Source organism: Scyliorhinus canicula, chromosome 3, assembly GCF_902713615.1.
Source record: "Scyliorhinus canicula chromosome 3, sScyCan1.1, whole genome shotgun sequence".
Lineage (NCBI taxonomy): Eukaryota > Metazoa > Chordata > Chondrichthyes > Carcharhiniformes > Scyliorhinidae > Scyliorhinus > Scyliorhinus canicula.
This window is the reverse complement of record NC_052148.1, coordinates 228,886,541-229,025,715: the sequence shown is the minus strand read 5'-3', so window position 1 is coordinate 229,025,715 and position 139,175 is coordinate 228,886,541. Positions and strand designations below refer to the sequence as shown.

Genomic DNA, 139,175 nt, shown 5'->3' with positions numbered 1-139,175 from the left:
GCAGCTATTTATCATATTTACTGACTATGGGTAGGATTTTCTGGCGCCTCCCAGTGGCAAGATCTTCCAGCCCTGTCAAAGATGACACCCACAGCAGGTTTCCTGGGGGCGGGATGGGGACTTCGGTGGGACCAGAGAATCCTGCTGGCGGCCAATGGTGTGACATCTCCGCCAGGAGAAAATGCACGACGGGGGGGAGGGGGGGTTGGAAAATTCATATATTTCAGACTTCTTAAGATGGAAAGCATTTAATTTAAATTACATTGGATGGTCATTTATTGGAATACAGCACTGTGGATGTACCTCCTGACGTGGACTGCAGCGATTCAAAAGGTTGGCTCACACCACCTTCTTCTAGGCAATGAGGAATGAACAATAAATGCTGGAATTAGCAGTGAAGCTATCTCCCTGGAAATGAATTTTTTTAATGCCGCATTTTGGGGGATATTGGGATAACTGCATATGCATGACTAGATCCTGGATGAAATATTTCAAAACCTTTAACACTGAAAGCTATTTGTGCTTAGTGGTAACTGAAACCATACAACCCTTTGTATTTCTGATAGAGAAATAAAAGATGAGCAAATGAATAAAAGTGGAATGCATTCGCTTGATTAAGAATTAGATATGCACTATTAAAAATGTAATAGCTCCTATTTTCAGGCAGAGGTTCGTGCTTTGTGGGCAGCCCGTGCATTTTCCCATGAAAGCACGCAGCATGGAAACTCATGATGCCTCCTAATTTCAATGATTGTAGCATTCAGCCAAGTGCAACTCAAGCTTCTGGCTGGTTCAACAGGGGGTGTAGCGGTGTGCTACGAGGCATTGGAAGTATTAGTTTGGAGGTTGCCAGGACAGATGCCATTTTTCCTTGATGGTGGGGTGGAGTGGGGGGGGGGGGGGGTGCAGCAACCCCTCAAGGAGCATGCTCAGAGGGAGGTTGTCGCAGGTGGCTACAATATCGGGAGCCTGATCCCGCAGACTTGGCCACAGTGCTACGAAAAGTTCAATGATCTCACATGGGCGGTCCTGGTCTGTGAATGCTTCTTCAAAGGGCATCTCAAGTGCACCCCACCACCACTGCACAACACCTCCATCATCAGTCACTGATAGTCAAGACACAGGCTCAACATTCCCCTCACTTGGGACAGCACGGTGGTTGGCATGGTTGCCTCACGGCACTGAGGTCCCAGGTTTGATCCCAGCTCTGGGTCACGGTCGGGTGTAGTTTGCACATTCTCCCCATGTTTGCGTGGGTTTTACCCCCACAACCCAAAGATGTGCAGTGTAGGTGGATTGGCCACACTAAATTGCCCCTTAATTGGAAAAATGAATTGGATACTCTAAATGTATAAACAAAAATTCCCCTCACTTTGCAATGGTACTTGCACCCTCTGTGTATGTGTGCCAATTAAGCTATGGCAGCGCATCACCCAGATAGTGTAATACAATCACTGGCATTCTTGCCTCTTTCTTGGAGGATAAGGTCACCCAACGTGATAGGGAGAGCAACAGAATTGGCAGGTGACAGGCACACCTGCATGAGCTCTGCGCAGGAGGTGGGGTTCTGTATCATGGAGACAGTAGCAACAGAGCTCATTGTATTCAACGTTGCCAAGAGCATTAAAACTGATGGTATTTTCCTGCCATATGCTTATTTTCAACTCTGAGCTCACCCTTTCTCTGTCATCTGACCTGAAGTGCAAGATGCTGGTGGTGCAACCATGGATGTCTTGCTTTCCATATCACTCATCTTCTCTCGTCCCAACCCTCCCATGCTGATTTTCTGCTTTTAGATGTAAGAGTTGCTGACTGCCTGGCCACAGCAGCCGCTGGCAGGAGAGTGACAGCAGCACGACACCACTGATGCAGACGCACTGCCACTTGAGATGACATTCACAGCTACTGGCTCAGATAAAAGCACTGTGTGAACTTTAGATGCTAATATAGAATCAGGATCTGTAAGTGGTGAGCTATTGAGCACAAGTCTGGAATGCACTGCCTGGGAGGCTGGTAGAAAGGGTTTCCTCACATCCTTTAAAAGGTACCTGGATGAGAATTTGACACATCATAACATTCAAGGCTATGGGTCAAGTGCTGGTAAATGGGATTAGGTAGGTCAGGTGCTTTTCACATGTCGGTGCAGACTCGATGGACCGAAGGGCGTATTCAACACTGTGACATTCTGTGATTCTGAATGGGTTGTAACCACACCAGGGGGAAGAATACTTCAATAACTGAAGAATTAGGTCACACACGGGTCCTGCTACAGGAGACAAAGATTGGGTCTTTGATGACGCAGCTGACAGGAAACCCACTCAGACACGGGGAGAATGTGCAAACTCCACACAGACAGTGACCCAAGGCCAGAATTGAACCCAGGTCCCTGGTGCTGTGAGGCAACAGATCTCATTGCTCAAGGAGCATGCAGTCCTGTGAATTGTCTTTGGATTGCTGAGGTGACACCCAGTGGGAGTTACAGTGGTCCCATGGAGCCCAAAACAAGCTGTTCTCTCTCAGGATGATAGCATTCAGGCTCCCACTCCTCTACCCTCCATCAGTGTCCTTGCTAGTGTCCAGACTGCTGCTGCCTATGCTGAAGTAGTGTAATCCAAACACCGGTTCTCAATGTTCAGAGCTGCTCAAGGGCGTCCCGCAAGATCATTTTCAATCTACCTGTAAAAGTCAGCAGTTGCCACCAACCATGCTGTAGTCTCTTGGCTAGCACCGTGCGGGAACACTCAGGCAGATTTTGCCACAAGGAAGCTATACTGTCGCAGATGGATTAGAGGGTGAGGAATGATAGAGCAATGGTGGTAAAAAGATGCAGTCCTGAGGTAACCAGAATTTGAGCAGCATTCATCGTTAGCCTGCCTGGATCAAGGTATCTTGGTTGCATCTTCCTCTTCCTCTCAAGGTGACCTCAGGATGTGTAATGACAATGGTTGAGCCCTCATAAAGATAAAGTTGTGAAAGATGCAGCAGATCACTATGAACTTGGGAGACATGCTGTAAGAATTGTAGGACTCACCATGAGCCGTGCAGACACAGAAACGTTGCTTAAGAATGCTGATGGTCTGTTTCTGGTGCCAGCATAATTCTCATGATTTACCTGTTTTCCCTCATGTGGATGGGTGGTGGAGGAGGATTCATCAGCCATGTGTACAAGAGACTTGCCTTCCAACAGACTGCCTCTGGTTCTTATGGTGGCCCAAAGATGACATGGTATCAGCTGAATTGGCTGATGAATGTCACAACGTTCCCACCAATGCACAGCATGCCCACTGAAGCAACCGGCCCAGCATGGAGCACCATGAGGGCCAAAAGTGGCTGAAACACTTTGCCTGCCATTTTCTCAGTCCAAAGATTTTGGAAATCACATTAAAGGAAAATATTAACCAAAATTTGGACGCATTGACAAAAAAGTAGGAAAACTGTTTCTCAAATTGCAAAACAATTGTTAGATAAATGCTTTCCATTTATTTTGGCCATTTGAAAATTGCTTTGCATTTGCAGTGAATTCTACAACTGAGATTTATCACATCAATATAGCATCAGTGACAGGAAAAGATTGTTTCCACTGTTGATGGTGGTCAGCAGCTGGTTGAACTTTTCCTCTGGTTTCACCTATTATTTAACCTACTTAATTGAATCATAAATTGAAGTTAATGCTGAACAGATGGTGGGAAAAGAGTCCAGTGAGAGGCAACATTATAATGACTGGAAATAGGATGAAAATAACCTTGCCAGACTGTGGCAAGTCTACCTAAATAAAGCTATTCCAGCAGCATTGTTTGTAATATTATTGACTATGAAAGTGGAAAGATACTTCTGCTTACCTTACAAAACAGAAAAAAAAGACTAAATATAGCTGTAGGCCGGACAATGGCAAATACATTAAAATGATACCTTAGATTCATGAGATTTAAAGAGAAGAACTTAAAAGAGATAATATTAATCCATGTTACAATAAATTTTCAGGTTATAGAATGCACAATTATAATTACAACAAAGATAAATGGACAGGTTTTCCTGTCTGGATTTTCCGGATAAAGGGACAGGTTTTCCTGTCTGGATTTTCCGGATAAATGGACAGGTTTTCCTGTCCGGATTTGAGACTGAAGTGCATTGAGTAAGCTTTAAAAATGCCAAAGAGGGTTTATTCCCAGATTTCCACCCTAATTCCTGACACTGGCAATTTTGATTGGCATGGGAAAAGGGAGTGGGTCAGGGGCTCCCAAGCAGCTGTCCTGATGATCCATTATGGAAGTGGACATTTCCGAATCTCAACAAGTTTGGCTGAGAAGCGCCGGCTTTGGTACACAGCATGAATCACACCGGCACATATCTGGACTGTGATTTGAAGGCAGAACTGTGTGACAGGTAATTACAAAAGGTATTTCCGACATCCCCTGTCATAATGAAATGCTGCAGTCAGTGATTGAGGTGCTTTGTGTTGAAAAGGTAAGTTGCCATTAAATAACAGGGTTTCCAAATTGTTACTTCTAACAACTGGTAAACTATAAAGGGAAAGAACAAGATTGTGAAAGTGGAAACGTCTTCAAATGCATTAGAGCATATTATCCACTGGACAGAGTGCCATTCTGCATTGTACATTGCTGAAAACCAGATCTGATTGTGTGAAATTTCCCCTTTGCTTTATTTTCTACCTTTAAGTTCAGCCAAACGTATTTACCTATTTCAAAGCTTTGACAGATGGCTGAGTTTCTGCCTGAGTTCAAAGGCTTCATTGGATTTTCCACAGCAGAGGTTGTTTATAGAATGTCATGATGAATGCTTGGCTTCTTTCCAACCCACTAGTGGAATGTGCAGGGTTTGTTGATACAACCGTCAAAAGTAATGTGAGTTTTATTTTGTCATATTTATGAACATTTCAAACAGCATTGAAATAACGTTTGTTTATTTGGATAGGTTTATGAGCCTTTAAGAGGATTTTAAAAATCGGCTATTCAAGCAATGTTGGGTTATTTTGATAGATCTATGAATTTTTCAAAGGCTTGCAAATGATATTTTCAGCTCATGAGTTCTTGGTTAAAGTTGATACTAAGTAAGTGGGCTGGAGGGCATGGGGTGAAAGATACTGAGTGGAGTATGGGGGATAAGGAGTGAGGTGCTACAAGAGTAATGGAAGGTGAGAGGGATATGGGGTTGATGCAGGTCTGGTGGGAGGGGTGTGGGTATAATGGGGTAAGGGTTAGGGGCTTAACCTCCAACTCCAAAACTGGGTCATATCTCAGCAAGTGGAGACATGACTTTTATTCTGGTCACCTTGGTATCAGCCCGCCTCCATCTCAACTTCAAGCTGTCCCCACCTCTGGCGAATAAAAATAGCATTGGTGGGCAGTGCAGAATAGGAGGCCAGGCGCTCCATTGGGAAATCTCCCAACTCTGGTTATCTATCTCAAAGATTAACATAGAGCCCAGAGATTGCGTCATTCACAGAGACATCAATGAAAGCAAGCTTAATGTTATAATTGTGCATTCCCCACTGGGCAAGTAAAACATAATGAAAGTAGTGGAAGTAGAAAATTGCTTCAGTGAAACACCATTTGAATAAACAAGTGTTTCTCTGCAAAGATGATGTTACAGGTATCAAACTCAGGCTTGTACTAACCCAAGATACACCACCAGAAACACATTTCTGAAGTATATTTATAAAGTGTTCAGGAAGTCCATGACTCAACACTTTAAAACAATATTGATTGTTGCTTCCTGTGCAACACCACAATCTTATATATCAAATATGAACTGGCCTGCAAGTGCAGCATTAAGCATGAGTGTAAGCAGACATAAACCAAGCTCCCTCCTCGCTGAGCAGAGTGTAAGGTGGAAATGTCTGGATTGTACTGCAGCTGAAACAAATCATAAATTATTCTTTGCTTCATTCAGCTTGGAAGTCAGATTTGAATATAATAAACAATTTTTTTTTTGATGTTTAGCCTGCCTCAAAAACCTAATTATGTTGGCCTGGATTTTTGTTTAATTTGTTCATGAGGTGGTACTGTTGCTGCAAGGTCAATATTTATTACCCATCCTTAATTGTCCATGAGAAAGTGGTATGGTGCCTCCCTCTTGGTCGCGTGCAGTCCGTGTTGTGTAGATGCACCCAGTGTTGTTAGCGAGGGGATTCCAGGACTTTGAGCCAATGATATTGAAGGAATGCCGACATAGTTCCAAGGCAGGATGTTGTATGGCTTGGGGAGGAACTTGTAATTGGTGGTGTTCCCATGCATCTGCTGCCTTTTTTCTGGGTGGCAGTTGTTGTGACTTAGGAAGGTGGTGTCGAAGAAGGATTGGCAAGTTGATACATTACATCGTGTACATGGTACACACTGCTACCACTCTGTGCCTGTGCAGGGAAATTAATATTTAAGGAGGTGAATGGGATTCCGATCAAGCGGGCTGCTTTGGCCTGCTTGCTGTCGAGTTTCTCAGGTGTTTTTGGAGTGGCACTCATCCAGGGCATTGGAGAGTATTCCATCAAGGGCAGCAAGGTAGCACAGTGGTTAGCACAGTTGCTTCACAGCTCCAGGGTCCTAGGTTTGATTCCCGGCTTGGGTCACTGTCTGTGCGGAGTCTGCATGTTCTCCCCGTGTCTGTGTGGGTTTCCTCCAGGTGCTCCAGTTTCCTCCTACAGTCCAAAGATGTGCAGGTTAGGTAGATTGGCTATGCTAAATTGCCCTTAGTGTCTAAAAAGGTTGGTTTAGGTGGAGTTACGGGGATAGGGTGGAGGTGTGGGGACAGTGTGGTGGTGTAGGCTTAGGTCGGGTGCTCTTTCCATGGCCCGGTGCAGACTCGATGGGCCGAATGGCCTCCCTCTGCACTGTAAATTCAATGATTCTATGATGTGCGCTTTGAAGATAGCAGAAAGGTTTTGGGAATCAGATGAGATATTTGCTGCAGTGCTTCCAGCCTCTGACCTGCACTTGTGGCCATAGTATTTATATGACTGGTTATTATGATCCGACAGATGTTAATTGCCGTGCAAACCAAGTCCCAATGGGAAACATGGTCCACGTATCAAAATTCATTTGTATTCAGGCAACAAGGAGATTGGGTTACTGAATTCAGAAGTCATAAATTCCAGTAATACCTTTGGGATTTTAAACACTAAATTAAAACATTAATTAGCAAAAGAAAACATAAGCACACCAGATTACATTTACACAGTTAAAATTAGTTTTACAGAACTTTCTCCCAAAATATTTCCTACTTGGTCAGGCTCACAAATAAACACCTTTAGGCAACAATCCCTTATTGATAGCTGTCTATAAAAATTCCAATAATATTGCCACTAGACAAACCCGCTGTTACTGTGAGAATGATCCGAAGACTCCTCACTCTCTCCCGCTCTGCTGTGAAAATTTAAGAAACTTAAAACAAAACCCTGCTTTCTGAAAAAAATGTCTCTGGCTTGGCTGGAATGGTTGCTTCAACTTTTCTCCACATAGAACGGTACCCTGGACAACATCACATAGCTAGCCCAAACAAAGTTCTCAACATCACTCTTTAGGTACCTTTTTTCTCTTTCACCTTTGATTCTATTTTCCTTTAGACCCTCTTTGAAACTTAACTTTCCCAGAATATAAAATCTTTCATGTTCTCCCTATTAACCCCACTTTGAATTCAAATAACATTTTATAACCTTGCCTTATTTATTTATGACCTTTTGCAAGTTGTAAACCCTTTTACCCCCCTTTGAAATTTAACAGCTAAAAATCCAAGCTCTTACTTATCACCTATTGCAAATTTTGGCCCATTGCTTATTTACCTATAGAAAATTAACTTGGCAATCCGACTTCAAGCCTTTCGCACCTACACTCCTTTCAAGTCTACAACCTTACCAAGCAATCAGTCCCGAGTTTAATTAAATTATGTTCACACACAGACAAATCTGCTTCACAGAATATCCCCACAAACCCCACAAAATATTAAAAATAATACCATCTCTCATCACACAGGTCCAGTTCAGTCTCTGATCAGTGGTAATTCCAGGATGTTGACGGTAGGGGATTCAGCCACGGTAATGCCATAGACAGTCAAGAGGAGATGACTAGATTCTCTCTTGGTGGAGACTGTAATTGCCTGGAACTTGGTCGGCATGAATGCTACTTGCCACTTAACAGGCCAAGCCTAAATACTGTCCAGATCTCATTGCACATGGGAATGGACTGCTTCTGAAGTGTTTGGAATGGTACTGAACATTGTGCAATCATTAGGAAACATCCCCACTTCTGATCTTATGATGGAGGGAGGTCATTAATGAAGCAGCTAAAGATGGTTGAGCCTAAGGGATCTGATGCAGCGATGTCCTGGGACTGGGATAATTGACCTCTAACAACCAACCATCTTCTCTGTGCCAGGAATGACCCCAGCCAGCAGAGAGTTTTCCCCTCATTAATGATTAATAATAATCTTTATTGTCACAAGTAGGCTTACATTAACACTGCAATGAAGTTACTGTGAAAAGTCCCTCATCACCACATACCGGCGCCTGTTCGGGTACACAGGAGGGAGAATTCAGAATGTCCAATCCACCTAACAGCATGTCTTTCGGGACTTGTGGGAGGAAACCGGAGCACCCGGAGAAAACCCACACAGACAGGGGGAGAACGTGCACAGACAGTGACCCAAGCGGGAATCGAACCTGGGTCCCTGATGCTGTGAAGCAACAGTGCTACCCACTGTACTACTGTGCCACCCATTTGCATTGACTCCAATTTTGCAAGGGCTCCTTGATGCCATACTTGGTCAAATGTTCCCTTGAAAGTAACTCTTATCTCATCTCTTGAATTCTGCTCTTTTGTCCATGTTTGGCCTAAGGCCGTAATGAGGTCAGGAGCCACATTGCCAGGTGGAGCCTAAACTCAGCACTGGTGAGCTGATTATTACTAACTAACTACTACTTGATAGTACTGTCAAATTATACCTTCCATTGCAAGATTGTGGAAAGGACATTTCTGAGCAATTTTCCATATTGGGTAGATTGTCGTATTGATGGGGAAAAACACTGAATTATGCATGAAAATATTAGACTTTTAATAAGACGTGGTTTTAAAAGTAGACATACAAGCCAAAATGGCTGAAGATGTAAATGCAGTCACGCGTTGAATTGCTGGTGGGGGATATTAAGAGAGAGACAATAGAATCACACCATGTTCTCAGACAGATACATCAAAAGCATGAATACCGCCCAGAATTCATCACCATCTCCTATGGGGACAATGGAGACAATAGTAGAGGAGTATCTTCGCAGCAGGGATTATATTCTATGAGCAATGTCTCAGACAGATTTGGGGGTTTCACCTTCCATGAATATACAAAGACTGGGATAAAAGCCATGTGCAAAGCTTGGTCAGGGCTGATTAGTGTTGGGCATGTCAGCGTGTGACACAGGAGAAGACAGCAGACAGACGCCTGTAAACATTTTCAGGTACACGCTCTCTCTGATTGTTGAAGCAAGCCAAGTCAGCCTAACCACAAGAGGGAAACAGGGCAGCTTCTTAGCCAAACTGCAGAACATCGGAAACGGCTGGCAGAGTGGTCTTCGGCGGGGACTGGAGGGACTGGTGGGGGCAGTCCAGGAGTGGCTAGGGGGCTACAGGGGGCACTATCTGGCAGGCCAAGTCCGCACGTGGCCGGTGCCATGTTGTATGGCATGGATGCCACAGGCCGCCGCCGTGCGCATGCGCAGCCATGGACCCAGCCATTCGACATCCGTATCTGCAGGTAAAGCCGGGGGCTTTACATGACTTGGCAGCTAGCCCCCCACTGGGTGGAGGATCGGTGCGGGGGCGGCACTGACTTTTTGGTCGTAAGATCAGATGCTTCCTCCAGACATAGCTGCAAAATCGGACAATCCAGCTCCTTATATTTCGGTACACCTGGTGCTGCTCTTGCCATGCTTTCCTAATAGTCTCTCTTATGTGCCTCATTAAACTGGGGTTGATCCCATAGCTTGGTGGTAATTGTGGAATGAGGGATATGCCAGGCCATGAGGTTATAGATTTTGATTGTTTACACTTCTGCTGCTGCTGATGACCCACAGATCCACCAAATGGACGGACAGGTTTGAGCTACTGGATCTGTTCCAAATCAATTCCATTTAGCAGAGTGTTGGTCCCACGCAGTATGGTGGAGAATATCCTCAATGTGAAGATGGGACTTTGTCTCCACAAGGTCTGTGCAGCGATCCTTCTTACGAATGTTCCCAGGAATAAATACATCTGCGACACATAGATTGGTAAGGGTGGGGTCAAATAGGGTTTCCCTTTTGTTGCTTCCTTCACCACCTGTCACAGAACAAGCCTGTCAAATATGTCTTTGAGGACTTGACAGCCTTAGGCACTAGTGATGCTATCGAGCCACTCTTGGTGATGGGCATTGAAGTTCCCCATTCAGAGTACATTCTGTGCCATTGTTATCCTTCTTCCAAGTGGTGTTCAACATAGAGAGTACTAGTTCAGTAGAGGGAAGGCAGTGCTTAATCAACAGGAGGTTTTCTTAATCATGTTTGACCTGATGCCATGAAACTTTATGGGGCCCAGAGTCAATGTTGAGGACTCCAAGGGCCATTCCCACCTGACTGTATACCATTATACTGATGGGACAGGATAAACCAGGGATGGTGATGGAGGAGTTGGCTGTAACATATGATTTGACAAGTAAGTCTATCGGATATCTCTCTCACTTTTGGCACAAATCCATGGATTTTAGTGAGGAGGATTTTGCAGTATCGACTGGACAGGATGTGTGTTTGTCGTTTTCCCAGTCAATGCTGGGCGGTCCATCCAGTTTAATTCTTTTTGATTTTTTTTTTGCACTTTGATACAACTGAGTAGTAGCTGGACTATTTCAGAGAGTGACAGGTTTCCTCTCCTTAGTGACAAGAGTGATCCAAATAGGATTTTACAAGAATCCGCTGGTTTTATTAACACCTTTACTGAGATTAGCTTTTTATTCCAAGATTTGTTAATTAATTGAATTTAATTTCTACCAGCTTCCCTGGTGGGATTTCAATTCATGTCTTGAGAGCATTGATTCAGATCTCTGGCTTATTAGTTCAGCAATATTACCACCATGCTACCATTCAAATAGTTCTGGTTTCCCCCCCTTCACTCAAGTCCCTCATCCCTGGTAATAATCTGGTAAATCTCCTCTGCAACAACATCAGTTACGTCTGTTACCTCATTTCTAATCACTGTGTTCTCAGCCAATAAATTATATACATAAACTAAGCTAGTTCATGGGGACTGATTCTTGCAAAGGGTGCCCATGAAGATCGAGAAACCATGGCATGGTTTGCCATTTCCCAATGACAGTTCTATCTGGTCTATACCAAGGGTCTGTCTTGGATTATACATCATCCTATATTAGACGAAGTGATGTCGGCAAGCAGGTCAGCAACCAATCACATTGAATCACACACACAGCAAACCAGCCAGTTATGAGCACTTAATTTTTAATTTAATTTTTCAGATAGTAAAATAAATTATGATAATTAGATTGAGATAGAAGCTAAAATAATGACAAACTTTTTTCAAAAACTTATTACTCCACAAGCCCGGGGAATTTTTTAATTATAATAGAGCAATCTGATATTTCGCAAATATAAAATTAACTTCTCAGGAACAGCGAGGGTGTTTTGCGGTAATTATGAATTTAGTACGTCATTAAAAACACAGTTACACTTCATTCAACAAGTCCGATTTATTTCAAGGATTTTTTACAGTGAGACTAACAGCGTAATGGAGCAAGTTTTCATCAGTTCATAGATTTTCCATTGATTGCAATCTGGGCGGACCTCAATAGTGACTCTGGGGAAGTGCAGAAATCACTGACAGCAGCTTCTGGATTTCTGAGTTATTTTGTGCATGGAGAAATTCCAGATGTTTCTGTCAGTTTCTGTAGAATAATGACTGTGATTGCATTACTACAGCAAACACTGATGTTGCAATTAGATACCGCAAGCTAACATGACAGGGGCAAAGGGAAACAATACAAATTTAAAAGGAAAGCGATGTTAGGATCTGATCAAAAGTCCAGGGGAGCACCCTGAGTATTCGATGCTGCTTCTAACACTGACTGATTCCCCATGCTCACATTTTCATACATGTCTACCACCACTATAACAATATCAGCTATTATGACACAGTAGAGTTTAACATTCAATGAGTTTCCCAAGCTCCTTGTGGGCCTGGAAAAGCAGGGAGTTCTCCTCAAAGAAGCCTTCCCACTTCTGGGATGGCCTCATTCCACCCTGTCAGGATGGTCTCGTTCATTCGCCCCTAGCCCCACTGAATGATCTCTCCGTTCTTCTGTAATGGCTAATTTCTCTCCGCTAATGGCTGACCTTTCCCTTTTGTCAATTGGCAGAAACTGCCTTCAAGACGTTCCGACTATGGCCTCCTCCCTTTGGTTTTCCCTCCCAGCTATTACCAGGCTCTCAGCTTGACTGGCTGTTGTACAGGAAATGAATTGGAAAATACTAATTAGATCCTGCCAGGACATCCGCATCCTCAGCCTTCTCAGGCTCTTCAGATATGTTTGCCCAAATGTCCACTTTCCCACCTACTCTTAAATATCATGACCACTATCACAGAGTGCAGCTTGAAGTAGTGAGAAGCCAGGAGTTTGGTGAGTGAGAGTGTTCGATGAAGGGGGAAGGAGATGCTCCTTTTCTTTTCTACCTTTATCACCCTCCAGTACTTTCGTTCTTACATCAGTGCAATAGAGGAGACCGATTGGTGAGTAACTGGTATATGATTCTACTGAGAATAGTTTGTGAAGTTAAGATATGGGAGGACACCTTGGCCAAGTGGAATGTACCTCCTGAGGCCTGTCGCAAGTCGTGGATGCACCATGTGTCTTGGAAAAACACATCTACAAGACATGTCACCGGCTAGAAAATCTCAGAATGCGAGCGGTGGCTGGAGTCACTGCGGTGTATTCACAAGACCGAGAACTATGTGGATAACACATTTAGGGAGGTGGTCACATGCAGGTTAGGAGTCAGCAGGCAGCGAGAGACTGGGTGACTGTCAGGCAGTCCAAGAGAATCAGGAAGGTAGTGCAGGAGTCCCCTGAGTAAATACTGCTCGCTAACTGGTTTTCCATTTTGAATATTGGTGAGGGCAGTTGCTCAGAAGAGTGCAGCAAGAGCCAAATTTGTGACACCATGGGTGACTCAGCTGCACAGGAGGGGAGAATGAACAGCGGGAAGTTCTTTTAAAATTTTCCCAAGTAAGGGGCAACTTAGCGTGGCCAATCCACCTATTCTGCACACCTTTGGGTTGTGGGGGTGAAACCCACGCAGGCATGGGGAGAATGTGCAAACTCCACACGGACCTGGGGCCCGGATCGAACCTGGGACCTCGGCACCGTGAGGCAGCAGCGCTAACCACTGGGCCATCATGCCGCCCCATGAAGAGTGGAAAGTTAATAGTGATAGGAGATCCGTTAGTTCAAGGAATAGATAGGCATTTCTGCGGCTGGAGGCATGACTCCAGGATGGTACATTGCCACTCTGGTGCCAGGGTCAGATGTGACAGAGCAGCTGCAGGACATTCTTCTGGGCAAGGGCAAACAGCCAGAAGTAAAGTGGTCAACATTGGTACCAACAGCATAGTCAGGAAGAGGGATCAGGTCCTGAAAGCAGATTTTAGGGAAATTAAAAAGCAGGACCTCAAAGGTAGTCATCTCAGGTTTACTGCCAGGGCCGTGTGATTGTGATCCTAGGAATAGGAGAATTAAGCAATTGAACAAACAATTCCCATTTTGATGGCAATAGAGGGATATGGACCCCAGAAGTGTAGAAGATTTTAGTTTAGACGGGCAGCATGGCAGCATGGTTGGCACAGGCTTGGAGGGCCGAAGGGCCTTTTCCTGTGCTGTACTTTTCTTTGTTCTTTGTTCATGTGGCTGGATAATTGGTGTAGGAGGGAGGATATCAGATTTCTAAGGCATTGGGAATAATTACGGGGCAGGTGGACCTGTACAAGATTTACACCTCAACAGGACTGCGACTACATCCATACAGGGAGATTGGCTAGTGCTATTGGGGATGATTTAAACTAGACTGGCAGGGGGATGGGAACCAAAGAGGGTAGTGGATTCCAGATTATAATAACTCACAGTATTGAAAAATTCACTTCTCATCCCTAGTTCTTCTGCCAATTATCTTAAACCCGTTCTCTCTGGTTGCTCGCCCACCCAGCCAGTGGAAATGACTTCTTCTCATTTACTGACTCAAAGCCCTTCAAAATTTTGAACATCTCTATTAAATTTCCCCTGAATCATCTCAGTTCTTTAGGAGCACTTCCAGCTGTTCGGGCTTTCCACAAAACTTAAATCCCTGATCCCTGGTATAATTTTCGTAAATCTCCTCTGTGCCAACTTCAATTATACCTCTTACCTCATTTCTAATCAATATGACATTAGCAACATAAATTATATTCATACAACCTACACTTGTTCACAGGAAAATGGAGGGAGGGATAATGCCCGATAAAGATGTGGTGAGGAGACATAATTGATACAGAAACTATCAGGATCTCTTCAGTTCAGCAGCAACAATTTGCATTTATAATGTATCTTTAACATTGATTTACTATTGCACACATCATAGGGAGGGTTGCAATACAAATAGATGTTGAGGCAAAGAAGATAATCTTAAGAATGATGGGTTTCAAACATGTCTTTCAGAAGGACATGGAGGGTGAAAAGGTAGCAAGTTTTAGACTGGAAATTCCAGAGTGTGCAGCCTGGACAGCTGATGTTACAGCCACCAACAGTAACGTCAAACAAGGAGGGCGAGGAGGTACAAGAGGAAGAATGGCAAGTTCGGAGGGCCATTGCTGAACTAGAGGAGGTACAGAAATAGGGAGGGACAAGACCATAAATGAGTTTAAACACTAGGATGAGAAGTTAAAACGTCAGATGTAGGGGGAAATGAGCCAACGTAGATCAGCAAGGGCAGAAGTAATGGGTTAATAGGTCTTAGTGCAGGGTAGGTTATGGCAGAAGTGTTCTGGTTGAACTGAAACTTGTGGAGGGTGAAGGATAGGAAATCAGCCAGGAGAAGTTTAGAATAGTCAACTCTGGAGGCAACAAAAGCATGATGACCATTTCAGCAGCAAGTGAGGTAAGGCAGGAGTAGAGTCAGGTGATAGTGCAGAGGTGGAAGTAGGTCTCTTGTGGCCAGAGTAGATAAATAGTAACACACTCCTGGGATCAAATATGATACAAAGGCAACAAACAGCCTGGTTCAGTCAGTTGCTAAGGAGATGGATGGGTAGGCCAAGAGAGAACTGAGGCCACCGTGAGACCCTGTGTGGACTGTATTGGCGAGATCCACCACAGTGGTCCAGGCAGTGGAAATGCATCTTTAGGAGCCTGACGCATCTCGTAATGATGCTTCTGGTTGCTGAGTGAGTGTTTTATAATGCCTCTCTGCCTTGGCCTGGGGCCCACACAGGCGAAATCAGCCGCGACCTCAGCGGGTAGGCCTTGTCGCCCACTATCCAATCCTTTACCTGAGGGAGCACCTCAAAGGTGTTGGGAACCTCCAAGTGCGCCAAGCTGTATCTGTTGTGTACGCCGTCTGGGTATCCTGCACAGAAGTGTATGATGTGCAGTTGCTGAGTTAATGAAGGGCACTCCCTGTGACCCAATGCTGAGGGCGATCTGCGAGGCATCAATTACCCCCTGAGTCTGGAGCATGCCAGTTATGGCAGAACGTCCAGCAGCCCGGATATCCTGGTGAGCCTGGTGCAGGTTAAAGTGGACGTAGATAACTGCCTGGGCGCATAGGGCCTATTGAACGACCGGCAATTCAGCCTCACTGGCTGGTCCCTGCTGTTCTGGGGCAGGCTCCTGTTGTGCAGTGTCTTCCAGGGCTGGCCCTGGCGCTCCCTCTACAATCCATTCGCGATGGTAGCAACAGCCAGGTAGACAACTAGCATGGCAAGCTGCGGTCCAAATTCCATCTGTGTGCGGGGGGGAGGGGGTAGAGACAGAGACTGTCAGCAAGGTGATGCTTCCCATGACCGTCCAGACCCCAAATTACATGGCCACCCTGAGTTTTACTGCTCAGCTTTCCTCACCATTCCCCCTCCCTACCGATTCCTCCCTCTCCCTCTTCCCCACTGGCCCCTTCTTGATCATGTACTTGACACTGCAGCCTTGTCCCCATCAGTGACTTGCACCCAGCCCTTGATGTGGGAACCCTCTATCCTCAACCATCCCTGCCAAAGGATGTACCATTGGCATTGGCTGCCAGAACAGGTGTTAGAGATGGGCCCTGTCCTGGTTCTCCCAGTGGGGTCCACTGTGGGTGTCCTCATCGAGTGAGCCTTGTGCCTTCCTACCAGAACTGTGGAAGCTGGTTGTGTGGTGGAGGCCTTCATACTGTACAGGCAGGCGGCACTATGCTAAGAGACTGGTGTGCAGACACATCCTACAGTTAGGGTTCACCGAGGGATTTGTGCCTTTGCTGAGGGCTTGGCAGAATGATGTGAAGGCTGGGTTTAACACAGAGGTTGTGACAGGGAGATATTCAGGTTTCCTGGGCAGGTCCAAGATCCATACACTCATACCGTGTGATAGCGATGGGGCGCGGTTGACCTGCTGGATGATTGGCTGATAGTATCACGAGTGAGGCTATTACTCTGAGATGGGCTGTGTGCCAGGGTGGGTTCCAGCGGCCATCAGTGCATGTGTCCTTTGTGTGCAGTTAGCTCTGATAATCCCCTGCTTCCTCTGGTGTGGAGCCACGCACCTAAGAGGCGTAATGAGGTCTCCCAAAAGCTAGAGTTCGAGCAGTTGAGCATGGTCATACCCATCCCCTTGATTACCACTGATACATGAGGGTTTCCAGGTGGATGGGGTAGATGGATATCTACATGATCAGGAGACCCCAGAGCATTTCAAGGATACTGGCAGAAGTCAACAGTTTAAAACTTCAGGAGCCTGTAAGTAACGCCCAGGGGGGAGTTACTAGTCTTTTACAGCAGCAATGGGAGATTCAGCTGTGGCACACCAATCCTGAGGACACCCTGAGTCCACACCCTTGTCCGGTCCCTAATAGTCCCAGAGTTCTAGGCATACACTCCCCATATACTTACCGTCTTGCTCCCCCTCGAAGGTCATGGTGCCACAACCCCATTTGTAAATATTTGCATCAAATCACGCCCGCGTGACTCCTAGCTGGCACGTGTGAAGCATAACAAGCCGTTAGTTGCATTCTAGTGAATGCATATGGGCTCTCTGTATATTCTTGCTGGCGCAGAGCGGAAAACCCGCTATGGCCGGCAGACGGGACTGGAGACGGTACTGTTGCCCAGTGCCTATTCTGTTTTTGGGCCGTCGTGGGATTCTCCCCTCGATGGAGGTTCCTGATCTTAGCAGCAGAGGGGAGAATGCTACCTTCTTTGATTGAGCAGTTGCTTCCTTGAAAATTTCAGCACATATTTGTAATATGTCATTCATGTTACATTAAAATAATTCTTTAATTTTGGATCTTTGAACAGACGAAAATATAACACCATTCCCACGTTTCTATAGAACAGTACAGCACAGAACAGGCCCTTCTGCCCTCGATGTTGTGCCGACCAATCCACCTAACCCACACATCTTTGGACTGTGGGAGGAAACCGGAGCACCCGGAGGAAACCCACGCACACATGGGGAGGACGTGCAGACTCCGCACAGACAGTGACCCAGCCGGGAATCGAACCTAGGACCCTGGAGCAATGTGAAGCATTTATGCTAACCACCATGCTACCGTGCTGCCCAAGGGAGCAATGGGAGTATATGGAGATTGAAAGCATTGAGATTTAATGCATCATTGTGTCTAGGTGGAGACACTGCAGGAGTTGAAAAGCTTGTCACAAATTAAACAGAACTTTTAATCAGTAGCTTTACAGATTTATCCAGTGAGTAGCTGAGCTATACAGACTGGGGAGTCTCAAGGGCTTGGAGGGGAACTTGCAGATGGTGATGTTCCCATGCATCTGCTGCCTTCGTCTTTCTAATTGTTGGAGGTCATGGGTTTGGAAAGTGTCCTCCAAGGAAACTTGGCAAGTTGCTGAAGTGCATCTTGTCTATGGTACACATTGTTAGGAAAGAGCTACTGTTACCTAGTAGTTAAGTTGGAACTGGGGTTTTAATTGTTTAATAGATTGCATAAATATATAAACAAACACTTTTGTATCTGTAGAAGTGATTGCTGAACACAATAAACTTAGAATTGAAGAAGTTAAGGCTTGCTTACTAGTTCAATGGGTATTACCATGGGTGGTATGTGTAAGAATAAGGTTATCTGTTTGGAGATACGGCTGTCACAATTTTGTCTCGTACCTACGTGTGCATCTTACATGCAATCATGTTCCTCTCACAGCTGATAGAAAAATTAGATGACTGATATTATCATCTCCACTGAATTGCATAAGCACTTGTGGTGGATAAAAAGTAACATTAACTTTATTTGTTCATGCTTTATACTCACTCGATACATTTTTATCTTTGTGACATATCTGCAGAGGGAAACAAAATATTCAGGGAGAAGGGAAGTAAAAAGCAAAAAAACTAATGGGCACGATTCTCCCAGCCTTGCGCCGAGCTGGAGAATCACCGCAACCGCGCCACGCGGCGCGCGATTCTCCCAGCCTCGCGCCGAGCTGGAGAATCACCGCAACCGCCCCACGCGGCGCGCGATTCTCCCAGCCTCGCGCCGAGCTGGAGAATCACCGCAACCGCGCCACGCGGACGTGCGATTCTCCCAGCCTTGCGCCGGGCTGGAGAATCACCGCAACCGCGCCACGCGGCGCGCGATTCTCCAAGCGTGGGCCGAGCGGCCGCGCAGAAAAAGCAGAGTCTCGCTGGCGTCGTTCACCCCTGGTCGCTGCCGGCGGGAACTCTGCGCGAAGGGTCTGGGTGCGGCCTGTGGGGGGGGGTGAGGGGGGCTCTGTCCCCGGGAGGGGGCCTCCGATGGGGTCTGGCCCGCGTTCGGGGCCCACCGATCGGCGGACCGGCTTCCCCCCCCCCCCCCCCCCCCCCCGGGCCTGTTTTGGCGCGGCGCCCATTTGGTGCTGGAAAGGGAGGCTGGAGCGGCGTGAACCACTCCAGCACCGTGCTAATCGGTAGTCCCCGCGCCCGTTTCGCATCATTGTGAAACGTGACGGCATTCACGACAGCGCGAACACTTAGGGCGTGATTCTCCGCAAATGCGGCGAGTCGTAAAGGCCGCCGTGAAACTGGCCGTGTTTCACGGCAGCCTCCGCGCCCCCTCCCGGGACCTGATTCTCCCCCCGGGCGTGGCTAGCAGTAGGGCCCCGTGAAGCACGGCATCGCGGCCTTAGCGACTGTCGCTAAGTCCGCGCGCCAAGCGTCACGACGGCTGACTCGCACGCTGACATCAGCCGCGCATGCGCGGGTTTGACGGCTTCAACCCGCGTATGCGCGGATGACGTCATCACGCAGATGCGTCAAACCCGCGCATGCGCGGGCCGTCATGCCCCTCAGCCGCCCCGCGGACTGATCCTGCGGGGCGGCGGAAGAACAAATAGTGCGCGGGTATCAGACTCGCTGCCCGCGATCGGTGCCCACCGATCGCAGGCCCATGCCACCCTTGGCACGGCCGTGGTGCGGCCATGCCAATCGATGCCATGGTTGTCCGGGACGGCCCTTTGCGGCCGTTTTCACGAACGCTGAAAGCAGGTGTGATCGCGGGCGTGAAAACGGCCGTATTCGGCCCATCGGCCTGCGGAGAATCGCTGTTCGCCGTAAAAAACGGCGTGCAGCGATTCGTGTCGGGGGCGGCCGGAGGGGGGGGAGAATAGCGGGAGCCCGTGAAAATTGTCGGGAAGGCCCTCCCGCTGTTCTCCGACCCGTCGTGGGCAGCGGAGAATCGCGCCCTTAGTGTCCATTTCGGAGAATCACGCCCAATATTTTTGTTTTATTTTTTGAGAGGCTTACATTTGAAACATTAATTACTGATGTGAAAATTCCTAGTTGGTACAGTCCCTGTGAAAACTAGGCCGTAAAAATTCGAGTGTATTATTATTCCCGTTCTTGATGATTAAAAGTAACAAAAATATTTCAACTGCATTTAATATGTGTAGAGAAAAACGATGTTTGCATTGGCCGGGAATCGAACCCGGGCCTCCCGCGTGGCAGGCGAGAATTCTACCACTGAACCACCAATGCAACTGAAAACTGAGCCGGACTGGAATCTACAAGACGCTGATGTTGCCATGTCATCCATAATTCAATAACCAGCCTGGGTTCTTCAAAATCACATGAAACTCCGGGCAGGATTTGATTCCACCTCGTTTAAAAGCAGAGCTTTGGTGCTTGCAGACGGCAATCATCCGCTGTCCCCTCACAGAAGCCGTCGCCCCTCCCCCACCCCTCCCAAAGCCGTCGCTCATTTTGCCACCAGCGCTCCCTGCCGGCCGAAGCGATCCCTCCTCCAGGCGCCACCGCCGGGGGCACGTGACCAGACCGGCGACTTGGACCCGCCGAGCAAGTGGTCCCAACGTGTTTACGCCATCACGCCGTGGCCCGAACGTGTTTGCGCCATCACGTCGAGTCCCACAGTGCAGCTGTTGGAGAGACGTGGCTTTGGAGTGCAGCGGAAACCCCGCTCCGGGAGGTGAGTGTGTAACCCGGGCGGTAATTATTGACCGAGATGCGTGCCAATTAAATATATTGGGTATTCTTTAAAAAGCAAACTCTTGCCCTGCCCCCCCCCCCCCCCCCCCCCCGGCTTCCATCCCGAGAAGCTGAGCCAGGTGCTTTCCGGAGCCCTTAGGCTGAGCAATAGAGATGGGCCGTGGGAGGCGCTGCTGGACGGGGCAAAGCCTGGGATTTGTCTGGCATTCACCTGAGGAAGGAGCAGTGCTCCGAAAGCTCGTGTTTGAAACAAACCTGTTGGACTTTAACCTGGTGTTGTAAGATTTCTTATTGTGCTCACCCCAGTCCAACGCCGGCATCTCCACATCATTTGTTCCAGTGGACAGCGTTTAGGCTCTGCCCTTTGGGGGGGGGGGGGGGGTGTAAATCTGTGGCTTTGGTAAATAACCAGTGAAAAGTGGTGGAGTGAGATGTGGGGTTTGCAGTTTGCAGATATTGAGCATTCACTGAAGGAGCTTGGTTCTTTAGCGTTTTTGCCCAGGGACAGAGCAATCGCTGAAAGCTGGTGTGCAGGTCACAAAGGTTCAGACAGTGTTGAACTGGACAAGGATAGGGATGAGGTGGCTGAGACCCCCCCCCCCCCCAATCTGGTGCATTGCTTTGCAGTTTGGGATCTGGTACCTTTGCATTGTTTTTCGGAAGGGTGTATAGTGTAGCTTCATCAGAATTATTTCTGGTCTTAGTATTGATCGTTCCTATAGGTTCTGTAAACTGATTGTTTCCCCTGAAATTCAGAAAATGCAGGAGTGATCGAGATCTTAAAATCGAAAGCAGGATTTGAACTGAATGTGGTCACAGGTAGTGTCTCAAATCTGGAGATTGAAGTCCAGACATTTTTTTAAGTTGCCATGCTGGGTAAAAAAACTTAATGGTGCGTTCGGCTGCTGTGGCAAGGTGGCTTGCCTGTCTTTTCAGGCATTCAGTGTGGTCTGAGTGACCCTTGACCCAACCCAGCCCAAATTGCTTGATTCAAAGTGGCAAGATCCAAATTCTGGCACACATTCCCGAAGTTGCTAGTTTTAAGACATTGTTCCTGCAGTAGGAGTTAAGAGAGATGTGTAGTGGTTATGTGATGGTATCAGTCTGTGGAAACTTGCATCAAGCTCAACCAGGTGGGACTTGCAACTAGATTGTAGCTTTCTTAATGTTAAGCTACCAGCTCCTTTGCAAGGATGATGAGGTTGAAGGTCAGCCATATTGGGCCTCTACTGTTGTTTGTGTTGTGGAGATCTAATGGCAGCGATGAAAGTTTGTGAATTGTACACGGTGTAAGTGAGATTTTAATTGATTTATTCATTTATAGGATGTGACCATCGCAGTCTAGGCCAACATTTGTTGCCTGCCCCTAATTGTCCTTGAGTGGGTCATGATGACCTATCTTCTTGAACTTTTGCAGTCCATGTGGTGTAGGAGCACCCACATTGCTGTTAGGAAAGGAGTTCAGGATTTTGTCCCAGCAATAGTGAAGCAATTTAGCAATTGGTTCTAGGAGTATATTCAAGGTGATGACAGAAGGCAAGTACTATGACAGAGAACAAACTTTGCCTACATTATTGCTACTCAACCAGCAACTCAGAAATTGAGATTAAATGCCACTAAATCTTATTTATGGGTTGGTACCAGAAAAAAAATGGAATGATTTTCAAAACAAAATGTTGGCGCACTAATATTCTCAGAGAACAGAACTGCTGTGGCCTACATTTGACTCCAGTCTCTCAATAAACTGGTTAGCGAACTAGTTAAATTTGAAGCAATTGCAGCTGAGCAGTTTACTAAGAGAGGTGTCCGATGGATCTATTGCCAACAACCAGGCATCATATCAAGATGAGACTCAGGCCACACAAATCAACACTGTTAAAGTCCTCCTTTCTTATAACTCTGAAATGGTGCTCGAGTCAGGAGAACTGGCTCACAATATTTAGCAACACAATGGTCTTGAGTCATATCTATCAAACAGCCCAACTTCCCTGTCACCATCCCTGGCTATAGCCTGTTCCACTGCTAGGAGTGATCCACAAGTGGTGGGGTGAGTGGTGCTTAGTTTGATAGGGAGCCATTGACATTAGTTCAGGACTCCACAATATGGTATTGATTTAACAAAACAAGGCCAAAGAAACTTCATCCAGATTACCACCTCACTGACAGCTTAGTGCTGCTCTCTGGTGAACACTACTCTGAGGAAGCACTAAGAAAGCAAGGGCACAGGTGAAGGACCTTAAATGTCCATTGCAAATTACTTGATATCACTGGTAACTGAGCTGGTCAAATCTTTAAGAATATGGCTGTCTGGCTGGGCCTACATCAGATCATGAGGGAACTAGCAATGCCATAGAGGAATAATTCCTGGAGTGTGTACGGGATGGTTTTCTGGACCAATACATTGAGCAACCAACTAGAGAACAGGCCATCCTAGACTGGGTATTGTGCAATGAAAGGAATCATTGACAGTCTAGTTGTGCGAGACCCCTTGGGGATGAGCAACCATAAATTGATGGAATTTTTCATCAAGGTGGAGAGAGACATAGTTGATTCTGAGACAATGGTCCTGAATCTTAATAAAGGAAGCTAAAATGGTATGAAGCATGTATTGACTATGATAGTGTCGAAAACTTCGACCTCTGAGTAAGACTTTAGACTGAAAATGTAAGGGGTACCAACACAATTAAGTTTATTAAGTTTTACTTGCACAAGGAGAGTGACCACTACAATCAAAGGTCGTAGCCAAGCACGCTCTGGTGCACAAAAGGGATGTACAGATCTTTATATACCAAACTGAAGCATCCCCCACAGGTAGTGACATCGATAATTTCTGAGCCTTTCTGTTGGCTTAGACATAGGTATAATTTCGATACAAAGGAGAGGTGATCAGATGACATCAATGCATTCTGCGGTAATTCTACAGAGATAGGTATATTAGCAATACAAAAGCCGAGGTGATCAATTGACGTCATCGCGCTCCGAGATAGTGCTATAGACAAAAGGTGTGTGTGTGTGTCACAATACAAAAGGGGAGGGTGATCTCGTCAGGAGGTTTCCAGACAGTGTTATCAACTTACAAGGAGCCACTTGTCTGCTGACTGAATGAATGAGGTAGCTGCAGCAATTTCTTTGGGACACTTTAAACCTTTGTTAGGTATCCCACCATGCTCTAGTTGGTCATTTTAGGTTTCCACATTAGATTGGGAAACATTACTGAAAGGGATGACGGTGGATAGGCAATGGTAAACATTCAAGGAATGCATGGATGAACTACAAAAACAGTTTATTTCTGTCTGGTGCAAAAGTAAAACGGGACAGGTGACCAAACTATGACTTATGTGGGAAATTAGAGATAGTATTAGATCCAAGGAAGACGCATACACATTGGCCAAGAAAAACCGACCTGAGAATTGGGAACAGTTTAGAACTCAACAAAGGAAGACCAAGCGATTGATGAAGAAGGGGAAAATAGAGTACGAGAGTAAGCTTGCAGGGAATATAAAAACTGATTAGGTATGATAAGAGAAAAAGATTGGTGAAGTCAGAAATAGGTGAATTTATAATGGAGAACAAAGAACATAGAACGATACAACGCAGTACAGGCCCTTCGGCCCACGATGTTGCACCGACATGGGAAGTCAAAAACTAAAGGCCATCTAACCTACACTATGCCATTATCATCCATATGCTTATCCAATAAACTTTTAAATGCCCTCAATGTTGGCGAGTTCACTACTGTTGCAGGTAGGGCATTCCATGCCCTCACCACTCTTTGCGTAAAAAACCTACCTCTGACCTCTGTCCTATATCTATTACCCCTCAATTTATGGCTATGTCCCCTCATGCTAGCCACCTCCATCCGCGGGAGAAGGCTCTCACTGTCCACCCTATCTAACCCTCTGATCATTTTGTATGCCTCTATTAAGTCACCTCTTAACCTTCTTCTCTCTAACGAAAACAACCTCAAGTCCATCAGCCTTTCCTCATAAGATTTTCCCTCCATACCAGGCAACATCCTGGTAAATCTCCTCTGCACCCGTTCCAAAGCTTCCACGTCCTTCCTATAATGAGGCGACCAGAACTGTACGCAATACTCCAAATGCGGCCGTACCAGAGTTTTGTACAGCTGCAATATGACCTCATGGCTCCGGAACTCAATCCCTCTACCAATAAAGGCCAACACACCATAGGCCTTCTTCACAACCCTATCAACCTGGGTGGCAACTTTCAGGGATCTATGTACATGGACACCGAGATCCCTCTGCTCATCCACACTGCCAAGAATTTTACCATTAGCCAAATATTCCGCATTCCTGTTCTTTCCAAAGTTAATCACCTCACACTTCTCTACATTAAACTCCATTTGCCACCTCTCAGCCCAGCTCTGCAGCTTATCTATGTCCCTCTGTAACCTGCAACATCCTTCCACACTGTCTACAACTCCACCGACTTTAGTGTTGTCTGCAAATTTACTCACCCAACCTTCTGTGCCCTCCTCTAGGTCATTTATGAAAATGACAAACAGCAACGACCCCAGAACAGATCCTTGTGGTACACCACTCGTAACTGAACTCCATTCTGAACATTTGCCATCAACCACCACCCTCTGTCTTCTTTCAACTAGCCAATTTCTGATCCACATCTCTAAATCACCCTCAATCCCCAGCCTCCGTGTTTTCTGCAATAGCCGACCGTGGGGAACCTTATCAAACGCTTTACTGAAATCCATATACACCACATCAACTGCTCTACCCTCGTCTACCTGTTCAGTCACCTTCTCAAAGAACTCAATAAGGTTTGTGAGGCATGACCTACCCCTCACAAAATCATGCTGACTATCCCTAATCATATTATTCCTATCTAGATGATTATAAATCGTATCTCTTATAATCCTCTCCAAGACTTTACCCACAACAGACGTGAGGCTCACCGGCCTATAGTTACTGGGGTTATCTCTACTCCCCTTCTTGAACAAAGGGACCACATTTGCTACCCTCCAGTCCTCTGGCACTATTCCTGTAGCCAATGATGACATAAAAATCAAAGCCAAAGGCTCAGCAATCTCTTCCCTGGCTTCCCAGAGAATCCTAGGATAAATCTCATCAGGCCCCGGGGACTTATCTATTTTCACCTTGTCCAGAATTGCCAACACTTCTTCCCTACGCACCTCAATGCCATCTATTCTAATGATGTGGAGATGCCGGCGTTGGACTGGGGTGAGCACAGTAAGAAGTCTTACAACACCAGGTTAAAGTCCAACAGGTTTGTTTCAAACACGAGCTTTCGGAGCACGGCTCCTTCTTCAGATTCACCTGAAGAAGGAGCCGTGCTCCGAAAGCTCGTGTTTGAAACAAACCTGTTGGACTTTAACCTGGTGTTGTAAGACTTCTTACTAATCTATTCTAATAGCCTGGGTCTCAGCATTCTCCTCCATGACATTATCTTTTTCCTGAGTGAATACTGACGAAAAGTATTCATTTAGTATCTTGCTTATCTCCTCAGCCTCCACACACAACTTCCCACCACTGTCCTTGACTGGCCCTACTCTTACCCTAGTCATTCTTTTATTCCTGACATACCTATAGAAAGCTTTTGGGTTTTCCTTGATCCTACCTGCCAAAGACTTCTCATGTCCCCTCCTTGCTCGTCTTAGCTCTCTCTTTAGATCCTTCCTCGCTTCCTTGTAACTATCAAGCGCCCCAACTGAAACTTCACGCCTCATCTTCACATAGGCCTCCTTCTTCCTCTTAACAAGAGATTCCACTTCTTTGGTAAACCACGGTTCCCTTGCTCTACCCCTCCCTCCCTGCCTGACTGGTACGTACCTATCAAGAACACGCAAATAGCTGTTCCTTGAACAAGCTCCACATATCCAGTGTGCCCAACCCTTGCAGCCTACTTCTCCAACCTACACATCCTAAGTCATGTCTAATGGCATCATAATTGCCCTTCCCCCAGCTATTAACTCAGCTATAAATGGCTGAGCAACTAAATTTCTGGTATCCAAATCCCTCTATTCCCATCTTATTGATGTATTTGTCAAGACGCTCCTTAAATATCACTATCGTATCTGCTTCCACCACCACGTCCGGCACAGAGTTCCAGGCACCCACTACCCTCTGCGTAAAAAACAAACCTCCCTGTACATCTCCTCTAAACGTTGCCCCTCGCACCTTGAACGTATGTCCCCCTAATAATTGATTATTCCACCCTGGGAAACAACTTCTGACTCTCCATTCTATCAGGTCGTCCCTCAACCTCCATCATTCAGTGAGAACAAACCGGGTTTATCCAACCTCTCCTCATACCAAATGCCCTCCATACCAGGCAACATTCTGGTAAACCTCTTCTGTGCTCCCTCCAAAGCATCCACATCCTTCTGGTAGTGTGGCGACCAGGATTGAACACTATATTCCAAGTGTGACCTAACTAAGGTTCAGTAGTGCTGCAGCATAACTTGCCAATTTTTATACTCAATGCCTGGCCAATGAAGGCAAGCATGCCATATGCCTTCTTGACTACCTTCTCCACCTGTGGACCTGCACACCCAGATCTCTCTGCCTGTCAATACTCTTAAGGATATGCCATTTACTGTGTATTTCCTACCTGCATTAGACCTTGCAAAATGCATTACGTCACATTTGTCCGGATTAAACTCCCCCTCCCATCTCTCAGCGCAAGTCTCCAACTGATCTATATCCTGCTGTATTCTCTGATGGTCCTCATCGCTATCGGCAATTCCACCAACCTTTGTGTCGTCTACAAACTTACTAATCAGACCAGTTATATTTTCCTCCAAATCATTTATATATACTACAAACAGCAAAAGTCCCAGCACTGATCCCTGTGGAACACCACTAGTCACAGCCTTCCATTCAGAAAAAGCACCCTTCCACTGCTACCCTGTCTTCTATGAGTCAGTTCTGTATCCATTTTGCCAGCTCACCTCTGCTCCCAGATGGCATCACCTGCTATACCAGTCTGCCATGAGGAGCCTTGTTAAAGGCCGTAGTGATATGCATATAGTCAACATCCACTGCCCTTCCTCCATCAATCATCTTCGTCGCTCCTCAAAAAACTTGATTAAGTTAGTGAGACATGACCCCCCCCCCCCCCCTTCACAAAACCGTGCTGCCTCTCGCTACTACGTCCAGTTACTTGCAAATGGGAGTAGATCCTGTCTCAAAGACTCCTCTCCAATAATTTCCCTTAGTCTGATGTCTCACTGGCCTGTAATTTTCTGGATTATCCTTGCTACCCTTCTTAAAGGAACAACATTAGTATTCTCCAGTCCTCTGGGACCTCACCTATAGCCAGTGAGGATACAGAGATTTCTCTCAAGGCCCCAGCAATTTCTTCCCTTGTCTCCCTCAGTATTATGGGGTTGATCTCATCAGGTCCTGGGAACCTATCTACCTTAATGTTTTCAAGACACCAAAAATCTCCTTTTTTGATCTCAATGTGACTCAGGCTATCTACACACCCTTCCCCAGACTCATCATCCACCAAATCCTTCTCTTTGGTGAATACTGATGCAAAGTACGCATTTAGTACCTTGCCCATTTCCTCTGGCTCCACACATAGATTCCCTTCCCTGTCCTTGAGTAGGTCAACCCTTTCCCTGGCTACCCTCTTGCTCTTTATATACATATAAAAAGCCTTGGGATTTTCCTTAATCCTGTTTGCCAATGACTTTCGTGACCCTTTTAGCCCTCCTGACTCCTTGCTTAAGTTCCTACTTTCCTTATATTTGTCACGAGCTTTGTCTATTCCCAGCCTTCTAGCCCTTACAAATGCTTCCTTTTTCTTTTGGACTATACTTATCCTTCTTCCTCTCAGGAACATGCCGGTCCTGAATTCCTATCAATTGACATTTGAAAGCCACCCACATGTCAGATGCTGATTTATTCTCAAACATCGACCCCAAGCTAGATTCTTCAGTTTCTGCCCAATATTGTTTTAATTAGGCTTCTCTCCCCCCCCCCCCCCCCCCCCCCCCCCCCACCCCCTCCCCAATTTAGCACCTTCACCCAAGGGCTACTCTTATCTTTACCCAACAGTTCCTTAAAACTTAATGAATTATGGTCACTGTTCCCAGAATGCTCCCCTACTGAAACTTCGACCATCTGACCAGGCTCATTCCCCAATACCAGGTCCAGTACGGCCCCTTCCCTAGTTGGACTATCTACTTTTCACAGTAACTTCATTGAAGCCTACTTGTGACAATAAGCGATTATTATTATTGTTGCATATTGTTATCAAGAAGCCCTCGTGGATGCTCCTTAGAAACGTGGCTCACTCAAGCTAGCACTAAGTGAGTCGCAGTCAATATAGGGGAAGTTAAAATCACCAACCACAACTTTTACACCTTTCCAAATTCTGCCTACATATCTGCTCCTCTAACTCCTGCTGACTGTTGGGAGGCCTGTAGTAAACCCCCAACATTGTAACTGCACCCTTCCTATTCCTGAGCTCTACCCATATTGCCTCGCTGCAGTACAGCTGTGATATTCTTCTTTTTTTTTAATAAACAATTTTATTGAGGTAGTTTTTGGCTTTATAAACAGTTACAGACATCATCAGAAAGGAAGCAAAAAAGGCAAAAATGTGCAAACATCCACGTACTTTCAATACTTCCACCGTAACATATTGCACAAGCCCGCTCCCCTCCCACCGGTACTACCCGCCATATTTTCCCTCCTACTCTACTCTAACCCCCCACCCCCCTGCTGACGCTCACTCTCCCGCAAAGAAGTCAATAAATGGTTGCCACCTCCGGGTGAACCCCTGCACAGAACCCCTCAAGGCGAACTTGATTTTTTCCATCCCCAGGAAACTCGACATGTCCGCAAGCCACCACTCCGTCTTCGGGGGCTTTGAGTCCCTCCACGCCAATAATATTCGTCGCCGGGCTATCAGGGAAGCAAAGGCCAGCACATCGGCCTCTTTCTCCCCCTGGACGCCCGGGTCTTCCGAAACCCCAAAAATTGCCACCCCTGGGCTCATCGCCACCCTTGTTTTTAGCACCTGGGACATGACCCCCGCAAATCCCTCCCAGTACCCCCTCAGCTCAGGGCATGCCCAAAACATGTGAACATGGTTTGCTGGTCCTCCCGCGCACTTAGCGCATTTGTCCTCTATCCCGAAAAATTTGCTCATCCGAGCCACCGTCATATGGGCCCGATGAACGACCTTAAATTGGATCAGCCCGAGCCTAGCACATGTCGCGGTCGAGTTTACCCTACTCAGGGCCTCTGCCCACAGCCCATCCTCCATTTCCCCGCCTAGCTCCTCCTCCCATTTAAGTTTCAGTTCCTCTGTCTGGGACCCTTCCTCCCTCATGAGCACCTTATAAATACCCGAGACTCTACCCTCCCCTTCATCCCTCCCAGAGACTATTCTGTCTAGGATCCCCATTGGCGGGAGGCGCGGGAAAGATGGGACCTGTCTACGAACAAAGTCCCGCAACTGTAGGTATCTAAAATCATTTCCCCTTACCACCCCAAATTTCTCCTCCAAGCTCCTCAAACTCGCGAAGCTCCCTTCCAGGAACATATCACCCACCCTTCCCGCCCCTGCTCGCCGCCATACTCGGAACCCCCCATCCATACTGCCGGGGGCAAACCGATGGTTGTCGCAGATTGGCGCCCAGACAGACGCCCCCATCTCCCCCACATGCCTCCTCCACTGGCCCCATATCCGCAGGGTCGCCACCACTACCGGGCTGGTGGTGTACTTGGCCGGCGGCAGCGGTAGAGGAGCCGTGACCAGGGCTTCCAAACTGGAGCCCCTGCACGAAGCCGCCTCCACCCGCTCCCAAATAGACCCCGTACCCACCATCCACTTCCTTATCATAGCGATGTTGGCCGCCCAGTAATAATTGACCAGACTCGGCAAAGCCAGCCCTCCCTCGCTGCGGTTCCTCTCCAACATCGCCTTCTTTACCCGCGGAGACTTTCCCGCCCAGACAAAGCTCATGATCAGCCCGTTAACTCTTTTGAAGAAGGACTGTGGGATAAAGATCGGGAGGCACTGAAAAATAAACAAAAATCGAGGGAGGATTGTCATCTTTACAGTCTGCACCCTCCCTGCCAGCGACAGCGGGAGTGCATTGTGATATTCTTCTTAACCAGTAGTGCAACTCCCACACCCCTTTTACATCCCCTTCTATCCCGCCTGAAACATCTAAATCCTGGAACATTTAAATCCTGTCTTCCTCCCTCAACCAAATCTCTGTAATGGCAACAATATCATAGTTCCAAGCACTAATCTAAGGTCTCAAGTTCATCTGCCTTACCTGTTCTACTTCTTGCATTGAAATAACGGCACTTCAGACTACCAGTCCCACTGTGTTTTGCAACATCTTCCTGCCTGCTTCTTCCTCTGAGTCGTACTGGCCCCATTCTCTAGTTCTCATTCAGTTATTTCACATTCTGACCTATTGCTCTGGTTCCCAACCCCCGCCACACTAGTTTAAAGCCTCCTGTGTGACAGTAGCAAACCTCGTGACCAAGCTATTTATGCCCCTCCAGTTTAGATCCAACCCTTCCTTCTTATACAGGTCCCATCTGCCCTGGAAGAAATCCCAATGGTCCAGATATCTGAAACCCTCCCCCCGACACCAGCTGTTTAGCCACGTGTTTAGCTGTACGATCTTCCTATTTCTAGCCTCACTGGCATGAGGCACAGGGAGTAATCCCAAGATTACAACCCTAGAAGATTTGGACAAGTTGAGTGAGTGGGCAAATGAATGGCAGATGCAGTATAATTTGGATAAATGTGAGGTTATCCACTTTGGTAGCAAAAACAGGAAGGCAGATTATTATCTGAATGATCATAAGTTAGGAGAGAGGAATGTGCAACGAGACCTGGATGTCTTCATACACCTGTCGCTAAAGGTAAGCATGCTGATGCAGCAGGCAGTAAAGAAGGCAAATGGTATGTTGGCCTTCATAGTGAGAGGATTCAAGTGCAGGAGTAGTGATATCTTGCTGCAATTGCACAGGGCCTTGGTGAGGCCACACCTGGAATACTATGTAGAGTTCAGTCTCCTTATCTGAGAAAGGATGTTGTTGCTATTGAGGGAGTGCAGAGAAGGTTTACCAGACTGATTCCTGGGGCAGCAGAACTGACGCATGAGGAGAGATTGAGTCGATTAGGATTGTATTTGCTGGAGTTCAGAAGAATGAGGGGGATTTCGTAGAAACCTATACATTTCTTTTTCTTCTTGTTTTTTTTTAACAAACAATTTTATTGAGGTAGTTTTTTGGCATTGTAAACAGTTACAGACATCAACCGAAAGAAAGCAAAAAAGGCAAAAATGTGCAAACATCCGCGTACATTCAATAAACCTATATATTTCTAACAGGACTAGTCGGGGTAGGTCCAGGAAGGATGTTCCCGATAATGGGGTCCAGAACCAGAGGTCACTGTCTGAGGATACTGGGTAGACCGTTTTAGACTGAGATGAGGAGAAATTTCTTCACCCAGAGAGTGGTGAGCCTGTAGAATTTGCTACCATACTAAGTAGTTGAGGCCAGTACAGTTGGATATAGCACTTGAGGTGAAGGGGATCAAAGGATATGGGGGCGGCGGTTCTGGCTATTGAGTTAGATGATCAGCCATGATGACAATGAATGGTGCAGCAGGCTTGAATAGCTGCTTCCTGCTCCTATTTTTGATGTTTCTATGACCTCATCCTCACTAATTAGTTGCAGATATGTCTATGATAGCTTTGATAGGAATGACTGATGTCCCATTGTGAAGGCACAGTGAGGATACCCTCCATTGTGTATTATGCTACCACTACCTTACTAAATGAAACATCTACAAATTCAGGTGCTGATGGCTCACTGCATGAGGTGCAGTGAGCCATCAGCAGCAGCATAATATGAACATGAATTTGTAACCTTATAAATCAGATGAGATCCTCATCCCTTGATCATTATTCTTCTCTTTGAAGCTTAAGTAGTGTGAGTCACCCTGATTAGCTGAGGTCTGTATAAAAGACAGACAGAAAGCGCACTCAGTAAGCTTTGCGTAAGTGAAGGAGACACAGCCGGAGTGAGACACATCCAGAATGGGAATTGGAACTTGGTAATTTGGTGCAGTGAGGTGCAGAGTGGGTGAGGGTGCTTTTCCCTTACTGTTTTGTTCTCTCTCTTTCTTCTGGCCTATAACTTTTAATCTGCAGGGAGAGAACCAGAGAGCATCTGAGAACCTGGGAAGGTAAGTGATTTTTATTCATTTTTAATTTTATTACCTTTTCAAATTGTGTGGGGGGGGGACTGAAGTGACATCACAGTAAAGCTGTGACCTGATTGGCTGGTTGGGAATCTACACTAAATTTAAGAATTAAACATAATTACTTAATTATAATTTAGTGCGGTATCTAAGCCAGAGATCGGAGGGTACTGTATTTAGCTTTCACATTTATAGTAAAAATCTAGTGCTAGAAAACATATAGTTAACAGTAACTTTAAAAAATAATTTAATTTAATTTACTAATTAATTGAAGCAATGTCAATTAGAGGGGTGCAGTGCTCTGACTGTGAGATGTGGCAGGTCCGGGAGGCTTCCAGCGTCCCGGATGGCTTCATCTGCAGAAAGTGCACCCAACTAGAGCTCCTCACAGACCGCATGGTTCGGTTGGAGCAGCAGTTGGATGCACTTGGGAGCATGCAGGTGGCGGGAAGCGTCATAGATAACAGTTATATAAATGTGGTCACACCCAAGGTGCAGGCAGAGAAATGGGTGACCACCAGAAAGGGCAGGCAGTCAGTGCAGGAATCCCCTGTGGTTGTCCCCCTCTCGAACAGGTATACCCCTTTGGATACTGTTGGGGGGGGGGGGGGGGGGGGGGGGGGAATAGCCTATCAGGGGAAAACAGCAGCAGCCAGAGCAGTGGCACCATGGCTGGCTCTGATGTTCAGTAGACGGGCAGCATGGTCGGCACGGGCTTGGAGGGCCGTAGGGCCTGTTCCTGTGCTGTACTTTTCTTTGTTCTTTGTTCTTTTATTAAGCTAGGAGACTTGAAATGTGTCTTTCTTTCTGTCTGGTTGCTTTAACGCAGGCATATTGAGTCAAAGCTATCGTGAATAGCCTTGTTTGATGTTTACATCCCCTATAAACTGTGCAGCTGCACAGCAACCGGGATATGCAACATGGAACAAACAGACTGCCCACAGGCAACGGTCCCTTTAAGATTTGTGCATTCATGGCCATCTTAATGGGAACATGCAGCACAAGCGGTGGAAAATTTGAGGGAACATTTATTTCCCACTTCACTGTACATATTGAGAAGTGGTCATGTTCACTTGGCATATACACCAGACCTAACTCCCCTGTCACCACACCAGCACCATCTAATTCCCAATTCTCCGCTCACCACACAGACCAGACACTTTGTGGTCACTTGGTTAAAATCCTGGAATTCCTTACCTATTACCATTGAATGGAGTGTCAGCAGCACAATAACTACATTTAAGGAGACGGCCATTATTTCATTTTAAAGGCAACTAGGCATGTGTAATCAATGTGTCCTATCCCATGTCCTGAGAATTTTTTTTTTATGTATCGAAAAAAATCCTGACCCGTCCTGAAGGCAGTTTGAAGGTGGGAAGCTCCACCTTCATTTAAGAAATGTTGGTGGGGGACTGGTTCATCGAGGACTGGTGACACTGCTTCTGTCAATAACTGTTTGATAGCATGGTTTCTTCAGGATTTTGTGCAGTGTAGTAGTGGTCACGGAATCTCCTTTTAAAGCAAAGATTTCAGTACAGCATTATTGGAGGCATATGTTTTGTTTGGTACGGTATTCATTTCAACTATGTAAACATTTCTAATTGTGGATTTTTGTACCTGAATGTTAAAAGCTACGTATAATACAGGGTTAAAGTTGGTGTTTATATATGCAGACGTTCAAAATCATGAGGGAGTCTAAACAGAGTTGATGGAGATAAATAGTTCCAATTGGTAGACGGGTTGAGAACCAGAAGACATTTAAAGCGATTGGCAAAAGAGCCAAAGACAGCGTTAGGAAAAATCTTTTTATCCAGTTAGTGGTTAGGATCTAGAATTAACTGCCGGCAAGGTTAGTAGAGGCAGATTCAAACATGATTTTCAATGGGGAATTGGATAAGCACCTGAACAGAGAAAATTTGCAGGACCCAGGGCTGGGACTAGCTAATTGGTTCGACAGGAAGGTGGCCCGGACCTCTTCCTGTGCTGTAACCATTCTGTATAGCACACACAGTGCATTGTCAGGAAGTCTCTCTTCACAAGGGAATCGGGGAGCACAGTTTTAAAATAACCCATTTAAGACCGAGCTGAAGAGACATTTCTTTTCTCAGTGGGTCACCAAACTTTGGAGTTCTCTTCCACAGGTGTGAGTGGAAGTTGGTTCGTTGAATATATTCATGGCTAGGGTTACAGATTTTTTGATCTCCAAGGGAGTCAAAGGTTAGAGGGAGCCAGTAGGGGAGTGAACTTAGACCACAATTAGATCAGTCATAATCATGTTAAATGGTAGAGAAGGCTTGAAAGGTCAAAAACCCCAGCTCTTATTTATTTTGATCTTATAACAATTAAAGCATGTTGATTTTAAGTGCGTCTTTTTCAATAGAGTATTAGCATCAATATTACGGACAATATTATTTGATAGGTATTATGATTTCAACCTGGAACAGTTTTGAGGTGATTACATTCATTTCCCCCCCCCTTCATCTTTGACATCCATAAATATACATATATATATACCAGCATTATATTCTTTATTTCTAATGTGATGGTGGTCTTTTTGTCTCGCAGGATGATTACAGACGTACAGCTAGCGATCTTTGCCAACATGTTGGGGGTATCCCTTTTCCTCCTTGTTGTCCTGTACCATTATGTTGCCGTTAACAACCCCAAGAAGCTGGAGTAATGGAGAAGCACGAGCGTAGTACTGTGACAGGTATTGAACCATGTGTTGTATAGAATAATCAAAGATATTTCAAATTGCATGGCTAATAGTTTAAAAATATTGATTTGTGAATTCTTAATGTGAAATACAATAAATCTTCCAACAAGAGGCCCACCTGTAGTTGTGATGGCCTTTGATCTGGAAAATTATATGGAAAATTCATAATTTATTTAAAAGGTCTGCAATTGTTTTTAAGAATGTTTGAAGGGGACTGAAGAGTTTGCATGAATTGTAAAGGGATCAATTATAATTTCTTGGATAACCAGAAATACTGATTACATGACCTGGCACCCCTTGACCTGGAGGTATTACCAACAGGAAGTTGAGAAACAAGCCATGTGGCTGCTAGAATACGAAGGAGAGTTACAGCAGATGAGCTGGAGGGTGAAGGTGATAAGTACACAGATGCAGGCACAAAGAGAAAGCAGGCAAAGACCGAATGAGAAACACACTGAATTCTTGAGGAGAAGAAAATCACTCTCAGGAAGAGATTGTTTTTTCTGTTTGGCAGAAAAGATAGGGGGCGCGATTCTCTGCTCCCCACGCGGTGTGGGAGAATCACGGGAGGGCCCCCGACAAAATTCACGACCCCCCCCCCCCCCCCGGCTCGGAAGAATCGGCGCTCACCATTTTTCACGGTGAACGGCGATTCTCCGACCCGGATGGGCCGAGCGGCCTGCCTTTCGCGGCCGTTTCACGACGGCGGCAAACACACCTGGTCGCTGCCGTCGTGAAACGGGAGTGAGAAGCCCGTTTGGGGCTTGTAGGTGGCCTAGAAAGGAAAGAGCACCACGACTATGCTCGGGAGGGGACAAATCGGACGCACTATTTCCCCTCCACCGCCCCGCAAGATCAAGCCGCCACGTCTTGCGGGGCGGCTGAGGGGAAAGACGGCCACCGCGCATGCGCGGGTTCGTGCCGTAATCGTCAATACGTCAACCGCGCATGCGCGGGTTGGAGCCGGCCAACCTGCGGAGAATTGCGCCCAGGAGCTCTTGTAAATGGTTAAAATGTCTAAAAGCTGGGTAAGTAGCTCTGAGGAACTAAAGAGCCGTATGTTTTCCAATAAGTAGTCAAACCTGATCTGAATGTTATCATTTGGTGATTCAAAAGGAACTGTCGAAAGTTACACCATCAGGACTGTCGTGATCTTTGTGTGTGTGTGTGGGGGAGGGATGCTGGGGGGAGGGATGCTGGGGGGAGGGATGCTGGGGGGAGGGATGCTGGGGGGAGGGATGCTGGGGGGAGGGATGCTGGGGGGAGGGATGCTGGGGGGCGGGATGCTGGGGGGCGGGATGCTGGGGGGAGGGATGCTGGGGGGAGGGATGCTGGGGGGAGGGATGCTGGGGGGAGGGATGCTGGGGGGAGAGATGCTGGGGGGAGGGATGCTGGGGGGAGGGATGCTGGGGGGAGGGATGCTGGGGGGAGGGATGCTGGGGGGAGGGATGCTGCGGGGAGGGATGCTGGGGGGAGGGATGCTGCGGGGAGGGAGAGTGTAGAAGTGTGCCTTACTGAAGATAATCATAATCCTGAATTTGGTTATTTTGGTTTACAGTTCACCCACAGGGTTGTAACAGGAATTGTTTTATGCCTTTTGTTTTTCAGTGCGAAGATTAGGACCAATAATATATGAATTACTTTAAAAGATGGAAGCCAACTTAAATGAAACACAATGCACTTTGGACTTCGTCAGTACCACAATCAATAACAGCTGCATTAATCGTGTTTTGTACACTGTACTAAGAAATATGCCTTGTCAATAAATATTTGATTTGAAAAACTATACTTTGTGATTACTTTAAAATGATTTTCAACACAATTTCTGTTTCAAGTAGGAAGGGAATGTTTGCTAACCTGCTTCCAATCAAACACTAATAAAATAACATGGATACTTTGTTATATTTTGCAATAATTTGCAATATGATTAAAAAATACATCACCATAAGACCTACTGTTGCTCTGACATCCAAGATACTGTAACACCAGTTTATGACCAGAAATTAACTTAGCAATACCTATTTCTGTAACAATAATACTGTGGTATATGGGATAGTCACCTCTGAATTTGCTTAGGAAGAATAAGTTATGCCACCATTACAATCTTCAAAAACGCGACGGCAAATTAATCTTTGATATATTACATTTCCTTTTTTTCCCTCACTGAGGGTGGTAAATACTTCCCTAATTTATTTGGTTCCCTTTCCTACAAAGTTTCTAGTGCCACAGGTTACCAAAGCTCTCTTGTCGCTTCAACCTATGTTCCTTTAAAGCTTTTTTTCCTCTTTGAAGCATAACCTCCAATGTTCTTACAATCTGAAGATTAATTTCTTTAGTAATAATCAGTATTTTTGCACCACACAATTGCCTGCAATGACCATCTCCTACAAGAGAGGACCTAACCGTTGCCCCTTTACAGTCCATGGCATTACCATCACCGAATCCCCCACAATCAATATCCTGGGAGTTAGCATTGAACAGAAACTGAACTGGGCTAGCCATATTAATACTGTGGCTACCAAGGCAGATCAAAGGCTAGGAATCCAAAGGCAAGTAATTCACCTGACATCCGCCCACCCCCATCCCCCTTTCAAAGCCTGTCCATCATCTACAAGGCAGAAATCAGGAGTAGCAGTAGAACACTCTCCACTTGCCTGGGTGAATGCAGTTCCAATAATACTCAAGAAGCTTGACACCATCCAGGACAAAGCAGCACGGCTTGATTGCTCCTCCATCCACAAAAAATCAAACCTCTTCCACCGACAAATAGTGGCAGCCATGTGTACCACGTAAAAGATGCACTGCAGTAACTTGCCAAGGTTCCTTAGACAGCACCTTCCAAACCCACTCCCATCTGGAAGGTCAAGCAGCGGATACCTGGGAACCCCACCACCTGGAGGTTCCCCTCCAAGTCAGTCACCACCCTGACTTCGAAATATATCGCCATTCCTTCACTGTCGCTGGGGCAACATCCTGGAACTCCCTCCCTAACAACTCAGTGGGTGCACCTACACCTCAGGGACTGCAGCAGTTCAAGAAGGCAAATCACCATCACCTTCTGAAAGATAACTAGGGATGGGCAATAAATGCTGGCCTAACCAACGAAGCCCACATCCCATAAACAAAATTTTTTAAACATTTTCAGTCATTTGGAAAGCTAGTTGCAGAAAGAGAACAAAAGACAACATTAACTATGTCTTGTAAGCACATGTCATTTTGTTTTATTTTCTCTGACCTCTGTTGTATTTAGTTAATAATGCATTGGTCTGAACTAAATTGTTAAATAACTTCTAAAATTGTGAGTAGATTTTTATTGTGGCCACAGTAGAATTGTTATTTTAAATTATGTGAGGATCTCTAACTTCAGACTTGAGAGTGTCACATAAACAATGGCAATTTTGAGATTCTTAAATTATTAATGATTTGAATTAGAATTTTAGGAGATTTGAAGTGACTGTTTAATCATCTCTCTTGCGCAGGAAACTTTTTTCAATAAATGGATAAATGCTTGGCTGGATGGCAAGTTTGTGATGCGGAGAGATACCAACAGCCCAGCTTCAACTCCTGAACCGACTGAGGTCTTCTCAACCTTGCCCCTCACCCAAGGTGTGGTGATCCTTGGGTTAAACCATCACCAATTAGCTCTCTGAAAAGGGGAGAGCAGCCTATGGTCCTCTGGGGCGATGACGACCTTTACTTCATTTTCAAATGCTTGAAAACAATTGGTATTTAATCTATGTGGTGACTAAGGTCTTTTCACAGTACTTCATTGCAGTATTAATGTAAGCCTACTTGTGACAATAAAGATTTTTTTTTTTTTTTAATTAAAATGCCGTCTTCCCTGTTTAGAATTCTTTTTTTAAGTTAATAATTATTCTCATGGTTTCTGCCATTTACGTATATTTTCAATTTCTAAGGATAAAATCTTCCCAAGTTTTCACTGGTACAGGAAACATGAGGGTGAAGGGAGTGGTGTAACGTGGGGTAGATTATTTTTGATTGGCAACACTTTTTTAAATTTAGGTGAGGATTCATCATTGGATGCAATTCCTAAAGATTCTGTACTTAGCAGACAACTTTTGAATGCAAATGTGTACATTGGGCATTAATAAATTTCAAATTGCCAAATTAACCCGTTGAGCTCTTAATTGAGTTGCAGTGGCTTCTCTCTTTTTCTTTTAAACAGGTGACCCTGGTTTTTTTGGACTGCATGAATGCTGATGGCTTGGCAGGGTTCCAGCCAATTAAAAAACTTATTTAATGATAATGCTTGATGACAATTTGGACTTGAGACTGGCTTGTGCTCAGGGTGTGAGAATACAGGTTTTGATATAACTAGAGCAAACACAAAAATCGACCAAATTTTACGAGCATGCTTCATAATGTCAAATGACCTTTTTGAAGTAAAAACTACTGAATGTCGCAAGCTGTTTCTCACAGATAAGGAACCCCTTGGGCAGGAGTGAACCACTGAGATTAATTGGTACAGATTGAGAGTGGGGGGGGGGGGGGAATTATTGATCAGGATCTGAACCCAAGGGAGAGCTTTTATTTGGATTTAAACAAATCAAAAACTGTTGGTTATTTTGTATTAAGAACAACTTTTCAAGGGCATTACGGTCCACCCCTGGAAAAAGATGTAAAAGGCGTAATCGGGTGCTTGTAATCTCCTACTGATTTTGTAATTAAAAATAACATTCCAGAAATATTTGTTTTGCTTTGTCTGTTCCATAGTCTGGACCCAGAACTGTGAACTGTTTGACAGAATGGAAGTGTTAAAAGCTTGGATTTGACTCTTCAGGGTTATTGGGTACCTTCTGACATGGAGTCCTGAAGAATGTAGTTATGGACTATACAGAACTCTGGTGTAACCCAAGGGGATTTGGCCATTCTCATTATGGAGGCAGTAGCAGGACATTTAGAAAATGTTAATAAAGTCAGGCTGGGTCAACGTGGTTTTGTGAAAGGAAAATCATGTTTGTTCATTTATTTGTTCTTTGAGGATGTGATGAGCAGGGTGGTAAAAGGGTACCAGTAGATGTGTATCTGGATCTCCAAAAGGCATTCGATAAGGCTCTACATAAAAGATTTAGAGGCCAGTTTGGCTCACTTGGCTAGACAGCTGGTTTGTGATACATGTGCAAGGCCCACAGCACGGGTTCAATTCTTGTACCAGCTGAGGTTATTCATGAAGGCTCCACCTTCTCGACTTTGCCCTTTGCCTGAGGTGTGGTGATCTTCAGGTTAAATCACCACCAGTCAGCTCTCCCCTCAAAGGGGCAAGCAGCCTATGGTCATCTGGGAGTATAACGACATAAAAGATTACTGCACAAAATAAGAGCCCCTGGTGTTGGGGTGATATATTAGCATGAGGATTGGTTAACTAACAAGAAACAGAATAGGGATAAATTAGTCATTTTCAGGTTGGCAAACAACTAAAGTGTGGCAGGGATCAGTGCTGGGCCTTCAACTATTTAAGATCTATGATGATGGTTTGGATGAAGGGACAGACTATTATAGCTACGATGGCTCACAACACAAAGATAGAAAAGCAATTTGTGAGCAGGATGCAAAGAGTCTGCAAAGGGATATGGATGGGTTAAGTGAATGAGAAAAATATTACGAGATGGAGTATAATACAGCAAAATATGAAGAAAAGCAGAATGTATAAATGGAGAGAGACTGCAGAATGTGACAGTACAGAGAGATTTGGCATTCTACATGAATCACAAAAAGTTAGCATGTAGGTTCAGCAAGTTATTGGGAAAGCAACTGGAACGTCGGCCATTATTGCATGGTGGTGGAGGTCGGGGAGGTACTGAAGTAGGCAAGTCTTGCTACAAATGTAAGGGCATTGTGGGATCCACCAATTTTTTGACGGTCTCCATCATTTCTCTCCTTTGCCTCTCGAAATGCTTGCTGAATTGTCTTTCAAATTCGACAGCCATTACCTCTGTCAGTGTGTCCACTGTAATAGGTGCGGCCCACTCAACGAGCCTCCTCCACCATCTTCAATCCAGCAGGACCCAGCACCTTGCTCAGTTCGTCAGAATGGCTGCTGCTCACACCTTTCTTTCCAGTATTCATTTTTTGCACCTTTTGACATCCTCACCACTCTCAAATAGGACAAAATGTCCACCAATTACTTTTGGGAACCGGGTAAAAAAAACAAAAAATCAAGGACGGGAGCTATCTTACAAGCAACCTCCTTCGACATCTCGCCATTGGAGATCCTCTTGCATTTAAGGCGAAGACAATGAATTTCTTTTTGCAGAAGGTTATTAGTCTTTGGAATTCTCTTTCACAGAGAGCAGTGTAGGCTGGATCATTGATCTATAAAGGAGTCATGGGTGATGGAGGGATAGGCAGGAAGGAAAGGAAAGTTAATCAGATAATCCATGATCTTATTGAATGGCAAAGCAAGTTGAATGCCTATTTCGTTTCCTATTTTTTAATGCTCTGTTCTAGGAAGACACCTGACAGGTATACAAGCATATGTGTGTAGGAGGTATGAGGAATTGGCAACACCACATATCCTAGGGGCAGCACGGTAGCATAGTGGTGAGCACAATTGCTTCACAGTTCCAGGGTCCGAGGTTTGATTCCTGGCTTGGGTCACTGGGCCGAATGGCCTCCTTCTGCACTGTAAATTCTATGAAACTCTAAGAATCACTGGAGTTAACATGATTCTTAATTTTTCCATGTTTTATTTGTCCTTCGAGGTGAAGATGACCATGGTTCTTTATCTGGGATGTTTGCTACTGTTTTGGTGGGTAGGTAGGTGACTGCTAAGGCCAATCTCCTACAAATAGGACAGGATACTGAAGGTGTTTTGGGTGAGTTGTTGACTGAGGATTTCCTCTCTTTGCCTGTTCTTTATGCCTCTGATATGCTTCGTTGCTTTCGAAGGAGGTCGTGGCATTTTTTGTTGGTTGCGCCAGGCACAGTGATCCTGGGTGAGCCCTGGATGTCAATGTCAAAACTACAAATTGAAGCCTTCAGTGTTCTTGTTGCACTTCCTTTGACCACCACAAGAGTGCACCGCAGACTCAAGCTCTCTATAGAACAAGTGATGGGCAACCGAGGCTTGTGACAGGCTGCATGAGTGGCCCTCCTTCATCCCAGTGGGCCGTGAGATTGAAATTGGGTATGTTCACTAACTGTGACCCTTGATTAAGATCAAATACATTTAATACACACTGAATATTTCATAATGAGTTGTAGAAAATGATTAATCATTCATATATTAATAGAACTGTCATCAACTACAAGTGGCAAAACTAAAAGAAATATTTACATTGGATTAGATGCAGAGGGAGTGCATGGCTCACACAGCCAATGTGTGCAATCAGCAGACACCTCACTTCTCCACCCTTGCTTTACGTGCACATCTCTTCAGTAATACCGGCAGGAAAAAAGCTAAATGAATGGAAACCAGACGAATGTGGTAAACCTGCACGTGGGCAACAGTCAACAAAATACCTCATGGGCAACACTGAGACCCTGATGGGCCGGATACAGGTTTCCCACCACTGCCTTAGAAGACTCGAGTTACATTGTCTCAATGTGGTATGGATACAGTCAAACCTGCTTGGGTGAGCACTTCAGTGTCTGGTATTTTGTTCTATTATCTGACCGTCAAAAGCTTCTGAAGACAGCTCAAGTGAAAGCGGTTGAGCTTCTTGGCATTATGCTAGTAGACAATCCAACTCTTGCATGCTTGAGCAGAGTGGACAGGACTATTGCTCTATAGTCATTCAGTTTGATAGCCATATTTACTTTCTTTACATTACCAGACTGATGTTTGAAGTCTACTGAAGGCTACATTTGCTTTGGCAATTCTTGCATGTGTCTAGCTACCAATAGACAGCTTGAGGAGTGTGCTGCTGACATAAGTGAACTTGTCTGCTTCAGATGGGTTCTGGTCATGGACTCAAGATGGAGCTTTCCTGGAGTAGGCTGGTGCATTACTTCAGTTTTCTTTTTTTTTAAATTTAGAGTACCCAATTATTTTTTTTTCCAATTAAGGGGCAATTTAGCGTGGCCAATCCACCTAGCCTGCACATCTTTGGGTTGTGCGGGTGAGACCCACGCAATCACGAGGAGAATGTGCAAACTCCACATGGACAGTGACCCAGGGCCGGGATCGAACCCGGGTCCTCAGCGCCGTAGGCAGCAGTGCTAACCACTGCGCCACCGTGCTGCCCCAAGTTTTCTGCTTGTTGATCAGAAAGCTGAAGCTGTCGCATGCATTGGCGTATAAATTCATATTACGTTACATGTCTAGCTCTGAACCAGCAGCTATGCACAGTTATCGACAAACAGGAAATCGCAAAGTCTGTTTCAGATTGAGCAGCTTCATGTCCATGGAGTATCCGATTTTGATGCCAAGATCACCATCATGAAATATCAGAGGGCATGGCAGCAAAAAATATGCTGAAGAGGGTTGGCACTAACACACAGATGTGTTTACCTCCATTAGTGACTGGGAATGTGTCAGCAGAATTACCATCAGCAAGGACAACCACGAGCATGTCATGGAAATATTAAACAATTGTGATGAATCTTCAGGGCTGCCAACTCCTTCCATTACCTTCCAAAGGCACTCACGGCTGACTATGTTAAAGGCATTGGCCAGGTCAGCAAACATGGAATGGAGATCCATGTTCTGTTCTTGGCATTTCTCTTATGGCTATAAAACTGCAATCACCATACCTATGGTTCCTTGATGTTTTCTGAAACGTCACTGACACTTTGGCAGCAGATCTTGTGGTTGAGAATTGCATTAATTAGTTGGGAAGCATGCTGGCACAGTTTATGCTGGCAATAAAAGGATTGAGAATCCACTAGGATTGTTGCAAGATTGGCGAGTGTCCACTTGTATGGGTGGACTATATTGGCATGTTTCTTCCTCTCACATAGACTGAAACGGTTCAGTGAGCCTCTTGGCCAGGCAATCACCTTCAACAGTGCAGATCGTAGCTGGGGTAACGTCTGCTCCCTGGAGCTTGATTGCATTTCTGCTTTTAACAGCATGGCCATCAAGAGAACGGATGGCAACCTGGGGCATCCTGCTTATTTTTCTTTATTTGTTTATGGGAGTTGCTGGCTGGGCCAGCATTTATTGCCCATCCCCAGGTGCATTTAAGAGTCAACCACATTGCTGTGGGTCTGGAGTCACATGTAGGCCAGACCAGGTAAGGGTGACAGATTTCCTTCCCTAAAGGACATTAGTGAACCAGATGGGTTTTTTGTGACAATCGATAATGGTTTCATGGTCATCTTTAGACTTTGAATTTATTGAATTCAAATTCCACCATCTGCCCTTGCGGGCTTCAAACCCTGGTTCCCAGAGCATTACACTGGGTTTCTGGATTACTAGTCTTGTGACAGTACCACTATGCCACTGCCTCCCCAAGTTATTCTTCATTGAATGAAGGTAATTTAGGATATGGCCAGTGTTGACCCTCAACACCAAGGATTTGTGATGAACTAGTAGAGTGGGCTTGTAGACAGATTTCAAAACATTGCAGAAACTCTTCCAGTCTTTTCAATTTGCATATGTCTACAATTTGGTTGCTTTTTGATTCAGCCAAGTGTCTTGCATCTGTCTGCAGATATTTTAGTAGGCATTGTGCTTAGATTGTGGTGATATTTAGCTCAGTGGGCTAGACAGCTGGTTTGTAATACAGAACAAGGCGAGCAGCGAGGTTTCAATTCAGGTACCGGCTTACCCAAACAGGTGCTGTAATGTGGTGACTAGGGGCTTTTCACAGTAACTTGCTACTTGTGACAATAAAAGATTATTATTATTATATATCATTGAGGTAAACCTTGTGGAGGTAATGTCTCTCCTAGTGGTTCCTGGATTACCACATTGGTTCAATGAAAACAATCTTAATGCTTGAGAAAGGTAGGGTCAAGGGCCTCTAAAACACTGTGATACATCATATCCCTGAATGTCACTTTATCATCCTCAATGCTGTTATGACTGTTCCCTCGGCAAGGTTCACCAAATTTGTTATCCCGGGTGAGGAGGGATGAAGTGGCTCCCTTTCTTTAATCAACCCCCTTGGTTGGTCACAACAAGAATAATTTAAAAAGGATCCCTCCCCTTGTGGATTCCTTTTCCCAGCCCAATATTTGTTTCAAAAGGAGCCAATTTAACCAGGCTTCCTTGAGTTAAAGAAAAAGTGAGTTTATTAGCTACTAAATGTGATAAATTTGATCAAATACTTGCATATACTTTTGCACAGGTTAAAAATGTGAATTGAGTTCAAAAGTAAGTTTCTAAAATGTATGTGAATCAGTCTTTGGATTGTCCATGAAGAGAAGATGGTGGAATGTTGCAGTCATTGTGATTCGTGATTCCAGTAGTGGCTTCAGCAGGTAAATAGGTGGTTTTGATCTCCCAGCATTCTGCAGTTTGGCTGAGAAGCTGCTCTGTTTTCTTTCAGCTTTAGATTTTCCGACTGACTTGTTTCAGCAATCAGAGAGAGTGTTACCTGCAAAACCTTTGCAGAGGTCTGCTGTGGTCTTTCGTCCTGTGTCACACGCTGACAAACGCAGCATTAGTCAACACTGGCCACGTTTTGCAGCTGGCTGTTACCCCAGTCATTGTATATTCCTGGTCCACAAACCAGTCTGAGATGATTAACAGCTCCAGTTATCTCCATGAGAGATGTCAGTTAGTTTATGTTTGGTTTTCATGCTTTTGAAGTATCCTTGGCTGGCTACAGGTGTGATACCATTGTCTCCCTCTGAGTATCACTCACCAGCAATTCAACCAGCGATGCAACTTACATCCTCAGCCATTTTCTGGCTTGTATGACCATTTTTAAAACCACAGGTCTAATTTAAAGTTAAATATCTCTGTATGTAATTTGTGATTTTCTTTCATCATCATGACAATGTAAGGAGTGTCCATTTTTAACTGTACAAGTTTCTATGAGAGAGATTCCTTCATACCTGCCTGTTTGAGCCTTGAGACATTTCTGGACCTTCCCTGAGACTTTAGGGATGGCTTTAGATATTGGAACATAGGAACAGAAGTAGGCCACTCAGCCCCTCGAGCCTGACCTGCCACTTAATGAGATCATGGCTGATCTGTGGCCCAACTCCATACACCTGACTTTGGCCCATATATATTTGGCCTTAATATATTTGCTTCACAAATATCTATCTATCTCAGATTTAAAATTAACAACTGTTCTAGCTTCAACTGCTGTTTGTGGGAGAGAGTTCCAAACCTCCACCACTCTTTGCGTCAAGAAGTACTTCCTAACATTTCTCCTGAACGATCTCACCCTAATTTGTAGATTATGCCTCCTAATTTTAGAATCTCCAACTAGTGGAAATAGTTTATCTTTATCTACCCTGTCGTTTCCTGTTAATACCTTGAATACTTTGACCAGATCACCCCTTAACCATCTAAATTTGAGCGAAAACAGGCCTGATATGTGGAATCTCTCCTTGTAACTTAACCCCTATAGTCCAGGTATCATTTTTGAAAACCTATGTTGCACTCCCTCCAAGGACAAAATATCCTTCCGAATGTGGGGTGCACAGAACTTCTCACAATACTCCAAGTGGGGTCCAACCAGTGTTTTGTATAACTGTAGCAAAACATGATCTTGATGTTTAACTTTGAAATTATAATATAATGGTCACTCCAGCAGTCAGCACCACACATTGCTTTAATTACATACATATCCTACCTCTCCTTCTGCCTGGTGATAATTGATTCAATACCAATGTATCGAATTGGGAACACATTCAAGATGTCTTGTTGTGAGCTAATGCTCAGCATACATCTCCAACAAGAGGAGACCATCATTGTTACAACTGCCATCCCCATTATTTCCAATAGCCCCTTCCCAAGCCTGGTGATCCGCATTAAGTCTTGGATTGAAGTCACTAAGAATAATGAGTTTGTCTGACTTTAGCACAGTGACATTCAAGGAGTTAAGGACTTCATTGAATTTGCCCTTGCCTTCATCATGTTTGGTCATGGTAGGAGCATACATAATGCTTGTCTGTTGCTATGTAGGGGGAGTTTATGCACTGTCAGATAATCATTACCACTCTTAGGAAGGCAAGTCAACTTATGGATGAGATGGTTCGTGACAGCTTCCTGCCATTTTTCTTTTACAAGACCACTGCAAAACAATGATCAACCTGCACTAATTTCCTTGAGCTGACCCTTCTTGGGTAGGCTAGCCAGCTCTCTATTGACAAGAGCTGTTCTGTTCTCGATATGTAGCATTCTCCATGAGATTGTGCATGTTCAATGCACCAATGGTGACCAGTGTCACTCTCTTATTTGCTTTTTTGAGATTGATGTACAACCACATTAACCCTCTCCAGGGCATCAGCCCATGTCCCATCTTTGATCTGTTCCCCCAGTTCCTCCTCCCACTTAGCTTTCAGCTCCTCTACTGACGCCTCCTCCACCTCCTGCATTACCTTGTAGATATCAGATATCTTCCCCTCCCCGACCCAGACTCCCGAAAGCACCCTGTCACTCACCCCCCTCGCGGGAAGCGAAGGGAATCCCTCCACCTGCTGCCTAGCAAACGCCTTTACCTGCAGATACCTGAACATGTTCCCCGGGGGGAGCCCAAATTTCTCCTCCAACTCCCCCAGGCTCGCATACCTCCCATCAATGAACAGGTCCCTCAGCTGTCTGATGCCCTCTCTGTGCCAACCCTGGAACCCCCCCATCAATGTTCCCCGGGACGAACCGATGGTTCCCCCTTAACGGAGCCGCCATCGAGCCCCCCACTTCCCTCCTATGTCGCCTCCACTGCCCCCAAATCTTGAGGGTAGCCGCCACCACCGGACTCGTGGTATACCTCGTAGGAGGGAGCGGCCACGGCGCCGTTACCAGGGCCCCCAGGCTTGTATCTCCACAGGACGCCCTCTCCATCCATTTCCATGCTGCCCCCTCCCCCTCCATCACCCACTTGCACACCATCGACACATGGGCCGCCCAATAATAACCCGAGAGATTGAGTAACGCCAGCCCCCCACCATCTCTACCCAGCTCCAAGAAGACCCTCTTCACCCTCGGGGTCCCATGCGCCCAAACAAAGCTCATAATGCTTCTAGTCACCCTCCTAAAAAAGGCCCTAGGGATAAAGATGGGCAAACACTGAAAGAGGAACAAGAACCTCGGGAGAACCGTCATTTTGACGGACTGCACTCTACCCGCCAACGATAGCGGCACCATGCCCCACCTTTTGAATTCCTCCTCCATCTGCTCCACAAGCCTGGTAAAATTAAGCTTATGGAGAGTCTCCCAACTCCTGACCACCTGCACCCCCAGGTATCTGAAACTCTTCACTGCCCTCTTAAACGGGAGCCTCTCAATTCCCTCCTCCTGATCACCCGGGTGTACTACAAATACCTCACTCTTGCCTAGATTTAACCTATAGCCCGAGAAGCTCCCAAACTCAGCCAACAGCTCCATCACCCCCGGCATTCCCCCCTCTGGGTCTGCCACATACAACAGCAGGTCGTCCGCATACAGCGATACCCTATGTTCTTCCCCACCCCACACCAGGCCCCTCCACCTCCCCGACTCCCTCAGTGCCAAAGCCAAAGGTTCTATCGCCAGTGCAAAAAGCAAGGGGGACAGGGGGCACCCCTGCCTGGTCCCACGATAGAGCCTGAAGTACTCTGATCTCCTTCCATTGGTAACTACACTCGCCGTCGGGGCCTCATAGAGCAACCTCACCCATTTGATGAACCCCTCCCCAAATCCAACCGCTCCAGCACCTCTCACAGGTACCCCCACTCAACTCTATCAAATGCCTTCTCTGCATCCAGCTCCACAACTATCTCCGCCTCCCCCTCCACCGCCGGCATCATAATCACATTTAACAATCTCCACACATTCGTGTTGAGCTGCCCTCCCTTGACAAATCCTGTCTGATTCTCGTGTATCACCCCTGGCACACAGTCCTCTATCCTGGTGGCCAGGATCTTCGCCAGCAACTTAGCGTCAACATTGAGGAGCGAGATTGACCTGTATGATCCACACTGCAAGGGGTCCTTATCCCGCTTCAGAATCAGAGAGATCAGCTCCCGTGACATCGTCGGGGGCAAAGCCCCCCCCTCCCATGCCTCATTGAAGGCTCGCACCAACAGGGGGCCCACCAGATCCGCATACTTTTTATAAAATTTCACCGGGAACCCATCCGGCCCCGGCGTCTTACCTGACAGCATTTGACCAATCCCCCTGACTAGCTCCTCCAACTCTATCGGCGCCCCCAGCCCCTCCACCAGCTCCTCTTGCACCTTTGGGAAACGTAGCTTGTTCATGAAGCTCTCCACCCCCCCCCCCCCTCCCCCCCCCATCAGTGGCTCCGACCGGTACAGTTCCTCGTAGAAGTCCCTAAAGACCCCGTTCACCTCTGCCCCCTTCTGCACCACATTCCCACCCTTATCTGTTACTCCACCAATTTCCCTAGCCGCATCTCGCCTACAGAGCTGATGTGCCAACATCCTGCTTGCCTTCTCCCCATATTCATATACTGCGCCTTGCGCCCTCCTCCACTGTGCCTCCGCCTTTCTGGTGGTCAACAAGTCGAACTTGGCCTGCAAACTACTCCGTTCCCCCAGCAACCCCTCCTCCGGTGCCTCCGCGTACCTCCTATCCACATCCAGGAGCTCCCCCACCAGTCTCTCCCTCTCCCTCCTTTCCCTATGGGCCCAGATGGACATCAGCTCCCCCCGGATCACTGCTTTCAGAGCCTCCCAGACCATCCCCACCCGGACCTCCCCCGTGTCGTTGGTCTCAAGATACCCCTCAATACTTCCTCGGACCCTCCTACACACCTCCTCATCAGCCAGCATCCCCACATCCAGGCGCCACAGCGGGCGCTGGTCCCGCGCCTCCCCATCTCCAGATCAACCCAGTGCGGAGCATGGTCTGAAATTGCTATGGCCGAATACTCGGCATCCTGCACCTTCGGGATCAATCCCCTGCTCAGGACAAAAAAATCTATTTGGGAGTAAACCCTATTGACATGAGAGAAAAAGGAATACTCCCGCGCTCTCGGCCTCCCAAACCTCCAGGGATCCACCCCTCCCATCTGGTCCATAAACCCCCTCAGCACCTTGGCCGCCGCCGGTCTCCTACCCGTCCTTGAACTGGACCGGTCCAGTGGGGGATCTAGCACTGTGTTAAAGTCTCCCCCCATGATCAGGACCCCTGCCTCCAGGTCTGGAATGCGGCCCAACATGCGCCTCATAAAGCCAGCATCATCCCAGTTCGGGGCATATACATTAACCAGCACCACCTTCTCTCCCTGCAGCTTACCCTTCACCATAATATATCTGCCCTCCTTGTCCGACACCACCTCAGACGCCTCGAACACCACCCTCTTCCCCACCAGGATCGCCACCCCCCGGTTCTTCGCGTCTAATCCTGAGTGGAAAACCTACCTCACCCACCCCTTCCTCAGACGAACCTGTTCCGCCACCTTCAAGTGGGTCTCCTGGAGCATAGCCACATCCACCTTCAGCCCCTTCAGATGAGAAAATACCCTAGTTCTCTTAACTGGCCCATTCAGCTCCCTCACGTTCCAGGTGATCAGCCGGATCAGAGGGCACCCCGCCCCCCCCCCCCCCCCCCCCCCCCCCCCCGCCGACTAGCCATAGCTCATCGACTGCTCGCCCCAGGGCAGCACACCCCGCCCGACCCGTTCCCCATGACGATAACGCCTCTCCTCTACCCCCCGGCCCACACCAGCTCCTTCTTGGCCATTCCAGCAGCAACCCGGTATACCCCCCCCCACCCCCAGGCTAGGACCCCTCCTAGCCGCGACGCCCCCTCCATGGTACTTCCGTGAGTCAGCTGACTTCTGCTGACCCCGGCAACTCCCGCCAAAACCCGGCCCCTCCCGACATGGGGTCATCCCCCCTCCTGCCACACCTCCTTGGCACCACTTCAGCGCGGGGGAAAAAAACAGTAGAGGCCGCGCCCCCACCGCCATCTCCACCCCCCCTGCCCCACAGCACGGGAAATCAGAGGAAATCCGCGCTTTCACACTGCCCCACCCCACCCTTCTGACACAGCTCCCCAAATTCCAGCTCCACCCCATCCCCCAGCCCCGTACAGAAGAGAAAATAAAAAAAAAACAAACCCCCAACATTCCCCACATAACCCAAAACCATACCCAACAGACCCACCCGGAAACAGAGCAAAAAACCAGCATAAAAAACACATGTCAAAGTTACAAAAACAGCAACAGCAAAAACAGCAACGACCATAGTGCACCGGACCCCGCAGCCCCCAGACCTTAGTTCGAGTCCAGCTTCTCCGCCTGTACAAAGGCCCACGCCTCCTCCGGGGACTTGAAGTAATGGTGCCGGTCCTTATATGTCACCCACAGACGCGCAGGCTGCAGCATTCCAAATTTGACCTGCTTGGCATGCAGCACCGCCTTCGTCCGGTTAAACCCGGCCCGCCGCTTAGCCACCTCCGCACTCCAGTCCTGGTAGATTCGCACTACCGAATTCTCCCACTTGCTGCTCCTCTCTTTCTTGGCCCAGCGCAGCACCAACTCCCGGTCGCTGAATCGATGGAACCGCGTCAGCACCGCCCGCGGGGGTTCATTTGCCTTAGGCCTCCTGGCCAGCACTCTGTGAGCTCCCTCAAGCTCCAGGGGCAAATGGAAGGACCCCGCTCCCATCAACGAGCTCAGCATCGTGGTCTCATAAGACGGAAGATCCGACCCCTCCAGCCCCTCCGCCAGGCCCAGGATCCTCAAATTCTTTCGCCTTGTGCGAACGTCCAGCTACTCCAAGCGGTCTTGCCACTTTTTGTGAAGTGCCTCGTGCAACTCCACTTTCCCCACTTTCCCCACGAGGACCACGGCCTCCTCCGTGAGTTGCTCAGCGGCCTGCTGCTGCAACTCCCGAATGGCCACCCCCTGGGCCGTCTGGGTCTCAAGCAGGTTGTTGGTAGTCGCATTCAGGGAGTCCAGCAACTCAGCCTTCAGCTCCGCAAAACAGCGCAGAAGAGCAGCTTGCTGCTCCTGCGCCCACTTCCACCAGTCCTCGGGTGCTCTGCCGGCCGCCATTTTGTCCTCCTTCCCCCGCTTTTCCTGGGGAGCTGCTGCAGCCTTTTCCTTTGCCCCACTCCGGGTAAGCACCATAAATTTCGGGGAATGTTCCTCCAAACACCTTCCCCCACCGGGAATCGTCGAAACAGCGCTGTTTGGGGCCCTAAAATAGGCCCGAAAGTCCTTTAATAGCGGGAGCTGCCGAACGTGCGGCTTAGCTCCGCATCGCCGCAACCGGAAGTCACAAAAGATGGCTTATGATGTGCAGTGACTTCTTTCTAGAAAATTCCTATGTGGGTTATACTTGACCGGCTAATCCCGAGAGAACATGGAATTCCGCAGCTGAAAGGTGTCATGGACTTTTTCAAACAGAGATTAGATTATCTCTGCTGCCTCATGCTGCCGAGGTCCCAGGTTCAATCCCAGCTCTGGGTCACTGTCCATATGGAGTTTCACAGTCTCACCGTGTTTGCGTGGGTTTCGCCCCCACAACCCAAAGATGTGCAGGGTAGGTGGATTTGCCATACTAAAATTGCCCCTTAATTGGAAAAAAATAATTGGGTACTCTAAATTTATAAAACAAAACAGAGATTAGAAAGGAAGCTAGAAAAGATACAAAATACTAAACTTTAATCTCCTGCGCTTGTGAAGACAAAAGGCTGATTGCACGTCTCAGCAGGTATTGAGGCGGTATGGTGGCACAGTGGTTAGCATTGCTGCCACAGGACCAGGGACCTGGGTTTGCTTCCGACCTCGGGCGACTGTCTGTGTGAAGTTTGCACATCCTCCTCTGTATCTGCGTGGTTTTCCTCCAGGTGCTCTGGTTTCCTCCCACAGTCCAAAGATGTGCAGGTTAGTATGCCATGTTAAATTGACCCTTAATGTCCAAAAGGTTAGATGGGGTTACAAGGATAGGGTGGGTATTGGGTCTGTGTAGGGTGGTCTTTCGAATGGTTGGTGCAGACACGATGGGCCAAATGGCCTCCTTCTTCATTGTGGGGATTCTATGATTCTACGATCACAACCCATCTCCTGTTGGTTCATATCTTAATGTGCAAATGGTCTGAGATGAAAAGAACAGGGGCGGGGACTCTCCGAGCCTCCACGCCGCAATCGTGCTCGGCCATTAAAAGAGGCCCCCGTGGCGATTCTCTGCCAGCAACTGGCCACGTCCCCGCCGGCGTGGTTCACTCATGGTTCCACCCAGGGGGGCCTCCAGGACGGCCAAGCTCGCGATCGGGGGCCACTGATTAGCGGGCGCGCGCAATCTTGGGGGGGGGGGGGGGGGCTACATTCGCGGGGCCGGTCCACTGTGTGGGTCCGCCATGTTGCGCGGGGCTGCTGCGTGGACCCCCGGCTGGAAGTGCATGGCCCCATATCGGCAGCCGGAGCCTGCTAGGCCTCTGCAAAACGGAGAATCACTCTGGACTTTCTTCAGATAAATCCAGGGTGATTTGCGCCTGTTTTCTCGCAGGCCTGGGGACATAGCGCCATTATCAGAGAATTCCACCCACGGACTCTGGTTGCAACTCATAAGCTTCCCTTTCAGGAATAAAGAGGGAAATGGATTAAAAAGCTAGCTGCAGACCTGATTTGTGTATGCTCATGCAGTTCTGACCTGTGTGTGTGCTGCATTTTTATTATTTTTCTTGGGTTTTTAGTAACTAATAAAACTTAATTTTTGACTCAAAAATGCCTGGATAAATTGGATCCATCTAAAAAGTATATACATTTGGACTGGGAAAAGGTATCCAAGAGAGAAAGGAATCCCTTTTAAATTAACCTTGTTGTGACCAGCCAAGGGTGTTGAATAAAGAAGGGAAGCCAGCTCATTCTTCCTCACCCAGGAGCATAACAAAATTGGGGCCCTATTCGGGGGGGATTTAACAAATTAGGGAACCCCATCCGGAGACTGGTCGTAAAACCATCGCAGCAGATTACTCGGGTTGGTCGCTGTGGTAGTCTGGTTAGAGGTATTACGGTACCTAGTAATGCTGGAACACCATTGGTAGATAATGTATGCTTTCTATTGGTCGAGCCTGTATGGTAGCTCCGCCCTGCAAGGCGGGGTATAAGAGCCCGTGCCTCCCCAGCAGCTTCCTTTCTGTACCTGAGCTGCTGGGGGAAACATCTAGCTTATTAAAGCCTTCAGTTGTACTACAACCTCGCTTTAGTAGTCATTGATTCTGCATCAGTCGCTGTCGCATGCCAACTACTACTTGGAGCCACAGGTAAGAGCTGTATGAAGGTGAGTCCCAATACAGGTTGAGCCAATTCCAACAGACCACCTGTTAGTCGTGCTACCCCTCCTTTACATCCCTTGTTCCTTGAAAATTACCGTGCAAATGCTCTGACTATTAAGTCTCACATATGATTAAGTAAAAACCATCACTGTTACCAATGTGGAGTGAGGTTTGAATTCAACAGTTTGAAGTGACTTCAAAATGTAATAATAATAATCTTTATTGTCACAAGTAGGCTTACATTAACACTGCAATAAAGTTACTATGAAAAGCACCTAGTCGCCACATTCCGGCGCCTGTTCGGGTACACAGAGGGAGAATTTAGAATATCCAGTTCACCTAGGGACTTGTGGGAGGAAACCGGAGCACCCGGAGGAAATCCACGCAGACACGGGGAGAATGTGCAGACTTCACACAGTGACCCAAGCCAGAATTGAACATGGGACCCTGGAGCTGTGAAGCAACAGTGCTACCGTGCCAATTTATTACAATAAATACAAGTTCCTTCTTACTTTGCCAGGAGAAAGATGAATTGAGTTGCAAAGGTAATTACAGAACTGTTACTGAGAAACATAAAAGGAATGTTCATGATCAAATTAATGCCAATTTTGCTGTCAGCAATTTATACCTAAGATTCCCATTCACACTGGAGGGTAAAAGCCAACTTAAAGAAAGCAGAAATCAGTCTGAACAATTTGTGTCCAAGGAAAGTTTGGAATTTACACCATATTCCCTATTTGTAAATGAACATTAAACTCTGAGACAATCATATGTGCAAATTAGCCATCACAGATTCAAAATATAATTATGGAAACGTTTCCATTTTGAAGGCTTTTGAAAGGCCGCACCACAAATATTACGTGTAAATTCACAATCTGTTCATAACAGGGGGCGTGAATTCTCCACAGGGGGAAGGGAGGGTAGTGTGGCGCACACTGCTTTGGCAGAGGTTTCTGGATGCAAAAGATGACAAAGGGTGCAATTTTCCAGAAAGATTTCAAAGTGTGAAAGCGAGTGGGAATTGCCGCAAGCTTCCCGGCGCTCAGCTCAGCGAGGCTGGCAACGTTATTCAATGTTAATTGGTCCACTTAACGAGGTCCCTGCAAATGAAGGCTCACTAGCCGATACGCTGGGACCACGCTCACCAGCCCCCCGCGAACAAGTTCGAGCAGCACTTAACCTCCACTTGCTCAGCCAACAACACTCAACTCGCAGCTATAGCGCCGAGACAACCGGCCCCAATATTCGGGATGCTGACCTGCGGAGGGTCCTCGATGCGGTGGAAGCCAGGAAGGTTGTCCTGTTCCCCCGAGGATCCCGAAGGGTGACCCACAGGGAAGCCAGTGCCGCCTAGCAGGAGGTGGCGGTTGCCGTGAGCTCGGGGGTATGACCAGGAGGACTCGCCTCCAGTGTCATAAGGTCAATGACCTACAACGGGTAGCATGGGTTAGTTGACACCTACACTCCACACCCCCCGAGACCTGTCTGCAAGCATCCACCCCCCAACCCTCCGTTCAGCCCCAACCCTCCCTTCACCCCCACTTCCCTTCAACCCACCTGCAACCCTTCCTTTACACACCCCCTCCCACCACTCTGAACCATGTGTGCGGCTAACGATGTCCTCTCTGTGTCTCCACAGGAGAAACTCTCCCACAATCGCCGGGTGAGGACCCAGACCGGCAGAGGGGTGCCGGCCATACAAAACCACAGCACCTTCAAGAAATGGGCCCTGGAGGTGACGGATGTGGCCAAGGACAGAGTGGTCACCAATGCGGAGGCTGGCGGACGCTGCAAAGGTGGTGATCCACCGGCACCCACCCAGACGACCTGTCACACTTGAGTTGTTGTTGCCATACTAACTGACCCATCCCTCCCACTGACCATGTCCATTCTCCCACAGGTCCTCCATCCTGGTTGGCCCCCTCTCCTGACTCCCAGGAGAACACCGCGGAGGAGAGCTCCGAGGATGCTACGATCGACGTGTCACAGCTGTCATCCCCACCCTCCACCAGCATAGATACACACACCTTGGTGGACAGGCTTCTGGGACACAATCAGGTGAGCACCACACAGCTGCTGATGTACATCAGGTGGAGGCAGGAATGCCCAGGTGAGACAGCACTCGGAGGTCTGCTGGATCCCAGGGCCCAGCTGGGTCCCAGTGCTGAGTCTCTGGATCAGGGTTACCCGGAGCTGATGGAGTCATTAGGGTGTGGCTGGGACATTCAGAGGGAGATGTCAGCGACACTCCAGCAAGTCGGTAGCCGATTGGAGGAGTCCCAGAGGTTACAGGTGCAGGAGATGTCACGGGCAATGCGTGGCTCGGAGGCCAACAGGGTGGCGACCGCAGTTGAGAGCCTGGTGCACGATGATGGCAGCTTGAGTGAAGGTGCCCAAGACTGTTGCGCAGTCAGTGACAGCCATGGCTGAAGGCCTCGGCAGAATGTCCAACTCACTAGGGGATGTTACCCAGTACCAGGCTGACCTGAGTCCAGCGGAGATTCACACGGATGATCCCTGGAATGGCGGGTCTAACATATGATGAACGGCTGAGGATCCTGGGATTGTATTCATTGGAGTTTAGAAGGTTAAGGGGAGATCTAATAGAAACTTACAAGATAATACATGGCTTAGAAAGGGTGGACGCAAAGAAACTGTTTCCGTTAGGCGAGGAGACGAGGACCCGTGGGCACAGCCTTAGAATTAGAGGAGGTAAATTCAGAACAGAAATGCGGAGACATTTCTTCAGCCAGAGAGTGGTGGGCCTGTGGAATTAATTGCCGCGGAGTGCAGTGGAGGCCGGGACGCTAAATGGCTTCAAGGCAGAGATAGATAAATTCTTGATGTCGCGAGGAATTAAGGGCTACGGGGAGAATGCTGGTAGGTGGAGTTGAAATGCCCATCAGCCATGATTGAATGGCGGAGTGGACTCGATGGGCCGAATGGCCTTACTTCCACTCCTATGTCTTATGGTCTTATGGACCTTGATGAGGTGCTGTGGAACATAGTACATAGAACAGTGCAGCACAGTACAGGCCCTTCAACCCATGATGTTGTGCCGAACATTTATCCTAATCTAAGATCAACCTAACCTACACCCCTTTAATTTACTGCTGTCCATGTGCCTGTCCAAGAGTCGCTTAAATGTCCTTAATGACTCTGACTCCACCACCTCCGCTGGCAGTGCATTCCACGCACCCACCACTCTCTGCGTAAAGAACCTACCTCTGACATCTCCCCTATACCTTCCTCCAATCACCTTAAAATTATATCCCCTTGAGACAGCCATTTCTGCTCTGGGGAAAAGTCTCTGGCAATCCACTCTATCCATGCCTCTCATCACCTTGTACACCTCTATCAAGTCACCTATCTGCCTTCTTCGCTCCAGTGAGAACAGCCCTAGCTCCCCCAACCTTTCTTCATAAGACATGCCCTCCAGTCCAGGCAGCATCCTGGCAAATCTCCTCTGCACCCTCTCCAAAGCATCCACATCCTTCCTATAATGAGGCGACCAGAACTGGACACAATATTCCAAATGTGATCTAACCAGGGTTTTATAAAGTTGCAGCAAAACCTCGCGACTCTTAAACTCAAACCCCCTGTTAATGAAAGCCAACACACCATATGCCTTCTTAACAACCCTGTCAACCTGGGTGGCAACTTTGAGGGATCTATGTATGTGGAACCCAAGATCCCTCTTTTACTCCACACTTCCAACAATCCTGCCTTTAAACCTGTCTTCAGCATTCAAATTTGACCTTCCAAAATGAATCACTCCACATTTATCTAGGTTGAACTCCATCTGCCACTTCCCAGCCCAGCTCTGCATCCTGTCAATGTCTTGTTATAACCTGCAACAGCCCTTGACAGTATCCACAACTCCACCGACCTCATGTCATCGGCAAATTTACTAACCCACCCTTCCAGTTCCTCATCCAAGTCATTTATAAAAACCACAAAGAGCTGAGATCCCAGGACAGATCACTGCGGGACACCACTGGTCACTGACCTCCAGGCGGAATACTTTCCATCCACTACCACTCGCTGTCTTCTTTCGGCCAGCCAATTCTGTATCCAGACAGCCAAATTTCCCTGTATCCCATGCCCCCTGACTTTCTGAATGAGCCTATCATGGGGAACCTTATCAAATGCCTTACTGAAATACATATACATCACATCCACTACCGACCTTCATCAATGTGTCTCATCACATCCTCAAAGAATTCAATGAGGCTTGTGAGGCATGACCTGCCCCTCACAAAGCCGTGCTGACTATCTTCAATCAAACTATGTTTTTCTAAATAATCATGAATCCTATCTCTCAGAATCCTTTCCAGTCTTTTGCTCACCACAGACATAAGACTGACTGGTCTGTAATTTCTAGGGATTTCCCTATTCCCTTTCTTGAACAGGGGAAAAACATTCACCTCCCTCCAATCATCCGGTATTACTCTAATGGAGAGTGAGGACGCAAAGATCATCGGCAACGGCACAGCAATCTCCTCCATCGCTTCCCGTATTAATTTTGGGTATATCCTGTTTGACCCAGGGGACTTATCTATCCTGATGCTTTTCACAATTTCCAGCCAATCCTCCTTCTTAATATCAGCCTGTTCGAGCCTATTAACCTGGTTCTCATGAGCAACAAGGTCCTTCTCTCTCGTGAATACTGAAGCAAAATATTCATTTAGGGCCTCCCCCATCTCCTCAGACTCTAGGCACAAGTTCCCTCCACTATCCCTGATCGGCCCTACTCTCACTCTGAACATCCTCTTATTTCTCACATAAATATAGAACGCCTTCGGGTTTTCCCTAATCTTTCCCGCCAGAGCTTTTTCATGTCCCTTTCTCGCTCTCCTAAGTCCATTTTTGGGTTCCTACCTGGCTATGTTGTAACCCTCTAGAGCCGTGCCAGATCCTTGCTTCCTCAACCTTACGTAAGCTTCCTTCTTCCTCTTGACTAGAAGCTCCACTTCTCTTGTCATCCAAGGCTCCTTCATCTTACCATTCCTTCCTTGTCTCAGTGGGAAAAAAACTATCCAAAACTCGCAGCAAGTGCTCCTTAAACAACCCCCACATTACTGTTGTGCATTTCCCTGAGAACCTCTGTTCCCAATTAATGCTCCTCAGCTCCTGTCTAATAGCAATATAATTTCACCTCCCCCATTTAAATACCTTCCCATACTCTCTGTCCCTATCCCTCTCCATGACTATGGTAAAGGCCAAGGAGTTGTGGTCACTGTCACCAAAACACTCTCTCACCGAGACATCTGACACCTGGCCTGGTTCGTTGACAAACACCAAATCCAATATCGCCTCCCTCCTAGTCGGCCTATCTACATATTGAGCCAGAAATCCTTCCTGGACACACCTGACAAAATCTGCTCCATCCAAACCATTTGCACTAAGGATGTTCCAGTCAATATCAGGGAAGTTGAAGACACCCATGACAACAACTCTGTTACTTCTGCACCTTTCCAAGATCTGCCACCCAATCTGTTCCTCCAGCTCTCTGCTGCTATTGGGGGGTCTATAGAAAACTCCCAATAAAGCGACTGCTCCTTTCTTGTTTCTGACTTCCACCCATACTGACTCAGTAGACAAACCCTCCTCGACTACCTCCTTTTCTGCAGCTGTGATGCACTCTCTAATTAACAGTGCTACTCCCCCTCCTTTTTTAACAACCTCCCTATTCTTCTTAAAACATCGAAACCCCAGAACATCTAACAACCATTCCTGTCCCTGTGAAATCCATGTCTCCGTAATGGCCACAACATCGTAGTTCTAAGTACTGATCCATGCTCTAAGTTATTCTCCCTTATTCCTGATACTCTTTGCATAGAAACAGACACACTTTAACCCATTCCACTGATTGCAACTTTTCCCTATTAACTGTCTATCCTTCCGCACAGACTTGCTGCATACTATTTCTGCCTGTTCAACAGCTACCCTGTCCTCTGATCCATTGCTCTGGTTCCCACCCCCCTGCCGAACTAGTTTAAACCCGCCCAGAGCTCTAACAAACCACCTGCCCAGGATATTGGTGCGCCTCCAGTTTAAGAGCAACCCGTCCCTCATGTACAGGTCTCACCTTCCCCAGAAGCTATTCTAATGATCTCCATATCTGAAGCACTCCCTCCTGCAAAGCCTTGTAACCAGGTGTTCAGCTGCACTTGCTCTCTGTTCCTTGCCTCACTAGCACGTGGCACAGGTAGCAATACTGAGATTACTACTCTGCTCGTCCTGCTCTTTAGCTTCCAACCTAACTCTATAAAATCACTTTTTAGATCCTCATCCCTTTTCTTAGCTGTGTCGTTAGTGTCAATGTGCACCACAACTTCTGGTTGCTGCCCCTCCTCCTTAAGAATCCTGTAGACTCGATCCGAGACATCCCTGACCCTGGCATCCTGGAGTCAACATACCTTCCGGGAGTCTCATTCACGACCATAGAATCTCCTATCCATTCCCCTAATCATTGAATCTCCTATCACTATCGCTTTTCTAATGTCCCCCCATCCCTTCTAAGCCACAGAGCCAGGCTCAGCAACAGAGAACTGGCCGCTATGGCCTTCCCCTGGTAGGTTTCCGCGCCGCCCCCCCCCCCCCCCACAACAGCATCCAAAATGGAATACTTGTTTTGAAGGGGAACGGCCACTGGGGATTCCTGCAATGTCTGCCTGTTCCCTTTCCTTCCCCTGGTTGTATCCCAGCTACTCTTGTCCTGAACCTTGTGTGTGGCTACCTCTCTGTAACTCCTCTCTATCACCCCGTCTGCTCGGGGATGATCCAAAATTCATCCAGCTCCAGTTCCCTAATGCGGTCTCTGAGGAGCTGGAGTTGGGTGCACTTCCCGCAGGTGTAGTGGGGACACTAGTGATGTCCCTTACCTCCCACATCCTACAGGAGGAGCACAAAACCTTAACTTCCTAACAAGTCCTGCTCTCAGATGGGAATGGCCAAGTAAGCAGGTAAGCATTGCCAAGGCACTGCAGGGCATGGTCCAAACACTGGGGAGCATCGCTGAGGGCATCAACACCTTGGTGGAGACATTGGGAGCCACCAGGGCTGGCAGAGTGAGATGATGCAGGGCAGCCGGAGCTTGAACTAGCTGCCTCTACATCCTGAGGTGCACCCTAGGGCCCTATGGGCACCAAGCAGGAGGAGGGGGCGCCAGAAGCCAATCCGGAGCCATCCCCCAAGTTCCACCCCTCTGATGAGGCAGCCTCTCAACGTCAGCACATTCACAGGGCGGCACGGCTGTGCATGTGCCGTCGACGTGCGCCGAGGCCCTCCGGCCCGATAGCCACCAGAGGGCGCCCACCAGGGGCATCGAAGGCCACAGGATGTGGCTGGCTGCCCTCACCTCAGCGGTGCATGTTGGAGACACCTAGACGTAGCAGTAGAGCCTGAAATGTTAAGCACGTTGAAGATCACTGAGGACTCCGGGGGGAGGGGTGGAGAGGGCGGTGTAGGCAGGGGGGTGAGAGGGTAGTGGGGAGAGTGGGGCAGCACCATAGGGAAAGTGGGGCATTGTTGGACACCTGTGACACATTAAAACCCCTTGACCACAGGCAGTACGATGCCTCTGTCACTCTCTTCAGCAATGAACACGTCTTCAGACATGTCTCCGGAGTTGTGTCCCATCCCCTGGATGTTCGGATGTTGGCTGCTGCATGTGTGGTGTTGCCTCCCACAGTGTTCAAGCACAGTGTCCAGGCATCAAGGTATGATTCGGATGGTAGGCAATGATTCCAACATGCTACATGCTCCCCCCCCCCCCCCCCCCCCCCCATGGGAATCCACTTGGGTTGTGTGAAGTGCTCACTTAACTGTGCCCTCAAACCTGACCAACTGGAACTCGATCCACAGGCTGCAGAAGCAAAGGAAATTTTTTTGCATTGGCTTTGGTGCTTCAAGGCCTACCTGGCTGCGTCGACTACCTCCTCTGTTACAGAAGAACAGAAACTCAGTCTTCTCCACGCACGGGTGTGCCATCGTATTTCTACTCAACTTGATGAAACTGACTCTTATACTGAGGCCCTCGCGATACTCGACCGCCTGTACGTGCGGCCCGTGAATGAAGTCTACGCGCGACACATCTTTACAACTCGTCGCCAGCGCCCTGGGAAGTCGCTAGAAGACTAAAGCCCTAGCACGCGACTGTAACATCCAGGCCATGACAGCCTCCCAGCACATGGAGCTCGCCATCCGAGACGTGTATGTTGCAGGGGTCCGATCCAATTATGTGCGGCAGCGTCTTCTCAAGAAATGGGCTCAGGACCTGGAGGGCACGGTAAAACTAGCAACCTCATTAGAGGTCGCTTTCCAAAGCCTAACTGCGTTCCCGGCCGATCACGCGACCCCATCATGGACCCCCGACCCGAGACTGCCCCAGGCCTGCGCCGCGTGGCCACCCGCCCACCACGGAGGGCTATCGTGCCACTTTTGCGGCCAGCCTCAACACCCCCGGCAGCAATGCCCGGCTTGCAATGCGACCTGCAGCAGCTGCGGGCAAAAATGACACTTTGCTAAGGTCTGCCTGGCCAAAGCCAAAACTCGAACCCTAACCTGAACACTCGCTCCTCCGACTCCCAGGCCCGCAGACCCCACAATGTGGCAGCATATCTGCCGACTCCGCCTCCGCACAACATGTGCGACTCACGGGGGCCGCCATCTTGGCAATCCTCCCCCACGCGGCCGGCCATGTGCGATTCATGGGGGCTGCCATCTTGGGCGCAATCTTCCTCGCCGCTCGCCACGTGTGATCCATGGAGGCGGCCATCTTGGACGCTATTTTCCTCGCCGCCCGCCACGTGTGATCAACGGGGGCTGCCATCTTGGCCATCACCCGCTATGCCACTCGACGACTACGACCTCCGCGGACAGTCATCACGGGGCCGCTCCAGCACCGTTGACCACGCCACCGACTACCCGCAGCTCAGTGCAGCCACTTTGGATCAGTCGCGGCCAAAGCACCTCAAGAGCTCCATGATGTCCGTCCAGATCAACGGATACGAGACTCCGTGCCTGTTTGACTCCGTGAGCACTGAGAGCTTCGTTCACCCAGATCTGGTAAGGCGCTGCTCGCTCCCGATATTCCCGACACAGCAAACAATCTCCCTCGTCTTGGGATCGCACTCCGTTCAGATACAGAGGCGCACTACTGCGATGCTAACAATACAGGGTGCCGACTACACCAATTTCCAATTGTACGTGCTCCCAGACCTCTGCGCCCCCCTCCTCCTAGGACTGGATTTCCAGTGCAATCTCAGGAGCCTAACACTCAGCTTCGGTGGACCCCTTCCCCCACTCACTATATGTAGTCTAGCAACTCTGAAAATCGACTCCCCTCCACTCTTCGCTAATCTCAGCGCCAACTGCAAACCAGTGGCCACTCGCAGCAGGAGGTATAGCCTGCAGGACAGGGTGTTTATCAGCGTCTTTTGCGTGAAGGAATCATAGAGGCCAGTAACAGCCCCTGGAGAGCTCAGGTGGTGGTCGTCAAAACCGGGGAAAAGTTCCGGATGGTGGTTGATTACAGCCGAACCATTAACCGGTTCACACACCTTGATGCGTACCCCCTCCCCCGGATTGCAGTCATGGTAAATCAGATCGCCCAGTACCGCATATTCTCCACCAGCTCCCAAACTGCCCGGAGGACCGCCACCACACGGCGCTCGAGGCAGACGGCCGCCTCTTCCATTTCCTCCGGGTTCCCTTTGGCGTCACAAACAGGGTTTCGGTGTTCCAACGAGCAATGGACCAAATGGTGGACCAGTACAGGCTGCGGGCCACTTTTCCGTACTTGGATAACGTCACCATCTGCGGCCATGACCAGCAGAACCACAACGCCAACCTCCACCGATTTCTCCAAACCGCTCAAAAACTTAATCTCACCTATAATAAGGAGAAATTAGTTTTCCGCACTACCAGACTAGCCATCCTCGGCTACGTCGTGGAAAACGGGGTCCTAGGACCCGACCCTGACCGTATGCAACTCCTCTTACAACTCCCTCTCCCTCACTATCCCAAGGCCCTCAAGAAGTTCCTGGGGTTTTTTTCATACTACGCCCAGTGGGTCCCCCAGTATGCGGACAAAGCCCGCCCACTATTTAAGGCCACAGTCTTCCCACTGTCAGCCGAGGCTCGCCAGGCCTTCAACTGTATTAAGGCGGACATCGCTAAAACCGCCATGCGGGTGGTAGATGAGTCCGTCCCATTCCAGGTGGAGAGCGACGCCTCAGAAGTCGCTCTCGCTGCCACTCTGAACCAGGCAGGCAGGCCAGTAGCGTTCTTTTCCCGAAACCTCTCCGCTTCAGAACTTCGACACTCCTCAGTCGAAAAGGAAGCCCAAGCCATTGTGGAAGCCGTGCGGCACTGGAGGCACTACCTCGCAGGTAGGAAGTTTACCCTCATCACCAACCAAAGATCGGTTGCCTTTATGTTTGATAACTCGCAGCGGGGCAAAATCAAGAATGACAAAATCTTGCAGTGGAGGATTGAACTCTCCAACTATAATTACGATATAGTAAATCGTCCTGGAAAGCTCAATGAGCCCCCAGATACCCTGTCCCGCCACACATGCACCAGTGCGCAAGACAACCGACTACAGGCTATCCACAATGACCTCTGCCATCCGGGGGTCACCCGGCTCGCCCACTACATCAAGGCCCGCAACCTGCCCTTCTCCACCGAGGAGGTTAAAGCCATCACCAGGAATTGCCCGATCTGCGCGGAGTTTAAACCGCACTTCTATAGACCAGACAAGGCCCACCTGGTAAAGGCATCCCGGGCCTTTGAACGCCTGAGAATTGATTTCAAAGGGCCCCTCCCTTCGAACAACCGTAACATCTACTTTCTCAATATTGTAGACGTGTTCTCCCGTTTCCCTTTTGCCATCCCATGCCCCGATATGACCTCCCATACAGTCATCAGAGCCCTGCACAGTGTCTTCACCCTGTTCGGTTTCCCTAACTATGTCCACAGCGACAGGGGTTCATCCTTCATGAGCGACAAGCTGCGTCAGTACCTGCTCAGTAAGGGCATTGCCTTGAGCAGGACTACCAGCTATAACCCCAGGGGTAACGGGCAGGTGGAGAGGGAGAATGCGACGGTTTGGAAGACCATCCTACTGACCCTACGGTCCAGGAATCTCCCGACCTCCCACTGGCAGGAGATCCTCCCCGATGCACTCCATGCTATTAGGTCCCTCCTTTGTACGGCCACGAATCTGACTCCTCATGGTTGCCTATTTGCCTTCCCTAGGGGAACTACTATGGGGTTCTCGCTTTCGCCCTGGTTGAGGACACCGGGCCATGTCCTCTTCCGAAAACATGTTTGGACACATAAGACCGACCCCCTGGTAGAGAGGGTCCAACTCCTGCACTCAAACCCCTACTATGCGTTCGTTGAACACCCTGATGGCCGACAGGACACCGTTTCCCTCCGGGACCTGGCACCCGCAGGCTCTACTATCACTACCGCCGATGTATCTCCCACACTACACCGCACTCGACTTCCCATGCCCTGCGCCCCTGCGCCTATTTGCTTCCCGGGCTCCCTTCCGCCCTACACACCAGTTCACAGGAACGAAGCTCTGGAAGAACCATCCCCAGAGTCCACCCCTGGACCCGCACACAACATCCTTCCACAGCCATCCGAGACGGCTGCAACACCAGTACTTCGTCGGTCGCTACACATGATTCGGGCGCCGGACCGACTGAACTTGTAGACCCGTCACCCGCGCTGGACTTGATTTTTTAACAGGGGGTGAACATGGTGAATGTGTAACCACTATAATTCACACTGTACATTCCTGTGTCCCTGTGGGCTCCATCTGTGAGCCGTTGCACGGCTCTGCCACAGGAGGAGATGATTAACCACAATTGCAAATTCCCTATTTGCGATAGCCTTTAGTCGCACGGTCAGAAACCTCGGCAATCAGTGGGGGTTATGGGTGGTCGGTGGGGCAGATAGACTGGGCTAAGGTTGCCCCCCGGAACGGGTACACACGATCCAGGAGTTGACAGGCTGATGCTGCATGCGTTGCCCCCCCCCCCCCACCCCGCTGCCGAGCACTTGGGAGGAAAGGCCAGCACCCCCAGGCTCTTTGCCTGTGAGCAAAGTTGGCTATTCACCTCCTTGGCTCCACGCAGAACTTCTGCCATGTTCACATTTTCAAAAGGAGTACTAATGATTTAGTACTAGTGTGACCATTTGCTGGGAGGCTAATGAATCACGGGAAGCCGTTGGATATGGAGTCGCTCCCGTTAATAGTATGGAAATAGGGCTTAATGGTGATAATTGGTTTCTCGCCACACTACGGCGAGATCCCGTTTTCGGCTAAGGGAGCTGGCCAGTTGCATCGCAAACTGACGCCTGCCGCGGATCTCGTTTTGGCCTCTCCGGCTATCGATCGGCCTTGTTTCGCTGTGCGAGGCGCAACGTGGCTGGAGTATAGCGCCCAAAATAAATTGTTGACGCCCAAATTTCCTCCATCTTCAGCGTTGAATGCTCTTTCTTTCGGAGCAAACTGGCTACTGTGCTTCCCACAACAGTAACGACATTTCAGAAAGTGCTCCATTAGTTGTGAAACGCTTTGTGGCGTCTGGCAGTCGTGAGAGGCGTTATATAAATGAAAGTTTATTCAATCCTTGACTGACACTTCATTACCCCCCCCCCCCCAAAGCCTGTGCACTTCCAGCTGCCAATGAGCGGTGAGTTTAAATGCCGGTGGGATTTTCGGAAGCCAATGGTGTGCGGTGTTAGAAGGCGCTTAAAGTCGCCATAGAAACGGGATTAGCGGGGCCTGGTTTGGATTTGATTATAAATAAACAGCCTGTTTGCCGGGCCGCTCCTGTGCTGTGCCGGATGGCCAGCGGGCTCGGGCATGAGTTTTCCGTGCGGCGCTGACATTTTTTAACACGGCCCCCGCTCTCGATCCGCCTCATTTTCCAGAACGAGAAACCGCGGCGGCCATGGAGTTAAATTTAAATCGCGTCGACTACCTGCAGGTTGGAGACCTGACTCCGCTGACACCCAGGCTTTTTAATAAATCGGACGGTATCAGCGTTTAAATTTGGGGGGGAGGTGGGAACAAATCAGCGACTATATTCCCAAACGACAGGCGCTGCACCTCAGTGGAACAGACCCAGCCTTGTCAACAAATTCAAATGTGAAACTAACTCCATTTGACTTTGGGTAAATGAATGCCCTCTGCTGCTCCCAGATTTGACACCTACTGTACCGACATGGGCCAGGATGACAAGGTCACTCAAATTGGCTTCAGTGACTTTGGGCAGGCGAAGATGCTGCTCCTGAGCAATATTCATTGTCCACTACGCAGAAATATGAATATTTAAGTTTGCTATCACTTATTCTATACATATCCTCTTGAGAAAATATGTGTCAAGTGCGGCGCCAGGGACCTGTGTTCAATTCCGGCCTCTGCACATTCTCCCTGTGCCTGCGTGGGTTTCCTCCGGGTGCTCTGGTTTCCTCCCACAGTCCAAAGATGTGCAGGTGGATTGGCCATGCTAAATTGCCCTTAGTATCCAAAAGGTTAGGTGGGGTGACGGGAATAGGGTGGGACTCTTTCAGAGGGTCGGTGCAGGCTCAATGGGCTGAATGGCCTCCTGTCTATATTGTTGGTATAAATTTGATAATGCAGTTATGTTTGTCAGCATTGTGGTTAAACCAGCCACCAAATATCTCACATAAATGGGCTGTTTTAACCTCCCATTTCCAAAACTTGCAATGACTGTGCTGATATTGCAAATGTGCTGATATTGCACATTGGGTATGAGTTCGGAGGTTTTTCACACAAAGAATGATGAATGCGTGACATGAACATTTCAGTGGGGGTACTTGCTGGTTGTAAAAACTTTGGAATCATTTTCGAAGAATTCTTCTTTTTGGTTGAACTAGGATGGGGCAACAGGACTTCCTGGAAATGTAATGGGCTTGTGAGAGCTTAGTCGTGTTGTCGAGCTCGATAGTGTCCTTGATCTTCGTTCAACACCTCGCTGTCCTAAATTTTAAATTAACACTCTGTACACTAACTACACTATGCAAAATACTGTGACTTTCTTTTCCTTTGACTATCCTTTTTTTAAAAAATCTTTTTATTGGCATTTTCAAAGTTATGTACATGGCCGTTTGTCTTTGTTTACTATACAGTGCGAAAAGGCATTTTATTAGTTTATTTACATATTCTTGCCATCTGATACGGCAGAGACCCCCCTTCCCCCATCCCTAACCCCCCCTCCCCCGGTCTGTTCGGGGGGTGTTCCCCCTTCTCCTTGTTTCTCCCCCCCCCTTTTTTTCTCCCTCTGTCGGCTTCAGCTGTGTCTTTTCTGTGGATTGGGGGGTTGCCCTCCTCCATCCCTGTGTTGTTTCTCTTTGTTCCTCTCAGGCTCTCAGTCTTCTTCCCCCCCTCCTCCCCCTGGGTTGTGTGTCCCTGACGTTCCTCCTTGTCTTCTTTTCTCTTTCTACACCTTCCAGTTTCCCACTCTATTGGCTGTTGTTGGCCTCAAAAAGGTTTTTGGAACAGACTGACAAATTGCCCCCGTGCAGTATGCAAGCCTTCCTCCGGCCCTCGGATGGCATATTTGATCTTCTCCAGGTGGAGAAATTCCAAAAGGTCAGCTCGCCAGTCTGCAGCAGTGGGTGGTGCTGCTGATCACCAGCCAAGCAGGATTCTCCGGCCTGTGATTAGGGAAACAAAGCTGGGGATCAGCCCTCTTCCCCATGTGTAACTCTGGCTGCTCTGATACTCCGAAGATTACCACATTTGGGCATGGTTTCAACCTCACCCCCACAACCTTGGGCATCGCTACGGAGAAGGCTGTTCAGAACCCAGCAAGTTTGGGACATGCCCAGAACATGTGGGTGTGGTTGGCCGGGCCTCTCTGGCACCATTCACATTTGTCCTCCACCTCTGGGAAGAACCTGTTCATTCGGGTTCTGGTCAGGTGTGCTCTGTGCACCACTTTGAACTGCATGAAGCTGAGACTTACTCAGGAGGAGGTGGACTTGGCCCTCTTCAGTGCTTCGCTTCAGAGTCCCCACCCCACTTCTGCCTCCAGTTCGTCCTCCCATTTCCGTCTGGTCTCGTCCAGTGGTGTCCGGGCTCTGTCCAGTAGCTGTCCATATATTTTCCCACAGAGTCCCCCTTCTTTACTGTCCGTATTCATAAGGTCCTCTAATAGTGTGGCCTGCGGGGCCCAGGGGTACCCTACTGTCTCTTTGCGGAAGAAGTGTTTTATTTGCAGGTGTCTCATTTCCTGTCCTGTCGGCATTTTCCAATCCTCCATCAGTTTATTCAGTATTGCTAGTCTGTGCCCTATGTAAATGCCCCTAACTGTCAGCGTTCCCCCGTCCTGTCTCCATTTTTTAAAGGTTGTGTCTAGCATGGCTGGCGGGAATCTGTGGTTACTGCAGATGGGGGCCGTAGGGGACATCTTGGTCAGCCACCGGGCTAGATGTGTATTTCATCAAGGGGGATGGGAGTGCTGCCGTGGCTAGGGCCCAGAGGGTTGTTGCCTTGCAGGAGGCCTCCTCCATCCGCACTCACTCAGAGTTGGGTTCATGGACCCATCTCCTCACTCTTTCTGCGGATGCTGCCCAGTAGTAATGTAAGTTTGGCAATGCCAGGTCTTCCCTGATTTCCTTCCTTTGCAGTGTTGATTTTGGGATTCTTGGATTTTTACCCCCCCCCCCCCCCCCCCCCCCCCCCCCCCCCCCCCCCTCCACCCCTCCACACACACACACAACACACAAATGCCATAATTACGCTATCTACGTTTTGGAAGAACGCCTTGGAGATGAAGATCGGTATGGATCTAAACAGGAAGAAGAACTTCGGCAGCACATTCATTTTGATTTCCTTTGACTATCCTATCATATGCTTTATATTAATTGATGAGATAGTCAACATGTCTTTATTGTGATAGTGCTGTAATTCATCTTCCCTTTTTTTTGCCTAGGTGGGAGTGACTTCCCAAAAGACCATGAGGCTCCTACCTGCAACAGGACGCAGAGCAATCCAAAAGGTTAATTCCCATTCAGTATACCTATCAAAATGATCATTTGATTTTCTAGTTCCAGGCAAAAGTGTGGGAGAAGAAGAGAAAGAAAATTAATGTCCTATCCTTCACCATTCATTAGGATATACTGTATGTTGTGACGTTATTGGAAACTAAAACTGGAGCCTGGTCTTTTAATTTTATGTCAGCATTTCTGCACTTTGCTAAAACTTATTTTTATACAGTTGATTTGAATATCTTTGATACTGTTTTGGTCTTTGAAATATTTTTATGATTTGAACTTTTTAGGTGGTCATTGCAGATCATGATGGAGTGGTTACTTGTTTCGGTATTAAAAAGGGAGAGGCAGTTGTAAGTATCAGCTGAAGATTATGACTTAAAGTAAAATTTTAACATTTTGGGAACGTGATTGTGGCATTGAGAAGTTGGACATTTGAAATGAACACTGCCTGTGCCAGGCTTGGCATTCTCCCAATTATATAACCCCCCCCCCCCCTTCCAAACGACCTGTTGGGCAGTATCGGGGCTTTATGAGGATTTTGGAGGAGTTTGGCCGGTTCTCTGGGTACAAGTTGAACATGGGAAAGAGTGAGGTGTTCCCGATTGAGAGGAGAGGAGGTTAGGGGAGCTGCCGTTCAGGGTGGTGGGGGCGAGCTTTAGATACTTGGGCATCCAGGTGACTTGGGGTTGGCCGCAGCTGCACAAGTTGAATCTGGCTCGTCTGGTGGAGCAGATGAAAGTGGACTTCAGGAGATGGGTTGTGCTGCCGCTGGCAAGGCGGGTGCAGACAATAAAAATTACGGTGTTGTCAAAGTTTCTGTTTGTGTTCTAGAACCTACCAAGTTTCATCCCAAAATCCCTTTTCAAGAAGGTTAATATGCTGAAATCTGGGTTTGTGTGGGGAAAATCCCGTGGGTTAGGGTTTTTCTGGAGCGGGGTAGATGGGAGGTGAGGTGGGGGGGGGGTGTGGTGTTCTGCTGGCGTTGCCAAACATGGTGAACTACTACTGGCCGGCAAGTATCGCTATGGTTAGGAAATGGGTCGTGGGGAGGTGTCGGTGTGGGGGCGGATGGAGGTGGCATCTTGTAGGAGAACGGGTTTGAGCGTTTTGTTATCAGCACCTCTGCCATTCTCGCCAGCCAGGTACTCCGTGAGCCCAGTGGTGGTGTCAGCTCTAACGGTGTGGGGCAGTGAAGACAGAACTTGGTGCTGGAGGGTGCCTTGGTGTGGGCACCGATCTGCGATAACTGTAGGTTTGCGCTGGGCGGGGGGGGGGGGGGGGGGGGGGGGGGGGGGGGGGGAGGGGAGAGAGAGAGGGGTTGGTGCGAGGTTTCGGGGTGGCAACAATGAGGGATTGATCTATTTGGCGATCTGTTTATAGGGGATAAATTTACGAAATTGTAGGACCTGGAGGAAGAGCACGTGCTGCCCAGAGGGAATGGTTTAGGGTACCTGCAGGTCCGAGATTTTGTAAGGAGAGTGGTGCCGTCCTTTCCTGGGCTGCCAGTCCTAGGGTTGCAAGACAAGATACTGTTGAGGGACGAGATAAATGAGGGGAAGGTGTTTGAGGTCTACAAGGTGTTGATGGATTGGGGGAGGGCCCTGGAGGGGGACATAAAACGCAAGTGGGAGGAAGAGCTGGGAAGCGAGGTGGGAGGTGAGACGTGGGCAGAGGCCCTGCAGATGGTGAATGTATCCTTGTTGTGTTCGAGGCTAAGCCTCATTCAGTTTAAAGTAATACATAGGGCACATATGACGGTAACAAGGATAAGTAGGTTCTTTGAGGGGGTGGAGGATAGGTGTGCAGAGAGGCCCGCACTCACATCCACATGTTCTGGGTGTGACCAAGGCTGAAGGTGTTCTGGCAGGGGTTTTGAGAACCTAATGTCCGAGATGCTGGGGGTGAGGTGGCCCTGAGTCCAGAGGTGCCGATATTTCGGTATCGGAAAATATGAGGGGTGAGAAGCCAATGTTTTGGCCTTTGCCTCCCTGAAAGCCAGAAGACGGATCTTGCTCTGGTGGCGGGACTCGGAGCCGCCGAAAGCGAGGGTGTGGGTGAGCGACCTGGCGGAATTCCTGAGGCTGGAGAAGGTCAACTTTGTCTTGAGGGGGTTGGCAGATGGGCTCACTCGAAGGTTGAAGCTGTTTATCGATTTTCTTTTAAGGAGGTTTGAAGGGTCGGCGTAATGGGGGGTTAAGGGGGTTAAAATGGGGAAGACAGGAGAAGTGGATGGTATCAAGGAAGCGGGGTGGGAGTGGGTGTTGGTTGTTTATAATGTTGTTTGGTTGTTCTGTTTATGTTTGTTTACATGAAACTTCCTTGAATAAAATATAGTTTTAAAAAACGTAACACTACAGCTTATAAAAATGTATGCTATAAAATCAGTTTTACTTTTTGACTGTCCTCAAGAGTTCCCTTATCTTATGAAATCTTTAAGGTTGATTCACTTCCAGGGACCAACCCAAAAGGTATATCATAGCTCTCCAGAATTTATACTGATTTCTCTTCAGTGCTCCGGCTATTCGTCAAGGTAGAACATTTAATGGGGGTCCTTCCATTAGCTTTCGGTTAAGGGACCCTCCAATTTATTTACCAACCTCATAAATCTGGATTCCACAGCTCCGACATGGGCCTTCCTGTGTGTCCTGTGCAGTGGCTTAAAAACATCGGGAAGCCGCGTTTGGTTTCCCAATGATTCCAAAATGCAACCAAGCTGATTACTTCCGCAACTCCAATTGCAATTTATTGAGAATTACTGTCAATTTCTTCCTTTAGTTTCTTGCTAAAGATATTTTCCAATTGTTTTTCCCCTTTCCAGCTTTGTTTCCTATACCAAGTATCAGCTCTCAATTGTAAGCGACATACATTTATCCTATTTCATTTCTAGGACTCATTTTGTTCTTTTGACTTCCGAGGAGCTATATGTGGCTTAGGGTCAGAACTCAGACAATACTCTAACCCTAACCTGCCCCAAACCCACCTGTTTTTTTGGGGGGTTAAAATTCTCCTTATTGTAACTGATTATGTTAATTTATAATGGGTTATTTTTTCAGGTCAGATGATATTTGTGACTGGCCATCTTGCTGACTTTTATTTTGATTATTAGGAGTCAGTGAAGTTACCTTTGGATTAAACATGAAAAACTCTGGGGTAGCATTCCTTCAGTTGGAACTGATGATGAAGTTTCTTGACCCCTGAGGAGTGATTGTGTACTATAGCACACCCTGTAGTTCCATCGTTGTTGTGGGGCATATTTTGTTGAACTAATCTCTTTTTCACTGTGGATAGCATCCATTGAGTTTATGATGTAAATTGTGTTTGAAGCTGTCCCCAAACAGTGAAATGCTAATGTGCTTTAATATAAATTGCAAAAATCTTTTGTGTTTGAGGAAGTCAAATGTGTGATTTCACTTGTGCACAGCCAGTGTTCAAGACCTTGCCAGGACAGAAAGTTTCCAGATTGGAGCTAGGAGGAGCCATTGGTACCCCACAGGAGAAAATCTTTATAAGTGTTGGCTCAGAGGTGCGAGGCTTCACTAAGAAGGGAAAGCAGTTCCTGTCATTTGAAACTAACTTTACGGAAATAATTCGAGCTATGTAAGTCATCCATGAATTGTGCCCATTATGTTTTGTTCAGAAATAAGGCTTCCTTCTGCAGATTTACTGCTTGCTGTTCCAAGCAATATTTCAGTGATTTGCTGCTTTTCTCCCCTCCACACTTCTACCAACAAATTCCCTACACATTGCTTCTGAGGAAAGCATTAATTACCCTCCAGGTTTAATTCAAGTTTCTATTTTGGTAAAGCTAAGTAATGTTTGTTTATCTTACAGCCACAGACTTAGGAATTTACCTTTGAGGATAAATGTATATGTGTATACAATATATACGCCATCTATCAGCATTGTCAATGTTAAACTGGATGTTGTTGATAGCTTCACATATCCAGGCTCCACAATCACCAGCAATCTATCCCTTAATGCTGAAATCAATACACACACCGCAAAAGCTGCAGCTGTCATGTCCAAGCTGTGTAAAGGTGTGTAGAACAACAGTAACCTAACTGAGAACGCCAAACAGTCTACCAAGCCTGCATCCTCAGTGAATTCCTCTACACGTCAGACCTGAGACCTAGACAACATGTGCTGGGCAGGAGAAAAGGATGATGTTTCCACCTTCACAATCTTGGATATATCCTTGGTATTTAGTGGCAGGGCAAGGTCACCAATTCAAAGGTCCTGATTTCATTGCTAAGCAAATGGCATCTGGGCTGTCTTGGCTCTGTTGGTTGGACACCTGCAAGTGAGATATGCAACTGGGAGAGAGACACCAATGGCTGTGTCTTCTGGAAACTGAATGGAGGGGCATACATACAAATAGCAGTAGGCCATTTGGTCCCTCGAACCCACTCTGCCATTCAATAAGATCATGGCTGATGTAATTGTGCCCTCAATTCCACATTCCGCCTCCCCCCAATACCTTGGATTCTTGACTAACAAGGGAATCAATCTACCTCTGCCTTAAAAATATTTGTTGACACTGCCTGCTACGCTCTCAGGAGAGGAGGGTTCCAAAGATTCACAACCCTCTTTGAGAAACAATTTCCTCTCTTCTCTATCTTGAATAGGAGACCCCTTATTTTTAAACTTTGTCCCATAGTTCTGGTTTCTCGCACAAGGGAAAACATCCTTACAGCAGCTACCCTGTAAGGTTCCCTTAAGCTCTGCATGTTGCGATAAGATCACTCCTCAAACTTCTAAACTCCCAATGGATACAGGTCGAGCCTGTCTAATGTCAGATACTGTCGAGGCACCTTGTCAGATACCTTCTGGAAATCAGAGTGTAACACATCCACAGGTTCCCCTTGCCCATATTGCGTATTACTTCTTCAACGACCTCCAATCAATTCATCAAACATGATTTCCCTTTCAAAATACCATGTTGACTCTGCTTGATTGAACTGAGATTTTCTATTTGCCCTGCCCTGTGCTAATGGTAGTCAAGCTAACTGGCCTGGATTCTCCTGCTTGAATAGCGAAATCAAATGCACTATTTCCTATCTGATGAGAACTTTCTAAAACCAATGCAGTAATGGAAGAAATGATGAGAAACATGCAGTTGGCCAAGAAGAGGGGCCAGAGAAAAGAAAGAGGCCTGTATGTCCTGTGCCTTCTCAGTTCACTGTCTTTCTCTGCAGCCAATGCTGAGACTGCCATGCCAGAGTCGGGTGCCTGAGCCATACCAGGCAATCTTTAACATGGTTGACTACCATAGCACAAGCTATCTTTTCTTTTTTTAAATAAATTTAGGGTACCCAATTATTTTTTTTCCAATTAAGGGGAGGTTTAGCATGGCCACTCCACCTGCCCTGCACATCTTTGGGTTATGGGGATGAGACCCACGCAGACACGGGGAGAATCTGCAAACTCCACACAGACAGTGACCCAGGGCCGGGATCGAACCCGGGTCCTCGGTGCTATGAGGAAGCAGTGCTAACATCTGTGCCACCGTGCCGCTCACAAGCTATCTTTTTTGAGATGAAAGGCTACCAGCATACAGAACGTGGTGTTTTGTTTAATTTGTTTCACTGAAAAAGTGTTTGTTCATGTCAAATATATTCATAAAATTCTCACCGCATGTTGATTCTTCACAGGTATGTGTCTGGTGCAGACCTTTTCTTATGTGCAAACTATATCTATAATCACTACTGTGACTGTAAAGATCAGGACTACTACCTGTCCAGTGACAAGATCAATGATATAATCTGCTTACCAGTGGAAAAAGTAGGTCATATTGCACCGATATTAGCCTGCCAAGACCGGGTGCTCAGAGTTTTAAAGGTAATGCAACAGATTTGTCATAATTCTTACCCATTTTTCCAATTTGGATTTGAAAAAATAGTTACTTTTTTAAGTGTTGGTTGGGTTTTAACATAAATCACATTCACATAAATTTAGATAAAGGCTACTGATGTGAATAGTTTGCGAAATTGTAATGATTTAACAATTATAAACGATAAGCAATTTTTTTTAGCATGCTTTGGCAAATGATGAACTCGTTACACTCATTGCATTGAGAAGTCTGTGGTCCTGGGCACTCAGCAGGGATATTATGATAGGCCTGCCTCAGTCTATGAACATAGGATGAACATAGGATGAACATAGGATGAGATACATTCAGTCAGGCTCTAGATCAGAAATAGGAACAAGAGATGCCATTTGGTCCATTGAGCCTACTCCACCATTCAACAAAATCATAGCTGACCTTTGTTGCACGTTTTACTATGGGCGTAAAACGCGTTTATTGGAGTGTATTAACACGCCTCCGAGTTCGACGTGTGCTTAACACTGCTAGGCTCTGTTCTATGTAATTATTCAGCTCTGGAGTCGCCAGCTGCCGTATAGGCAACGTCACAAGTATTCCAAGGTCAAGTTCAAAGTAATAAAGACGATACACCGATTAGCCAAGTTCAAACGATCAATATTTATTATACAGTTAATAATAAATACTCATGCACACACACTAAGAGACTAAGCTACAACTAAACATAAGCAAACAGAATACTTATCTAACAGGAACAGGCAAGGTCAGAGAACGAGGCCTTCGTCCTGGTTTTGTCTGCAGCCTTCAGCAAGCGTTCTGGTACTTGGGAGTCTAGTGGGCTTGGATCGCGTAGCGAGCGTTGAACTTACGGTTTCGGCGGCTGGTGCTCAACGGCTGGAGTCAGGATACCAGGTGTCAGTCGGGGCCGGAGCACGGGTTTAACAGACCGGACAACACGAGGTCCCTATCTTTTATAGGGGTTCCGTTGTCCTTCCCTCTTCCCGGGCGGGCTCTACCTATTGGATCAATTTCTTATCGATACTGGATTAATTCCCCAATGCGAGGGGGTCTCCGTGATGGAGGGGGCGTTTCTTATGTCCTTTTGTTTGGAGGTTTCTGGTGCCTCGATGTCTGGGTCTTGATTGGAATGTGTCCATTCAGAACCAAATGTATCTATTGTGTGGGTGTTCAAGTCTGATGGCCTCATTAGCATGCAAAGCGTTTTGCCATTTGCACCTAACTAAGGTCTTTTCACCTGAGCCCAAACTGGTTTCTGCTGCTGCAGAATGCAAACTGCTCTTTGCAGACTGCTGTTCTGGCTGAACTGTCTGTTTCTCAGCAGCCTTCCATTTTAGTTTGGCTCAGTGTCCATTTTGCGTGGCCAGCATGGCTACATTCCCTCCTTGTGATCCTCACAATCATACTATTGTGAAGGATCACCTATGTGCTTTGCCTCCTTGTGTTCTGACCTCTTGCCAGTTCCTGTTCTACTCTGTTCTAAACTATGGGAAGAAGAGAAAAAAATTTAACTAACATTTCTACTTGGCCCTATGTCAAAGGGACATGCATTACTACAATTGGGAACCTCTACCTATCACTATTAACCTTAACCTTAACTTAAACATTTAATCACTCTAAAATCTTAACCATTCACACCACAACATCACACTTCCCAACTCGGCAGTCGAGTATGGAACAATATAATACATGGCTGAATTTTATTTACAGAGTGTTGTAATCAGTAAGGGGTTGAGGGGTTTGGTGGAATCCGAAGATGGGGGATTGCACTCTATAGATGGGTGAGGTGCTGGAACGAGAGGCTCTCCTCTTCCATTTCCTCAACCTGAGGGTCTGCACTAGGATGGTGAGGATCGCGATCACCAACAGTGATTCGATTATGTAGGACATGGAGTACCACGTCATGAATTTAGTACACCAGGTCTGAACCTCGCTGATCAGAGCTGAGCACTGGGGGTTTGTTGTACTAACATTTACGGTGGGGGTTGTGGGGGAAACGTGTCTTGTGTCCACACATATACATATGACATTGAACAGTAATAAGTGGGCTTCCATCATCTTTTGTTGTTCTTCTTTCTCTTCCTTCTTCCTCCGGTATTGACAATCCTGGCTTCGACCTCTGTCTCGTCCTTTGAAACCTTTGGGATCAAGCACAGTATCTGTCAATACACAGTTTAAGACCTTTACTTGTTAGTGCATCTGTCTTTCAAAACCCAATTGACCCTTTAAAATGACTGGCTAAGTCACACCCTGTGACTCCCCTCATTTTTTTTCAAAAAGCGAATTTAAAGACCAGCATACACCTAACAATCCTTCCTTCTGCGAGCCGTCTCGCAGGCTTTGCTGATTTACCATCCGAATGTTCCCGGATGTAAATAGCATGTGGGATGGCGGCCGAAGGGCTACCTAACCTAAAATGAAAACAAACTTGGAAATAAACATCCGAATGAGTTGCGTATGGGCCGCTACGGGTATGAGTTGGATGGGATCCCCGGGTAGGGCGTGCTGTGCCATACCCGAGCTTGGCTGACCAAGGGTTGGTTCTCAGACAGGGCGGGTCCTCAGTGCCGTTTGTCCACTGCCTGAGTAACCTGGAAAGAAACGGGTACGAATGTGTTGACCATGACTTGCAGCCTCTATTTCGCCGAATAGAGGGGCACCTAAAAAAAAAACCAAGGGAGCCAAGATGCTCCAACTGAGGACATCACTGAAGTTCTCAGAGATATCTGCAGATAAACTATTTGGCGTGTGGCCTTACAACTTTGGAAAGGATCTCCAATCAAACCGAAGTTCTCAAAGGTATCTGCGGACAAGCTAACGTGTATGTGAGGTGGTCACAATCTTTTCAGCTGAAAAGAAGATGTCCATCCTCCAGCTGAACAATGTACAAACCTGAGACAAACAAACATAAAACGAAGACAAACATACGTGCAGGTTCCATCAGAAAGGACATCGTTTCCCTCAAACGATTCCTATCTTACATCATCTGGACACCTCACTTTGATTCTGCCTCTGTGAACAGGGTCACAAAGGGGTTGCCGTGTCGGGAGTCAGACACCGTGTCGTCCTGCTCTCCCGGATCCCACACCCTTGTGTGGATCAGGCATGCTATTTTGGCATTGTGTGACCGGGGGTCACTCTCATCATTGCGGACAAGTCTGTAGGAATTGTCCCTGTGCCATTGTGTAGTGTCGAGTGTGTTGTCGGGGTAGTCGGGGTTGGGTGGTGGTTCTGGATATTTGAGGTAGGTGACTTCCATGGGGTCACTGGAGTCGGGGTCGTAGTTGGTGCAGTGTGGGCTGTATGGCTGTGTGCTGTCGCTGTCTTCAGAGTCAGTGTCAGTCCTGCTGTCTCTGCTGTGGCAGCTTGTGGGCGTGTCGGGGCGTGGTCTGTAGTGGTCTGTGGGCGGAGTCGTGGGCGAGTCCGTGGATGAACTGGTCTGTGAGGGGGATGGTGGAAAAGTGTCTCTGGTGGGCGGGGTGAAGTGTTCTGCTGCATCCAGCAGGACATGGTGAGCATGGTTGGCCTGTGTTCCATATGCCTTTAACTGGTTTATATGGAACCACGCGGTCTTCCCATTAGGATACTTTATCCTGTAAACGGAGGGGCTAATTTTGTCCGAAATTGAGTAGGGACCGGAATATTTTGGAGCCAAAAAACTGCTGGGGTTATAAACAGATAACATTACCTGTTGCCCAACCTGGAATTCTGTGGTGTGTACGGTCTTATTGAAACAGGCAGTCTGTTGCTGTCGGCGTTTCCCTAGCTGGACTGCGGCTGCGAGCTGTGCAGACCTCACAGTCTCAACTAGATCTTTAACTGCCTTTTCATGTGTGAGGGCCATCACTTCGGGGCTTGTCATGTCCAGTCCTAAAAGGAATTCTGTACCTTTCATAGGGCGTCCGGTCATGAGTGTATGTGGTGTGTATCCTGTCGATGTGGAGACAGTGTTCCTTATGAACATAAGTGCAAATGGGAGCACTGAATCCCATGTGGAATTGTTCTGTTGAACCATTTTCCTAAGGGTCGTTTTTAGGGTCCGATTCATGCGCTCCACAATCCCGCTGGACTGTGGATGATACGCAATGTGGAAGTTCTGTTTGATTCCGAATATTGTCAGGACGTTCCTCATGACCCGTCCTGTAAAGTGAGATCCCTGGTCCGAATCGATACTTCGGGGTAAACCCCATCTCGTGAAGATGTGGTGGGTCAGGATCTTTGCAGCTGTCTTAGCTGTGTTTGTTCGTGAGGGAAATGCCTCTACCCATTTGGTAAAGGTATCTATCACCACCAGAACGTATTTATAGCCATTCCTACAAGGGGGCAATGGACCTATAAAGTCGATCTGGAGGTTTGTCCAAGGGCCGTTAACTGGGCGAGTATGCCGAAGTTGTGCTTTCTTAGAATACCGCTCCGGGTTATTCTGAGCACAAATCAGGCAATTCTCTATGTAGTGCGTTACATCATTCCTGAGATTAGGCCACCAACAGAGTTGCCTGAGGTGCCTCGTTGTTGCATCAATTCCCTGATGCCCGTGTCCGTCATGGAACAAGGCAATCATCTGATTCCTGTCCTGCTGTGGGACCACATAAAGTTGGTCCTTAATGATCACACCCTCATGTGCGGTCAGTGCGTGTTTAAAGTGCTCGTACGCAGGCACAAAGTTTCCCTTGACAACCTCCCTGAGGTCTCCGTCCTGTTTCTGTGCTGCCACGAGATCTTTAATATCAGTCTGTGAGACTTGGACTGCGCTCACAGGGGCGCTAGCTGGTGCGCTAGCTGGGGGGGTCCATAAGTGTCCTCTCCTGGAACCTGCCTTAGCCAACGCGTCGGCCTTTACATTCCCAGGGGGTGATGACCTATGGTGGCTTCTTACTTTTATTATGCCGAAGGTCCTGTCCTTCGCTCTCTCTAGGATATGCTGGAGTAAGGGGGCTGATGGAAAGGGTTTTCCGTCTGCGGAGACAAAACCTCGTGTCCTCCACAGGGGCAGAAAATCTGTCAGGCTATTGCAGACATATAAGCTGTCTGAATATATGTCTGCTGGGCTGGGGAAAGAATCGGGGTGGTCCACTATGTACGCTATGGCTGCTAGCTCTGCTGCCTGCGCGCCTAAGTGACCTGGTAACTTAAGAGCGATTTCTTCGAGAGCGCGCCCCTGCGCGTCCTCTACATAGATGCCGCATCCTGTGATACGCTCACCATTTAAAACTGTGGAGGAACCGTCTACATAAATCCTCAAGGGTCCACATGTGTCTGTGGGCTGGGGGCTTTGTTTCGGGTTCCCTATCTTCCTGGGGGGTGTTTTGGCTAAAAAGGGTCCTGTGTTATGCAGGGGAGCTACAATTTCACAGTCATGGGGCTGTCCGGGGTATTGGAGGTTGTCTGCTAAGTATGTGTGTGTGCGTGTCCGTTTTACAGTAATGTCCCGTCCTTGTAAAAGTAGGGTCCACCTAGCTGCCCTAATCTGGCTAACTGAACCGTCCTTCAGTCGACCGTCTAGTAGTAGCTGTGTGGGTGTATGTTCGGTTAGAATGGTGATGGGGTTTAGTCCGGTGATGTATGAGAAATACTGCACTGCCCAGAAGACAGCAAGGAGGTGCCTCTCACAGGCCGAAAATCCTTGCTCTACCGGGTCTAACAGTCGGGAGGCATAAGCCACTGGTCTTAGCTGCTCGTGCCGTTCTTGAAGCAACACGGCCGAGAGGGTCAGATCGGTGCTCGCTACCTCGATTGCGTACGGTGAAAGTTGGTCGGGGACTAGCAGCGCGGGTGCTGCACTAAGGGCTCGTTTCAACTCTTCCACAGCGCCTGTATGCTGCGGAAGCCATTCCCAGGGGGCTCCTTTCTTAAGGAGGTCTGAAAGTGGGGCGGCTTTTGTCGCGAATCCGTCTATGTGGTTCCGACAATAGCCAACCAGTCCTAAAAACGACCGGAGGGCTGATACATTCTGGGGAAGGGGCAATTTGACAATCGAATCAATTCTTTTGAATTCGATCTCGCGTTTGCCGTGCGTGATGACTGATCCCAAATACATCACTTTACTTTCCAATATTTGGGCCTTTTTCGGGTTAACTTTACAGCCAATTTCAGTTAAGAGTTCCAGGAGTTCGGCCAGAAGCGAAATGTGCTCTGCCTTTGTGTCTGTCTGCAGTAGTAGGTCGTCTACATACTGTACCAGACATTCGGGTCGGGAAAATTTTTCTAATCCACTTGCCAGCTGTCGGTGGAAAATGGAGGGTGAATTGTGGAATCCTTGTGGGAGGCATGTCCACGTGTACTGCTGTGTTTTAAAAGTGAATGCGAATTTGTATTGGCACGCTTTTGCCAATGGTATTGACCAGAATCCATTACTGATGTCCAATACCGTGAAGTACTTGGCGTTGAGACCCTGCTTGAGCATGGTCTCGGGACTAGTAGCTACCGTTGGGGCTACTGCGGGGGTTACTTTGTTGAGTTCCCGATAATCGATGGTCAGGCGCCATGATCCATCGGGCTTCCTCACTGGCCAAATAGGGGCATTGTTGGTGGAGGCTACCGTTCTCAGTACACCTTGGTCCAACAAGCTGCCTATAACTTTTTCTATTTCCACCTCTGCCTCGAGGGGAAATCTATATTGCTTTTGCGGTCGGGGGTCCTGTCCGGTAACATGAACTTGTCCAGTCATTCTGCCACAGTCATGACGGTGACTTGCAAATGCTGTCCTGTGTTTGTTTAGTAGGGCCTTAATTTGTCGGTCGGTGTGGAGTGTAGTCAGGTCGAATGAGTACTCTCCCACTGCGCTAATCCGATTAGCGTAGTCTCCTACTGTGAGGGTGGCTGGGGCTCTGTCTGATCTCGCCATTCGCCAGACACACTGGTTCACTGGGTCGAACGACAAGCTGTGAGCGTTCATAAAATCTATCCCCAGGATGTGCTCTGCTGTCCGGGGAAGATTTACTAAAACTACGGGGTGCCTTGTGCTAATGTTCCCTAGCTGGATCGCTACGGGTGCTGTGATATGTCCCTGCTGCGAGTGTCCGGTGAACCCGCTAAGTGTGATGGTGGAGGTGGTCGGCCACGTGTCTATCTAGCTGTCCGAAAACTGCGCTGAAATGAATCCACAGCCTTCCTGCGAATGCTGTGGGGTGTTCGGATCTCTTCTGCCTGCACTTATTCAAGCCTTCTACGGGGTCACCTCTATTGTACCCGATGGCATCTAAAATGGCAGTGTGCATCTCCTCTAGGCTGCCTCCTGCCACGTTCTGTGGGTCGGGGAGGGCTGCCACTACACTCTGGTCCAAGCTCAGCACGGTGAGCTTAACCTGCTCTCTCTCATCCAGGCCGTACATGGTAGCCTGCTGTTTTACTTTAGCAAAGAACTGGTGGGGGTCTGCGGTGGGGAGGAACGGAGTGATCTTTTCACAAGCGTCCCTTAGCTGGGTTACTGTTAAAGGGGTGGTGTAAGTTATGCCTGGGGCGCCTTCTGATTCGGCTTTCCTCTGTGTGGTTACGGGATTCATGGGTGCGGTTATGATCTGAGCTGTGGGGGGTTGGGGTGCCTGTCGTTTCTGCTGAGCTGCGGGCGCACATGTTCCCTGAACATAACGCTGCGCTGTCTCGCTTAATTCCTGCCAATCTGGGGCGTTTTCCCCATCTAACTGAGCTCCAAAGGTGCTTTGGAAGCCATTCTGCACCGAAAGCAGAGATTGCAGTTCCGCAATCTGTTTCCTGCATTTCGCGTGGTCAACTGTGCTTTGTCTTTGTTCGGTCGTTGCAGCGTGGAGTGCTCTCAAAGCTGCTTTGAGATCGGAGCATTGCCTCTGCAATGCCTCCACCTGCTTTTCCGATTCCTGTCTTATCAGAACGGCACGTTGCACGTCCTGATAGGCTTTCTCATACTGGGTCTGGGAACTGTTCAGATGAGCTAGACAAGACTGGTGAGCCCTCTTGGCATCATCCACCTCTCTATCCTTCTCTGCCAACTTCCCTTTTAATTCCAGGTTTTCTTTCTCGATGTCCCTGACATCGACCTTACTCATTCGGTTCCTTTCCTCTAAATCTGCCCGGAGCGTCCTGATGACCTCCTCTGCGCCTTGCAACTGTGCCAAGCAGGACACAATCGCCATCGGCTTGCGTGCTTTACCTAAACTCTTTTTGTGTATTTGAGAGAGGTTCTCCCACCAAGTATGACCTATACTTCCGGGACCTGTCTCCTCATTTGCACAAAACTCTTTCCAAAGGGGCCATCCCTTTCCCTGCAGATATTTGCGGAGTTCCAGCTCCCACGTGGGACACTGGCCTACTCTGCTACTGCTGCTGGTCGCTGCGACCACAAACTTTGCTGGATCCATCAGACGTTCCATTGCCTGCATGGCCATTTCCTCTGACTCTCTTTTTATAATTTGGAACAGGGGGTTGCTGGGGTGGTGTTTCGTAAAAAGGGTACGGCTTACGCTATTTTCCGATCACAAAACTACCGAAAGTTTGTCGCAACAAAAAGCTTTCAGTTTTACCTTACAGCCCTGTTAGTACGCATGCACTAAAACACACTTCCGAATTTCGCTTATTATTTTGAACACCTTGAATACTTGTGATCTCTTTCTTTCTCTGCAATTTGGAGTTCTAATTCAAATTTCAGGGTCCTGGACACTGTGGTGTTTCCACTTACAACAGGGTCCCGGCGGATGTCGCCACTAAATGTTGCACGTTTTACTATGGGCGTAAAACGCGTTTATTGGAGTGTATTAACACGCCTCCGAGTTCGACGTGTGCTTAACACTGCTAGGCTCTGTTCTATGTAATTATTCAGCTCTGGAGTCGCCAGCTGCCGTATAGGCAACGTCACAAGTATTCCAAGGTCAAGTTCAAAGTAATAAAGACGATACACCGATTAGTCAAGTTCAAACGATCAATATTTATTATACAGTTAATAATAAATACTCATGCACACACACTAAGAGACTAAGCTACAACTAAACATAAGCAAACAGAATACTTATCTAACAGGAACAGGCAAGGTCAGAGAACGAGGCCTTCGTCCTGGTTTTGTCTGCAGCCTTCAGCAAGCGTTCTGGTACTTGGGAGTCTAGTGGGCTTGGATCGCGTAGCGAGCGTTGAACTTACGGTTTCGGCGGCTGGTGCTCAACGGCTGGAGTCAGGATACCAGGTGTCAGTCGGGGCCGGAGCACGGGTTTAACAGACCGGACAACACGAGGTCCCTATCTTTTATAGGGGTTCCGTTGTCCTTCCCTCTTCCCGGGCGGGCTCTACCTATTGGATCAATTTCTTATCGATACTGGATTAATTCCCCAATGCGAGGGGGTCTCCGTGATGGAGGGGGCGTTTCTTATGTCCTTTTGTTTGGAGGTTTCTGGTGCCTCGATGTCTGGGTCTTGATTGGAATGTGTCCATTCAGAACCAAATGTATCTATTGTGTGGGTGTTCAAGTCTGATGGCCTCATTAGCATGCAAAGCGTTTTGCCATTTGCACCTAACTAAGGTCTTTTCACCTGAGCCCAAACTGGTTTCTGCTGCTGCAGAATGCAAACTGCTCTTTGCAGACTGCTGTTCTGGCTGAACTGTCTGTTTCTCAGCAGCCTTCCATTTTAGTTTGGCTCAGTGTCCATTTTGCGTGGCCAGCATGGCTACACCTTCTACGTCAATGCCATTATCCCCTTCTTGTGGGATTGCAATCATCACCTTCAAAGATCTATCCTCCTGGATTCCATCCAATAGTCACTCTGTCTCGGACCGCTTTAATGACTGCCCATCTTGCAGGGTTTCATTGTCTCCCAAGACTTGGTTTCCCTGGGTTGCCGAGCAAGCACTCCAGTACAACTCAAACACAATTTCAGCTCTTCATGAGCTGAACCGAACGCTACTGCTCCAGATGGTTACCTTTGTCCCAAAAGCCCGCAGCATGGAATTACCAATGTTCTGCCTTCTTTGATCTCCAGGGCTTCTCCTGTACCATCACTACTTAAGGCTGCTATTTACAGCCCTTTTTCTGCTTGAGCCCCTTCTTTGCTCCACTCCCTGGTGGCTCAAACTGGTGGTCTCCTGTCCCTCAAGTCTGGGACTCTCTTTGGAGCCCTCTCCCTTGTTTTGACTCTTCTCCAGTCAGTCCTGGGTCATATGATTAGGGATTTTGTGGCATTTTCATTTTTCCCCAATCTCTCACCATTTAAGAAATATTTTACATTTCTATTTTTCCTCCCAAGTTGGAGAGCTTTATATTTTTCCACTTATAATCCATCTGCCATGTTCGTGCCCGCTCACTTAGCTTGTCTAAATCTCCTTGAAGCCTCTTTGTAACCTTCTCAAAACTCACATTCCCAACAAGGTCTATGTCATTAGCCAACTTGGAAATATGACATTTTGACCCACATCCAAATAATCAATACAAATTGTGAATTGCTGGGGCCAAAGCACTGATCCTTGCTATACCCCACTAGTCACAACCTGCCAACCTGAGAATGACCGGTTATTCCTACTCTTGATTTTCTGTCATAAAGCATGTCATGTATCTGGAAAGCTGTGAGAACAATTTTTGACCATGCTTAGAAAGAAAATAGTTAGGATTTATTTTGTTTGTCAAGCAGGATAACTGCAATGAGAGTATAGAATAGTATGTAATATAGCAGGTTAATATTGTTTTATAGCTAAAAGAGTTTAATGGGTTAACTTGTGTACAGTTGCAGAGAGAGAGAACATGGACAATATATGTTGGAGACATTTCACCATAGGGCACACTACCTGAGCCAAGTAAAATAAGAGAATTGGTGTTGCAATAAGTAACTGCATTTTGGTAGAATTGATTTTAGACAAATACTTATAGATAAAACTATAGAGTGGTCGGGACATAGCTTGGATACAAATGAAAAATGGAAAATTACTGAGGGAAACATAGACGCAGGGACCTTGAATATTTGAATTGAGAAAGATACTGAGTTTTAGAGGAAAGTTGACAAAGTGGGATTACTTGAGTAAGTTCTGTTTTGGGGTGAATTACCTTATTTGAGGTAAACCTCTATGGTTCAGTGAGTTTTTAAAGTATTTTCCAGTTCTAGAATTTTAATCTCTCCTTGATGCTAGAGCATTTCCAAATTACAGTTTGTTACATTTTCATTTTTTTATTGATCTGAGCAAATAGAAACTGGTGCATTTATGACAGTTAAAATTGTCTCTGATCGCATAATGGTTAGCATATTTGACAATCTTGTATTTGCTATGTTTTACCAGGGATCTGACCTGTCGTATGAAGTGGAAGTCTCTGGAGCACCCAAAGTCCTGGCATTACACAATGGAAATGGGGGCAAGTATGGTGCTCAGTGTGTTATTACTATTGTCATGTTAGAGTCCCTTTAAGAAAAGTGTGTTTTATCAACTGGCTGCAGTGATGTCATTGTGTGAGTGGAGCTGGAATGTGATTCTGCTTTTTACTTTCATTTTGAGCTGGAAGCTCTTTTTGGCTCTGTGTTTTAGTTTCACTTTCAGTTGGAGAGCTGCATTCAAACCAAGCAGATGTATACTGGTGTCTCTCTTTATGTTAAACAAGATGTTTAGATCACTTGATAATTTAAAAGTGGTAACTGTTCTCAGTAGATAATTCAAACCGTGTCTTTGTTAAAAAGTGTTTTGGTTTATGGATGTTGTTAGGAAAAGTTACTAAGAGTTACCTGTAGAGTACTGTATCTTTTTGGGGGTTACCAGTGTTGGCCGTTGGTAAAATGTTTACTGTGGGTTTATGAAATGTTAACTGGATTCATAGAATAAACATTGTTTTGTTTAAGAATACTTTAGCTTTTTGTTGCATCACACCTGTAAAGTGGGCCCTTGTGCTCCCCATAAATCAAAATCTATTAAAAGTTGTGGGTCAGGTGAACTCCATGATATACTTTGGTATTCTCTAAACCCTGGCCCATAACACTATGGTTTATCCTGCAACAATGGTATAGTTGTGGCCATAAGTTACAAGGTAGGTCATGATTTCCAATATGCCTACAGCCATAGTAACTGATGGCTAGTTGTTTTTACTCCCATTCATTGTATCGTGCGGCTGCAACTCCATGTTCAGTGTGCACATGTATTAGCATAGTCCTTTGCTATGCCAGCAACTTGAGATGACTGGCAGAATTATGACCTTAGCTGTGGCTTCTCCCTACATAACATTCAAATAAATGATGCTGCAAAAATAACTTCCATTTATACAGTGCCTTACATAGGATGTTCCCAAGTGCAGAATTCCTAAATTCATGCTTGTAAAGCAATGTGAGTGCCACATGAGCTCAAGTGTTTTGTCTTCCTGCTGCTCTAGTTATCATCTAGTTTCCAGACATAATGGCTAATACCTAGCAGTAAACATTTGGTAATTGAGCAGAAGAGGAAAAATATTTCTAATTTGTGCCCAGTAATGACTCTTTGTATCAAGATAATCATTGCTCACTTTGTCAAATTCTGCATTTTATCCCTTTTAATTGTTCTTTTAATTGTTCCATTGAAACTTGTTCGTTGTTGATTAAATCAGTTTTCTTTGTAAATACTGTGTTATGTTTGGAAGGATGATGTACTATAATATTGACTTATTATTCAATTGACTTAGGGGACTCTGGAGAAGACCTACTGTATGGGACATCTGATGGGAAGTTAGGACTGGTCCAGATCACAAAAAGCTCTCCATTGCATCGTTGGGAAATCTCCAATGAGAAAAAGAGGGGAGGCAAGGACTGCTTTGTTTTGTTAAAGTATTTTGTGGGATGCTTTTTTAATTGTTTTTTCCGCCCAGGGAGGGAAATGGTTGCATTATTGTCGTAGAGCACATCCTCTATCACTTGAGATCAGATGAGGGCAACTTTTCTATGATTCTATAATTCCCATTAATTGTGGAGACTTTGAAGAATATGAAAGTTAAAACTGGGGTAAAGCAATTAAAAACCCGCTAACATGTGTTTAATTTCAATATCAAGCAATAAATGGCCAACATTCAGAATGTATGCTTCAAATTGTTTCATCAGCATTTTAAAAGATTCCTTTCAGTCTTGTTTTCCCATGTTTTTTGTATTTTAAATGGGTGGATGAGCTTAATGTGAATAAATCCAAAGTTGGTCCAGGTTTATTGGGATGAATTTTCCTTTAGGGTCAGAACTTTGATGTCAGGGTCAAATCCAGGTACTGACTCCACATCGTGTCAGAAGTATTCACCTAATTGAAAAGCAGGGCTAATTAATGGCCATGGAGCCTTTTGCCATTTAGATAACGACAACAGATGGACTCCTGATGCTGGAGGTTGCAATGGGATCCAGCACTGAAAGTAGCTGCAGCCTACAATGCTGGAAATTAAGGGAGGAGGTGCCCTCTCAGCAAAATGGCCACAGGTACTGGACCACCATTGTGTCTGTAGGTATGGCAGCTGTGGGGATGGTGGGGAGTGGTAACCCTCAAATTAGTCCCGGAATGCTACTCCCACTTCTCCCAAGGCCTGTCGCTGGGCAGCTGCCTCTAGGTATGTCTGGCCTCTGGGCGCTGCAGGGTGACTAAAAAATTCCAGTTGGCCTCTGATCAACCTTAATAGGCCTTTCAACTATTTTAATAAGCTGTCTGCCAGCTTGTAGGCAGTTGTCATCACCCTGTCCTACCTGCCTCCTGAAAAATGACCCAGAGTGGGAAATCTTCAGCTGGCTTGCTCAGCCTATTATGTAATTGGGTATATATATATCGGATCTGTGGTTCAAATCCCCTTTATTTCTCATGCATGGTAACACTGAAATGTAGCCCTGCTCTAAATCAATTTTAGAAAAAAAAATGATTTCCTTCAGTGGTTCACTAGGTAAATACATTGGTGTGATACTGAGATCTGTATTTGTTAAGGTTTTAGATTAATTTCTGGACTCTGAATAGTTACTTGATATAACCTAAGATGGTGTGGGACTACCATGGTTTCCCATATTATCTCTGAACCAGAACGAGAATAATAAATAGGATTCTATTCCTGTTTGTATTCGTGATCTCTTGATGAAACATTAATTTATGTGCAATGCATCCAGCTTGGCTGTGATATCTGCATAGTTCATATATTTTAAATACTTGTTAAAATGTAGACAATTCTGGCAAAGCCAGGATTTGTAGTTGCCTTGAAAAGGTGGTAGTGATGGGTCTTCCTGAAGTACTGCAGTCCTTGTTAGGAAAGTGCTCCCGTAGTGTGTTAAGTATAGAATTCCAGGATACCAGAATGATGTGATACTTGAAACAGAATTGGGGAGCGGGGCTATGCAGATAATTGGTAAATTGCAAAAAATAATACTGCAGAAGAGAAAATCGACTCAGTTGACTTTGTGTGGATTGCAGGTGCACTGTGTGTTGATTACCATGATGTTCTGGGAGATGGAGTCAAAGAGTTACTTGTTGGTCGTGATGACGGAATAGTGGAAATCTATGGATTTGATAACAACAATGAGCCTGTCCTTCGATTTGAACATGTAAGTCTTCATTGCTTGTGAGGCTATAACGGATACTGTTATTCAGATGTAGATAAATAACTCCAAAATGTAAAGATTAAATTTACCTATTAAATTCCTGTTTTGAAATGGAATTAAACTCCATTGGTATAAGTCATTTTTTCATTACACGGTCTTCCTCTATCTAGTAACTGTTTTAATCTTTTCTCTTTGTTTGTTACGCTACTTGTTACTGCAAATGTTTTTTTCTTTGTCTTGTAATGAATGTTGGTTCATTCTTTTGGTGTATTTGGGTCACTTGATTGCCATGAAAACTTTAACCAGCTAAATTAAAATGACTATGGGAGTGATCAAACCAAAAAAAAAAAGAGTCTGTTTTGGGTGGGATTAGGGCGATACGGCAAGTCGGCATGGTTGTGCAGTGGTTAGCACTGCTGCCTACGGTGCTGAGGACCCCGGTTCGATCCCAGCCCCAGGTCACTGTCTGTGTGGAGTTTTCACATTCTCCCCATGTCTGCGTGGGTGTCACCCCACAACCCAAAGAAGTACATGTTAGATGGACTTGCCACGCTAAATTGCCCTTAATTGGAAGAAAATAATTGGGTACTGTAACTTTATTTTTAAAAAGAGTAGTATGGTGGGAATGACCCTGTATTCTAACGGCACTTTTTTTTCGTTCTCAACGGGAACGCCCATCTCCAAGGCCAAGACATCGGCCTTCCTCTTCTCCATGAGCTTCGGCTTCTCTGAAACCCCAAATATCGCCACCAAAGGCTCCGGGTCCACCTCCTCCTCCATTATCCTGGCTAAGACTGCGAACACTCTCCTGCCTCTACTTACAAAGCCCAGGACCCTGTATGCCTCTGTAAATGTTGTCAACCTGCCCTGCTACCTATAATGACTTGTGCACTTATATCCGCAGGTCTCTCTGTTCCTGCTCTTTAAAATTTTATCCTTCAGGTTATGTTCTTGTTCGTCTTACCTAAATGTATCATTTTGCACTTCTTTTGAGTTGAATTTAATCTGCCATGTGTTTTCCCATCCCATCAGCCTGTCTATGTCTTCATCATTCGTGGGATGTGAGTGTCTCTAGCAAAGCCAGCATGGTAGCGCAGTGGTTAGCACTATAGCTTCACAGCACCAGTGTCCCAGGTTCGATTCCCGGCTTGGGTCACTGTCTGTGCGAAGTTTGCACGTTCTCCCTGTGTCTGCTTGGGTTTCCTCTGGGTGCTCCGGTTTCCTCCCACAAGTCCCTCGGTAAATTGGATATTCTGAATTCTCCCGCTGCGTACCCGAATAGGCGCCGGAATGTGGCGACTAGGGGCTTTTCATAGTAACTTCATTGCAGTGTTAATATAAACCTACTTGTGACAATAAAGATTATTATTATTATTATTTAGGGCAGCACGGTGGCCTAGTGGTTAGCACAACCGCCTCACGGCGCTGAGGTCCCAGGTTCAATCCCGGCTCTGGGTCACTGTCCGTGTGGAGTTTGCACATTCTCCCCGTGTCTGCGTGGGTTTCGCCCCCACAACCCAAAAATGTGCAGAGTAGGTGGATTGGCCACGCTAAATTGCCCCTTAATTGGAAAAAATAATTGGGTAATCTAAATTTATTTTTTAAAAAAATTACTATTATTATTTATTGCCCGTTCCTAATTACCGTAGAAAACATGGTGGCTAGCCACCTTTTTGTACCATTGCAGTCCAGTGCTATTAGGGAGTTTGTGAGCTTTCACGCAGCAAAAGTTAAGGCATAGTGATAAATTAGCATGACGTGTTGGAATTTGCAGGTGCAGAGGTTCTCATGCACATTTAACCTCTTCTTCTAGGTGGTAGATGTCACAGGTTTGACAAGTGCTGTTGAAGAAACATTGGCAAGTTGCTGCAGTACATTATAGATGGTACACACTGCTGTCACAAGTGCACTGGTGGTAGGGGGAATGAATATTTAAAGTGTTTGATGGGTTGCCGATCAAGTGGGCTATTTTGTCCTGGATGATGTTGGAGTTACACAAGGCACATCGTGACTTGTGCCTTGTAAATGGTGGACAGACTCTGGGAGTTAGAGTCTGAGTTATTCTCCCCAGAATTCTCGGTATCTGACCTACTCTTGCAGCCACAGTATTTATACAGCTAGTCCAATTCAATGTCTGATTGATAATAACCTGCAGACTGCTGATGGTAAGGAATACGGTGATGGTAATGTCATTAAATGCCATGGGGAGATAGTTAGATTCTCACTTGTTTGAGATTGTCATTCCTTGGCACTTGTGTGGCACAAATGTTAGTTACCACTGAACAGTCCAATGCTGTCCAGGTCTTGCTGTATGCAGTCATGGACTGCTTCTGTATCTGAGGAGTTGCAAAGATTTCCAAACACTGTTTATCAGCAAGCCTCCCCATTTTTGAACTTAAATTCAGGGCGCGATCCTCCGACCACGCTGTGCCAGAAAAGAAACTCGCCGTGGTGCAGTGTTGCCGTTGAAAGCCGGGAGCCCTCACTCCCGGGATCTACCTGGCTTGCAACGCCTTGTGAGATACAATGCAATCTCGCGAGATGTTGCAAGGTGAATCCTAGAGCGATTCAATCCCTTCATCTCGGGGACCTCGGGCAAGCACTGTTTGGTACTGGTCCCCACAAATGGGGACCAGACGGAACGGCACTCGTAGGGGTCTCCAAGGGGATCAGAGGCCCCCACCTGCATGTCCTTTAGCCAGGGTGCTGCCCTGGCACTGCTGGTGCTACCTGGGTACCCTGGCACTGCCAGCTGGCATGGGCACTGCGAAGGTGCCAAGTGGGCATTTTCTGCGCGCAATCGGGCCAGAGTTGCCCGGCGTGTGTGTTGGGGGGGAGGGGGAGAGCGGGGGATCCTCCCATATTCGTTTGGGCTGGAGGGGAAGTCGAGGATTCTTTTGGAGGCCTTGGAGATTGGGATGTCATTTTTAAATGGCGCCCCAATCTTTCGCTACAACAGGGAGCTCCGGCGAGCAGAACTTTCCATTGTAAAAAGAGGGGCTGTGTGCGGCCTCGGCCGTGCATTCCCTGTTTGGGCTCCTTATTCAACATGAGTCGTGTTGAATAGACATGTGTTTCTTGGTACTGCGGGTGCCAGGAAACAGCGGCTAAACGCGCTCGTTCAAGGATCTTCCCTTTTGGAAAGATTACGCTCTCAGAGTGCACATCACACTCAGCAACTTTTGTTCCCCTTCTGATGGTCTATTACAGATAGGTGCCAGGTAAAGCCGAGGTGAGCTTTTGGTAAATATAAAAACAGGGATAATGCAAATCTATGTATTTTTTTCAAAAAGCATGCAGGATGAGGAACTACCAGCTGCCTTGGATGACACTGAACACTGCAAAAGAACTATCACTGCAATGCTATTTGTAGTGGGTCATAAACTTAAAAACATAGTGACTGCTTCTTACTCGTTATTCTTATTGGTTAGTGTTGCTCGTTCTGGGTGAGTGTGCTTAACACTCGATTTGGCTCTGTTTCGTTACTTAGCTTTGGAGTCGCCAGGTAAGATACCGCCACAAGTTTCAAGGTCAAGTTCAAAGCAATAAAACCATACACCAATTAGTAAGTTCAAACAAATGAGTTTATTATAATACAATTATAAACTACTCATGCACACGCTAAGATGACTAAACTATTCCTACCACTAAATAGACCAATACTTATCTGAATAAGGAACTGCCGGATCAGGGGACAAGGGCCTCTTGTTCTGCACTGGATCCGCAGACTTCAGGTTGGTATGGGTTAAAGGGGGTCAGGAGTGTCTATCTCTGGTAGCGATCGTTGTGAGACACTTACTTGCTGGCGGCTGCTGTCCGAACCCCTCCTCTCTCTCGGTCAATGTCTTCTTCGGTAAAGGCTGGTCGAGAAGGCTGGTCAAGAGAGGAGGGCTGGTCAAGAAGAACGAACCGAGTTTGGGACCTGTCTTTTATAGGTCCTAGGGCTTCGCGCCCTTTTGGGCGGGCCCTCTATCTGCTGGGGATCGATTGGGTCTCTTCCCAATTGATTTGTTTGAATCCCAGCAATACTGAGGCTGTCCCTCGGATACTGGGCGGGCCTTCAGGTGCTTTGTCTTTGAACCCCGCTGGTGCCGGGGTGCCTGGTTTCCCATACACTGTTGCAATCACTTCCCTATTTGTGTCCATTGTCTCTGGGATCGTTCCATTACTATGCTAACTGTCCCGGAGAGTGCCTCATTAGTATGCGGGATGTTCGTTTCTGTGCTGTCTGCTCTCTTAGCAGACAGAATACACAGTGGCTTGTTGCAGCCTGCTTGTGCTACAAAATGTGTCCATTTTACCCTGCAAGCTTTGCGTTCCCCCATTTTGTATTGAGGGAATGGCCAACTTCGGTGGCTACATTAGATTTCAACTTCAATGTTTATGTACATAAGCTTCACGAGATAACCATGTTTGTGTTTAGTAAAATACCCACCTCAGTTATTGACAGGCTATTTATGTCTTCTAACTGTCCTTAATTTATTTCACAATGCTTCTTAGTGCCTCTTGTTTAAAATTCTGAAACATCCGAACTCTTAACATTCAACTTCCTATCTTGAGGGTGCTTTTGTATTTTGATTCCCTGCCCTTGTGTTCTGTTCCTTTTTAAATGTTATTCATCTGTTCAGATGAACTGTCTATCTGAAACATGCACTTCTTTTTAAAATTGAAATCTGGCCCCCAGTGCTTAGAAGAGGCAGAGTTCAGTTCATTGCTTTGCTGTTCCCCTGCCTATGAGCTTACAATTTGAATTGTGTGATCTGGGAACTGTCACCACAGGTGCCTTGTAATCAATGACTCACTTCCTGACCCCTGAAAATCTCTCCTCCACCTATGATGCTTAAGTTAGACATGTACTGATATATTCATCAATTGTCTGGATGAGTGCTGCAGCAGCAATGTTGGAAAAACCTGACGCCATTCAATACCAAGCAGGTCAATTGTTCCTGACCCTTGCTACTTCTGCACTGTAGGGATTCTATGATTCTGTTCTATTCTATGATATGGATTCAATATCCAGCGCCTCCATCACTGGTGCACTGTAGTTGCACACTAATTTCCCAAGCTGTTGGGAAGGCAAGAGACAAACAGAAGTATATCCATGCTCTTAACCTGGGTTACTGTCCTGTGGAGTTTTCACATCCTTGCCATGGCTGCGTGGGCCTCAGCCCCACAACCCAAATGTGTGCAGGGTAGGTGGATTGGCCATGCTAAATTGCCCCTTAGTTTGAAAAATTAAAAAACATGTTTATAAAATTATGTTTTTATGCAAATTACACTCTAGACTTTGTCTGAAAGCATCACCTCCATTCAAGGAGGATGTGTTGGAAAAGAGGGATATGATGAAGTTTTGACTGCCACATATACAGGTAAGAAAATAAATTAAATGTTTTCCATTTTTAAAATTGACCATACTTTAATGAAACAAAAGATAATCTGTGGGACTCGGTGGTTCAATGTCCAAATGCTTTGGCTAAACTGGGATTGAACCATAGAGCAGAAACCATCAGATTTTGACCTTTGAAGTAGTTCACAAAATTACAGAATAATGGCACAGAAGAGGCCCTTCACCGACCCCTGGAAAACTCTTGACCTGCCTACCTAATCCCATTTGTCAGCACTTGGCTCATCGCCTTGAATGCTATGACGTGCCTAGTGCTCATCCAGGTACTTTTTAAAGGATATGAGGCAACCCGCTTCTATCACCCTTCCAGGCAGTGTGCTCCAGACCGTCACCACTCTCTGGGTAAAAAAATATATTTCCTCAAATCCCCCCTACCTCCTGTCCCTCACCTTGAACTTGTGTCCCCTCGTAAGTGACCCTTCAACTAAGGGGAACAACTGCTCCCTATCCACCCTGTCCAGGTGATGTCCCGGAGGACTGGAGAATAGCCAATGTTGTTCCTTTGTTTAAGAAGGGTAGCAAGGATAATCCAGGGAACTACAGGCCGGTGAGCCTTACGTCAGTGGTAGGGAAATTACTGGAGAGACTTCTTCGAGACAGGATCTACTCCCATTTGGAAGCAAATGGACGTATTAGCAAGAGGCAGCACGGTTTTGTGAAGTGGAGGTCGTGTCACACTAACTTGATAGAGTTTTTCTAAGAGGTCACAAAGATGATTGATGCAGGTAGGGCAGTGGATGTTGTCTATATGGACTTCAGGTCCCTCATGGCAGACTGGTACAAAAGGTGAAGTCACGTGGGATCAGGGGTGAGCTGGCAAGATGGATACAGAACTGGCTAGGTCATAGAAGGCAGAGTGTAACAATGGAAGGGTGCTTTTCTGATTGGAGGGCTGTGACTAGTGGTGTTCCGCAGGGATCAGTGCTGGGACCTTTGCTGTTCGTGGTATATATAAATGATTTGGAGGAAAATGTAACTGGTCTGATTAGTAAGTTTGCAGACAACACAAAGGTTGGTGGAATTGTGGATAGCGATGAGGACTGTCAGAGGATACAGCAGGATTTAGATCGTTTGGAGACTTGGGTGGAGCGATGGCAGGTGGAGTTTAATCTGGACAAATGTGAGGTAATGCATTTTGGAAAGTCTAATGCAGGTAGGGAATGTACAGTGAATGGTAGAACCCTCAAGAGTATTGACAGTCAGAGAGATCTAGGTATACAGGTGTACAGGTCCACAGGTCACTGAAAGGGGCAACACACGCGGAGAAGGTAGTCAAGAAGGCATACGGCATGCTTGCCTTCAATGGCCGTGGCATTGAGTATAAGAATTGGCAAGTCATGTTGCAGCTGTATAGAACCTTATTAGGCCACACTTGGAGCATCGTGTTCAATTCTGGTTGCCACACTACCAGAAGGATGTGGAGGCTTCAGAGAGGGTGCGGAAGAGATTTACCAGGATGTTGCCTGGTATGGAGGGCATTAGCTATGAGGAGTGGTTGAATAAACTCGGTTTGTTCTCACTGGAACGACGGATGTTGCGGGGCGACCAAATAGAGGTCTACAAAATTATGAGGGGCATAGACAGAGTAGATAGTCAGATGCTTTTTCCCACGGTAGAGGGGTCAATTACTAGGGGGCATAGGTTTAAGGTGCAAGGGGCAAGGTTTAGAGGAGATGCACATTTTTTACACAGAGTGTAGTGGGTGCCTGGAACTCGCTGCCAGAGGAGGTGGTGGAAGCAGGGACGATAGTGACATTTAAGGGGCATCTTGACAAATACATGAATAGGATGGGAATAGAGGAATACGGACCCAGGAAGTGTCAAAGATTTTAGTTTGGACAGGCAGCATGGGCGACACAGGCCTGGAGGGCCGAAGGGCCTGTTTTTGTGATGTACTTTTCTTTGTTCTTTGTTCTATGCCTCTCATAATCATTTACACCTCAATCCGGTTGTCCTCAGTCTTCTCTGCTCCAGCGAAAACAACTCAAGCCTATCCAACCTCTCTTTATAACTTAAATGTTTCCATCCCAGGCAACATCCTGGTGAATTGCCTCTGATCTCAATGGGGCAACAGCACAGTTGGTTTCATAGTATCTGGTCTAGGAGGTATCAGCTGTGGTTCCATGTTCACTGATACTTTTCAGAAAGTATGTTTGATGAAGGCAGGATTGTGATTTGTTATATCTTCAGCGATGAAATAGTCTGCTGGTATTCTGATTCGGTTAATGCATGAAAAATAGTCAGGATGGGGCCATTAATTGTCGAACTGCACTTTCAGATGTCGCTCTGCTTGCAGAGAAGGAAATTGAGGGATAGTTTATTTTTTACCTATACAGGTTTTATTTGGGCATGCTTAATGGAAATTAAACTGGCAAGTTCGCTAATACCATAATTAAAATGGCTAGAGTGTTAGTATCACTCGAAAGAATATTGCATCTTGTTGAGCACAAAAATTTGTTCCAAAATACATTTTCTAAATTTTAAGTGACCAGAATATAAACAACAATATTCATATCACATCTTTATTGCAAGGGGTGGTATGGTGGCGCAGTGATTAGCACTGCTGCCTCACAGCGCTGAGGACGGGGGTCACTGTCCGTGTGCAGTTTACACATTCTCCCCTTGTCTGCGTGGGTCTCACCCCCACAGCCCAAAGATGTGCAGGCTAGGTGGATTGTCCACGCTAAATTGTTCCTTAATTTGAAAAAAAAACGAATTGGGTACTCTAAATTTATAATAAAGATCTGTATTGCAGTAAAACAAACCAAAGTGTTTCATAAAATTTACGCTGAACTAAAGGAAGAGAGGTGACTAAATTAGGACAGATGTGACTATTTGCTTGATCAGAGGTATAGATTTTGAAGTGAAGAGGTTTAGAGAGGAGTTCCAGAGTTAGGTTTTGACAGTTGAAGGCACTGCCACCATTTTTATGGTAAAAAAAAGTGAGTGCCACATAACGCCTAGAATGCAGAATTCATGGGGGATTGCAAAGCTGGGAGGCTACAGATTTGGATGGATGGACATTGAGGGCTTTCAATAAGAGGATGAGGACTTCTCAATCAAACCTCTAGTGGACTATGAGCCAATGTAGATCATTATGCACAGCGGTGAATGGTGATTGTGACTAGGTGTGAGTTAGGGCATGGACAGCCTGAGATCATACCCAGGGAGATGTGTAATTGGTGGTTATGGAAAAGAGCTTGTAGGGTTCAGTGTTTCCTATGTTGTTTAAATGTAGGGCAATTTTGGCTCATGCAGATCTGGATTTCGAATAAGAAGTATGGCAACATAGAGGCAGTGGGTAGGGTGTAAGGAGGTGATGGCGGGGGTGGGGGGGTGAGTGTGAACGCCATCTGTCGTGGTGCACATAGGCACCAACGATATAGGTAAAAAACGGGATGAGGTCCTACAAGCTGAATCCAGGGAGTTAGGAGTTAAACTAAAAAGTAGGACCTCAGAGGTAGTAATCTCAGGATTGCTACCAGTGCCACGAGCTAGTCAGAGTCGGAATGTCAGGATGGATAGGATGAATGCGTGGCTCGGGAGATGGTGTAAGAGGGAGGGATTCAAATTCCTGGGGCATTGGAAGCGGTTCTGGGGGAGGTGGGACCAGTACAAACCGGGACAGGACTGGAACCGATGTCCTAGAGGGGGGTGTTTTCTAGTGCTGTTGGGAAGGGCTTAAACTAATGTGGCAGGGGAATTGGAACCGATGCAGGAAGTCGGAGGGAAGTAGAACGGGGCCAGAAACAAAAAGTAGGTAAGGGGGAAAAGTGTCCGGCAGAGAAGCCATAATCAAAAATCAAAAAGGGGCACAGTCCAGGGTGCAGAGACTGAGGAGAGTGTGAACAGGGAGGTGGCCAATGGAGGATTGAGGGTGTTGTACCTAAATGTGCGCAGCATACGGAACAAGGTAAATGAGCTTGTTGCACACATTGAAATTGGCCGGCACTGAGGTGGTGTCGGACAAGGAGGGCAGATATATCATGGTGAGGGGTAGACTGCAGGGAGAGAAGGTGGTGCTGGTGAACGTATATGCCCCGAATTGGGATGATGCTGGCTTCATGAGGCGATTGTTGGGCCGCATCCTGGACCTGGAGGCAGGGGGCCTGATCATGGGGGGAGATTGTAACACAGTGCTGGATCCCACACTGGACCGGTCCAGCTCAAGGACGGGTAGGAGACCGGCGGCAGCCAAAGTGCTGAGGGGATACATGGACCAGATGGGAGGGGTGGATCCCTGGAGGTTTGGGAGACCGAGAGCGCGGGAGTATTCCTTTTTCTCTCACGTCCATAGGGTTTATTCCCGGATAGACTTTTTTGTCCTGAGCAGGGGATTGATTCCGAGGGTGCAGGATGCCGAGTACTCGGCCATAGCAATTTCGGACCATGCCCCGCACTGGGTTGATCTGGAGATGGGAGAGGCGTGGGACCAGCGCCCGCTTTGGCGCCTGGATGTGGGATGCTGGCGGAGGAGGAGGTGTGTAAGAGGGTTCGGAGAAGCATTGAGGGGTATCTGGATACCAATGATACGGGGGAGGTTCAGGTGGGGATGGTCTGGGAGGCTCTGAAAGCAGTGATCCGGGGGGAGCTGATCTCCATCCGGGCCCACAGGGAAAGGAAGGAGAGGGAGAGACTGGTGGGAGAGCTTCTGGAGGTGGACAGGAGATATGCGGAGGCACCGGAGGAAGGGTTGCTGGGAGAACGGCGCAGGTTGCAGGCCAATTTTGACTTGTTGACCACCAGAAAGGCGGAGACACAGTGGAGGAGGGCGCAAGGCGCGGTATATGAGTATGGAGAGAAGGCGAGGGAGGATGTTGGCGCATCAGCTCCGTAGGCGAGCTGCGGCTAGGGAAATTGGGGGAGTGAAGGATGGGGGTGGAATGTAGTGCAGAAGGGGACAGAAGTAAACGGGGTCTTTTACGAGGGATTGTACAGGTCGGAACCTCCGAGGGGGAGAGAGGGGATGGAGAGCTTCATGAACAGGCTATGTTTCCCAAGGGTTTAAGAGAGGCTGGTAGAGGGGCTGGGGGCGCCGATAGAGTTGGAGGAGCTAGTCAGGGGGATCGGGCAAATGCAGTCAGGTAAGGCCCCGGGGCCGGACAGGTTCCCGGCAGAATTGTACAAAAAATATGCGGACCTGGTGGGTCTCCTGCTGGTGCAAACTTTCAATGAGGAGTGGGAGGGGGGGGCTTTGCCCCCGACAATGTCGCAGGCACTGATCTCTTTGATCCTAAAACGGGGTAAGGACCCCTTGCAGTGCGGATCATAGAGGCCTATCTCGCTCCTTAACGTAGATGCTAAGTTGCTGGCGAAGATCCTGGCAACCAGGATAGAGGATTGTGTGCCAGAGGTAATTCATGAAGATCAGACAGGATTTGTCAAGGGGCGGCAGCTCAACACGAATGTGCGGAGACTGCTCAATGTTATCATGATGCCGGCAGTGGAGGGGGAGGCGGAGATAGTGGTGGCGCTGGACGCACAGAAAGCGTTTGATAGAGTTGAGTGGGGGTACCTGTGGGAGGTGCTGGAGAGGTTTGGATTTGGGGAGGGATTCATCAAATGGGTGAGGCTGCTTTACGCGGCGCCGATGGCGAGTGTAGTCACAAATGGAAGGAGTATTTTAGGCTCTATCGTGGGACCAGGCAGGGGTGTCCCCTGTCCCCCCTGCTCTTTGCACTGGCGATTGAACCGCTGGCCATGGCGTTGAGGGAGTCAGGGAAATGGAGGGGTCTGGTGCGGGGTGGGGAGGAGCACCGGGTATCGCTGTATGCGGACGACCTGCTGTTATATGTGGCGGACCCAGAGGGGGGAATGCCGGGGTGATGGAGCTGTTAGCGGAATTTGGGGGCTTCTCGGGCTATAAGCTAAACTTAGGAAAGAGCGAGGTATTTGTAGTGCACCCGGGAGATCAGGAGGAGGGAATTGGGAGGCTCCCCTTCAGGAGGGCAGTGAAGAGTTTCAGGTACCTGGGGGTGCAGGTGGTCAGGAGTTGGGGGGCTCTTCATAAACTTAACTTCACCAGACTAGTGGAACAGATGGAGGAGGAATTTAAAAGGTGGGACATGGTGCCGCTATCGCTGGCGGGCAGAGTGCAATCTGTCAAAATGACGGTTCTCCCGAGGTTCTTTTTCCTCTTCCAGTGCTTGCCCATCTTTATCCCTAGGGCCTTTTTTAAAAGGGTGACCAACAGCATCATGGGATTTGTTTGGGCGCATGGCACCCCGAGGGTGTAGAGGGTCTTCTTGGAGCGGAGTAGAGATGGGGGGGGGCTGGCGTTGCCCAACCTCTCGAGGTACTACTGGGCGGCCAACGTGTCGATGGTGCGTAAGTGGGTGATGGAGGGGGAGGGGGCAGCATGGAAACGGATGGAGAGCGCGTCCTGTGGGGATACAAGTCTGGGGGCCTTGGTAACGGCGCCGTGGCCGCTCCCTCCCACAAGGTATACCACGAGGCCGGTGGTGGCGACTACCCTCAAGATTTGGGGGCAGTGGAGGCAACATAGGGGAGAAGTGGGGGGCTCGTTGGAGGCTCCGTTAAGGGGGAACCATAGGTTCGTCCCGGGGAACATGGATGGGGGATTTCAGGGATGGTATAGAGCGGGCATTAGACAGCTGAGGGAGCTGTTTATCGACGGAAGGTTTGCGAGCCTGGGGGAGTTGGAGGAGAAATTTGGGCTCCCGCCGGGAAACATGTTTAGATATCTGCAGGTAAAGGCATTTGCTAGACTGCAGGTGGAGGGATTCCCTGCGCTCCCTGCGAGGGGGGTGAGTCGGGGAGGGGAAGATATCCGATATCTACAAGCTTATGCAGGAGGTGGAAGAGGCATCAGTAGAGGAGCTGAAAACGAAGTGGGGGGGGAACTGGGGGAACAGATCGAAGACGGGACATGGGCTGATGCCCTGGAGAGGGTAAATTCTTCCTCCTCGTGTGCGCGGCTTAGCCTCATTCAATTCAAGGTGCTGCATAGGGCCCACATGACTGGGACGAGGATGAGTAGGTTCTTTGGGGGTGAAGATAGGTGTGTCAGGTGCTCGGGGAGTCCAGCGAACCATGCCCATATGTTCTGGGTATGCCCGGCATTGGAGGAGTTCTGGAAGGGGGTGGCGAGGGCGGGGTCAAGTGTGGGGGGGCGGGTGGGGAGGACGTTGATTATGTTTGCTTATTTTATTTAAATTTGATTTATTTAATTTTAATTTATGGTTAAGTTCTCTTGTTGGGGGGGGTGGGGGGAGTGTGATACATGTGATGTTATGGTTTGGGGGATTGTGGGTGTTATGGGGCTGTTAGTTGCATATTACTGCTTGTTGCTATACTTGCTGTTATATTTTTATATTTTCTGTAAAAAATTCCAATAAAAATTATTAAAAAAAAAAAAAAGAAATTGGCCGGTACGATGTTGTGGGCATCACAGAGACGTGACCACAAGGGGATCAGGGCTGGGATCTAAATATCCAAGGATATATGTTCTATTGAAAGGACAGGTAGGTGGGCAAAGGGGACGGGGTTGCATTATTAGTAAGGAATGAAGTTAAATCGACAGCAAGGAGCGATATAGGATCAGAAGGCATAGAATCTCTGTGGGTAGAGTTGAGGAATCGCAAAGGTCAAAAGACCCTGATGGGAGTTATGTACAGGCCCCTAGCAGTAGTCAGGATGTGGGGCAGAGAATAAATCAGGAGATAGAAAAGGCATGTAAACAAGGCAATATTACAATAATCATGGGGGACTTCAATATGCAGGTGGACTGGGAAAATCAGGTTGGTAGTGGATCCCAAGAAATAGAATGTGTGGAATGTCTAAGAGATGGTTTTTTGGAGCAGCTTGTGACAGAGCCTTCTGGGGAACAGGGAATCCTGGATTTGGTGATGTGTAATGAGGCAGACTTGATTAGGGAACTTAAGGTGAAGGAACCCTTAGGGAGCAGTGACCACAATATGATAGAATTTACCCAGCAGTTTGAGAGGGAGAAGCTGCAATCAGATGTAACGGTATTACAATTAATAAGAGTAACTACAAAGACATGAGGGAGGTGCTGGCCAAAGTTGATTGGGAAAGGAGCCTAGCAGAGAAGAAAGTGGAACAGCAATGGCAGGAGTTTTTGGGGGTTACTAGGGAGGCACAACAGAAATTCAGCCCAAGGAGGAGGAAACATGCTAAGGGGATGACAAGGCATCCATGACAGACGAGCGATGTCAAGGACAGCATAAAGGCTAAAGTAAAAACATACAAAGTGGCGAGGATTAGTGGGAAACCAGAAGATTGGGAAGCCTTTAAAAGCGAGCAGAGGACAACCAAAAAAAGCAATAAGAGGGGAGAAGATGAAGTATGAGTGCAAGCTAGCTAGTACAAAGGAAAAGAGGAAGAGATTTTTTTCAATGTATAAAAGGTAAGAGAGAGGCAAAAATAGACATTGGACAACGAGAAAATGTGGCTGGAGACGTAATATTAGGAAAGAAAGAAATGACAGACGAACTGAATAGTTACTTCACGTTGGAAGACACCAGTGGGTTGCCAGAGCTCCAGGAGAACCAGGAGGCAGAATGGAGGGAGGCAGAGACCATTACTAAGGAGAAGGTTCTGGGGAAACTGAAAGGTCTGAAGGTGGATAAGTCACCTGGACCGAATGAACTGCACCCCAGGGTCCTAAAAGAGATAGCTAAGGAAATTGTGGAGGCATTAGTGATGTTCTTTCAGGAATCATTGGAGGCAGGAAGGGTCCCAGAGGACTGGAAGGTGGCTAATGTAACACCACTGTTTAAGAATGGAGGGAGGCAGAAGATGGGAAATTATAGGCCGGTTAGCCTGACTTTGGTCATTAGTAAGATTTTATAGTCTGTTATTAAAGATGAGATTGCGAAGTACTTGGAAGTGCATGGTAAAATAGGACTGAGTCAGCACGGCTTTGTCAAAGGGAGGTCTTGTCTGAAAAATCTGTCAGAGTTCTTTGAGGAGGTAACAAGGAAGTTAGACAAAGGAGAACCAGTAGACGTGATTTATTTAGATTTCCAGAAGGCCTTTGACAAGATGCCGCATAGGAGACTGTTCAATAAGATAAGAGCTCATGGTGTTCAGGGTAAGATCCTGGCATGGATAGAAGATTGGCAGAAGGCAGAGAGTGGGGATAAAGTGGTCTTTTTCAGGATGGCAGCCGGTGACTAGTGGTGTGCCTCAGGGATCTATGCTGGGACCACAACCTTTTACAATATACATTAATGATCTGGAAGAAGGTACTGAAGGGACTGTTGCTAAGTTTGCAGATGATTCAAAGATCTGTAGAGGGACAGGTAGCATTGAGGAAGCAAGGGGGCAGCAGAAGGACTTGGACAAGCTAGGAGAGTGCACAATGAAGTGGCAAATGAAATACAATGTGGAAAAGTGTGAGGTTATGCACTTTGGAAGGGAGAATTTAGGCATAGACTATTTTCTGAATGGGGAAATGCTTCGGAAAGCAGAAGCACAAAAGGGACTTGAGACTCATGGTTCACGATTCTCTTAAGGTTAATGTACAGGTTCAGTTGGCATTTAAGAAGGAAAATGCAATGTTAGCATTCATGTAAAGAGGGTTAGAATACAAGACCAGGGATGTACTTCTGAGGCTGTATAAGACTCTGGTCAGACCCCATTTGGAGTATTATGAGCAGTTTTGCGCCCCATATCTAAGGAAGAATGTGCTGGCCTTGGAAAGGGTCCAGAGGAGGTTCACAAGAATGATCCCTGGAATGAAGAACTTGTTGTATGAGGAATGTTTGAGGACTCAGGGTCTGTACTAATTGGAGTTTAGAAGGATGAGAGGGGATCTTATTGAAACTTACAAGGTTCTGCGAGGCCTGGATAGAGTGGACGTGGAGAGGATGTTTCCACTTGTAGGAAAAACTAGAACCAGAGGCCACCATCTCAGAGTAAATGGATGATCCTTAAAACAGAGATAAGGAGGAATTTCTTCAGCCAGAGGGTGGTGAATCTGTGGAACTCTTTGCCCCAGAAGGCTGTAGAGGCCAATTCACTGAGTGTCTTTAAGACAGAGATCGATAGGTTCTTGATTAATAAGGGGATCAGGGGTTAGGGGGTGAGAAAATATCAGCCATGATTGAATGGCGGAGCAGACTCGATGGGCCGAATGGCCTAATTCTGCTCCTATGTCTTATGTGGTAGAATGGGATCAGTGAGGTAGATCTAGTTTACATGTGAAACCTGACTTCCTGCCTTTTGGATGATGTCACCAAGGGGTGGAATACAGATGAGAAGCAGGAATGGGCCAAGGATGAACTCTTGGGAAACACCAGCAATAATGCTGTAGTTGAGAAAGAGAAATCATTGCAGGATATTCTAAAGCTACAACTGAATTGGAAAGTTTGGAATCTGGCAAGGATAATATCAACTTAGCTTAAAAATGTTGGAGATATGTAATAGGAGGATTCTATGGTTGGTTTTGTCAAATGAGACGTGATGTCTCGGATCGTGTTTTCCGGGTCCTTAAGGGGGAGGGGGAGCAGCCCCAAGTCGTAGTCCACATTGGCACTAACGACATAGGTAGGAAAGGGGACAAGGATGTCAGGCATGCCTTTAGGGAGCTAGGATGGAAGCTCAGAGCGAGAACAAACAGAGTTGTTATCTCTGGGTTGTTGCCCGTGCCACGTGATAGTGAGACGAGGAATAGGGAGAGAGAGCAATTAAACACGTGGCTACAGGGATGGTGCAGGCGGGAGGGATTCAGATTTCTGGATAACTGGGGCTCTTTCTGGGGAAGGTGGGACCTCTATAGACAGGATGGTCTACATCTGAACCTGAGGGGCACCAATATCCTGGGGGGGGAGATTTGTTAGTGCTCTTTGGGGGGGTTTAAACTAATTCAGCAGGGGCATGGGAACCTGGATTGTAGTTTTGGGATACGGGAAATTGAGAGTATAGAGGTCAGGAGCACAGATTTGACTTCGCAGGAGGGTGCCAGTGTTCAGGTAGGTGGTTTGAAGTGTGTCTACTTCAATGCCAGAAGTATACGAAATAAGGTAGGGGAACTGGCAGCATGGGTTGGTACCTGGGACTTCGATGTTGTGGCCATTTCAGAGACATGGATAGAGCAGGGACAGGAATGGTTGTTGCAGGTTCCGGGGTTTAGGTGTTTTAGTAAGCTCAGAGAAGGGGGCAAAAGAGGGGGAGGTGTGGCACTGCTAGTCAAGGACGGTATTACGGTGGCGGAAAGGATGCTAGATGGGGACTCTTCTTCCGAGGTAGTATGGGCTGAGGTTAGAAATAGGAAAGGAGAGGTCACCCTGTTGGGAGTTTTCTATAGGCCACCTAATAGTTCTAGGGATGTAGAGGAAAGGATGGCGAAGATGATTCTGGAAAAGAGCGAAAGTAACAGGGTAGTTGTTATGGGAGACTTTAACTTTCCAAATTTTAACTGGAAAAGATATAGTTCGAGTACATTAGATGGGTCGTTCTTTGTACAATGTGTGCAGGAGGATTTCCTGACACAATATGTTGACAGGCCAACAAGAGGCGAGGCCACATTGGATTTGGTTTTGGGTAATGAACCAGGCAAGGTGTTAGATCTGGAGGTAGGTGAGCACTTTGGAAACAGTGACCACAATTCGGTGACCTTTACGTTAGTGATGAAAAGGGATAAGTATACCCCGCAGGGCAAGAGTTATAGCTGGGAGAAGGGCAATTATAATGCCATTAGACATGACTTAGGATGTGTAGGTTGGAGAAGTAGGCTGCAAGGGTTGGGCACACTGGATATGTGGAGCTTGTTCAAGGAACAGCTATTGCGTGTTCTTGATAAGTACGTACCAGTCAGGCAGGGAGGAAAGGGTAGAGCAAGGGAACCGTGGTTTACCAAAGAAGTGGAATCTCTTGTTAAGAGGAAGAAGGAGGCCTATGTGAAGATGAGGCGTGAAGTTTCAGTTGGGGCGCTTGATAATTACAAGGAAGCGAGGAAGGATATAAAGAGAGAGCTAAGACGAGCAAGGAGGGGACATGAGAAGTCTTTGGCAGGTAGGATCAAGGAAAACCCAAAAGCTTTCTATAGGTATGTCAGGAATAAAAGAATGACTAGGGTAAGAGTAGGGCCAGTCAAGGACAGTGGTGGGAAGTTGTGTGTGGAGGCTGAGGAGATAAGTGAGATACTAAATGAATACTTTTTGCCAGTATTCACTCAGGAAAAAGATAATGTTGTGGAAGAGAATGCTGAGACCCAAGCTATTAGAATAGATGGCATTGAGGTGCGTAGGGAAGAAGTGTTGGCAATTCTGGACAAGGTGAAAATAGATAAGTCCCCGGGGCCTGATGGGATTTATCCTAGGATTCTCTGGGAAGCCAGGGAAGAGATTGCTGAGCCTTTGGCTTTGATTTTTATGTCATCATTGGCTACAGGAATAGTGCCAGAGGACTGGAGGGTAGCAAATGTGGTCCCTTTGTTCAAGAAGGGGAGTAGAGATAACCCCGGTAACTATAGGCCGGTGAGCCTCACGTCTGTTATGGGTAAAGTCTTGGAGAGGATTATAAGAGATACGATTTATAATCATCTAGATAGGAATAATATGATATGGGATAGTCAGCATGGTTTTGTGAAGGGTAGGTCATGCCTCACAAACCTTATCGAGTTCTTTGAGAAGGTGACTGAACAGGTAGACGAGGGTAGAGCAGTTGATGTGGTGTATATGGATTTCAGTAAAGCGTTTGATAAGGTTCCCCACGGTCGTCTATTGCAGAAAATACGGAGGCTGGGGATTGAGGGTGATTTAGAGATGTGGATCAGAAATTGGCTAGTTGAAAGAAGACAGAGGGTGGTGGTTGATGGCAGATGTTCAGAATGGAGTTCAGTTACGAGTGGTGTACCACAAGGATCTGTTCTGGGGCCGTTGCTGTTTGTCATTTTTATAAATGACCTAGAGGAGGGCACAGAAGGTTGGGTGAGTAAATTTGCAGACGACACTAAAGTCGGTGGAGTTGTAGACAGTGTGGAAGGATGTTGCAGGTTACAGAGGGACATAGATAAGCTGCAGAGCTGGGCTGAGAGGTGGCAAATCTCTCAGAAATCTGTTTGGACATGTTCTGGCATGGATTTGGGAAGCGATCACACATCCAAGGCATGTGAGGTTGGGTATGCAATGTAAATTTATAAATTCAGAGGAACTGTTTTTTGAGGAACAGGTGATGAAAGCCAACTTTAGGATGTTGGAATAATTTATAATATCAGTTAGCGTGATGACCAGAAAAGGAAGTTGAGTGGTTAGCAGTTTAGTAAGAATAGAGTGGGAGTTGTGGGTCTCGAGGACAAGATGGTTTTGGAGAGGGCATGAAGGGATACATTAGAAAAATGTGAGTTCAGGCTGGGATGAGGAAACCTTAGGAGAAGCTTGGTGGGCTAAATTCATCCTCAAGTAATGCGCAACATCTGCTTTGTGATGCTTCTTTTTCAAACAGTTCAATGCATCAGTATGTCTTTATTTGATCAAACTGAAAGGTAAAATTGACTGAAAGAAATAGGTTCAACTAACACCTGTGGAAATTGACTCTTGGAAATCTGTTATTTTTAGTCGTACTGTAGCAACTACCTGCTGAACACATTTACAAAAAATAATTGATTTTATATTTTGAACTGAAACCTAAAAATGTTATCAGCGGCTGATTTAGTTCGATAAATCTATGCTTAAGTGATCTTTCCAATGATTATGTATATTTACACCAGGAAAGTTGTTTTAATGGCTGATGTCTGTTGTGTTGGTATTTGCTTCTTGTATGTTTGTTTTTTAGGATGGGTGATGGGTCTAACAACAGAACCAATTCAGAGAGAGGCAGGGCCTTCTGACGATCTGAAGATAAACCAGGAGATGCAGAATAAAGTCATGAATATCAGGTCTGAAATGCTGGCGTAGTGTTTAGAGATGATGTGCTTGTTGCTCGAAGAAAGAATATTTTAACTATTCAGTATTTTTGTAATCGAGGTGTCTGAAAAGGAGAGTCAAACAATGGTTTATTTACCTGAGGAAAGTATTTATGTTCAACAGTCCCAGCCAGGACTACTATGCAGTACGGTTCCTACCTGGGCCAGTTTTTATGGCAATGAATTAATGAGCCCGCTGAGGGATGGAAGCCCCTCATTGTATAATCTGTAAGTTACGTGACCAAGGAATCCTTGGCCACTGAGCCTGGCCATTTTGCAACTTGATATATTTGTGTGTTTTCCAACAGGAATCCGTAGGTAATGATCAAAATGGAAACTGTTATGGGCCAGGGCTTAGAGAACCCCAAAGTATATCATGGTGTTCACCTGACCCACAACTTTGAATAGATTGTGGTTATGGGGAGCACACGGCCCTACTCTGCAGAAGTGATGCAACAGAAGTCTACAGTACTTTTAAATTAAAACACTGTTTATTTATGAAACCAGTTAACACTTTATAAACCCACAGTAAACATCTTAACAACTATCAACACCAATAAATCCCCAAAGAATACAGAACTCTCGAAGTAACTCTTAATCTTTCCTTGCAACATCCATAAGACAGAAAGATGGCTAGTCTCACTTTAATGTGCAGATTCCCGAAGTACTTGAGGCTTTGGGATCAATCCTCTTCACCTCAGGAGATCTCGGGTGTGTGCCATTCAGCACTGGTGTCCATAAACGGGGGCCAGATGAGAGGGCACTTGGGGTCTCCCAGGGGCTCGAAGGCACCCAGCTGCATGCCTTTATGGCAGAGTGGTGCCCTGGCAGTGCCACCTGGGAACCCTGGCAGTGCCAGCCTGACACTGCAAAGGAGCCCAGGTGGCACTGCCAGCTGGGACAGGCACGACCAGGGTGCCAAGATGGCATTGTTTGTGCACGATCGGGCCAGGGGTGCCCTGCATGGGTGTTGAGGGGGCACTTCGGGTGCCTCAGAGATCGGGACGCCATTTCCTGCTACACTTGGGAGTTCTAGCAAGTGGAGCTTCTCGGTGTTCAAAACGGTGCATTGTGCGGCCTGTGGGCGCCTGGAAACGGTTAGCTAAACATGCTTCATGTACTCACTATGGGATGTTCCCAATTAATTAAATCGCGCCCAACGTGTGGGGCTTTCAAGCTGTAAACCAGCATTGTGTGGTGTTGAACGTGGTTTCGATAAACGCCTTTCATAATTGAAATTGAATTTGTAATTGGGAATGAAATGGCAGGTTATTGTTAAACCATTTGTGTACTATAGAGCCTCAGTTACCCACCCATGTAGAATTGGAGACATTTATGCAGTATTGCTGAATTTTACCACCTCCACGTGAAACATCAAAATTTGATAGCATTGGTAGCCATTCAGCCCATTATATTTGCGCAAGGAAATCCCATAGATTTCTGCTTGAAATATTTATCCAATTTTCCCTTAAGAGATGTGGCTAAGGCAAATAATTCCATGTTCCCAAAAAAATTGTGATCAGTGTTTTATTCCTAATTTATCTTTGTTGCAGTTTCAGATTAATAACCCCTTGTCATTGACTGTCCAAGCGAAACCCTTTTATAATTTACAATACCTTTATTAAAACTTGTCTTGGCTATCTCTGCTTGGGTTAACAGCAGCATGTAATAAACTGATATTAACTACGATGAACTGTTGGGAATGTTCCAGTTGGGTATCTATCCTCTGGACTTCCATTTGCACACGAGTTGAATGATCAGGGGCGAAATTCTCCGACCCCCGTGGCCAGAATTCTCCACCCGGCAATCGGCGGGGGCGGGAATCACGCCGCGCTGTGCCGGTCGGCGGGACCCCCGCGGCGATTCTCCGGCCCGCGATGGGCCGAAGTCCCGCCGCTGTAAGGCCTCTCCCGCCGACGTGGTTTAAACCACTCTGGTGCCGGCGGGAGCAGGCCCCGGGGTCCTGGGCAGGGCGATCTGACCCCGGGGAGTGCCCCCACGGTGGCCTGGCCCACGATCGGGTCCCACCGATCGGTGGTGGGCCTGTGCCGTGGGGGCACTCTTTTTCTTCCGCCGCCGCCACGGCCTCCACCATGGCGGAGGCGGAAGAGACCCCCTGCACCGTGCATGCGCCGGGGTGATGTCAGCGGCCGCTAACGCTCCGGCGCATGCGCGGACTCATGCCGACCGGCGAAGGCCTTTCGGCCAGCCCTGACGCCGGTTGGCGGGGCGTCAAAGGCCGTTGGCGCCGGTCGGCGGAGCGGGAGCCACTCTGGCGCAGGCCTAGCCCCACTCCGAAGCCGGAGTGGTTCTCTCCACTCCGGCACGCCGGGACCCCCCGCCCCGACGGGTAGGGGAGAATCCCGGGCCAGGTCTTTTAATAACATTTTCTTTTCAGGAACACTTTAAAATGGGATTTTTATTCATTTGTTTATTTATTATTATTAATATTGTTATGGTAATTTTCCAACTTTATTTATTAAGATGTTAATATCCTAAGTCACTAATTGAGTTCTGGAAGTTCTTTCGTTTTTGACATAACCATTTAGGGTCACTTTAAAGGATACATTGCACGGTAGCAATTGTTCTTCCTTGTGTTCTGAAATATGACAATATTTATGCCCCAATGCTTAATGTTTTGAAGATCTTCTTGCCTTAAGCTGCCAATCTGGCTTTTGTTTGACTTCCTAGCCATTGCTTTCTCAAGTATAGCTAACTTTTTGAGTCAGATGGTAACTAATAAACTGGAGTATTTGTAACTGATAATCAGGTAACCGAATCCATTGTAACTTTCAGTAGAAGTGTTCATTACTCCATACCGTATTCTTTGGCACAATGTATGAAGTTCACTATGGGATTTGCTTCTTCACTAGGGTAGAGTTGGAGCAGTTACAGATGAAGGTGCTTCAGGAGCGTGAGAAGTACCAGCAGTCAGCACAATCGAGTGGTACAGTTTCAGCAGTGCCTGTGTTTAGTGTGAATGATAAGTTTACGCTGAATCATGATGACGCAAGCTACAGTCTCACCGTGGAAGTACAGACAGCTATTGACAATGTACTACTGCAGGTAAAAGCAGTTGTTTAGGACAATGACATGTTGCAGAGAAAAATATGAAAGACATTTTTGTTTCTGTATTTATTTAAGTGTAAAGCTAAAATTCATTTTGATTATTGGACACTGAGCTTGATAGTTTTGCCATGTTTATTTGTTTCTATGCACAGAGTGATGTCCCAATAGATCTGCTGGATGTGGACAAAAATTCAGCAGTGGTCAGCTTCAGTGGGTGTGATGCAGAGGTAAGAAGTACATATGATTTATTGAAAAGTTACTATATTTGGTGGTGGTGTGGGGGGGGGGGGGGGTGGCGAATTGAAGCTAATAGTAAATTAGAATACTCAAGAGTTTGTTTTCTTATTCGCATTGAATGCAGTTGTTAGGTCCTGATTATATGCTATTTATTTCTCTCTGTATTTTGCATCAATGATTGTGGCTGAATGGTCGTGGTGGTTTGTGCTAGAAAGTGGGACGTTTAAAAGGAACCAAGTGGTGGTAGTTTTCCCATTTTGATCAAAGATCCAGTTCCTGGGGATCGCGTGATGTGAGCGCAGGAGCGGTTGCATTATAGCGAGCTCTGGCTCTGCTCATCTTTCAATCTTTACTTTTATCCTTGTCCACATTTTTCTTGTCTTTTCTTGGTCTGCATGGTTAATGTAACGTGCCACGATTTATTGGTCAATGTTTCAGCATTATTGGGTTGAGATGAAAGGCTTTAACCCTCATTGATTTGCGGGAGCTGGAAGGATTTGGGGCTGGGGCCTTGTCTTTGGTGGCGCAACTGCTTTTGGGACAATTCCTGCCCTGATGGTGCGGTGTACACCGGTAGATGATGATGATTGCTATGAACAAAGTTAATCCGTCTGAGTGACTTGGCTCCGCGATGCGGGACATCAAAACCCAGTTTCAGGAGTTGCGAGGTGTCTTTATGGAGGCAGTGGTGGCATATGAGGAGGTTCTTGCGACAGAGAGAGCAGTGTCTTTGGTGGAAGCTCGCCTCCACACAGTTGAGGTCCTGTTCTATGCTCATCTTCCATCCTGAGGCGTTCCTATGAGGACGAGGGGGAATCGGCGAGGAGCCCTGCTAAGCCTGGAGAGGTTCCCAGCCGAGTTGGAGAGCTGGTTGCCATGTTTCCAGAATCTTACTCAGGAGGGCAGGTAGCTCAAATTCGATGGAGAACATTTTTAGGTGCCATGTCTTGCACAGGAACGGGCCAGTTCTTTCATGTTTTTATTCTTGTGGTGGTGCTGGACTAAGCCAGGCCCAGTGTCTCGGTCAGTTATCCTGTCCTTCCTCCGGTGGGTGGCCCACATTCGGAGAGATGTATTCACCTGCATCTGGTCAAAGTAGGATGCATATAGTGCATATCCAAGTCTGGATTGTGAGCCGCTCACCCAAAAATGGTACCTGGAGAGACACAACTGTATGGATAGCATTGAGTGGCTCAAGTATCTTAATTCCCTATAAGTGCAAATGCTAGATAAAGCCACAAAAAGGGCCAGTAGCATCTTGAGTCATATGAAAATATATACTAAAGTAAAGAAGTTTATCTAAAACATTGGTTATGAGGAATTTCCAGGCCCGTGCAGTTTTTGACTCACTATTATACAAAGGATATAAAAGCTAAAGAGATCTTTAAAGCATACCTTCAGGATTATGCCAAAAACTACAAAATATAGTTATAAGGATGAACATGAGACACTAATAGTGTTTCCACCAGAGTAGAGAAGCTTAGGGGGAGATTTAGCAAAGGCTTTTAAAATGATAAAAAATTGCTACAGAGTCTTTGGACATAGGCTATATATTGTGTTATCGGGTCAGTAGCAAGGGTTGTTAATTATCAGTTGGTGAATGAGAACAAAGGTTAGTAGACATTTCTTTTCACGGATGGTTGTTGCGTGTGGATTGCTCCAACAGAAGGTCTTTGAGGCAGAAAGCAGGTATTGTTTCAGGGAAAATTGACAAATATTTGAAGCAGAGGTAACTTGGTGGACTGTGAGGAGAGCATGGTCAGTGGGAATCGCTTTAGATTGTTGTAGTTACGGAGTTGACACGGAAACAGTAGGCTGAGTAGCCTCTTCTGTTAGAAACGTCTATGGTTTTAAGAAAAGAACAAGCATTTTCCAGAGCCAGTTCCTCAATATGAGGTTATGAAAGTTGGTTAAAATCTTGAATGAAGAAATGAAAAATGCCCAACTGTAACACCTTCACAGAAATATTGCTGTTGTGCATGCGTCACTGTTTTTATTTAGATTAGATTTAGATTTTATTTGGATTTAGATTTATTGTCACTTGTACCGAGGTATAGTGAAAAGTATTGTCTGGGTTTTATTGTGGATTTGGAAAGTCAAAACTTTAAATTTCCAAATGCAATCAGATTCAACTCCCAGATCTCAAGCCAGTGACCCTTTTGTTCAGTAGCTGGAAGGCATGAAATACTTCCCATGCAGAAGATCCATTTAACTGCAAATAGGGCCCACAGTCTCCACTTGCATACCAGAGTTGCAGGATGTCGGAAATACTGGGGTCTTCCACTCATGCCAGTGAATGCTTATGCATCAGTTCTGATATTGTTGTGTGCCTATTTTCAATGGCTTTTTACTAAGTTAGTTGAGCAATCTAGGAAACTGACTTACAGTTCAGTCATTTAGGAGTATAGCTAGATAAATACATGACATACTTTTTCATATATGCTTGTACAATCTTCACAGTTGTTCTTTGTTTTATCTCAACAGAATGGTAATTTTCTTTTGGCTACTTATCGATGTCAAGCAAATACCACCAGATTGGAACTGAAGGTACTAAGAATTGGTAAAGGTAGTTTTTTCTAACTACTGACTTATTAAAGCTCAGCATTGTATTAAAGTATTATGAAAGCCAATTCAATCAGAAAACATTACCAAATGCTGCAAATACTCAGCAGATCTAGCAGTATCTGTGAAGATAGAAACAATTAATATTTCCTCAGAACTGATGGAACGTCATCAAACTGAAACATTACCCTGTCTCTCTTCACAGATGCTGACAGGGCTGCTGATTATATCGGGCGTTTTCTGTTTTTATTTCCGATTTACAGCATCTGCAGCATTTTACTTGACAGTTTATCTTGAACTTGTTCATTTTTTGAATATCTCACATCTCTCCATAAGCCCGAGAGATGACTTTTGTACGTCATCCAATATTTTCCACTTGATTGAATTATTTTCTAAATCAATTTCCAAATTATTGAATCATTAATAGCTGATCTTGCTAGTCACATTGCATAAATAAATTAGACAACAAAAATTCAACCAAACACTCCAACATTGGACAAAAAAATGTGAAATACTTATTACGAATTAGGAGTAGATCTTTGCCATTCTGTCCCTTAAGCCTGCTCCGCATTATTAGCTCATGATTAAATGAAATACCACCAGTATTGGAGGTATAAAACAGCATCGCCTTCCCCATAGCAACAAATTCCCACTCTCAACAAATTCCCATCTTTTGTCTACATTCCTTTCATTGTCACTCTTAGTGACCATTAGTGACCATTCCTCTGAAGGATTCACTAAAGAACAACAATTTATATTTATAAAGTGCCTTGACATAATGAAGTGCACAAAGGCACTTCACTGCAGCATTATAAAACAAAGTATGACACCAATGATATATTAGGTCATGATCAAAGGTTAGATTTAAGCAATTGCTCTTGAGAAGATGGTGTTGAGCTATGTAGAAAAATAACTCCAAAACTAAAAAGAATATACATTATAAATTATCTAGACTAAGATATAGCAAAGCATGTTGTGTCTGGAGTGCAGTACTGTATGTGGAATTTGTGGGCAATGAAACCTGTTCTGGATGACCACACCTGCATTTAGTATCTCGGTCTTGAATCTTTCTGGTTCAAAATGATTGAGACTCGCCAGCATCTCACGGAGGTAGAGAAATATTTTGATAGTTGACTCCAGATATCAGTTACACCTCATAGAGTGGCACAGGTTCAAGACTGGGTTGGTGTCTGTAGCTGGGATCAATGTTCTTGCTATCTGTAAGAACAAGAATAAAGACTGTCAGAGGGACAGTCGGAATGCGGAACATGGCACCTTGGAGCAGGAGGCTGGCCAAAGATTGGAAGAAGAGGACGGGAAACATAATGTGGTCGTTGTAGCGGATTCAATAATTTTCAAGCTCAAATAGCATCCTTTATAAGCAGGATCAAGAGTCGCATAAGGCATATTGCCTACCTGATGGCAGAATGAGTGACATTTCAAACTACCTTGAGTGGATTTTGAAGATTGAATGGGAGGATTCAGTCGTAGAGATTCATGTTGGAACCAGCAAAAGGTCATGTTTGAGTGTACTGGGATCTATGCCCTAAATTAAAGAGGAGGATTATAATCTATTATTACCAGAACTATGTGCAAATTGTCAAATGGATAAGCAGACGAGGGAGGTGACGATATGGTTGAAGGAGTGGCATGAGAAAGGGGGTTCCATTTCACGGGACTTAAACCGAACTGTCCCTTTGGGAAGGGTTGGGACCAAAATCCTGTCAAAAAGGATGAATAGGGTAGATGCCAAGACTTTAAACTAGTAAATGGTGCCAGTTTGTTGGGAGGAAAGCTGAGAGAGAAAACTAACAGTTTATTGCTAAAAAGGAAGTGAGCAACAGTTAGGATATGCACTTTAGTGGCAACAGGTAAAGGAAAACTAAAAAGAGCATGCGAGGGAAGATTACACAAACTAGGGTTGATTCCCTGGAATTTAGGGAGGACTTGATTAAAGTTTACAAGCTATCCAGGGGAACAGATAGGTGATATAGAGATAAACAATTTCTGTAGGCTGAAGAGTCTAAGACTGGGAGGCATAGTCTAAAAATTAGAACCAGACTTTAGGCTTGAAATTAGGAGACACTTCTACACAGGTAGGTGATAGAAATGTGGAAATCTGTTCCACAGATGGAAATTGAGCTGGATTAATTGTTCAATTCAAATCTTGAGATTTGTTAACCAAAGGTACAAAAGGATATCGGCAAAAGGGTATATGGAAGCAGATCTCAGATTAGTCATGATCTAATTGAATGGTGAAAAATGATCAAGGGGCTAAATGGCTTCCTCTCTTTCTATCTACGTTCTCTTTCAAATTTGAGTTACAGCTAGCTTTAAAAATAATGCTCACGAGAAACTAGACTGGGTCTGTGCCTGTTCCTTTTCTCTTTTGGCACACCTACTGTTAATTTCCAGAGATTTTTATTTTATTGCTGATTTTCAGCTTTTTACATAATTTATGCCATATTTGGGAACATACTTGGTTTCAGATGAGACTTTAAGCATCAGCTATCTCATATAATCTGATAATTTACAGTGCAGAAGGAGGCCATTCAGCCCATCGAGACTGCACCAGCCCTTGGAAAGAGCACCCTACTTGAACCCTCACCTGCACCCTATTCCCGTAACCCAGTAACCACAGCTAACATTTTTGGACACCAAGGGCAATTTAGCATGGCCAATCCATCTAACCTGCACATCTTTGGACTGTGGGAGGAAATCGGAGCACCCGGAGGAAACCCACGCAGACGTGAGGAGAACATGCAGACTCCGCACAGACAGTGACCCAAGTCGGGAATCGAACCTGGGACCCTGGAGCTGTGAAGCAACAGTGCTAACCACTGTGCTACCGTGCAGCAGTTGGACATAAATTATTCTTTTTTTAAATATCTTTTTATTGGCTTTTCTCATATTTATAAACTGTTGTTGCTTATATACACTTTCCTTTTCCTTGCCCAAGCCAATTTGCTTTATTTTACAGAGGTTTGTTTTGTCCTTCATTTGACTAACTACGTACAATTTGCTACCCTCTGGATCGCGCTATAATACCCCCCCTTCCTCCTCCTCCCCCCGCCCCCCCCCCCCCCCCCCCCTCCATTGACTTCAGCACCCTTCCTCTTCTCTTGTGGTGGCCTACTCCTTGTTGCTGGCCTCGAACAGGTTTTAGAACAGGCCGACGAACTGCCCCAAGTATCCAGGAAGCCTTCCTCTGACCTTCGGGTGGCGTACGTAATCTTCTCCAGGTGGAGAAATTCCGAGAGGTCAGCGATCCAGTCTGCAGCTTTGGGTGGTGCTGCCGAACGCCAGCTGATCAACATTCTCCGGCGTGCGATTAGGGAAGCGAAAGCAAAGGCGTTGGCCCACTTCCCCATGTGTAGCTCTTGCTGCTCCGATACACCGAAGATTGCCACTATTGGGAATGGCTTCAGCCTCACCCCACAACCTTGGACATTGCCTCGGGGAAGGCTGTCCAGAACCCAGCAAGCTTGGGGCAAGCCCAAAACATGTGGGTGTGGTTGGCCGGTACCCTCTGGCACCGTTCACATTAGTCCTCCACCTCCGGGAAGAACCTGCTCATTCGGGTTCTAGTCAGTTGCGCTCTGAGCACCACTTTGAGCTGCATTAGGCTTAGCCTTGTGCAGAAGGAGGTGGAGCTCACCCTGCTCAGTGCTTCGCTCCAGAGTCCCCATCCTACCTCTGCTCCCAGTTCGTCTTCCCATTTTTGTCTGATCCCGTCCAGTGGTGTTCGGGCTCTGTCCAGTAGCTGCCCGTATATTTTCCCACATAGCCCCCACTTCTCGCTGCTTGTGCCGATCAGGTCCTCTTGTAGTGAGCTTTCTGGGGCCCCGGGGTACCCTACTGTCGCTTTGCGGAGGAAGTGTTTTATTTGGAGGTGTCTCAATCCCTGTCCTCTTGCTAGTTTCCACTTCCTCGTCAGTTTGTCCAGTGTCACCAGTCTGCGCCCTACGTAGAAGTCCCCAACAGTCAGTGAGCCCCCGTCCCGCCTCCATCTTTTGAAGGTGGTATCTAGCATGGTTGGGGAGAATCTGTGATTGCTGCAGATGGGGGCCATAAGAGACATTTTGGTTATCCTGAAGTGCTGTCTCAACTGGGCCCATGTTCTCAGCGTGGCCACTACCACTGGGCTTGTTGTGTACCTTCTTGTGGAGGATGGGATTGCTGCTGTGGCCAGGGCCCGGGGGATTGTTTCTTTACAGGATGCCTCCTCCATTTGTACCCAATCTGTGTCAGGTTCTTGTCCCCATCCCCTCACTTTTTCTGCCGTCGCTGCCCAGTGGTAGTATTGTAGGTTCGGTAGAGCCAGGCCCCCTCTGACTTTCCCTCTTTGCAGTGTTGGTTTGGGAATTCTCGGGTTCTTTCTCCCCCCCCCCCCCCCCCCCCCCCCCCCTCCACACACACACACACACAAACGCCATGATTAGCCTGTCTATGTTTTGGAAAAAGGCCTTGGGGATGAAGATCAGGATGGATCTAAACGGGAAGAGGAACCTTGGCAGTACGTTCAACTTGATCGCCTGCACTCTTCCTGCCAGGGAGAGTGGGAGTGAGCCCCACCGTTGAAGATCTTTTCTTACTTCCTCCACCAGGCTGGTCAGGTTCCACTTGTGGATCTGTGTCCAGTCTCTGGCTGTTTGGATCCCCAGGTAATGGAATCTGTTCTGGGCCGTTTTGAACAGAAGCTCCTTTAGTCTGTCCCTCCCCCTTTTGGGTTCACTGGGAATGTCTCGCTTTTGCCCAGGTTAAGTTTGTAGCCAGAGAAGGTTCTAAACTCTTTCAGTATTTGCAGTAATGTCTTCAGTCCCTCCTGTGGCTTTGAGAAATAGAGGAGCAGGTCATCTGCATAGAGTGAGATTCTGTGCTCTCTGTCTCCTCTCCGGATTCCCTTCCAGCTTTTTGCGTCTCGCAGGGCTATCGCTGGGGGTTTGATCGCTAGTGCGATCAAGAGTGGGGACAGGGGGCAGCCCTGTCTTGTTCCTCTCTGTAGCTGGAAGTAGTCAGAGCTGGTGGTGTTAGTTCGGACACTCGCTTTGGGAGCGTTGTACAGAACCCTCACCCAGACGGTGTATCCCGCTCCAAGTCCAAACCATTCCAGAACCTCGAGGAGGTAGCTCCATTCGACTGTCAAAGGCCTTTTCTGCGTCCAGGGAGATGATCACCTCTGGTGTTCTCTCCCCGGGGGGGGGGGGTCATTATCACATTCAGCAGCCTCCTGATGTTCGCTGTGAGCTGCCTACCCTTGACAAAGCCCGTTTGGTCTTCTGCGACCACCTCTGGTACGCAGCCCCCCAGCCTTTGGCCAGGACCTTTACAAGTATTTTCACATCCACGTTCAGCACTGAAATGGGTCTGTATGATCCACATTCCGGCAGGTCTTTATCTTTTTTGGGTATGAGTGAGATTGTGGCCTGTGCCCTGCCTGTGAGTCCGCGGACATGTCCTTTAGGTGTGGGGCCAGGACTGGTGCGAATTTGTTGTAGCAGTCTGCCGGGAATCCATCTGGTAGCGGTGCCTTCCCCGCCTGTATGGAACTGATGCTCTCCATGATTTCTCCCAGGTCTATTGGTGCTTCCAGCTCCCCCCGTCTGTCTTCCTCCACCACTGGTAGTTCCAGTCTGTCTAGGAACTGTTTCATTACCGCATCCCCGTCGGGGGGCTCTGAGTTGTACAGCCTCCGATAGGTCTCGAATGCCCGATTGACCGCCTTTGGTTCTGTTACCAGTCTGCCTCTGCTATCCTGTACCTGCGCTATTTCCCTTGTGGCTGCCTGCTTTCTCAGCTGATGAGCCAATAGGTGGCCCACCTTGTCTCCGTGTTCATAGAAGGTCCTCCGTGTCTGGCAGAGTTGATACACTGCTTTCTTAGTGGATAGCAGGTTAAAGTCCATTTGCAGCTTTTTCCTCTCTGCCAGCAGCTCTACGGTCTGTCTTGTTATGCTCTTGGCTTAGCAAAAGCTGCTTTCTTGATGTTCACTCTGACAAAGGAAGGTTCAGACATGGAGATAACTTCAACACGTTTATTAAACTATTTACAATTCTCCTACTCGGATTCGCCTCGACTGTTAATCCTTCTATCGCTACTCAGACTGACGAACCAGTCTGCTACAATCCACGTGGTGGATGTGATGTTGAATCAACCCTGTGTCTGTACTTACTGAGTGTCTCCACTGGAAAGAGAAAGATCATGTGTGCTGTGTCCTTTATATATGGGTTGGTGTAATGCCCCCCTGTGGTAGTGTCACCTCTGTGTGTGTGAGTGTGTGTATCGTGAATGCCCATTGGTCGTGTCCTATCTTACTGACCTATTGGTTGAGTGTCTGTGTGTCATGTCTCTGGTGCTCCTTCTAGTGTCTAGCTAGTCTATGTGTACTTCCATTAACCCCTTGTGTATCTATAGTGATGCATATCACCACACGGTCGGGGCCTCGGAGTACTTTCTGTCGACATCCAGAATGGAGTCCTATAGCTGTTGCCTGGCCACCCTCTCTTCCCTATCTCTACTTCCCTGTAGGCTATGATATCTCCTCTGATCACGGCCTTCAGTTTCTCCCAAAATGTGGAGGATGAGACTAACGTAATCGCCTATGGCCTGTGATATTTTTTGGCAGAAAGCCTTGTCGGCCAGGAGGTCCGTGTCCAGCCTCCATGTGGGGCGCTGGGCCCGGCCTGTCTCCAACCTCAGATCCATATAATGCGGAGCGTGGTCGGAGATAACGATTGCAGAGTAGTCCGTTCCTGTGATCCCTGGAAGCACCGTTTTCCCCACTGCAACGAAGTCGATACGGGTGTATACTTTGTGCACCTGCGAAAAGAACGAGAACTCCTTTTCTCCCGGGTGCAGGAACCTCCATGGGTCCACCGCCCCCATCTGTTCCATGAAGGCCCCTAGCTCCCGAGCCATGCCAGATGTTTTCCCCGTTCTGGGGTTTGATCGGTTGGTCAGTGGGTCCAGCATGCAATTAAAGTCGTCCCCCATAATCAATGGGTGTGTGTCAAGGTCGGGGATTTCCGCCATGATCTTCTTTATGAATTTTGAGTCGTCCCAGTTGGGAGTGTACACATTTACCAGTATGACAGGTGCCCCTTCCAGGACGCCGGTGACCATGACGTACCTTCCCCCTGGGTCCATAACTGTCTTGGTTCGCGTAAACCTTGTCCTTTTGCTAATTAATATTGCAACCCCCCCCCCCCCCCCCCCAGTCCTCGTCCCGTAGCATGAATGGTACGTCTGTCCCACCCAGCCCTTCCTTACCAGCAGTCGATCCTTCTCCCTCATGTGCGTCTCTTGTAGGTAGATTAGGTCTGCTTTTAGGCTTCTTAGGTGGGTGAACACTCTGGATCTTTTCACTGAGCTGTTGAGTCCCCTTACATTCCAGGTAACAATCCTGGTGGGGGGGTTTCTGAACCCCCCCGGCCCTATGGGATCACCCATACTTAACTGGTGGACGCGCCCCTGCACTCCGGGGTTTCCCTTTGCTAGGGAGCCGTCCATAATGGCCAGGGTCGCCGCTCTCAGCATGGGGTTGGGCCCCAGCGCTCAGGGGTTTCCCTTTGCTCAGGGGGCACCCAATGTGGCCACCAGCTGTGTGTACGCCACACGGGTGCGCCCCCTGCTCTCCGGGGTCTCCCTCCACCCTGATGCGCTCTTGAGTGGTTGTTTGCGGCGCCCTCTTGGTTCCTCACCCTGCTCCATGCCCACCGAGGCCTGTCTGTACTGCTTCACTATCTCGCTCTTCTCTTTGCATCTCTTTTGTTCTGCGTTCTCCCCCAAACTCCTCTCCCCCCCAGCCCCTGTCCCTTTGTTGTCCCTCTGCATTCTCCCCCTCCCCCTTTCTGCCCCTCCTTGTGCCAGGCGCTCCCCCTCCCCTGAGAGGAGTGCAGCGGCCCTCCTTCCTCCCTGCCCTCCCGTGCTAGCCCTCCTTTCTAGTACGGCGGCCCTCCTCCCAGTATTCGCCCCGTTCTGGCCCTGTTTAACCTTTCCTCTACTGGCCCTTGTCTCGCCCTCCTGTTTGATTTCCTCACCCTAATTTCCCTCGCTCCACTCCCCCCCCCCCCCCCCCCCCGCATTGCATTGAGAGAGGAGACAAGCTCTGAAACAAGACAGCACAGTCCCGCACAAGGCATAACACATGGGCACAGTTCATGAGTCCATTGTCCTTGTTTGCGGAATGTCCTCCTCTCTTTGTTCTGGTTTTCCCTTCCTGTTCCGTCCCCATGTCTTTCATTGCGGTTGCGTGTGCTCCTCCCCCAGCATGTTCGCTTTAACAAACTCATCAGCTGCCGCTGGGGTGTTAAAAACAGCTCTTTCCCCTCAAATGTTACCCAGAGTTTGGCCAGGAATAACGTGCTGATTTCTCCTTGTTGAATTCAGCCCTTTTTTTTGGCCAAGTGCATCCCCTTTTGGCTTGCACTTTTAGACGCTAGTTCTGCTCAGGGGCGCGACTCTCCTCGGCCGCTTCTGAGCCTCCGGCTCTGGTTCCTCCTGCACCTTTTTTTAAAAAAAATTCTGGCTCCTCTCGCACACTTATTTCTCCCATGGGCCTCAGCTTACCGTCGGTCCGGTTCCTTGCGGCTTTTTTCCTCCTGTTCGTACCTTCGGGGAGCGCTGCGTGGGTCCTTTCTTTGTTTAAAAAAACAAGAATAAAAATACCCCCGGGACTAAACAAACAAAACACAAAAAAACCCCAGAAAGTTTAGTCCTTTAGCGGGAGCTGCCCCGTGCATGTTTGCCCTCTACAGAGCTCTACCGGACGTCCCCCCCATAAATGATTCTTTGACGCTACTCAAAGAAGAACACAGGAGTTCACGCCTCCGTCCTAGCCAATATTTTCCTCCCCCCAGCGACATTACAACAGATTATTTAGTCATTACCATTTCTACATACAAACTAGCTGCTGCTTTTACTACATGACAACAGTGATTACACTTCAAAAATACTTCTTTGGTTGAGGAGATCCTAAAGTTGTGAAAGGCCCCTATAAATGCAAATCTTTCTTCTTGCACTCCTTAGTCTCTTTAATGAGTCTTGAAAATGGAAATGAGACAGCCATTCTTGGAATATTGCATTTATTGCATATTTAAAGTTATGTAACCGGCTGTATAACTGAAAAAAACAGACTTTTACCAGGTCCGTTTTCTCCAAAAGAGCTACTGGAACAATTGTTGATAAGCCACTTAGAGACATAATTGTACTGGAAGTCACAAAACCAGATTTTCTATTTATTTTCTGCTTTCTTAAAAATGTTGAGACTTGAGGATCAATTTGTAGTCCTCGTGAGGATCACCATTAAGTGGTTCCAACTTTGTAATGTCAAAGGCTGGAGACTGTAGTCTGCCTTTCCAGAGTGTAAATTTGCTCTTCTTTCTCCAGATTCGTTCCATAGAAGGACAGCATGGAACACTACAAGCCTACATTACCCCTCGCCTACAGCCTAAAACATGCCAGGTCCATCAGTATCAGATCAAACCACTTTCGCTTCATCAGAGGACACATGTTATTGATCCCAACAGGTAGGCTAATAAAATAGTCAATAGAAATGGCTGAAATGTGAGCAATATTTCAGCTTTTATGACAGATAAATCACTTCCATTAGCCAGAATCTTTTCAGTATGGAATTTCATTGCAGATTATGAAAATAACAGTAAAAATTGCATTTTCAGTACACTTTATGGAATATATTATTGTGTAAGTGTCTTTCGTATTGATTCCCTTATTTCCCCTTTCTTATTGTTTTGTTGTTATCATTTTGATCCATGAATGATTGATGGACATGTATCTTTAAGTCAAGCCTCAGAGGGAATGAGGAATTCAAAACTTTACAACAGAGTATATGGTGCTAGCCTTCAAACAGCTGATCTCAGACTGGGTGGCACCCAATAGATGGGGTTGGACTCTGTTCGATTGGTTGGCTGGTGGCAAGGAATTTGTCAAAGGGCCGTATTCTGCCTGGTAACAGGTGGTGATTGGATCCTGCCTGAGTGGATGATTTCTAGAAACTCGGGTAAGGAGAATTAGGTCCTGGGCACTCAATGAAGAAGGAGCTATAAGTGTTCTCTCTCTCTCTCTTTCTCACACACACACTCTCTCTCTCCAGGTTGGATACGCCGATAGATTTAAGATACAGACCAGCCATGATATAATTTAATGCTGGAACCTGTTATCAGATTCTTCCATGTGTGACAACTGAGATGCTTTCCACTGATTTAGATGATTTCTAGTTCCCCTTTTCCATAGACTTTTTAAATCTTCTTTTGAAGAAGAAAGAAACGGTGAAGAAAGGATTTTCAATAGTCTGTTGCATTTGCATGGTATTCAATGACTTTGAATTTTTCATTGTTTTACTCAGATATTACTCAGAGTGACTGGTTTAGCACAGTGGGCTAAATAGCTAGCTTTAATGCAGAACAATGCCAGCTGTGTGGGTTCAATTCCCGTACCAGCCTCCCCGAACAGGTGCCGGAATGTGGCGACTAGGAGCTTTTCACAGTAATTTCATTGAAGCCTACTTGTGACAATAAGTGATTATAATTATTATTATTTATAATTGTCAACTTTTTTCAACTGTTTAATAATAATTTAAAACTGAGTAGTTTGCAGTTAACAGAAGTAACACATTATGCAAGTCAGAAACTATTCCCTTTTTCTCTTTGATGTTGATCGTCCACAGTAAAGTAAAACATACAAGTGATGCTTAATGGTCTAGAGGAGTGTTTTTCAAACTTTTTTCAGGTGACCCATTTTTACAAAATGGCCGCCTCTCTCAACCCACCCCAAGTTCACAATAGCTTCTCCATAGTTACCTTTTAAAGCATCACGTTCATTGTTGGCACTTGTCTTACTAAATGTAAAAGATTGTAAATTAAAATATGTATTCTATTTTTTGTTGTTATTTGGGATCTAAATAACTTGTAATAAAAATCTCAGCACAGATCAGTGTGCGAGACTTTTGATCGCAGACTCCTGAGGTGTTTGAAGGGGGAATGAGGAAATTCTTGGAAACACGCCTGGATTTTGGGCTGATGGGGAAGGAAGGAGACTCAGCATTGATCGTAAAGTCAGTCTCACTGAGAGAGTGACTGATCTCAGAAAGTGAATAAGACCATAAGACATAGGAGTGGAAGTAAGGCCATTCGGCCCATCGAGTCCACTCCGCCATTCAATCATGGCTGATGGGCATTTCAACTCCACCTACCAGCATTCTCCCCATAGCCCTTAATTCCTCGCGACATCAAGAATTTATCTATCTCTACCTTGAAGCCATTTAGCGTCCCGGCCTCCACTGCACTCCGCGGCAATTAATTCCACAGGCCCACCACTCTTTGGCTGGTGGCTCTCCATTTTAAGTATACGCCAACCCCTTAAACACACATAGCACAATTTTAAACATAGATCTGATTGACAAGGTTAAGAGTAACTGAAATTCAATGGACAGCAACAAGATTAACTGTCGCAAAAATTGAACCAACACTGACAACGTTAATGGTAACAGAAATTGAAGATTAATTGACAATGGTAACAGTGGCAGACATTAAACATGCATCCGATTCAGAACATTAACCCTGAAGTCGGTCTCTTTGTGTGATCATTGACTCACTGCTTCCTATGAGCTGTACTTAAACAGATGCATTTCCCCCCTGAATGGGATATATAGGTCTGAATTCTCCGCCGTCGGAGTGCTCTATTTTGCCGGCAGCCTGGGGGTTTCTTGACGGCTTGGGGCAGCCCCACACTAGGAAACTCCATTGACTGGCCGATGAAACGGAGCATCCTGACAGCGTACTGAACCAGAAATCTGGCGCGGCGGGACGGAGAGACCCGCCCATGGAGTTGCCAAACCCACATCCATTGCCGCAGAGCCAAGTTCAGAATGGGGCAGACATAAATCAGCTTTGTGACAATGGACCAATTGAAAGATGGGGAGATCCCCACAGGATTTATCTTCTAGATCCTGTATGAGGGAGTACTCCGGCTATGAGTTACTATCTGGGGTACTTGTGGATCCATATTCCAGTCGGCAGTCACTTGGTTTTGGGTGGGGGATGCAGGCCTGGGCAAAAAAAAGATCGCAAAGTATTGCTGGAAACTAACGTTGTGCAGAAGGAGTATCTGCAGGAAGTAAGTTTTAAAGATTTTTTTTTTTTTCCCTTTTAAACTCTTCAGTTGTAGGTGCAGGTGCTGACTAATCTGGATGATCAGCTGCTGCAGAAACAGGAGTGGCTGCTCGAGGCTGTGTCGGTGACTATAAGAGTAACCCAGGGAGGCAGAAAGCCACGACACCAGCCTGGTCATCAGCCTCATGTGGCCACACACTGCACTGTAGCCAGAATTCACCGAGGGATAAAATAGGAAACAAGGTCAGGCGATCCTCAAGGATCATTTCTGGAAACCATTTGGCGACCCATTTAACATCATCACCTGCGGGTCGCGACCCTCACTTTGAAAAACACTGGACTGGAAGGAGGATTTATTACATGATTCTATTAACCTTGTCCTCATTTACTGTTAAGTAGAAAGACAGTTAATTTAACGCTGATGGCTCACTTAAATGTGTGCTGCCAATGGTGCAGATGAACTGTTTAGACCAGGAGGGTCTCTGGTTTGATATTCAGTGGTATTATGGATGATAATATTAACCTCCGTGCTATTCGCTAGGGCGGGAGAAAAAAATATTCCTGCCATTGATCAAAGTTAAGTGACTCCCGTCAGAATATGTAACTGTGTTTGATCATTAAATGAGAGTAGAATCAGGCTTGCTCTGATTACTTCAATGTTCAAGATGTGCTCACACACATGAAGATTGATTGCTTGGGCAAGATACTCAATTGCACTATGACATGAACTTTCAGATTGTCAACATTCCTTTTTATTCTTTCATGGGATGTGGATGTTGCTGGTAAGGCCAGTATTTGTTGCCCATTCCTAATTTCCCTTGACGTGAGTTGCTTGCTGGGCCATTTTAGAGCGCAGTTAAGAGTGACCCATGTTGCTGTGGGTGTGGCGTCACCGAACCAGGCAAGGATGACAGATTTCCTTTCCTAAAGGATATCTGAAAAAGATGGGTTTTTACAACGATTGACGATCACTGAAACTAGTTTTCAATTCCAGATTTTATTAATTGAAATTGAATTTGACCAGCTGCCCTGTGCTTTGTGGCGGCATCATGCGGGAGGGAGGAAAAATGACAGAGGATCTGTTAAGTATGGAGGCTGGTGGGGTTGAAGGTGAGGGGCAGGGGAACCCTATCATGCTTCTGCAAGGAAGGAGACCGCGTGAGAGCAGAAGTACATGATGTAGATCAGGTAAAATAGTCAACCCTGTAAACCACGGGTTGGGGGAAGAATCCTCTGTTGAGGACAGAGGAAGACATATTGAAAGGGCTAGAATGGAAAGTTGTGTTATCTAAACACGTGAAGGAGAAGCTGGGTGAATACCGTAACATGTTGTGGCTGATCTGAACGGGAGCTTCAGGGCGCGATTCAATGGAAAAGTTTCTAAGTTAATTTGTGGTGTGTTTTCAGGGAGTTTCCCGTCAGCTCTGTCAGTGAGATCCCCACTGCAATCCAGTGACACTTCATCACTTTTTTGGGCCCTGGGGAATTTTCTCACCGGTTTAGTCCGTACTTTAAATTTTTTTCAGCACTGGGGAGCTGAACTCCAAGATCGGCCGCCATTTTGAGAGGATGCCTCGATCTCTAAGTCAGCGTGTGGTTCCCCCCCCCCAAATTCTCCACCCATGGGCAATGTAATTTCCCCCCCCCCCTCCCCCCCCCCCCCCCCCTTCATACCCCCCTCAACCCTCCTTTAAGGGCATGGCTCTCTTCAGTCCCTGAGCCTTGGCTGTACCTCCCTGGCACAGGGCTTCCTTGTACTGGCACCCGGGCAGTGCTACTGCCAACTTGGCAATGCCACCCAGACATCTTGGCAGTGCTAGGGTGGCGGTACCAAAGTGCCAGCTGGGCAGTGCTATAGTGCCCATGTTCCAGGGGGAGGGCCAAGAGGCCACCCTGCACTATCCCTGACCACCTGATAGCATGGGAGACCCCCTCCAGTTGCTGTTCTGCCTGGTCCACATTTGTGTGCCATTTGGTCCCACCCCTTTTGGCCGTGCGTCTGACTCCGATGCCTTGCAGGACTTGGGTAGATCCCACGAGGTGCGATGGCTGCCCGGAAACCCGTGGGAGACCTCTCCCAGCATTCATCGACTGCACCGTGCTTGAGCGAGATCCTAACGAGGCCAGTAGATCGCACTGTCAGTCTCGATGCTACAGCTTGTCTTGGTATCTTTCGGTTTGGATAGGAAAATTGAGGGATTTTATGCACTAAGCCTTTTTGAAAGTTTGCATATTATATATGGTAAGGACAGCATGTGCTGTAACTGACATAAAAACAAAACACTGAAAATGCTCTTGTGTCTGACCATCTATGGAGAGCAACAGACAACTAACATTTCAGGTTAATGACCTTTCATGTGAACTGTGCTGAAATTCACTGTGTAACATCACACTTGTACCCTTGTAACTACTTTCAGGAGATAATGGACAATGGCAGAAAATTAGAGAGGGAATATTATTGTAACTCTTGTGGATGTCATTTTTGATTTTTCCCCCCCCCCCTCTCTTTTCAGGCCAATGAATACACTGACACTTACAGGACAGTTCAGCTTTGCAGAAATTCATTCCTGGGTTGTCTTCTGTCTACCTGAAGTACCAGATAAAGTTCCAGTGGGTGATAGCGTCACATTTTACTTTCAGAACACATTCTTGGAAACACAATTGGAATGTTCTTACAAGTAAGAGAAATGACTGCACTGGCTGCATATCATTTGCTGAATTCTTCGTTAAATGGTAATCTAAACATTGGTTGTTTTAATTATTTTTAATATAGCTATCCTTTTATTAGCCATTATAAGAACATAAGAACATAAGAACTAGGAGCAGGAGTAGGCCATCTGGCCCCTCGAGCCTGCTCCGCCATTCAATTAGATCATGGCTGATCTTTTGTGGACTCAGCTCCACTTTCCGGCCCGAACACCATAACCCTTAATCCCTTTATTCTTCAAAAAACTATCTATCTTTACCTTAAAAACATGTAATGAAGGAGCCTCAACTGCTTCACTGGGCAAGGAATTCCATAGATTCACAACCCTTTGGGTGAAGAAGTTCCTCCTAAACTCAGTTCTAAATCTACTTCCCCTTATTTTGAGGCTATGCCCCCTAGTTCTGCTGTCATCCGCCAGTGGAAACAACCTGCCCGCATCTATCCTATCTATTCCCTTCATAATTTTAAATGTTTCTATAAGATCCCCCCTCATCCTTCTAAATTCCAACGAGTACAGTCCCAGTCTACTCAACCTCTCCTCATAATCCAACCTCTTCAGCTCTGGGATTAACCTAGTGAATCTCCTCTGCACACCCTCCAGCGCCAGTACGTCCTTTCTCAAGTAAGGAGACCAAAACTGAACACAATACTCCAGGTGTGGCCGCACTAACACCTTATACAATTGCAACATAACCTCCCTAGTCTTAAACTCCATCCCTCTAGCAATGAAGGACAAAATCCCATTTGCCTTCTTAATCACCTGTTGCACTTGTAAACCAACCTTCTGTGACTCATGCACTAGCACACCCAAGTCTCTCTGAACAGCGGCATGCTTTAATATTTTATCGTTTAAATAATAATCCCGTTTGCTATTATTCCTACCAAAATGGATAACCTCACATTTGTCAACATTGTATTCCATCTGCCAGACCCGAGCCCATTCACTTAACCTATCCAAATCCCTCTGCAGACTTCCAGTATCCTCTGCACTTTTCGCTTTACCACTCATCTTAGTGTCATCTGCAAACTTGGACACATTGCCCTTGGTCCCCAACTCCAAATCATCAATGTAAATTGTGAACAATTGTGGGCCCAACACGGATCCCTGAGGGACATTATGATCTGTATTTAACTCCTGAAACATAGCTTGATCAAAAAGCAATCAGCAATTATATAACCTAATGTGACAGCGTATTATAATATTGAAAACAACCTGTGCAAAATAAACCATTTGTTAATATCAGTCTAAGGCTATAACTATAAAATAATGAGTACAAACACAAGCTAGTATTACACAACATGCCGGAAGGGGTCTCGTGCTCAGGACTTCATGCTGCCACTTTTTGCATTAAAAGATGCTTTGGATCAATGCATAATATCACTGGCACTTCTTCTAAACTAATCGCAATGTCTATGAGGCAAGCAAGAGACTTTTGAATCTTTGGTAGAAGTTCCGCACAGGACTAAAACTCTGGAATTCTCTCATTTTGCCTTCATCTTTCGCCTCCTTTTAAGATGCTTCTTAAAACCTACTTTTGTTTACCTGTCAAATGTCGTCGCCTTGGTTTGCCATCCGTATTTATCTGATTACAATACTTAGAAGTGCTTTCAGATATCATACTCAATGAAAGGAGCTAAATAAATACAAGTTATTGTTCACTTGCAAAATCTGCCCTTTTGCATCTTTATTTTTTGTAAATTGAATGATAAATATAGTGAATTGCTTTGGAGGAAAAAAAAAACTCCATCATATTCCCCCAACCCCTTAAACTGGCATATCCCAAGATGGCTTGGAGGCAGGAACATGTTGGCACGCCAGCCAGTACAGGAAATTGTGGGCCAGTCATTCTGTCTTCCTGGCCATTTAAATGGAAACCATGTTATGTATAGTGATGCGCCAGATTAATTTATTTACTTTTCCTAAAGTGGCATGGTGGCGCAGTGGTTAGCTCTGCTGCTTCACGGCACCGAGGTCCTAGGTTCAATCCCAGCTCTGGGTCACTGTCCATGTGGAGTTTGCACATTCTCCGTGTTTGTATGGGTTTTGCAGCACAACCCAAAGATTTGCAGGGTAGGTGGATTGGTCATGCTAAATTGTCCCTTAATTGGAAAAAATTAATTAGGTATTCTAAATTTTTTTTTTAAATTACATTTCCTGTCGCCAGCGACATTGAGACTTAATTAACTACATTTGAATATGGTGTGTTTGTATTTTGTTTCAAACTTCTGACAAATTAAGCTTTCATTATCTTCAGTCCTTTAGTAGCTCTGGAGGAAATGAACTGGGCTATGTAAAATATTTTAATTTATTAAATCAGAATCAGTTTGTTGTAGAATAGCAAACTTGCTCCTAGTTATTTTGGTTTCCTTCCAACAGATTTACTTGTGCTAAGTATTTAATTATTATTCTTTTAATTTGATTTTAGAAAAGGTGAAGGAACTTTTAAATCTGACAATATCTCTACTATTTCCATCCTGAAAGATATATTAACAAAAGAAGCTACAAAAAGAAAAATCAATCTCAACATCTCGTATGGTGAGAACCAACCCACAATTTAATTCCGTTTTTTCCAGATCTTAGAACACCATTATTTATGAACTGTTTTTCCTGAGATTTGTGTCTTTTTAAAGATGTTAATGAGGAATCCATAAACTACACGCTAAATTTGATTCATCCCAAATTGGAACATCAGTTGCTTTTGGCGAAGAAAGTCCAGCTGATTGATGCTTTGAAGGTAAGTTGCACAGATAAAGTAACAAACCAGCTGAGTAAATCAATTCATAAGTGAATCTCTTGAGCTGACATACCCTCGCCTACTTTTCCCTCTCTCACGCGCGCACACAAGCAAAACAGATGTGCATCTAAAACTACTGTGCTACAACAATCCTTGTGTCGGGATTGTCAGAAATTCTGTTACATTGAATGTGTTAAATAAGAAATAACTTTTGAAAATGTAAAAGTTGTCCCATTTTACCAGTTAAATTGTTAAAACAAATTGAGTTGTAAAGCCAGATTAGGCTTGGTTAACTTTCCAAGACTGATCACTGGCTCTGCTAAATTCCCTGTATGAAAAATAACATGCAACCACTTTGGACAGCAATCCACCTTCAGTAATCAAGTGTAGTTGCTCTTCTGAATGCACTTGCTGTAAACCAGTGCAGTGTTTAGGGTTGCCATGAGTCCCTGGAATGGGGTACAAAATGCTGGGGTGCTGCTTCTAACAGCCTGGGAGAAGTGGCACATTCACAGCTCCAAATACTCACCTGGTCCATGCTTGTGTGGACCAGTGTTAAACGGCGCCATGGCGAGATCTCCCAGACGCGGGCCTTAGTTCCTGGGCCTTGGGAGAATTGGGTGGCAACATGTTTAAATGAGCCTAATGTCTCTAAATCTCGCAAGGCGCTCGAAACGTCGCAAATCTCGTAAGCGGTATCTCGAGATTTGATGGCATTGCCGTGTCACTGGGTTGGGCGTGGTGAGGCCGTTTGATCATGCCCCTTATCTCTGTAAATTGCTCCATAAGCTCTCGTCTCTTCTGTAACTTGCACTCCATTTACCCCACCATTGCTACTGTGCCTATCTAAATATACATTGTTGTTGTGCTTTCTGTTGTCTGCTCTGAATCTCTCGAATACTTTCCTAATACTTGCTGCATCTCAACCTGCAGCTCCTTCTTTAAGATCCTCCTTTAAAACCTTAAAATCTATTTCCTTTAGTTGCCATCTTGAGGTCCTCTTCTTTGGGTCAATGCCGATTTTTGTCTGACTATGCTTTTATTTTGGCTTGTTTTTCTTCAGTTAAAAATATCATACAAGTACAAGTGATTGTTATGTTAATAGCAATAGTACAATATTGAGGGTCTCTGAAATTAAGTAATGATCTGTGTGATCAGATGACCCATTTCCTTGCAGGAGCTGCAGCTGTATGAAGGAAATGTGGATTTCCTAATACCTGAATACCGTTGCATTCTAGAGGAAGCTGATAGTCTGCTGGAAGAGTATAAGAAACAACCTGCTCACTTGGAGAGATTGTATGGCAAGTACTCTAACTGGAGAAATGGAATATCATGATTAGTTGAAAACATGGAATTAGTTTGGATGTCTCTTCAGAGTGCATGTTGCACAGCACGACCTGGGACCTTTTCCATTACTTTTAGTTTTCCATTGCTTTTAGTCTCTCCAATCCCTCAAAGCAGTCATGATTTTTAAGCTTCAGTATGGCTTGCACTATTTATACTTTGAAAGTTTTCTTAATGGGATCGTATGTTCCGGTGCAAATATTCTCAGGTGTGTCAGGGAAGCTTAAAGCTCCTAAAGTAGCAAACCTAGCCATTAAATCAGGGGTTCTCAACCTTTTTTAACCCATGGACCCCTTTTCCTCTTAATTTTTTTTTGTGGACCCCCATAGCCATTCCACAGAAAAAAAAGTTTCTTATATGCGTGGTAAACTAATCCTAAAGTCCATCTACCTTACCGTGAGGGTTGGAAACGGATTAGCTGTATGTTCGTACGTTGCCAAACTTATTCTAATATGAAAAGTAATGAAAAAAACTTTTTACTGACTAAATTGAATTAAATTACTCTAAAAATAACCAATTCATATCAAATATACACAGTTTCTAGTGATTACTGTGTTAAATTATTCATTAAACTTGTCAAGGAGAAACATGGCATAAGCGTCAGGTCAACTGTGGGTATTTAATAAGCTGCTTCTGTCATTAAAGGTCCTCCGGGCTGTTCCTAGGGGACAATAGCCCGGGCAATCTTCAACAACAACTGTCATTAAAGCACAATAAACCCATTTGTCATCAACCGGTATGGATTTTTTTTTCTCAGAATACAGTACCACAAAAATAAACACAGCAAATGCACCTTTTTGGTTCTGAGCCCCTTCAGCCCTCAAGGTAAATTAGATAGATTATAATCTCTCTTTGACCTTTGTCAGTGCGAGAGAGCGAGAGAGAGAGAGAAAGGTGAATATTCATCATGAAAACAAACATTTTTTTCTTCTACTTGATTCTCAGTAATAACAATTGTTCTGAAGTAGAATTGCTCTATGGACCACTAAAATATCACCGTGGACCCCCAATTCGGTATTTTTTTGGTGTGGACCCCCAGTAATGTTACATGGACCCCCAGGTCCATGTGGACCCCGGTTGAGAACCACTGCATTAAATGATCTCTTCCTTTACTCTTAAAGGTGGGGTATATGTTCACTGGTGAGGATCATCCTTCGTACTTGTAAATATTTAATTAACAGCAGTAACATTTATTTCTATAGTGCTTTTAATACAGTAAAAAAACATCCTTGAATTCATCATGAGGATGATTATCAGTCAAAAAACATAATCTTGAAAAGGGTAATATGAAGTATAATAAAGGAGGAAGGTGAGCTAGAGTGGCTTAGGAAGGAGTTCCAGGGCTTAAGGAGCTAGAGACATTGTCATCAGTGATGGAGCAGTTAAAATTGGATAACAAGGGCAGCACGGTGGCCTAGTGGTTAGCACAGCTACCTCACGTCGCTGAGGTCCAAGATTCGATCCTGGCTCTGCGTCACTGTCCGTGTGGAGTTTGCATATTCTCCCCCATGTCTGCGTGGGTTTCGCCCCCACAACCCAAAAAATGTGCAGAGTAGGTGGATTGGCCACGCTAAATTGCCCCTTAATTGGAAAAAATAATTGGGTAATCTAAATTTCAAAAAACATAAATTGGATAACAAGAGGCCAGAATTGGAAGAGTGCAGAGACCTTGAAGGCTTGTTGGGCTGAGGAGGCTATAGTTATAGAAAGGGGTACGGCCACAGTCACTCACATTAGATGTCATTTGTGACTTTGAGAACTGTTCCACACTTTGGCAGGGCAGAACCCCAATTGGAGTGATTCAGTTATGTTGCACGAAAGGTGAGCTTGGATTTGGGAGGTGACAACATATTCAAGGAACTTTCTACATCATTAACGAAGGTTTGAAAATTGTACTTAAACTGTGTTTTTTGTGCATTTTCTACATTACAGTAATGGCTATACTTTTGAAGTTGTAAATTGCTTATCAAAAGAGCATAGACATAACCAAAGGATTGAATAGCCTCCTTCTGCTATTTTGTTCTGTGACTGCTCAACTTCCACTTGTTAAACCACAAAAGAAATACATAGTACTTTAAAAGTAAAATCCAAATGCATCTTTGAATTGATACTAATTCTCTTTTTTTCTTCCTCAAATAGGCATGATAACTGACCTCTTCATAGATAAATTCAAATTCAAAGGCACCAATGTGAAAACCAAGGTTCCTCTTTTGCTGGAGATTTTAGATAATTATGATCCTAAAAGTCTCATGGCCTTCTTTGATTCAGCCTAGAGAAACTACCCAAAGCCTGTTAAAAAGCAAATGTAATGTTCCTGACCATGGCTATTTTATAATAGTGAAATGCTATGATTCAAAGCAATAGCTGAACAGGCAATTCTATTGATGGGGAGAATGAATAAGAACTGATCATGTTACTGTAAAGGTATTTAAGGGATGAATTTCTCTCTATCATCTGCTGTGATTTCGGCAGATGATCTGTGGAAACTATGGAGAAATGGTATAGACAATAATGTTTCTTTATGTCTACATGGATCTTCCCCCAAATGCATTGCACACGAGTGGGAGAACCCTTATGGAATTTCACCCCTCAAAAGACCCGCGTTCCACCCACCTGACTCCCCTAACCTTTTCCCTCACGCACTCCACCTGTACACATCTTGAATGTAGATTGGTTGGTTCAGGCAACCAATAATTGGACTTTAGGGTAATCGACATTGAGTCCAAGAATCAAATTTTAAATATGTCTTGTGATATTCCAGTTAGCCTGCAAAATAAGGTATGTTAGTCTTTCTCCTATCTGATTTTTCATAATTTACTTTTACATGTTTTACAATTCATATAAAATTGTTTTTGTTTTCCCATTTTGTCTGTGAAATGTAATAATAGGTACTGTCTGATTTTATAATCTACTGAACCAGCAGTATTGCTTACACCTGTCATCACAAAATATCTGGCAAAGACCAGAAACCCATATATTTTGTAGGTCATCTTGTCTTAAAGTGTATTTTCCATCTGTGGGTGCTAACATTTTTTTGAGACGTATCAATTTTTGATATATTGAGGTAAAAAATACATAGGTATGGAATCACTCATTAATATCATGTATATATAAAATAATCTTGTTAATATTGTGTAATACTTATCGGAAAATACTATATAGTACAATTCCCTATATTCATTGTTATTACAGTAACATTAATTTTGGCAACCCTTTTCAATTTATTGTTTGTTTCTGTCCTCAAAGATTCTGTTAAATTTCCAGAACTGAAATGTTGTCAGATAACTTTTATAACAGTGATGGTCATCTTTTTGCAGCAAATGCAATCTATCATTGTCTCTCTGATAATGTTACACCTAAGCAGTTGTTTGCTGAACTGTTTATAAACTTTCATTCATTCATTGCACTGCTTAGCCATTGGTGCAGTGATTGTATTGTAAATAGAATTGATTGTAAATATGGTGATGTTGAAAATATCAATATTAAATTATATAATATGTTAATCAGATCTCTATTACAATACTTCATTGGTTTGGTAACCCTTTCTGTTAAAAACCTGACGAAGGATTGATATAAGAATGGTTAAAAAAAATAGACTGTGACAAAAGATAAACGATCCCTCTTCATCCTTCTTTACCTATCTGCAGTCTTTGACATGGTGACCACACCATCCTCCACCAGTATCTCTCCTTTGTTGTCCAGCTGTGTGGGACTACCCTCACTAATAATCTTTATTTAATAATCTTTATTATTGTCACAAGTAGGCTTACATTAACACTGCAATAAAGTTG

The 139,175-nt window shown here is 46.5% G+C and overlaps 2 protein-coding genes and 1 non-coding gene across 6 annotated transcripts; 2 read left to right on the top strand and 1 right to left on the bottom strand.

The window, feature by feature from the left end:
- Positions 1-20,155: 20,155 nt before the first annotated feature.
- trnag-gcc lies at positions 20,156-20,226 on the bottom strand. The gene has a single exon. It is a non-coding gene; the product is annotated as a tRNA-Gly (tRNA).
- A 312-nt stretch (positions 20,227-20,538) lies between these two features.
- Positions 20,539-37,439, top strand: ost4 (oligosaccharyltransferase complex subunit 4 (non-catalytic)). 2 transcript variants are annotated; one of them, XM_038792366.1, is made up of 3 exons: positions 20,539-20,674; positions 35,503-35,647; positions 37,262-37,439. In XM_038792366.1, exon 2 carries the CDS (start codon positions 35,504-35,506, stop codon positions 35,615-35,617), a length of 114 nt encoding a protein of 37 aa, XP_038648294.1. In that variant the 5' UTR covers positions 20,539-20,674; position 35,503; the 3' UTR covers positions 35,618-35,647; positions 37,262-37,439. The 2 variants fall into 2 exon arrangements, with proteins under 2 accessions (XP_038648294.1, XP_038648293.1); XM_038792365.1 differs by lacking the exon at positions 20,539-20,674 and adding an exon at positions 32,890-32,922.
- Positions 37,440-67,773: 30,334 nt separating this feature from the next.
- On the top strand, positions 67,774-138,890 carry bbs7 (Bardet-Biedl syndrome 7). 3 transcript variants are annotated; one of them, XM_038792358.1, is made up of 19 exons: positions 67,774-67,981; positions 70,955-71,020; positions 71,303-71,365; positions 74,437-74,612; positions 76,667-76,853; positions 88,078-88,150; positions 89,438-89,554; positions 91,180-91,310; positions 96,592-96,676; positions 110,473-110,575; positions 113,476-113,668; positions 113,824-113,898; positions 116,393-116,455; positions 125,858-125,997; positions 131,112-131,276; positions 133,732-133,841; positions 133,937-134,040; positions 135,218-135,341; positions 137,524-138,890. In XM_038792358.1, exons 1-19 carry the CDS (start codon positions 67,946-67,948, stop codon positions 137,655-137,657), a joined length of 2,145 nt encoding a protein of 714 aa, XP_038648286.1. In that variant the 5' UTR covers positions 67,774-67,945; the 3' UTR covers positions 137,658-138,890. The 3 variants fall into 3 exon arrangements, with proteins under 3 accessions (XP_038648286.1, XP_038648287.1, XP_038648288.1); XM_038792359.1 differs by lacking the exon at positions 67,774-67,981 and adding an exon at positions 68,147-68,168; XM_038792360.1 differs by lacking the exon at positions 67,774-67,981 and having other exon boundaries at positions 74,441-74,612.
- The last annotated feature ends 285 nt before the right edge of the window (positions 138,891-139,175 follow it).

Bases quoted from the DNA above. Each gene is read 5' to 3' on its own strand.
- ost4 (XM_038792366.1), top strand. From the start codon at position 35,504: ATGATTACAGACGTACAGCTAGCGATCTTTGCCAACATGTTGGGGGTA.
- bbs7 (XM_038792358.1), top strand. From the start codon at position 67,946: ATGGAGTTAAATTTAAATCGCGTCGACTACCTGCAG. The intron at 71,021-71,302 runs GTTAATTCCCAT...TGAACTTTTTAG, and splicing joins GACGCAGAGCAATCCAAAAG to GTGGTCATTGCAGATCATGA. The intron at 116,456-125,857 runs GTACTAAGAATT...TTCTTTCTCCAG, and splicing joins CCACCAGATTGGAACTGAAG to ATTCGTTCCATAGAAGGACA.